Source organism: Nomascus leucogenys, chromosome 10, assembly GCF_006542625.1.
Source record: "Nomascus leucogenys isolate Asia chromosome 10, Asia_NLE_v1, whole genome shotgun sequence".
In the NCBI taxonomy this organism is placed as follows: domain Eukaryota; kingdom Metazoa; phylum Chordata; class Mammalia; order Primates; family Hylobatidae; genus Nomascus; species Nomascus leucogenys.
The window spans coordinates 7,918,264-8,062,442 of NC_044390.1; the positions used below are offsets into that span (position 1 = coordinate 7,918,264).

General features: G+C 36.7%; 1 long non-coding RNA gene across 3 annotated transcripts; it reads right to left on the reverse strand.

The window, feature by feature from the left end:
* Positions 1 to 6,911: 6,911 nt before the first annotated feature.
* LOC115836913 lies at positions 6,912 to 75,915 on the reverse strand. Of its 3 annotated transcripts, none has more exons than XR_004031919.1 (8): positions 75,774 to 75,915; positions 75,081 to 75,185; positions 74,363 to 74,491; positions 73,186 to 73,372; positions 71,969 to 72,096; positions 36,951 to 37,155; positions 7,255 to 7,416; positions 6,912 to 7,156 (listed from the first exon to the last, which is right to left on the reverse strand). It is a non-coding gene; the product is annotated as an uncharacterized LOC115836913 (long non-coding RNA). The 3 variants fall into 3 exon arrangements; XR_004031918.1 differs by having other exon boundaries at positions 74,363 to 74,475; positions 75,081 to 75,189; XR_004031917.1 differs by having other exon boundaries at positions 75,081 to 75,189.
* Between the last annotated feature and the right edge of the window lie 68,264 nt (positions 75,916 to 144,179).

Below are 144,179 nucleotides of genomic sequence, written 5' to 3' on the forward strand. Positions count from 1 at the left end.
AACAGGTAAATATGTAGTATATCAGATGACGAAAAGTACTATGGAAAAAAACAAGGTGGTGGAGTCTGGAAGAGCAGGAGACTTGTGATTTTATAGTCACAGTCAGGGCAAGGCTCATTGATCAGAGATTTTGGAGCTGAGATTTGAGTCAGTGAGCTAGCGGACATGTAAATATCCAGGAAGGGTATTCTGGGTCAAGGAAAGAATTTCAAAGGCTCTGAAGTAGAAGTACACTTGGTGTATTTATGAAATACCCTAAACTCAGCAATGGGGAGAGTGATAAGAGATGAGGTCAGAAAGATGGGGTGAATGCAGGCCATGTGAGCCTTGGGGGCCACTATAAGAACTTCGAGCTTAATTAAGCAAGAAATTAAGTCATCAACATTTATTGAGTCCTCATCGTGTAACCTAATTTTGGACTACCAATAAATTGTTTATGTATTCCCTGCTAAAACATACTCTTAGAATATTTGTTATCAATAAAAAAAGATTTTTTAATGTCCAATTAAACAGACGAAAGAGAAAAAAAGCGAATGGAATGAAACAATGAACTATAAGGGCAAACCTTGAACCAACCGATTTATTTTGCATTCTTCTTGATAAGGAATAAAGATGAAGAAAAAGGTAAAAAGGCCTGGTATCACTGACTTCCATCTCTGAATTATCATATGTTTCGGAGTCTCTTTTACGGAAGATTGTAAGAAGGGCAGTCTAATAGAATCAAGAGAGATTTTCCTCAAACCCCATCCCACTCCACCTTTTGGACATCAGTGTTTCAAATCCAAGAATAATCTAATCTATAAAAACCGGGTCTGGGGAAACCCTTTCAGGAGCAGCTACCCTATAGAGATATGATTCCAGGAATTGGTTTAGAAGCGGAAAACCTGAGGCTCATGACCAAGAGGGTCACATTACTTGGTGCTCACTGAGGTTTTGGGTTCTGCTCTCCCGGTAGACCCCACCCTGATCCTAAGCTGCAGGTTCTGTTTCTTCCTCAGTCATGTCTCGCTTGCAGATGTGGGTGACTTTGCTGATAAAGGTGGGCAAGAGGAAGGGTGTGTGCCAGCATGAGCTCATTCGCACCTGAGAAACACAGTGTACATGTCTACTTGGTAAGATCCAAATTGTGATGAAAAAGATCAGGCTCTGTGATTTGAATGATGGATTCAATGTGCCTGTTACCACTCAAATAATGAGACAAGATTTCCAAACTCTCTATTTCATCTTCTTAGGAGGCCTACCAACTCCATAGCACCATTTTGGGATTTGAATATGTAGGATGATGGATGGTTTTTTTCTTAAGCTGCCCAAACCCAGATCCCATGAACATTGTCCTCCAATGACTAAGACAATGTTGTTGGTGAGACGTCTGATGAAGAGAAATTTCTGACGAGGGCATAGAGTTAAGCAACAGGAGAAAGATGGCTCTGCGATCTTGTCACGCTCTCATTCTTTCCTGATGCTTGTGTCTCCTGCTTGTGCAAGACTAGTGGCAAGATTGAGAGATTTACTCATTCACTTGCTGAGGGAGATCACCTTTCATTGCAGCATTCTGCTCCACTGACCAACATATTTATATGCACTTTACATAGGAATACCCTGTGAGATTTATTGCCAGCCAATACTTTTTAAAAGGTCAGAATCTGGTGACAGAGTCAATATCCAGAGCTACTGGGAGCTGCTGAGCCCTTCTTGGAGACAATCACTTTTGCACAAGTTGCCTCAGAGATGCAGCTAGTATTGGAATTGAGATAGAACCACACAAGAATACAGGGAAGGGGAAAGTAGACAAATACATGGCCATTCCTGAAATCACCAGCATACTGGAAGCTTAGACTTCTCTCACCCCATATGGGTAATAGCTGATTGCAGCCCACTGAGACTCAGCAGTAATTAATTAATCTAAGTAAGTGTGTCCATTAAAACCTACTATCTGCTTCAAATGGTACTTGTGAAGATATTTAGAAGTAAATACATTCTCCAGGGTAGAATACTTTGTGTGTTGGAACAATTCCCAAGAACCACTCACTTAAGCTTTTCATGAATTCCTTGACACATTAATTTTCAATCCTTGACTCTTGCCTATGAAAATTTGACTGTCTATATCCTGACATTAATCTTTCCCTGATTCTAGAAAACTTTCTTTACGTGAGGCCCCTATAGTGATTTTTTCTATGCCACTCGCATTACATTTTATCTTGAGTGGTGTAGCAATATCTACTCCAAACTTAAACTCTCCTCATTCTTGCAGTAGGCCTTTACATTCATGTGTGTGTGTGTGTGTGCCCATGCATGTGCATGTCTGCCCTGCTTTCCTAAATACACAATATATTTCCTACGATATGGCCTTTTGCTTCTTTATTCTCCTCCTGGCTCCCCCTTCCTCTCTCCCTCCCGCATCATCTTTCTCCCCTCTTTTCCCATTCATTTGTTCACAAATAACTAATGCCCTACTATCGGGGATATTTCTAGGACCTGGGGTTACAGGGATAAATGTGAGTTTTAAAGAGCAAATTCGATGATGATAAAAGAACTCTGGATACAAATGTGGTGTCACTGATTTTCACTACATTCTATTTTTATAGCAATACGCTTACATTATTCTATAATTTTAAAAAAGTTTCTGTTACTTGCAAAGTCCTTTCCTTTATTGACAATTATTCCTAGGCTTTAGTGATAAAGTCAAATTCTAATTTTTATATATTTTAAACATAAACGAGCATCACAGTTACAACTAAATTGATAAATATCCCCAAACACATTGATATGCAAACAAAACGTGGGAGTGGAGAGTAGAGAGGGGATATAGTTCTTTTGGTACTAACAGTGGGTGGTTTTTAAGAAAAAAGCATCATTTGTCTTACTGGAGCAGCCCAGACACAGGCTAAAATCCCACTGTGTAAAGGAAATAGAGAGACAAAAGACAACAAAAATAATTTTTATTATAATTTTCATTGAAAAAATACAGAAAATCAATAAAAATGAGCAGAGGTAAATGGTCAATATTAAAACACTTCAAGCAAAAATAAATATACAGAAAACAGTAAAAGTGAATGTAAGTCCATAGTCAACATTAAACAGTTCAATAAAAAAATTAACCTATTGATCCAACCTAGGCATTTAGGCCACATATGGAAAGGAGGTGCAACTAGACATCCTTGAAGCAGTCTTTTCTTTCTCAAAGGCGCTGCTTAGATCCAAGGTGCTGTTTTAGACTAACATCTGAAGGAAGGAGAGGGGAGAGGAGGGAGAGAAAAGGGAACAGGGAGAAAATAGAAAGAGGGGAAGGAAGAAAAACTAATATTTCATGAGCTTTTAAAAAATATGATGTTAAATACTTTGTTAGGCACTGTATGCATTACTTCATTTAATCCTCACAACAGCCCTACAAGGTAGGTATTACTTCTCTTCATTTTAAAGATAAAGAAAAAGGCTAACAGAGTTTATATCATTTGCCCCAGGTCACATAGTTGAAGTGGCAGAGAGATTAGAGCGCAACTCCACTCCAGAGCCCTCCTGCTTTCCTCCAACATCAGGTGTTCCTCATTGTACCACACCCTTACATGGAAAACAACTCTTGGTGGATTTATGGCTCTCAGGAGGAATTGATCTAGCCCATCCAATGTATACCTTTTTTTGGAGCTTGGGAGTAGAGAAATCTGGACCACATTTCCAAGAGGGCAAGTCTGATTTGTCTATTTCTTCTTTGTTTCAGAAGAAAGACCTCAACAGGTGGCGAAAGAAGGCATAGAAGGATTGAACGCTGCCTACCCGACTGGTGGGCCATTAATAGTTCCCCTAGAGCATGTTCGTTAATAGAAAACGGAGAAAAATGTATGATAAACAAAAATGTGCAAACCCAAATGTGCCTGTTAATCAATGATTACGAATATGAATCCACCTAGATTCCTCAGCTGTCAAATCTAAGGATAAAGAAACTCAAAGGAACACCAAGCAGGTAGCAGAGCTATACACTAAATCATGTCTCCATCACATTCACAGCTCCACAGGCTAACATTCTCTATACTGATGGCCCCTTCTTAGTTGATGATTTTTCACAATGTATTTCATGGCTTCCATCCCTACATGAGACTTTATTACTATCACATAGGAATAAAAAGCCATAAAGCACTAGAGTGAATTTATCTTGGTCGGATGCAAAACTTATTTTCTTCACATGACTTCACAACCATTTCAAAGCTAACCAATCATTTCATGCTACATTAAAAACATTTTAAACTACACATAAGTGACAGGAAGCACACTTAAATTGTGACATCACGAATTAACAAGATTTTATCCTTCCACGACATTCTTAGCTACAAGGACCAGGAAACAAGACCAAGAGACACTCAGCGACATTCAGCCATTGAATTCACCAAAAACAAAGGACACTGGGGAGAATTCCTGGAGAAAAGCTCATCACTTTGACATTGAACTTGGAAACACATACGGAAAGACAGAAGACAGACAAATCACTGATGCAAACTGAAACCAGAGGAATTATTTCAAGCCTCTTGCACCAACTTTTCCCCAGAAAGCTTTCTTACATACCCATGCTGGCTTTTAGACTTTTCATTTTGGGTCAGGTGGGGAGTGGGGATCTTAGTACCCGTTTGACTATGTAAGCGTTAAGCTTTCTCTACACCTAAATAACAAAAAGGAAATAAAAGAGTATAGCATACTAAGTTCTAACTGCTCACCTACAGCCTTTTATAGAGATGCATCCCCCACCCCATCTACAAAAGCAAGAACGATGCCAGAAACAATACTATGCACTGAAATCTCTCAGTGATCTAAATAACTCAGGTCCAAAGACCAAGAACATTCTTCATGCTGCATTAAAGTGACATTGCTCTTGGTATTATTAAAACACGTATAAGTGGCCATGCTGAAACCCAATTCTCTGTACCACTGAAAACTCAATACCATAAATCCCAATGGTTTTAGCCGGCCTTTCAAAAATAAACTTGAGGTGCCTATCTACCAACTCCCGAAACAGCATTCCAGACTATTAAGCACTGCCCTCTGCTTTATTTTTTAAAAATGCATTATTCAAATTCAAATAAAAGAAACAAGAACTTGAGTTCCTCCTTAGGAGTAAAGGCTAGGCAAGCTATTTCCATCTAGAGGTGACTACCATGACATCTTGGTTTATGTGAATCACAGGGAAGAGACTGGAAATAGTTAAATGAAAGGAAGTGCATACATAAATTCGATTATCATGCAGAAAACATGCAAATGATTTAAGCACTGCATCTGAAACACTAGTTTATATTCATTAATCTCAGGTTGCACTTTTGAAGGAGAAAGACATGCTAATTGGGTCCAGATTAATGCACTCCCAAACCTCTCCAATTTGTTTTTAGGTGAGGGTTAAATGATATGTTTTAAAATAAACACAGCTGCTCATCTGCCTCCACCTTCTACCTCCCAGGCTCCACCTCTACCTCCTCCCCCAGCTGGCTCAGCTCTGCCCACCCGCTACCCTCCCAACCCCCACTGCTCCTCTACCACACCTCTCCTTCCATTAGGGAAGGAGTTCAAGAGCCCTACCATTTTCCCTTTGAAAATACACTAAAAGAATAACACTGTTTCTTAGCCAGCTCAACACTTTCCCTTTCTCCACCAGCCGCCAAACTCCAGAAACAGAGTCAATCACATATCACATCTGCTGATGCTTAAATGGTAGCATCAAGAATGCGGATACATGGGAAGGCAGCCTTGCATTTGCTCAGGCAGCGGGTTCTTTCTACAAGTTTGGACCTGCATCCTTTGGATCAGTACTGAAGGGCAGTTTTAAAGTGTCGAGGCACATGCTTGCTGAAAGCCAACATTGCTGAAGGTTGGCATGGCAATCCTGTGACTGTTATGTGGGAAACTAGAGACTCAGGAGAGAACTTGGGGGTTTTGTTGCTGTTCTTCCTCTGTGGCTCACTCAGCCAGCAAAAACTGGCACCGAGCGGAGGGCACTCAAAATGCCTTTCAAAAGGATCCCTTGCTTCCTTTCTCCCTCCTCCCTGGCAAAATTATCTTTAAAAAAAGAAGAATGTTATTATTGATTAACAGATTGATTGATTTAATGTATTAAAACACATTAGTTTGGGATGCACATTTTAGGGAGAATCTTATCTTGTGAGGAGTGAAGCTTTTGAAATAGTAAAATATTCATTTCCTGGACCTGATCTTTAGAAAAATAAAACAAAGGAGGAGGAACTGTGGGCTACTGGGAGTAGACCTGGGCACGGAGCTGGGATGGAAGAAATCCTCTCTGAATAAGCAGCCACCAAGGAGTTAAACCAGGCACAAAAAAAAAAAGAAAAGCCTTCAAACTAATTTCACACTGAAAGTGATGTTTAATTTGAATCACGCTCGTCCCAAAGGGAAAAGGTTAGTCTTGTCACTTGACTCATATCCCCTCCCCTTCCTCCTTTCATGTGAATTGAAAATTCAGATTCACCATTAATCATGATGTGACACGTTCTTTTTTTCCCGTTCCAAAAATCAAATGAAAGCCTGGGACCACATCTGAGAACCCAATGGTTGGCTAATTCTCCCAACCTGCGTTCACAACAGAGAGAAGACAGAACAAGGGCACATACAGACACAGAGACATAAATTACTGGACGTGCACTCACAGCAATACACACAAATACATACAGCAAGTAGCAGTCATTGGCTCGGAGGAGAGCCTTTCCGCCTAAATTGATTTTTGCATATTTACAAATGTAAAATTAGTCATAGTAAATAACAACATGGGCAAGACTGGTATTAAATCTGTCAACATCCTGACAAATGCTCTGAACACTCTTTAGTTAGGAAATACACGTATGATAGTCATTGCTCCTAAAAGAGAAAATGATTATATGCTAACCGAATCCTAAGTACAAGCTAAAGATATTCACCTCATGAAGCCATTCCTCAACTAGCCCCTTGGCACTTGCTGGAATTATTCACAGCACGAGCCCTACTTTCTCATTTTCTGCTGACTCCGTGTGGGTAATTTCTTTCTTATGATTAAAAGTGAGCTTGGCAGATCCTTCAAAGCGTGGCTTTAGGTGTGTTGGGGCTCCGAGTGCATTCTTTGTCTAAGGCAGGTCTCCAGTAATTCATTACTGGACCATTGGATGAGCAGGTCAGGGGAATATTCCTGCACCTAAAATGATTTTTTAAAAGGAAAACTTTATAGATATCTTTATATAAACATATTGGTATACTGAAACATGCCACTGACAGATGAAATGAACTGTTTACCTTGGAAAGAATAGGTAGGCTTTTCTCTTCCAAGTAATCACTCCAGCCTCTCTGAATGTCATCCCAAAGCAATTCTGCCTCCTTCGACTTATCCAGCATCTGAGGTTGTGAGATAACCCTGGTAGCACTGGCCTCCTTCCCGGCCCCTTCATTATTAGCCTCCTGGTGGGTGAGATAGAATACAGTGAATGTAATAACCCTACTTCACACAACAGGCTTGCTCTCTCTTTTAAATTGAAAATCCCCTTATTACAAAACAAGGGGTGTTCTTTTTCTTCTACCTTTAAGTAGGACTGCCACATTCATTGCTTTTTACAAAAACGCAGCTGCTTTTTAAGCTACAGATAAATAGAATCTGCTAGGCGGTAATTCGACTGAGTCTGAATGCATTATTTTCTAAGACACTTTAGCGAGGGGCTTTTTATTATCAAATGGAATGAACAAGGAAAGTCCTTTTCTCTTCTAATTATGAATGTGTTTTGTTCCCTACTATTAACCTACAATGTCAGATTGATCTTCTTCTTCTTCTTTTTCTGCAGTCAGTTCAATAAATCAACTTTTTTTCTGGAAAATTAGAGGGATAATGATTAAGTCTTCATGAACTTCAATGACAAAAATGAAAATAGCGCATGGGAAAAGCAAATGCTGAAACCATAAATAAAGACAACGAAGTGGCCCTCTGATGTCCAAGGTAACAAATCCTGTTCTGACACCAAAAGTTAAGATAAAAAGGATTTACTTAATTTTAATGAATTTAACTTTAATAAAATTAAGGCTTCCCAGGCATCTTATTATATTTGTTCACCTAGAAGGATGAAGGTATTTTTAAAATGACATTTCTATATAGAGTGCCCAAACCACTCGTGTTTGTTGTTTACTTGTTCATTATGGGTAATAGTTTGCAGCGTAATCAGTCATCCCCACACTTCTAGAAGCAACGAAATGAAGAATTAAAACAGAAGAGGAAACACTGTGATAAAGCATATTCAATTTGAGCTTCTGCAGACATTTCTGTAACTTCAAAGATAAACACTGAGAAAAATCGTGAGTTCCTAATAATATCAAAAGGCAGTCTAGAAACTGGAGGTTGGTTTAATTTTGATCCCAGTGTTGATATTCCTGACTATAATATTACAATAGACCATGGCGTTTATGATCTAGGTCTATATGGATACATTGCCTTGCCAAGGGGAGGGGTGGGGGGAATCCCACAGGATATCAGTGGGGTTCCAATTAAGGAAAAATAAATACTGCTGCAGCCCTGACAGTAAGTGGAGATTACCAGTACATCACAGAAGCACAGGCAGGTGCCCCACTACTAAATTTACAGATTTAAAGCCAATGCTGTCATTTCCCTACCTTTGGCAATAATAGAAAGCGAAGTGTTGAAGATGAACTCTGCGTGGCAGATAGTTTCAGAACAATTTACTCTGTTTGTTTATGCAATTTTGAGTTTATTTCCAATAACGGTGAGAGTGGAAATCAAAAGGGCCTTATGCAAAACACAAAGTCATTCATGAACCCTAAACTGAGATCACATGCATATTCAAAAGACCCCAGACCCAATGTATATGAGAGAGAGAGAGAGAAACCTCAAAATCATATTTGCATCTAAAACCATGCTGCCTTTCTTGTGTCGTTCTGTGTGAATTTTTTTAAAGGGGATATTTATCACAAGCGAGATGCAGACCAAATTTTCAGAAAACTCCCTCTAGGAAGAGTATATTTGTAGTGAGTGCTGGTGACAGAGCTTTTGAGATTCTACCACTCTGCTTAGATTTAAATCCATTTTCTATCCTTCTGTTATGCCTGGGAACAAATGAGGCCCCGTCAGTTTGCTGGCCTCGGTATCAGGAGTCTAAGTGATGCTGTGGCAACACAAAAAGCCCAGTTTACCCAGAATAAATAACCAAGTCCCTTCCCTGAGACACAAATTGAAGTATATTAGGTATCACTATAAGAGTGAAATTGAATCCCGGGGCATCGATATCTCCATTGAGCTAACGTCACAAAAACAAGCCTGCTCTAGCAATCAGGAATTTACATTTGTAATATTGATGTGTGGAGGAAATAGAAGAAAAAAAAACCTCAGCTGTATATTTGAAAAAAAATTAATTTCCTAGATATCCTGATACAGTAACACATTATTTTTATAGAAACAGGTTTTACTGAGTTACTCACAAAAATATCTTTGGACATCTGCTATCCTCAATTCATTCTTTCTCCCTTTTAACCCTGAACAATCATTAACACAGACAAAAGATAAAAGGCAGATTTGAATGTGAGCTTATGAAGGATAGCATATAATCACCATACTCTGCCACCTGTGTTCATCTTTTAAGTTAATGAAAAGTATGTGATGATAAATAAGCCATCAGCCAGAACTCTTAGCCCTTATCAAACTTTCAAAATAATTAAATAATAGCTCTACTAAGAGCAACTCCATGACGAAGGAGAGAAAAATGGCTGTCCTTGTTGACCAAGACCCAATGGGACAGTGCTTTAACAACCTGGCCACATTTCATTCTGTGTTGGAGAAAAGAAAAATAAAGAGAAGGAGAAGCTAAGTAAGAAGAAAGAGGAGGAGGTGATGAAGGAAGAGGATAGAAACAAGAAGGAAAAAGTAGAGGGGAAAAATAAAAACATCAACGATTGCAACGAATAGATTGTTTCATTCCTTTCCACGTAAACATAATTTTTTTCATACAATCTTCCTCTCTAAGCTTCACTTTTTCTCCCTGTAAGTCGAAGATAGTTGTGCCTGTCTTATTGGGCTCCTATAAAGATTAAGTGAGGTTGTATGAGTTATCTGTGATACACCTGGTAAGTAGTAGTTATCCAGTAAGAATCAGCCATTATTATTATTGGCACTGTTAATTAGGTGACCTATTCCCTTTGTGCCTCTCTACCTGATTCATTCCACAGCCATCTTCCAAACTCTAAGCACACCCAGCAAAGCAAAACAACCCCTGTACAAAGTGACCCCCAGCATCACTTCACTTTGTTCTTCTACCAGATTCAAATCACTTTATGCTTGCGATGGGAAGTCTAAACATGTACTTTGTTTTACCTCCAGGTTCTGAAGCAAAGACGATATAGCTCAGAAATGAGAAAGAGGAGGCACTAAACGTGCAATAATTAGAGCAATCAGCTAAGCCATTCTGTGTTCTGAAAGGGTTTCACAGGTATAGCTAAGTCTCCAATTTATTGAGAGGTGGCATCCACAGGGAGAAAATAGACTCTATTTGTTTTCAGAGTTGTTGCCTTCCAATCCCGATTTTAAGTTAGTATGCACACGTCACACATAGCTGCACACATACGTGCAGACATACACACAGCTGAATTAACAACCTCTCAGGTGTACTGCAACTCCACTCAAGAAACAGACAGCTTTAATTACTGCACCTGAAAGTCTTCACTCTTCCTTGACTAGTGATAAAAACATTAAGTTGCATTGCAAATATCAAGTAAATCTGATTTCCAAAACTGCCAAAATACTCCATCTTTCCTAAACAAAATGCCATCTAACAACACCCAAGTCATAAAAGAACATCAGGACTGTGATTCTACTATCAAGACAGAGAAAATTTCAAATGATGACATAGCAGCTTATTTTTAAACATAACTTGGTGTATTCTATTTTAACTTTGACCAAAAACGTTAAGCACCTTGTTTTAAGTGAAAAAGACAAGTCATATCGTGAAGATGAACTTTGGCATGAATATCCAGTTTCTTCAGGAAAAAAAATACAGTGTTGTAAATATTAAAATGTCTGCTTTTCACCTCCTTTTTCCCAAGTCTATTTTCTAAATAGGGTTGTCTGAAATAATGTCATTTTTATAAAGTCAAGTATCTTATGACGATAATTAGTGTACAAGAAAATGCAAACTCTTAAAAGGGTAACTTCAAAAAGACTTTTTCCTCCTGGTGGCTGTTTGCCCATGAACATGCCTTCCAAGCCAGAAAGAGGCTCCAAGCTCCACTGACCACAGGAAATTCCAGCCAAGATTCTAATCTCCTCTGCAGAAGGCAGTACAGAGGCAATGGATGGGAACAACACAGCAGAGAATGCCATTGAATTTGGTGTGTCCTACAAATGAGGAAACACTGATATCTCCCCAGAATCACAGTCAACATGGAGATGCTCTAAATATAAAAAGTAAGACAAGCTTTTTAATTTCTTCTCAAGGCTTCCTGACATCCAACACTTTCATGAGGTCAAAAAATGTGTCCCTAGCTTCTGTTTTCTGTTCTCCTTCAGGGAACACGGTGAAGAGGCCGCCCAGCTGCCTTTTAACACGTCACACTTGGCTGACTCGCTTCCTTTCTAGGGGAGTATGTCTGCTGCATTTGGACTCACAGAAGAAAAAGCAAAATTAGTTTAACATAAAAGAAATTCTCATATTTTTGCCTCTTTAATATTCGAGAGAATGCCCGTGGTTTGGTTAAATTGAAAAAGTTTTACAGAATGAAGATTACTGAGGCATAAATCACATAGGTAAAAACTGAGATGTAAGATGGGATGAAATTTAAAAGCTAATTAAGTTCAACCAGGGCTTCTCAAAAGACAACATGTCCACTAATCTTCTTGTGCTAATGTTTTGCTTTCAAGGGAGCAATAAGTGGAAAGTTGTCATGGTTGTAGATTCCACAGTGTGATCCTTTAGCAAGAACCTGAGAAGGGGGAAGAAAGATTAGATGCATGGGTTTCTGTGCCGAATGGATGCTGGGACCAAGATGCAAAGAACAGATAAGTTAGAGCTTCGGAGGAACTAAATTTGAAGCCAGCCGGTAAAATGGATTGAACCTTATTACCTCTAGTCACTGAGAAATTCCCGAGACAGTTGGATGCAATTTGAAAAGGTCAGAAAAATATTTCCTGCACAGCATTACTGCTTCATGGTTTAAGGGTGTACATTTGTGAGATGTCAACTCTAATCATTTTTATTGACTTTGCTTTCCAGAGACAGACAGACGGTCTGGGAGGCAAGACCAATAGATAAGAGAAAGGCAATCTTATAAATGAAAATCTCTCTTATTTTGTTCTCTCACTTGTGACTGTGAACAATTCCAAATCTCGCCCATTTGAAGGGAAATTATACCAACTTCACGGAGGGCTGACAGAATGGAAATGAAATCTAGGAAACTGTGGCTATAATTCCAGTGAGATTAGTTTAACTGCTATTTATTTAGCCTCTACTATATGCTAAACACGCGAAACGTAGATGATGTTGGATTTCAATCCAAGTGTGAATATTTAAAATGAAACACCATAAAATACACAAAAGCATGGATGTTAATTTACTGTCGGCATTTCCACGGAGGAAAGGCTTTGTGAAAGAAGGAAATCCACAGGAAAAGGTAAACATTAAATGAAAGATATCAATATACAGTCAAGATATTATTTCAATAAAGGCTGTATTGTCATTAGAGCTCTTCCAAATACAGAGAAAAAATAGTTTTCTTTTTACTTGAAAGGAGTCTTGGATGCAATAAGAACCTTTTGGCAAATATGTTTACAGGTCTTCTGGGGGGGACATGCAATTAAAGGTCAAAGCTGACTTTTTCTACAGAATGGGATGACCCATTCCAATCCTGCAAAGGTTTAATTAACATCTGACTTTTCTTTCTGTGCAATGCCATATGCCGTAGAGACAAATACAAGCCTATTTACTCTTCTCTTGTTTAGCAGCAAGACCATAACTTTTTAATGGCCCTGAGACCCAGCTACCTGCTTTCACATCACATGCCGGCCCCATGAAGATATCCTGGAAGCTCACTGGAGCTTTTCAACTAGCAAGGTATTTTCTTATGGAAAGCCTTCATTCTGATCAATTCCATTCCTCACAATATTTAATAATTTTAAATTGTATTCCATAATCACTACTACCAGCAATATAAGCAGCCAATAACAAAACATTTCATAATATCAAGTACCCCCAAAAAGGGTAAGAGCAAGATCATTAGCTAGACACCTAGATTCTTGGCAACGAGGGTAGAAATATCTAGCTTTTAATTGACTTTTTATTTCTATCTCACCTGAATAATTGATATTGGTTAGATACAAGTAATAACATTTTGTGAATCTTCAAAATTTTCACCTTTTGTGTTATCTTAAGACTTTTTTTTTTTAAGTTAAAAGTGTTTATTGAAACTTTGTGATGATATACAGGTCTCCAGTGAATCACATTGAAAACTTGAAATTGTCCACATTTATTTTTGTAGGCACTGTTTTATTGGCAGAAAAGTATCTGAGGTATGCATCTTTTGATTTCTACTACTTAAGTTATCCACAGGGAAAAATTTTGAACCTTCTGCATAATCATTAATATGATTAATAATGATAATAACAATCCTAGAAGTATTATTACTATTAAAAGTCATAATGATAATAGAAATAGTCACCATTGGCTGGGTGCGGTGGCTCATGCCTGTAATCCCAGCACTTTGGGAGGCTGAGGCAGATGGATCACCTGAGGTCGGGAGTTCAAGACCAGCCTGACCGACATGGCAAAACCCCGTCTCTACTCAAAATACAAAATTAGCTGGGCGTAGTGGCACATGCCTGTAATCCCAGCTACCCGGGAGGCTGAGGCAGGAGAATCGCTTGAACCCAGGAGGCGGAGGTTGCGGTGAACTAAGATCACACCACTGCACTCCAGCCTGGGTGACAGAGCAAGACTGTATCTTAGAAAAAAAAAAAAAAAAAAGAGAAAGAAAAGAAAAATCACCATTAGTTGAGCATTTACTATGTGTGTATACTATGCAAATACGTCATCTCATTTAGTCGTTGCGGTCAACTTAAGTGAACTTGATTTTTTTTTTTCAATTAAATATCACTCATGCCGGGAATGAGGCTTAGAGAGGCTTAGAAGAGATTGGACTTGGTCAGAAAACTAGTAGGTATTGATGCTGGGACTCAAACCCAGGCTTATTTGATTTGAGCCTATATTATTTCAAAGCTTCAAACTATTCATCATGCTCCAGGGGCATTACAGGACCAGGAGTGTCAACTGTTGAAGATCACACAGCATTTCTGAAGTTGAGTTAAGCCAAAGTTCACTGCTCATTTAGACTGAGGCATGACCACAACACACTTGCTAAAAGTCCACAACCTGCAACCACCTTCTAGAGCTATGAGCTAAGAGTTGTTGATAGACATCTTTCCTGCCCTCATGGAACTTAGTTCAAGAAGAGAGTAGCACACTCCTAGCAGGCTGCTTAATCAGGTTGCATAGCTCAACAGCACCACACAAATTTTGGAGCCTAACTGCACATAAATTTCTTTTCTATTTGAATTATCTTTGAATTATGTTCTGAGATGAGCAAGAAAAGGCCATTTCTTCTCAGCTGGGGCTGCATTAAGCCAAATGGTTAGTTCAAAGAATTATTCTCCAAACACAACTTTAAAAGGTAAAATGTATAGCTATTTTGTTATTATCACAGGCAAATAATTAGAATAAAAATAAAAAATGATGGGTCACAGGGTTTAGCACATAAACAACCATTATAGGTCTTTTATTTTAACAAAATGTACCAAATACAGTCATGTCTTAACTGGTAAAATAACATTTTACCAATCATTTATTCTAACAAATTCACAAAATGTATCCCCAGCAATAGTTCTTATTTACAGAGAGATTATGACCATAAGTGTTGAAATGCTGGTAGGCTGGCCTAGCACATGTTGTCCAGGTACCTGTCTTCACCTGCCTTTTGTAGGCTCGCTCTTACCCCTTCTGTCTGGAGGAGAGCCTAGTTTGCTTGTCAGGACTGCTTTCAGAAGGAGACCTTTCTTCCAACTCTGAGAGCAAACTCTCCTACTAACAAAGCTGTCTTGTAGCTCAAGAGGCACTAAAATGAACCAAGAGGAGAAATACCAGTAGCTGGGTTGCACTTCTTACAGAATGAAGTCACTGCTGAGGTCTAAAAGTGAAAGCATTTAACAGCAACGACAACAGCAAAATAGAAAGGGATTTAGGTGCAGCTACTGAAAGGTAGAGGAATGAGTAAAGAGGAGGCTGGTACACAAAACGAACTTAAACCTGGAGTACAAATTCCTCAGTGTTGCTGACTCCTTGCTTAAGAACAGAGCAGGGCAGAGAATGATAGAGTAGAGGGTGAAATGATGCCCTTTATTTGTACCCCTGAAGGGCTTTGGAACGAAAGGAGTCCAATTCTCAATCAAGGGAGAAATGATAAATGCCCTCCAAGGTAAACTAGGAATCCTAGGAATTCATGTCAAGGAATCCGTTTTTAAGCCTTGATTTCTTTAAAAGACAATGCCTGAAGAAATATTTTATGTCAGGTTAATTGGCTAATTTTATTTCACTTTTTAAATAACCTGCTTTCAAAATAGATTACGACTTCATTTAAAAATCTCTGTAATAAAAGTTCTGGAAGGAAACGTCAAGCTGGCTTATTATATGAGATTTCTATTTTATCTGATTCTTCCTCTGTGCACAAACTCAGCTTCAGTCATTAGTATCATTAAAATTAACTTTCTAGAAACGATGCAAAGGAAGGATAACATACAATTAAAATACAGTATTTACAGCAATCGAAGCAGGTAACACACCTCAGAGGCTGGGGAGAATGAAAACAGCTTTTCCTTTCTCTTCTTTGGATTAAACGTAATAATTTAGCGATTTCTTACAACCTATGACTAGATTCTTTATTTTAATCGTTCATCCAACATTTCAATGTTACAATGTTAAATATTCTTGTAGCTAGCTGTCCTTCTCAAGAGGATTTTGGTAGCATGAAACTCAAATGTTATCTCAGTCCATTTTCTGCAAATTACAGGACTCTCCAGAGCATAGTCTTTCCTATGTGGGGAGATAGCATGGCTTAAATTTTTCTGAATAATTTTCAAAATCAAATTTGAAAGTTTTTATGAGATATGATCCTCCCTGGTGGGTGATATGAAGCATAACCTAAGGGACAAACATGAAAATAATAAGCATAAAACATATTAGCATATAGATGCCTTTGAAATAACAAACAGCAGAAACCAAAAGCCTTATCCCCAAAAGAAAGTTATGAGAAAATATGAAATTAATGTACACTTCTCGCATGACAACCCTAGCTTGAAAGCCAAACAGAATACACTTATTCAGCAAAGAGTGGAATGGCCAGAGCGATGGAGAAATAACCCCCAAATCAACTCTTCTTTGTTCTGTTTTGATCATTATTACCACATCAGCATTCTCTATTTATCCTTCACCTCATGCCATTCCTTTCCTCCTTTAGACAGAAAAATAATTAGCAGGAAAATAAGTATTTTCCTTTTGCTTCTTCTGTGAGCCACTACCAGGTAGACAGATGGAATATTCTCTCTTTTTTATTTTTATTTTTTCTCCTTTATCTACCTTTCTATATTGCCTATTGATGGCACACAAAAGGCAGGGCTTGGTTATTCAATCACCAAGAGGACTAAGGAGGTTTAGTGGAAAATGAAACAGAACTTGGTCTTTTTTTAAAAAACAATGAACCATGAATGCCATTAATACTTTTTCTATGTAAATTGGTAGAGCCTCTCAGGATAGAGAGAGAGCATATTGTGGTGTTGTAGAAAAAATATGGTCTCTGGAGTCAGCCTCATTTAAAGGTCTGATCTGAGCAACTTTAGAAAAGTTGATTTGACACAATTAGTTAAGTGTTCTCATCTACGAAATAGTGATAATGTTGTCCACTTTTCTGAGTTGCGACAATTAGAAGTTATATATGTAAGCTACCTGGAACAGAGTCAGTGCTCTATTCACCTGGATGAATGGATCAATGACGTTATACAGACTCTATAAATTTGCAATTCTAGAAAAGCCAAATACTTTCCCTTTTGCATTTTGCATGTATGTGAATGAATATATGGCTCCGAAGACAATTACGAAGGAGAGATGCCACAAAATATGATGCTATGTTCTAGATCCATAGTGGCACGGGATTGCAAAATAGTTCCAATTGCACTAAGAATAATAAAGTCGAGAAAATAGAGATCCTACCGAAATATTGTATCTTACGGAGCCAAGAATGGGGCTTTAAATTTAACTTTGCAATCACTGACAGGAATCTATGAATATTTTATGTGATTCCAGGAAAGTGAGAATTTGCTAACTACATCTTAAATTACCTGACACAGGTGAATTCCCTCAGCAAGTTCATGTTGGATTGTTGAAATACAATATTCCTATATCCGGACACTATGGACATTATTTCAGTCCTTTTAATATTTTTATTATTTATTTATTTATTTGAGACAGAGTTTCACTCTTGTTGGCCAAGCTGGAGTGCGATGGCATGATCTCGGCTCACCGCAACCTCCGCCTCCCGGCTTCAAGCGATTCTCCTGCCTCCGTCTCCCAAGTAGCTGGGACTACAGGCATGTGCCATCACACACAGCTAATTTTTGTATTTTTAGTAGAGATGGGGTTTCTCCATGTTGGTCAGGCTGGTCTCGAACTCCCGACCTCAGACGATCCGCCTGCCTTGGCCTCCCAAAGTGCTATATATTTATTTTTAATGGCTGTCAATACAATATTTAGAACACTGAGAAAGGGTGCTTCACCAATGACACCATTTGATATTCTCCATTTGTTTTTAACTTCAAACTTTTGATTGATACTAATTACTTAACAAACATTGTATGTTTTGGTCTCTTGGCATATAAAATTGGAAAGAAAACATTTATTACAAAATGCTGAATTCTATAGGTATTTGAAAATCAAACTTGGGTTATTTCACTTTGTTCTCTTTCTGTGGAGCACTGGTCCTGAACCTAACCTTCATTAATGAACACCTGCTTATATGTCAACAGTTCCATTTCTATCAAAATTGACCCATCTATTTCTTTAATGTTCATGATTTCTCATCAGTATCTCAGACTCTGCTGACAGATAGTAACGAGATTGGAACAGGGGAAAAACTAAGAAAGAAAAACCTTCAGAGATACATTTTCTTGACAACCGTGCTGCCTCATTGAGTTTGTGAAAAGCCTGTTGCTGAGAAAGTTTTGACTGCTCTGCATGAACAGAGTAATGGTTCTATGTTTACTTTTTCCTGTTTAAACTTACCACATTGGGTCTACCCCTTGAGACAGACACCATGTGAATGGCATCCTTGCTGAATGTCCTTTAATCCTCACCTTTCTTATTCACTCAGGCCTAAGAAAGGCCTAATTTATTGCCCTTTGGGGCTAATTTTAAAAAGAATGTTTAGAAAGACATACCCCAGTAAATAAACCAAAAGCTACTTTTGGCTTTCAGGATTTGAGAATATTTTGATTGCCCATATGCTCTCTGAGAATGGCTCTTTTGGCTATAAAAGAAAATATTCTGTTTGGTGAATTAAGTGAATACATATTTATACAGAATGTATATTCTTAACTCTCTGCCAGGGATTTGGTACGATAAAACATACTCTTTTCTGAAAACTATAAAGGACTTGAAGTTCTACCAATGTTCCCTTAAGGAGATTTCAGCTTCTTATGGAACCTCGTGTGAATGCTAATGATGTGCAGATATATATGTTTCATAGTCTCTCTCAGAGTTCAAAACCACCCAGGGTGCATAGTAGGAAATAGTAAGGCCAGACTTCCTGCAGACTCTCAAATCTTTTTGTTTTGTTGATGTTCTCAAGTCATTCTTTCAAAAGTTTCTGCTGTCAGATCTTAGTGTATGTTAGAGCTTGAAAAAATATCTATTGCAAGGGATAAAATGAAAATAAACCTTTTCAAGTCAATCTCCATTATTTATTTTAAAAATTCAATTGCTAGACTTTTCTCCGTTTGTTTTTTTATGTGATCAAAATATGTTTTCTGCATCCAAATTGGAAGGAAGAACTTAAATTGTCCCTGTTTACAGACAACATGATCTTATTTATAGAAAATCCTGAAGATTTTACAAAAAAACCTGTTATAGCTAGTAAACAAATTCAATAAATCTGCAGGATACAAAGTTACCATATAAAAATTAGCAATACTTCTATAAACTAATAATAAACTATCTGAAAAAGAAATTTTTTAAAATCCCATTTATAATAACTATAAATACTCAGGAATGAATTTAACCAAGGAGGTGAAAAACCTACACACTGAAAACTATAAGACATTGATGAACAAAATTAAAATAGCCCATGTTCATGGATTGGAAGAATTAATATTGTTAAAATATTCAAGATCTACAGATTCAAAGCAATCCCTATCAAAATTCCAATGGCATTTTTACAGAAATAGAAAAAATCCTAAAATTTGTATGGAACCACAAAAGACTGTGAATAGCCAAAGCAATCTTAAGCAAAAGGAACAAGGCTGGAAGCATCAAACTACCTGACTTCAAAATATACTACAAAGCTATAGTAATCAAAACAGCACAATACTAGCATAAAAACAAATGCATAGACCAATGGAATAGAATAGAGTGACCGGAAATAAACTCACCCATTTATGGTCAATTTATTTTTGACAGAGGTGTCAAGACTACATAATGAGAAAAGAACAGTCTTTTTAAGAAATGTCAAGAAAACTGAACATCCACATGGAGAAGAATGAAAGTAGGCCCTTATTTCAAACCATATACAAAAATCAATTCAAAATAGGTTAAAGACTTAAACGTAAGAACAGAAAATGTAAAACTACTAGATTAGAACATAAGGGAAAAGCTCCATGACATTGGTGTAGGTAATAAATTTTTTAAAAATGTGACCCCAAAGTACAGGCAACAAGAGCAAAAATAGACAAATGAGAATAGATCAAATTAAAAAGCTTGTGCACAGCAAAGGAAATAATCAACAAAATGAAAAGAAAACCTACAGAATGGCAGAAAGTATTTGCAAACTATACATGTGATAAGGGGCTAATATCCAAAATATAAAGAACTCAAACAACTCAGTAGCAAGAAAACAAATAATCTGATTTAAAATTGAGCAAAGCACCTGAATAGACATTTCTCAAAAGAAGACAGACGAATGGCCAACAGGTATATGAAAAGAGGCTCAACATCACTAATTATCAGACAAATGCAAATTAAAACTACAATCAGATATCACCTCAACTTGCTATAGTGGCTATTATCAGAAAGACAAAAGACAGCAAGGGTTGTTTTGCATGTGTAGAAAGGGGAGTCCTCTCACAGCATTGGTTAGAATGTATATTAGTATAGCCATTAGGGAAAACAGTATGAAGATTCCTCAAAATATTAAACATAAAACTGTAATATAATCCAGCAATCCAACTCCTGGGTATTTGTCCAAAGGAAATAAAATTCAAAGAGTCAAAGAGATATCTGCATTCCCATGTTCAGTGTAACATTATTCACAAAAGCCAAGAAGAAGAATCAATCTAAGTGTTCACCAACAGACGAATGGATAAAGAAAATGTGATATGCATACACAGTGTAGATGTTTTATATACATATTATATTATTATTATTATTATTATTCAGTGATAAAAAAAGAATAAAGTCCTGTCATTTGCAGCAACATAGATTGAACTGGAGGTCATTCTCCAGTTGACCTCCAGTTCAATCTTTCTATGCCTGGCTATTTCATGTTAAGTGAAATGAGCCAGGCACAGAAAGACAAACACTGTGTGATCTCACTTATATGTGGAATCTACAAAAGTTTAACTCATAGAAAGGTAGAGAAAAATGGTGGTTACCAGGAGCTGGAGAGCGTGAGAGGTTGGAGAGATGTTGGGCAAAGGATACAAAATTTCAGTTAGACAGAAGGAATTAGTCCAAGAGACCTATCGTACAATATGGTGACTATAGTTAATTGTATGCCTGAAAAATCACTAAGAGTAGATTTTAAGTGTTCTTACCACATACAAAAAAGATAAGTATGTGAGGTAATGTATATGTTAATTAGCTTCATTGAACCGCTCCCCATGTATAGACACATATTTCAAAACATCATATTGTACATGATAAATATATACAATCTTAATTTGTCAATTAAGAATTTTTTTTTAAACTTCCACCACCATAAAATAGTCACAAAATTTACTTTGGCATCAACATTTCCTTGATTTTTTTATTATTATTTTTTTTTTCGAGATGGAGTCTTGCTCTGTCACCCAGGCTAGAGTGCAGTGGTGAGATCTCGGTTCACTGCAACCTCCACCTTCCAGGTTCACGCAGTTTTCCTGCCTCAGCCTCCCAAGTAGCTGGGATTAGAGGTATGTGCCACCATGCCTGGCTAATTTTTGTATCTTTAGTAGAGATGGGGTTTCACCATGTTGGCCAGGCTGGTCTCAAACTCCTGACCTCAAGTGATCCACCCACTTTGGCCTCCCAAAGTGTTGGAATTGCAGGTGTGAGCCACTGCACCCAGCCCATTTCCTTGATTTAAAACATAGATGTGAAAGATTAGATCTCTCCACAAAAAAGTAGTATTTTTTAAATATTCTCAGTGACAGGGAAAAATTAAAAGTCCTCAAAAATAGCAATGCACCTCGGATAAAAGCCCTTCAAGGATAATGACAACCAAATTACCAAATTTAGGATATACCATAAAAAATAACAATAGTTGATGGTAATAATGATTAAGGCATATCTCCTTCAGCTCTACTTAAGTCATCCTCTTAACAGTTCCTACTTTCTTTTTGTGCCAGTGATGACTAAACATTCAAAATTGTACCAGCAGGTAAATCCTTCCTGTTATCTGAAGTGTTTATGTCACTTGATGAACTGTTGTTTACATAAGAAACTGGCATATTCCCATTTCTCATCCCATCCAGTGACACAAGTAATTTGTAAAAAGTGTGCCCTATCCATCTCTTCTTCCATTCTAAAGCTGTTAGACATATTTATGTGGAGTCATAGGTAACCTGCAGTGTTAGAAATACGACTAGAACTGGCTCATCTCTAGGATTTTTTCCTCATCCAATCCCATGACTTGCCATATTTCTGCCCTTGACATTTTATAGTCCTAATGAAAATGCAAATATCCCTAGCCCTATCGCCTGATTATCTGCTTGCATTTCTACTTGCTAGAAAAGCTTTGGGGTAACTGGAAGCCAGAAACTGAGAGCCCTTTCCAAAGATGCTAACTGAAGGTGATAGAAGAAGAGATACAGGAGAGAATATTCACATTCCTTAAGGTCAAGCTCAATGACCTATTAGTTTTAAAAAAATTGTTCTCTGAGGGTGGGACATGTCTGCACGGTTTTTTCAAAATTATCCACAGCACTAATAATCCCACAAATCTCTTATTTATCATTGTGAAGGACATCTAAGAGTCAGACTCTGAATCTTAGATCTGTCCCTCACTAGCTCCATGATGTTCCCTCTATATTTGCAATGTCAACCACTGTGGGCTATGGAAAGAAGAAAACATATGTAAAGGTGCATTATAAACTACTCCATAAATGTTGGTACTGTTTTGGGGAGATATAGTTATCATGGTGATGATGATGGTGATGATGATGGTTGCTAGTTGAGTACCAGTTGCCTTCATAATACAGTATATGAAAGGAAAAATATGAGGAAATAGACTAGAGAGAGCCTGAAGTGCAAGAGTGTAATTTAATGTAAATGTGATTTTGTTGATCTGACCCGGAATGGGAAAAACCATGGGCACATCCAAAAGGTCTTGTGAAAAATGATTCTCTTCAGTTCTCTTCCAATGTATTGAATATGTTTACAAATAATAGATGCCTATCAATAGATGTCATTTATTGGAATTTTTTACCCTGTACCTAGTACTGCTAAGCATTTTGCATGAATCATCTTATTCTGTTAGTGGGGGCAGAAATTGATATTCTATCATATTAGGTAACAAATACATATTATATAGAAGGAATCAAAGGATTATATAAACCCCAAAAAAGCTATGTGACTTTTTAATGGGATTTCATTGGACTGATTAATTCAGGAGAAAAAGAGATACAAGAAAATTGATTTGACCATCTGGACTGATTGGAGTAGATTGCAGGGAAATTAGTTGATAAAATAATACTGCTGTGTGGAAGGACAATAGGAAAGGTTTCCAGGAAATTGATAGGTAATGAAAATAATTTACAATTCTAGCGAAGACATGGTACCACCTCTGGCTATGGAACTTGATTCCCCCAGCACAGAAATATACCCCTGAAAATTGTGCCATTCTTCTGAAGACTTAGCCATTACATTGTACATATTGTCCACTCTCTGATTACCTATGTGTCTAGAGTTGATTTTCACCAGTTTTTAAGGAATTTACAATTCTGGCACTAACCTAAGACAAAACCTACACTATCATGTGGGTTCTCTGCTGAGGTTTACAAACTAATTTTTACTATCAGGCTAACCAAACCCAATTGGGAAGGCACAATTGTTACTAAAAGTTATATAATATGTCTTAACTTCAAATCTAAATCTGATTATTCTATCACAACAAGTTTTAGTAAGAATGAACTTGAGTAACCATGAGTAAACCAAGATAAAATCCCCAATACCAATTTTTCCATTTAGTTTAACAATATGCTTTGGGCTTGTTAATGCAATATTTTAACTAGCATCAAAACCTGGAGTGTTTATTTACAGAATTAGTCTTCTAGTCTCCTCTTCTTCTTTCTTTTTGATGGAAGGGCAACGAAGTAGGCAAATCACTGAAGAGATATAATACAAAATAGGAAAAGTGAATGCCTGTACAGATTCCTACTTCTTAGAGTAAAATGGGAATAATTATCTTTGCACCACTGGGCTAAACTGAATTGCATATTTAAGAATAGCACAAAACTAAGAGATCATGGTTATAGGATGGCTTTCTTTGCTTACCAAAATGATGGATACATTCCTGAGATGACTTATTTTCAAACCCCAGAAGCCACATTTCAACAACATGAGGTGTAGAAGATCATACTGGTGAGTTTGAATCCTGGCTCTATCAGGTAGGATTTGTGCTTCCATTTTCCATTCATAAAAAAGGGAGAATAGCAGCCCCCACCTCAAAGGGTTATCAGTATTAGATGAAAATACTGAGAACAGTGTCTGGCATATAGTAAACGTTATATAAATGTTAGGCAGCAGCAGGAGCATTATTCATAGTCATATGCACATCATTTAAGAGACAAAAGAAGACCTCCATATTATGCCAGCTTCAGCACAAAGGGAAGGGAATTAAATATGATTTCATTATCTCAGTGATTGTGAATTTATTCATTATCATATATAGAGCACTCATTATGTGCCAAACACTAAAGTATTAAACAGGGCGGAAAAATTGCCAGTCCCTATAGCATTTACTTTCTAGAGGGATAATAGACAACCAACAACTTTATGGTATAAAGTCTTGTAGTGGTGAGAACTATGGAAAAAACTAAAAGGAGGTAGAGAAATGCAGAATGGCCTTTACTCTGTCCCCACATTCGACTGTTTTTGACAAAAAGGCTTGGTGCGGGCCTTGCTTTCCTCCTGGAAGGAATGCTCGTGCTGACATTCTAAGTAACTGCTTCACTGAAATCCCAACCATTTGGATGCAACAAAAATAATCCAGCATATGAGCACATCCAGATAGACATATGTACACTGGTTTTTTAAAATGTAATGTGTATGTAATTTCCCGAATGGCTGGTTGTCACATCCATCTGGTCTTATTTCCATAGCACTTGAATGCACCACGAGGATATAAACCCTAAAAGCTAGAAAACAGAATTTAAATACCCAAACACATACGAGGTGTGTTTTCAAAAGCAGCAGACCTCAAGTGAACACTGTGGTAACTTCATTAACTTCTCAGCCACAGTTGAGAGTAGCTGAGACTAAGCATAAAGGCCACAGAACATAAAAGACATTCCACTGCAGACCTCATTAAGTGGACTTAAGAGAAGCTTGACAAGCTAATGACAAAAATCTAATTTGGACTTTCTGGATGTAAGAACCCTGAACAAGTCCAAATATACTGAAACTCTGCCATGCGTGCTATCTGAAAAGGCAACAACTCCATGTCAATTAGGGCCATGTAGTTCATGAATCAAAGCCCCAGGGATGGATGTGGTCCTATTCAACCACACTGAATAGGAAATCATATTCTATGTGTTTTGGGGTTTGAGCTCTGGTCCTATTTAAATTGCACAGATGTTGTAGGTTTCTAAATTAACAGTGGTCCCCACGGAGGTGTTCATCAGGCTGCATATATTGAACAAAGACATGGCTAGCTCTAGATACCACACTGTACAGAAAACATTTTTGGTATTATTTTCTCTTTTTCTAGAAATCTTTTCCTGTTTCTAAATTCATCAGCACCTGTAGAGTCCAGGCCAAGTGAACTTACAATTATTTCTATGTCATACTAAAATTATCTACTTGCTTCAGGTGTGTTTATTTCACTCCCCAACTACTTGTATATCCCTTGAGTGGAGAAACATAATAGTAGTAGTAGTTCTTGTGTATGTCATGCACAAGGGGCAGTACCTTGCAAATAATAATTCTCATATCAATCTTGTGATCAACTCATAGACATGGAAGCTAACAGTCATATAATTGTCCCCACCTCTAATTAGTGGAGAACCAAGGATTTAAACTCAGGCTACCTGACTTTCAAGCCCACATTCATATTCCACTACCCAGTGCAAGACGGAATAAATACTTGTTGAAGGAATAAATGAATGGATGTGTTTCTTAATATCCATAGAATTTAAAGGACAAATAATTTATCTGTTAATGATGTCATTGTTGCAATAAGCATATAGTAATTATTATAATAATAAAGATAGTTATTTAGGATCCTTGAAGACATTGTGCCTTGCACGTTTTATGTTCCTGTAGTGCCTTTTCAATAGCTCAGATACAGAAGGTACTTGTAAGATAATTGTTAAGTCAGTAAAGTATTTTAATCCAGTGGCTTCCTTGGGTCATTTTCTGTTTCCTATATAAAACTCCTTATAAAAAGGAAAGGAAGAATCTTCTTCTTTTTTTTTTTTTTAATCTGCCTCCATGTGCTAATTTCTTAAGAAATCTCTAGACATTTTACCATGTTTAGATCTCTGAGCTTTTGTCTGAGCCTGAGGGAGACTTAAGTTCCTGGTTCCAGCTTTTCTAACTCGCCCACTCCATTTTCATACAAGCCCTATTAACAAGAGTGGAAATGAGAATATTTAACTGCTGTAAGGAAGGCAGTGACTCAGAGTATCTTAATAAACATTTACTGAGGAGAAACTAATTTCTATCCACCTTTTGAAACCTGGATTTCTTAATACACTCATTTCTGTGCCCTACACTTAAATGTAGTATTATTCACTTAAGACATTTTTGTTTGCCAATATTCCGTGGAAAAACGGTATTATTAGCTTGTTTTTCCAAACAGTCCGGAAAAAGATTCCAAGTATATTCTCCTACCTTCATCTTTCCTGTTTTCACTGAAGTAATACCAGGTAAATCACTTAACATCTCTGTGTACTTTATAGAAAATGAATGCAATATCACTTGTCCTGTCTTGCTGCTGTGAAAATCAAATATGATAATGTATATAGAGTTATTTTTGAGCTATGAAGTGTTGTATAGCTGTTAGAAATTATTAGAAAATAAGAAAGCCAGAAGTGTATGTACTGTATACTTTCAGCAAGCCAGGTATTTAATTTTGTCCTTACATAAATGATACATGGATGTGTACAAAACACATACATATACACCTGGGACAAAAAGGACTTCTGTATCTATCTATATCTATATCTATCTATCTATCTCTCTATCTATCTATTTATCTATCTAATCTATGGATACACTCACACTGATTGGAAATTTTACTGCATAAAAGTTTAAGTAAATTAATGAATGCCAGATTTTAAAACCTTCTCTGATTGCCTCTGTTGGTTTCTAACACAGAGACACTGTACTTTATGCAGTAATTATAGTTATTATTTACTGAGTGTCAACTTGATGTTAAGCATTGTGTTAAGGCATTTATATACATTATATAGTTCATTCACAACACCACTATAAAATAGGTATTATTTTCTCTTCTTTCCAAATGGGTAAACTAGGGCCCAAAAGATCTAGGGAAATGCCTCCCAGTCACATTGCTAGCAAATGACAGAGGCAAAATTTGAATTTAGGTCTGCCCGTCTACAAGCTTTGCTTAGCAATTCAAGTCCCATTTGTCTGAAATTTGCATCAATCCAAGTATGTATTAATCCATGTGCTATACTTCTCAGGGAACAAGTTCAAATGAATTCCATTCTTTGTGAAATGTTATAGAATTCCTTTGGTCAGACAATTAGCCAGCCAAAAATATACATCTTTTTCAAAAACAGGAGCTTTAAATTTTTTAAAATGTCTTCAGGGGGTTTATGGCCCCTGGGCCAGGTAACACGCTGATCATGAAATATAGGTGATTGACAGTTAAAATGGAGTTAATGGTCATAGTTTTTTTCATGGTAACCACTGTTCACTCTCTTAGCACTTCAAGTGTCCCTACTGTGTGCACACCACGACAACACTACTCAGTGGTAAAGCTGTGACTGTGGTTAGGCAGAAGGTTAACAAAGAAATAGATTTCCCTCAATGCGCCCACAATCTATCCTTTGGAAAGGAAATCAGGAAACACCAAGCAGTCAGAGTCAAATTAATTTTAGAATACATTAGCAATACTTAGAAGTAATAAAACTAAATCAAAATTTCTTCAAAGGATTAAGTCCTTCAGCCTTTAACTCAGTCAGACCTGCCTCCCTCACATGCCAATTAGAGTTCAAGGACAAGATTCACACACTTCCATTTACAGATCCGTTGAAACTTGGGCGCAAATGATAAATCCTCAGTAAGTCAGAAAGATAGCTTTATTTATTCTTAAAATTAACTAATTTGCACACTGAGGTTGGGTGATTTGCCTAAAGACAATTCATTGAAATGTCTGATAAAATTTCATAACCCTGTTTCCAATTTGACATCACTGACCTGTTTTCCCATTTTAAAGTTAAAATGTAGAGATGCTCATGTGTGTCAAGAGTCTTACACAAAACACGTTCGCATCTCCACATGAAGATTAAAACAAAACAAAACTTTACTAAAATATTTAGATAATCTCATGATAGCAAAAAGTGCCCAGGCATTGTTTTGTTTAGAATAGATTGCTGTACTTTTAGGAAGAAATTTTCTTCCTTTGTCTGTGCTGTAAAAGCAAACTTAGGTTTATTTAGCAGTTGCCTTAGTGAACTCAGAAATAAACATACCTGACAAATCAAACTGGTTGGCCGAATCTAGTGTCTGAATTCAATGGTTAGGCGATTTTATGAATGTATGTGCACACACAGTTACATACACATACGCTTTGGTTCTGTAACAAAGAACTCTCTTGCACTGTGCATGGGGCATTTACCAAGCTACCTTCAGCCACGGGGAAATGAAACTTTCCAACGCTTCATCTCCAAGAATTAAGGAATTTTACATTAAACACCTTTGAAAGGCCTAATGCTTTTAAATGATAATCAAAGGCAAGATAATTCTGAAGGTGACTACAGTATTCTTTTTTCTGAAAGTGTACTATTAGATAATCATAACCATAATGCACACAAATTTTATTTTTAAAATACTGAAATTAGCTTCATTGATTAGACAGCAAATAGCAATAATATGTTAAAATTAGTATTGATGTAGAAAATGGTAATCAAATGGCCCAAACAGTTAACTCATAATGCCCTTTTTTCTATTTTTGATTTAAGCCATTTCCCGCCCCTACGGTTTTCCTGGGCCATTTAACAGTATGTCAACATTTCTGTACCTAAGATATAACTAGCTGTGAATCATTTGTGTATCGTTTTCACAAATTTTTTACTTTTAGTATGAGACTCCATTGTAGTTCTGCAGGATCAAAACCTGTTTCAGAGAACCCAAATTACACAAAACTTTGGGGATAGAAATTAGCATAATTGAAATAATTCAATTTTTGGTAATTATGATTCTCAAACCTAAATTAAATGTGCCAAACTATAATTATGTTCAAATTTGCATCATGAAAATCACCCCCATTTAGCTCGTGGCATCTTAAAATATCTAATAGGGATCTTAAACTCTTAAGGTTGAGTAAAGAGGCCTTATTTTCACAGCCTTTGGGAAGAGGAGACTTATTATGCATTAAGCACAGTTATTTAGCCTCTTGGGAAAGGAAAGATGGGTCCATTATTTCTTCACTATCTGATGTGCAGGATTTGTACTCTAAGCTTCAGATACCTCTGACTTACACTGCCATTAATGAGTTCTGAGTGCCACAGCAGAAAGTAAAGATTAATGCTTTCTTTCAAGAAAAACCTTAAGCAAAGCAGGTCATGCATTAGGACAAAGGTAACGGAAACCAAAGACAAAAAAAGGCTGTTAACACTTTAAAACTGGGCACTGGAAAATAAGCACTATTTTGCTATCCATTTTTAAATGATTAAAGATTCAAAACAACCTGAAGGCAATGAGAATTCACCTTTCAGTCCTGTGAATTGCTCACTGATTCTTAACAATACTAGGATCAAACCTTTATTATTATTTTTGGGGGGTGCAAAAGGAAAACATTCATAAAATATTACTCAGTTAAGCTGCCTGTTTAACTAACCTTTCTATTACTTGATTTGATTAAATTAACCAGCTGACGTGATTAAGCTTGCAAGATGGCTTATTCATCTTCATCTTTGGGATGGTAGGTGGATATAATCTTCAAATATATTGATCAAGAAATAGATGTGTCTGGATGTACAGGGCTGGCATATTGTCAAAGCACATGATGAGTTCCCCACAAAAAAACACATGAATATATCTCCAGTTGAGTATAATATTCACATTAATACCAGAATAAGGCAGAAGAACCCTGGCTGACATCCCATCTGTTCTTATGAATTAAATTTAGAAATCATATGTGATATAGACATTTCTGTCTGAATATCATGAAACCCTGACACATCCAGGCTTTCATTAGAAAGCTCCATGATGTGACTTGAATAACAATCTGTCTTACCTAATTAGTATTTTCAGTTTAGCATATTCACTTCCAGACATATTGCTGTTTGCACATGGTAATTTGGGTAAACAGATACCATCCACAGCTGCATCAATTAACACTGCTAATCAAAACTGAATTCAGGTAATTAGGCACATTTATGCAAAAAAATGTGTAATTTTGCAAAAAAGCGAGATTCTTCAATAATATGTCAATGAGTAAAAATCTCCTTTTGCTCATGAAGATAAAGAATGAGACAAGAGAAATCATCATTAATATATACATCATGCAGACAGAGTAAAATTCCTAAATTAAATCTCAGTCTTTAATTGGCCTGTATTTTCAGAAATTGGATCATATTTTTTATAAATGTTTTCCTCAATGTTTCCACATAGTAAAGTTGATTCACATCTGCCTAAGGGTTTAATCATCAAGCAGGACTCAAATGGTTAATGAATTCTCAAGTATTTATATAATTAGAAAGAATGTTGGTCAAACTTGATCTTCCATCTTGTCTAGCATCTCTTGGGGAAGATTCTCTCAGTATGTCTCATTTTATTACACACCTTAATTTTCTCCGCTACAATACACTTTCATTTGTAATTAGAATCACAATAGCAATTTATTTTCCTGCAAATATTCTTCATCTTCTCTGATTCTACACAATGCCCTTTAGTTGCTTTTTCATTCATTTTCAAAATGAAGACTGTAAGTTGTTTTTCCTCTCTCTCTCCAAACATAAACCAAACTGATCATTTTGATTAAATATTTTAATCAGTTCAGAAAAACTAGTTTCATTGTTGTGAAGTAATAAGTGGCTAACGAGTGACTAACAAGTTCTGGCTAAGGGGAGATTTATGGGCATAAGTTAAAGCTAAAGTAAAGAAACCTGGATCATTTTAAAAAGCATCTGAAGCAGATATAAGAATAATCTAGGATGGAGATTGTTTGTGTATAATACACACACTCACAAATTTCTACTTCTTTTTCCTCCTTCAGACTTTGAAGCTTAGTTTTATCTCTTAGTGTAAACACCAGGCCTTTATAATGAAGTACTGGGCTCAGTGTCCCTACTTTTATCTTAATGGTAATAGTCACTTTCAATCCAAGTTGACAAACACTTCCTCACTCTCTACCACATATCATCGTCTCTTCTAGGCCCTGCGGATAAATATAGAGATGGATTTAGACTGACCACACTTCTCTGTGTCAACTTCAGAGAGTTTACAAACCAAAAGAGTCCACAGTGAGAAGGCTGATGAAATCACCAAGTGAAAATGAATCTGTCAATCGCAAATTTTTGGAACCATCTGGTCTAATTTTGCAGAAGTTTACTTTTTGCATAACTCCAGTTAATCCTTTCATTCTCATAAGTAAGAAAAGGAGAAAAAAGTTTTTTTCAATTATTTCGCATGTTTTTTTCCTCACATTGCAGCAATACTGTACTTCTATATTTATTTTTTGATATTTATCAAAAATATTTTTTCCACATATTCCTTTAAATGCATTTGTCATAAACAATTGGGCAATTCCTGACAGCATAGACATCTAACAGACTTATACTCAGTTTCAAGGGCAGGAATTATAAAATATGGACACATTTATCAACAGGTTGTCAAACTGCTCACACCAAAGAAACCATATGAGGTAGGACAGATGCCTCTGACTTTAAGATTCTGTTAAACATAATTATTTATGAATTTTAAAAGAAAGACAGGTAAGCACAAGCATTTTAAAGACAATTTTTTAAAGAACCTAATGATTGGTTTTCAATGAACTAAACTATTAATATTTGGGGAGGAAAATGTCTTGTCTCTATGAAATAAGCCCACGGAGTAATGTTCATTGCATGGGTGGGTGACCCAGCGTATTACTCAAAGCACACTAAACCCCCTCTTCTCATACTTCCTCTAGAGTGAATTGGTACAGAATTAATTATCTCATCATAGTTCTGAGTTTTAGTAAATTCCTTTTTCTGCAGAAACGGTTTAAATTCATCTTGCAAAAATCCTGTTCTCATAGTCTCCAAGTTTTAGCAAAGTGGAATGCTATGATTATCCCACAGACAGCTTTGGTGAAGGAAATGCTTCACCAGCTTCCAAAACAGGCTATGCTACTGACTAGCTATCTGACTTCAGGTAAAACCTTCGCCAATCTGAGTGTGAGTTTCTTGTTTATACAACATGGCTCATAGGCTCACCTCACTGGATTGGGAGGATTACCTGAAACACAGTAGATGCTTAATAAAGGCTTGTTGAAACTGAATAAAGGTTAGTCAATGATGGCTCCAGAAATGCTAATGCTGAAGGCATTTGAGTTAAAAGTATCTATTTACGAAGTTCTCTGATTCCAAAGTAATACATAGAGATAGTATGATAATTTTAATACAAATAGCGTAGATTGTATCAAATAGGCCACAGACCACTGTGCTGTATTAGGTCACCTTCCAACTTACTTGAAAACTAGTCCTAGAAAACTAATCTTCCTAATTAAGTTGATAAGTTAAAATTGGGACACTTACTGTTTCTAGAGCATTTTTTTATGATTTTGTTAAACAAATTACAAGAAGTAATTCCACTGAACATTATTAACCAAATAATTTTATTTTAGAATTATTGTCTGTTAAAGAGGATAATCTTGAAAAATTCGTATGTGACTACTTTTTTACTATGAATAATTTTTTTAAAAAACCTAGAAAATCCTTGAGTCTGCCACTTGCTATCTCTCCTTAGTCCAGAAGAATAAAATCGCTTATAGTACATCTACTCTAAATTTCTGTAAAATTACACTAAATTGCTGACTCATAAACAATGCACAACAAATAAAACAACACCATTAGTCAGTTTTTAAAACAGTCTGCTTTTTAAACAGAAACACCCAGCTAAAATATGCAGTCTATAAAATATCAAATGGATTAATCTTGGCTTATTCATAGCAAAGAATGTTATTTCACAACTATAAGAGAAAATGTCAGGGTTGGGACTGGGTGGATTAGATGGAAACCAATTGATAGAAAACAAAGGCAACATAAACAAAATGTCTTCAAAGCACACTGAAGCAAAATAAATTAATGGATCTGGGATTTAGCAAAGTATAATCTTATTTTCCTTTGCTCTTTCACCAACAGTTTTTTCTACACTGAGACAATATGAATTTCACCTTCCAAACCCATGATTTTCTTTAATAAAAAGACTGCTAATAATTAATGACAATGTAGAGAAGGATGTTATCAGTAGTTCAGCACATTAGCTTTTTGTACTTTAGAGAATGTTGTATTTATAACAAAATTTAATACTGAAGATTATTTTCATTTAGTTCTGTTAAGAGGTAAAATAAGATTAATCTAAATTAGAGAAGATAATTAAATTATGTCTGAAGGATTAATATTGCTTATTTTAGAGATATAATTTAGTGGTCATGTTTATCTTTTAGTTAAAATTATCTTTGATAAGAAAACAAGTATCATGAAACAACTGAATTTTTTAAAGTTTGACAATTCAATGTACTGAAGCTAAAGCTGATAATCTACACTTTTTCAGACAAGGTACAGAACAACGTATTTGTTTACAATTTATGGTTGAACACTTGTCCCACAATTAAGAATTAGGAAATTATCCTTACAGCAAATAGATCTTAGTTAAACATATTATTAATCTATGCTTCTAGGTATTATCCAACTCTCTGGAGGATGCCAGAGTGACTTTGCCAGCTGAATAATCTCAGTCACTCTATCACAAGTTTTTCATCTTTGACTTTCTTCGCAGGCTTGGAGTAGAAGCCTATCTTTCAGAAGGATGTTAAAAGAATACATGAAAAGCTTGTGCAAAAATAAACTATAGCACCTCAGGCTTCTTAATTTTTACACTATAATGCCTTGGACTTTTCTACCTTGACAGATTCAGAGTGAATTCTTTGATGAAAAGAGAGAAATAAATTACATACGGAAGGAAGAGAACCTTTATTATCATTTTAATAGTTCATAGATACATAAAAGGAAGACGCATTCACTATGTGGTGGGACCTAAGACTAAAAATATTCACTGACTTAGAACTAAACACAATTAACATGATATGAAAAATGGAAACAGTTTTTTGAAGAAATATGAATACACAACTTTTCACCAAGGCTTAGAAAATTTAACAAAGAAAAATAAAACTAAACTATTAAATGGCATTGCAAATAACTAGTTAGCTTCTCGTACAGCATTTTTGAACTTAATGAAAATACTGAATATACTCAGAAACTATCAGAGATCATGGAGAATGAAATTCCAGACATCAGAAATAATCAACTTTTAGGAACTGCTTCATAAGCAACTGTACCAAAAAGCACGCATTTCCAGGAGACATCATGTAGATTTCACATGGATATGATAAGCAATTTCGGAGGTTGGCATTGAACTAGAATAGAGATGTTACTGTTATTTATTCCTAACCCCTTCAGGACATCCCTAGGTTGTTTTTCTATCGGGAGCATGCATTTCAGTGTGCAGAGATCGGCTTCGTGCTCCCTGCTTTTGTTGGGATGGTGGTTTTGATGTTTCGAATGCAGGCAGTAGTGTTTGGGACTCTTCCTATATGCTCCCAATTTTCTGTAACGTTATCCTATATTCTCTGCCACCAGAATGCTTTTGCGAGAGCTATGGTCCTTCTAAAGCAGCATACCATTCAGAAGTGCAAAAATGAAAATTAAAATAGGAAGATGTTCTTCTTATTATTTGAATGACATACGACCTCCTCGATGTTTGCATTTAAATTGAGCAGAATAATTCAGCTCTGGCTTTTAATTTCAGAAGGGTTAATCACCCTAACAAAGGTCAATCAAACTTTAATCTTCAATAAAATTGCTACAGCCCCAATCACCTGCAGGACATTTATTATATTCCCATCTCCATGCAAAAGAATGCATTGCTTTCATTATGTATCACTAATCTTCTAACTCTTTACATTAGCACATTTTACCAAAAAACATTAATTCCTTTGAAACTCTGACAAGAGTTCATTTCTACACCTCTCAGGAGATAATCCTGTTTAAAAAAAAAAAACAAAACAAAACGGGACATCAGCTGTGAACCACTTTCTGGGCACTTTCTAATCCTCATAGACCTTCAATACTCCAACAGAGTTCTGACAATACCAAATCTCAATTACACAAAATATTATGGTGGTTTAGGTTAAAAAAACAATATATGACTTTAGGAACTTAATCCTCCCTATTGTCTGTGATTGTGCCAGTCATCTGCTTATTTCTATTCACAATGTTTACTGCATACAAAACTTACTGATTTGGAGGAAGCAAATGTTAACCACCTTTGAATAACAGAGGAAATACTTAGATTCATTGATTCATTCATTTGATAAATACCTACTGAATGCCTATTATGTGCCAGACATTGGGCTAGGGGTGGGGAATCAAAGTTAAGGAAACAAAAGAGAAACCAAAAGATAGTTATTAAAAGAATAACATTCTCCTGTAAACATGGTGTCTGGAATATAATAAAATAATGATTTAAATCTCCACTTTCAGTTTTTCTTACTGATGAAATTAAATTTTAGTGAAGACTAGAAATCTGTTAAGTCAAATTTCCACCAAAATTTTGATAAACAGTGTTTAAAATTATCTGGACACTGAAAGGCTTTAAAATTCTTAATGCCATAAAATGATTCATTTTTTATCTGAGAATATGAAATGTGATTGTCAAATTTTAAAATGAATATATTGATAATGTCTAGTCTCCCATGATTAGGAATAAAACCATGAGAAAGTTTAAATGAGCTTATTAAAATAGACATGCTGTGCAAAATTTGTTTCCAAAATGTAATTTCATGACATTTAAAAACTGCTATTAACACAAAAGACAATAGTAATGAGCAAAAGACAAATTATTGCATTTTGCCATGATATAGTGGCCCAGATAACCATGGAGGGAAAGAACCTTAATATATGTCCCCGATTATATTGCAAATTGATTGCCTTGATATTGTAACGCTGGTGTGACACAGCATAAATAACCCAAACTTGCCTTCTGCATATTTTTCGAGACCTCTTCCTCCCTCTTTGTACTTAGATTAACTGCACAGCCACATACACACAGGCACATGCCCTTCCTCATCAATATTCACACTCATTAATTAGCAATACAGGAAGGCTATCGTTTGGGAAACTCCTCAAATCTTAAATATTCAATCAAGCAAAGCAAGTCACAGTAAAAAGAAAATACACGTAAATAGTCTAAGACCAGACTGGCCCTGGAGAATAGCACATAATTTCAAGAGATAGTCGTCTTTATAAATGTTGTTTTAAAAAGCCCCAGTTATGTTGTGCGACTTAAGACCTTAGCTTTCCTTTGAGCATGTCTTGAAATGAAAATAGCACCTCTACATATTCTATAACTACACTTTGCTTTTTTTTTCCTTGCCTAGAACTAGGTTGACACAATAGAATATAGCAGAGCAATGGCTTTTACAATGTTGAGCAAAATAAATCCAGCGCTACACAATATAAATGTCCCATTGATATTTGTTACCAAATAGTTATTCTGAAAACTGATAAAGATTAGTTAGACTCAACAGAGAAAATATTGCTTTATATTCCATTTTCATCGTCGAAAGCTGTTTAGTTATATTATGAATTTACAGATTTAGGAAAAAAAAAAAAAAGCTTTCAGAGAATATGCTATAAATGCCCGAAAAGCATACGGATATTTTTCTGAATCATTTTGGTTAAGAAACAAAAAAAGAACCCATGAACCATCAAACAAAAATCTTAATAAGAAAACCTAGGATGTGGAATTATGAAGGAAACATACCTTTGGCCGAACAAGTTTGCAATTTCTCATCTTGCCTACACAGCTCTGTCGTTCCACCTTGAGCAAAAGTCGACTCCGTGTCCCTTGTGATCTCTGTGACAATGCCATCATAGCACTGGAAAATTTTTCGATTAAACTTTGCAGATGTAGTAGCAACTTTGTTAATTATGACATTAGCCAGCTGGCGGGTATGATCAGTCACCCACTGCAAGGAAAGCCAGACAAAGAGACATCTAATCACTGCAACCAGAGCAGATAAATTTTGTTCCTTTCTCATACGTGTCACAGATTCTATTCCTTCTGACCCTCTCCTCAGCCATCGACTGTCACATTTAGATTCCAAGAGCTTCCAGTTTCCCTTTATCCCTGCCTTAGATCTGAAACTCCTGGTTATCAGGAAGACACGCGTCACCAGCTGTCTCGGAGCAGGAAAGCAATCAGGTGAATACTACTTATTATCTTGCATTGCTTTCCGAGGAGTGACAAGATTGATTTGGAACCAAGAATACGTTCAGATCTCAGACAGCAGTTCCTAGGGTTTTGAGTTCAGACAGTAGGGTATGTGCTAAGATGCAACAGGGAGGACTTCAATCCCAATGTTAAAGCTACAGGATATTAGAAATTTAAGGAAAGTTTTAGAAAATTGATCACAGCTCCTTTTTCAGATGCCCTTGTATTAATATTTTCTTCTCTACCTCTGTGCTATGTTGGTGATGCCTATGAGTCAACTGTTACCCAGCAGAGCCAGCTTTACAATGAGGTAGCCCAAGGCAACCTGTGGAATCGGCATTCTGACATTATGAAATTATCTCCATCTATCCCTTTTTCATGAAGACGAGTACTCTATAAATTCCAATTCCTGAAACTATCTTTGCTAAAAGTTCAAATCATATTTTTATATAATAACATTAGAAAACGAATTTAGGCATGTCAGCTAAAAATAACATACAAGTTTAAGCTGGGGGAAGATACCATTACATTTTAATACAAATTTTACTGAAATCATATGTTAGTATGTATCTATTGATCGATCAATATACACAACACATGCATAATGAATTTACTGATATCTCAATATATATTAGGTAATGCACAGAAGCATTCCTACAAAATAATATAACAATATTCTTCCGAGCAAAGCATCCAATGGAGCGGCAAAGGGCTTGATCTACATGGTAAGCCATTACCTTGATGCAATTTTTACTAAAGAATTACCACCAAAATGTTTGAGTATCAACAAAATAAAAAGTTTGCACAGCAGAATTTGAAAGAGAATTCTATATCATAAAGTAATAAAGTTATATTTATCAATAAATTAGTAGGTCTTTCTGGGATGGAGAAATTTAGGGAAAACTTAAAATGTGATTCTGAAGTTGATTTTACCTAAGAATTGTGTATATTTGGCTGTTGAACACAACCCAAAATGTTTTATCTCTGTCTGTGAAAACTGCAGCTGTGGTGCACTATATTAATAATTCATGATACATATCCTAAATTACATTTTATTTTTACATGAGAACACTCCTGCCATGGAGGGCCCAAAATCTCTGTTTAGCTTAAAGTGCTGCAAAGATAAACTGATAAATGTATTTAGATGCAACCTAAGATATAAAAATGAGGATGAGATGATTTAGGGTTTCCTAAAACTACAGAGCAAGATACTTTCATCCTGGGAAGACAAAAAGGTTTCTAAAGTCCCACCAGAACTGGCATGGGAGGGAGAAAATATGATTTCAGAAATTCTTAGAAATTATATATCTATATCTATATAGATATAGATATCTTGCTGAGAGTAAGATACTCTTTATCCTTTGCATCTTGGGCTGATAGTAAGAAATGAGTCAGATTCCATAAAAGCAAAAGAACAAAGAAATCAAAAATGTCAGGACAAGAGTGTGTTGTGGCACAACGTCAAGGACAAAGAATCTGTGATACGACTTTCAGTGATGCCCTATTTGGAAATAAGCTGTTTCTATCCCATCCATTATCATAGCCTTGGCAACTGCTGTACAGCCTGGCACATAGCCGTTTCTCAAGAAATACATGTTGATGAAGAATAAATACTTAACTTGCATATATCATCCTCCTCAGCCCACTCACTTACTTTTAAAATTAAATGATGCAAAAATTCACTCTTTAGGCTTTATATGGATTACCCATATATTAATGACATATGTATTCAAACATATATCTTTAAAATACTGAAAAGAGTTTATTCCTAAAGAGCTCAAAGTAGACATTTCTCTGAAGATTTTAAAATAAGCATTAATAATATTCACTATTTGTTCCTATGAAAATGACTTTGACTCAGGGAGTTAGAATGAGTCAGAAAGATCTTTACTCTTTGAGTGGAAGAGGGGACATTTTCCTAGGAAATTCCCAGAGAATAAAATAATGCTATGTACACAATGTTTTTTCATTGCAATAGTATCTATAAGAGAGAATGGAAACAATGTCTCCAAAGAAGGAAATCAAGAAATAAATTTTGGCAATTAATCATAGGCAGTCATTATATGGCAATAAGAAAGACTGATAAAACCAGCTTTTTATGACTATACTGAATTTAAAAAGCAGAATACATAATTGTACATATATTGATTACTGAGTATATTTGAAGAAAGACTGGATAGAGAAGGGTTAAAATAGAAAATATGTTTTGTAGAATTAGAAAGTATTTTCTTCTTCTACAAAAGTTTGCTTTAATGCCATTCTAATTGTGAATCTCAAAATGTAGAATCAAAGACTCCATCTGTAAAATGGGAACAAAAATAATAATTGTAATACTTACCTCATAGGTTCTTAATATTAAACCAGTTAATGTATATAAAACTCTGCATATTTTCTGACCTACAGGAAAACTCATTATATATCTTAGTTACTATTTTTTATTATAACCATCATAGAAATAATTCTGACATATTTGTGTTACACCTTTTATTTTTTTTTTCTGTGAAATATTACCAGAACTTCACTGCATTAAATGAGGTATTCTGAAACAGGAAAACTCAGTATTCAAAACCTAAGAAACCAAACACAGAAACATGGTCTAGATAGTAAAATTGATTTATAAAATAGTAACAGCAATAATAATAACCAATAGATATGAAGGACTTCAGTTAAAATTATAATTTCTATAAGACCTACACGACATAATTTTATTAGACCTGTAGATTGTACAATTTTGCCTTTTTTATGGCTGTTTATGGCATACCTACAAAGATGCAGAACTGCTGGAAACAGAGATTAAAATAGGAGAAATTGACCTGGAGAAATTGGCATTGCTTTGAAGAATCTCAGCACTTTTACTTTTCTCAGCACTCTTACTTCTATTTTCTAATGCGGGGCACTTGCTGATTTCTGCTCCCTGTGGCCACAAAGTCCAACTCAGAGCAGTCACCTAAGGCTGTTCTTTCTCTAGGGCATGTAAGCACAACATGTTCCATTCTAATTGTTGCCATTCTAATGACAATGGGTTGTTGAAGCTATACATGCAATGTACAGGTGTGGAATGTTTTAACAGTTGAAGCAGTTGGTGAGAACAAAACAATCTAGATTTGGAAACATTCTCCATAGAGAAGAGTGCATTCTGGATCCACATGGCTCCTCTCTGCTACAGATGCTTTTATTTTTGTGCCCCACCAACTGTCTTCCATTGGTCCTTGTGACAGCCCTTCCTATCCCTCTTATCACTTCAATACGTTTAATTAAGCCTCATATGTATATTAGTTTTATTTCTGCCTTCCAGCCTGCTAGATGTAGAATCAATACCTGAAACTCCCTTCTTTGTTGTGAGTCACAAGAGTCAGACATCCTGCTTCCAGGCCATTCCTAGCTCCTTGCTTACTAGCTCTGGGACTTTGGGCAAGTTAGTAAACCTTACTAAGAATCTGTTAAAGAACAACAACAACATCCTAACACATGTCATCTGATTAGCACATGGTAGGTATCCAATGAATGCACTCTCATTCCCAAAGTAGCAACAGAATCACCAAGAAACAGTACAGTGTAGCAAACAAGAGCAAGGGATCGAAAGCCAAGCTTCTTGGGTGAATTCATATCCTAGCTTTCTCACTTAAATCAGTAATAACAACAATAGTAATAAATATCTTCCTCTAGATTTTTAAGAATTAAATGTATACTTATAAATTACCACATAGTAAATACTATTTTCAGTTATTATTATTACCCTGTCTCCTATGCTACTTGGTTATTTTTTTCCCCATTGCTTACCCAGTTTTAGTAAAAATAAACCAGGACTTTGAATGTGAAGACCTGGACATCTATATAGTCACATACGCTTGATAATACATGGACAAGGATCATAGCTGCAGCACTGTTTATGATAGCAAAAGACTGAGACTAATCTAAAAAGTCACCAAAGGTAACTGGTTAAATAAAGTATGTTATATTCATACTGTAGAATGTCATGGAGCCATTAAAATGAATAAAGTATAAGTAGGAGTACTGACATGGAAGTATTTCTATGATACATTTTAAGGAAAAGAAGAATGGTGCAGAACAATGGGTATTGTATATTATAGCTGTCTCCAACATTTTTGGCACCAGGGAGCAGTTTCACAGATGATAATTTTTCCATGGACCGGAAGTGGGGTGGGGGATGGTTTCAGGATGATTCAAGCGCATTACATTTATTGTGCACTTTATATCTATTATTATTACATCCTAATATATAATGAAATAATTATACAATTCACCATAATGTAGAATCAGTGGGATCCCTTCTCATTAAACTAAAGAGCTTCTGCACAGCAAAAGAAACTATCATCAGAATGAACAGGCAACCTACAGAATGGGAGAAAATTTTTGCAACCTACTCATCTGACAAAGGGCTAATATCCAGAATCTATAATGAACTCAAACAAATTTACAAGAAAAAAACAAACAACCCCATCAAAAAGTGGGCAGAGGACATGAACAGACACTTCTCAAAAGAAGACATTTATGCAGCCAGAAAACACATGAAGAAATGCTCATCATCACTGGCCATCAGAGAAATGCAAATCAAAACCACAGTGAGATACCATCTCACACCAGTTAGAATGGCCATCATTAAAAAATCAGGAAACAACAGGTGCTGGAGAGGATGTAGAGAAATAGGAACACTTTTACACTGTTGGTGGGACTGTAAACTAGTTCAACCATTGTGGAAGTCAGTGTGGCGATTCCTCAGGGATCTCGAACTAGAAATACCATTTGACCCAGCCATCCCATTACTGGGTATATACCCAAAGGACTATAAATCATGCTGCTATAAAGACACATGCACACGTATGTTTATTGCGGCACTATTCACAATAGCAAAGAGTTGGAACCAACCCAAATGTCCAACAACGATAGACTGGATTAAGAAAATGTGGCACATATACACCATGGAATACTATGCAGCCATAAAAAATGATGAGTTCGTGTCCTTTGTAGGGACATGGATGAAACTGGAAAACATCATTCTCAGTAAACTATCGCAAGGACAAAAAACCAAACACCGCATGTTCTCTCTCATAGGTGGGAATTGAACAATGAGAACTCATGGACACAGGAAGGGGAACATCACACTCCGGGGACTGTGGTGGGGTGGGGGGAGGGGGGAGGGACAGCATTAGGAGATACACCTAATGCTAAATGACGAGTTAATGGGTGCAGGAAATCAACATGGCACATGGATACATATGTAACAAACCTGCACATTGTGCACATGTACCCTAAAACCCTAAAGTATAATAAAAAAAAAAAAAAAAAAAGAATCAGTGGGATCCCTGAGCTTGTTTTCCTGCAACTAGATGGTCCCATCTGAGGGTGATGGGGACAGTGACAGATCATCAGGCATTAGATTCTCATAAGGAGTGCACAACCCAGATCCCTCGCACACACAGTTCACAACAGGGTTGGCACTGCTATGAAAATCTAATGCCACCACTGATCCGACAGCAGGCGAAGCTCAGGTTGTAATGCAAGTGATTTTGAGTGGCTGTAAATACAGATGAAGCTTCTCTCATTTGCAGGCCACACACTTCCTGCTGTGCAGCCTGTTTCCTAACAGGCTACAGATGTGTGCTCTGGTTTGTGGCCAGGGGATTAGGGGCCCCTGGTATATTATCCATTTGTTTACCAAGGATTTTGCATATACTGTTTATTTATGAAGATATTTCATAACTTTTTGAGGTATTTAGAGGATATTTCTGAAAAATATATAAGGAGTTGCACACAGTGGTCGTGTCAGTAGGGAAACTTGGGTCTGGAGACAGAAGAGGAGAAGAAACTACTCTTCACAGTATATCCTTTGAGGTTGTATGAATTTATGTTATATATGTAGCTCTCCTTTTAAACCTTAAAAAAGTAATTATTCCTACTTGAATATGCAGTCTATTCCAGTTCATTTACAAAAATTCTTCCCTTTCCCATGCTAGTGGCCGTGATCCACCAGCTGATGTCCACCTAGTTGATCAGCAGTACACACAGCATTGTTTTTCTGCACCATAACATGACCTCACTACCTTTTGCTTCCAATTCACATTTCAATGCTATTTTCAAAACCATTTGTTGACTGAGTTGATTTTTGTCACCCAATAAACATCGAAATGTTGGTATTCCTGCATCTCCTTTCTCAAAGGATGTCGTCCTTTAAAAGGATTTAATTTAGCCCACAAGAGACAAACCACATTTCTATGTTCTGTACAATTCTAAAGCCATTTCAAGTAAGGAGTCCTTTCCCCATGTTACAAAGGTACATATATTTGTCCTCAGAAAGGCAGCTCACTCTCAAGGCATCCTTTAGATGCCAGTAGAATGTCCAGGGCTAAGGGCCTCTAATGGGGCTTAAGATGCCACATGGTACACAATACATAATAAATTGTGATCTGATAGCCTGAACATGTGATATGAGCTTAAAACAGAAGGCTTTCCTTATCTTTTCAAATATACAAATTGGAGAACACGTTGCTTATTACAAATATTATCGAAACAAATTTCAATTGACAACTTCATAGGAATCTTTCAAGTATCATAGTTTCTTCCTATTTGAAACAAATAGTCTGTCTTACTTTTAAAAAGTTCAGCTCCCAGTTACAGACTCTACCTTGGGCATACCTGAGGCTAGCCATCAGAATGCTTGATTTACAAGGGGGTGGTGATCCTAGGCAACCTGTTGCCTCAATTGTCTTGTCTGTAAAAGAGCATAAAACTCAGGAGGTAGATGATAGTTAAACAGGTTAGTTGACATATTAGACAAAATGGCTAACACTTGGAAACACCTGATAATGGGTGTTATCCACAGCAGCAGCAGTGTCATTGTCAGCATTGTAATTTTAGACACCATTAGGTGGCCAATCACGGCTCTAGGGTATGAACAGTTGCTGGCCCTCTCTGCTGGTTAATTTTTCTTTTCCAGAGCAAATGTTATCCATGAAGTGAACATAGGTCTATACAGCAATTGGTAAGACTTATCCTGTATACCAGGACTTCTCAAACTTTAATGATCGTGTATATCACCTGGAGATCTTGCTAAAATGCAGATTTTGATTCAGTATGTCCGGGATGGAGCCCGACATTCTACATTTCTGCTAAGCTCTCAAATGCTGCTGCTGCTGATGGTGGTTGTGTAATACTAAGGTTATATTCCACCACGGATGTTACAGAGAGAATGACATACTTTGTGAAGAACACAATGGATATTCAACCATATAGTTATGTGAATTTTTTTTTTTTTTTTTGAGGCAGAGTCTCACTCTGTTGCCCAGGCTGGACTGCAGTGGCGCGATCTAGACTCACTGCAAGCTCCGCCTCCCGGGTTCCCGCCATTCTCCCTCTTCAGTCTCCCAAGTATCTGGGCCTACAGGCGCGTGCCACCACGCCTGGCTAATTTTTGTATTTTTAGTAGAGACGGGGTTTCACCATGTTAACCAGGATGGTCTGGATCTCCTGACCTCGTGATCCGCCCGCCTCGACCTCCCAAAGTGCTGGGATTACAGGCGTGAGCCACTGCACCCGGCCAGTTATGTGAATTCTTATCTTCTCTTTCTCATGCTTACCTTGCTGAACAGCACTTAAATATTTCTCAGTCATGAGATAAGATGCAAGGGTGCGATAGCAGTACAATTAGAATTTCCTCCCTATGCTAACTTCCGGTGGATACAGAGGCAAGAAAAAAGAATTGTATCATTCTTTTTAACTGTTGTTTTAATTCACATGTAATAACTATTATGGAGTACAGTGTGATGTTTTCATACATGTATACATTGTATAATAATCAAATTAGTATTTAGCATATCCATCACCTCATACCTCTGTCATTTCTTTGAGGTGAGAACATTCAAAATCCTCTCTTCTGGCTATTTTGAAATATACAATGCAAGGTTGTTAACCAAACAGAACACTTGAACTTACTCCTCCTATCTAACTATAACTTCGTCCCCCTTGACTAATCTCTCCCTATTCCCCACATATTATCCGCAATAAAAACAATGGTCACATTTACAAAGCTGTCTTTAAATGAAAGGCAAAGGTTTTAATCTTCAGATATTTTAAAAGAGCGATAATTATTATATCCTTTCTTGTCATAACACGAGTATACAGTCATAGTTTGTATTCACTCTGCTTGGCCCAACAACCAAATAAGGTATTAACAAAATCTTTTTTCTGTGAACTGTATGCTTCGTTTGTGCAACGAAATGCTCGTGTCTCTTTCTTATACGACTACCTGAAACTAAATGGTTCAATCAGTAAGAACATTTTACCTTTGGGAAGCTGATACAGCCTAGCTTGAAACAACTCTGGAAGCGTTTACTAAGCTTCCATTATTATTTGCCTATTGCTGTGAGCTGATGCCCTTGATTTTCTGGAGGATAACTGGTAAAAAAAAAAATCAAATCTGGATATGGTAAAATAATCCTCTAAATTCTAAAGCCCATAATCCACGCAAAAGCTTATTAGAGGCTATATGATCTCACTCAATGTTTTGTTTTTCAGGATTTTTTGATGGAAATCTATGGTAAGAAAATATTTACCATACAACCAAGTAGCACACACACACTTGAAATATATTTGATAAAATATATTCATGAAATAATACCCTTACTAACATGAAATGCATTCATATTTTGAATCTTTTTATTACCTTTTTAACCTGGGTTATGATCTACTAAGTTGATTTCATGACCCACTAATGGGTTGTTCAAACTTCTGAGTTTAAAAGTAACACAGCCTTGGGCAATTTCTGGAACCCAAGGTTGAGTCTCTGAAATTTTATAGGTATGGGAGATGGTCAAGAAGTGAGGCCACATGTGACCATAAAGCAAAAGGCATGATCAGAGAGCATAAGGGCATTTCATGGCAGTTCACAGCTAGAAACTATATCTCAACCAACACAGCCTATGTGTTTTCTCTCCTACTGTTTCTGAAGGGTAATGTAAGAGAATTGCTTTTCACATTTAGGCAGAATCATGGAGGTAAATTTACTCACCCAGTTACCATTAGGAAGTAATAAGAAAGCAAGTTAAGAATGAATATAGGTCAGAATTGATGAATACAAGGAAATGTGCATGGAGCGATTTAGCATCTTTTAAATGAATTCTCATATAGTAACATGCACTTACCTGGGAGTTATATCAGTGGAGCAAATGGACATGTTTGAACAAAGTTGGAACTTTTAGGGACTTATAAATCACAAGACAGCATGGAAATAAAATGGTGTGTGTTGATCCACTTTATGCAAAGAGGCCAGATCATAACTTTCACAAGTACAAGTAGCACAAAATCATCATAGACTAAGAGTGTAGACATTTTCATTTCACTTTAATAGAAGAAACACAGCAATCAAGTATGTGAGATAAGAAACTAAAACAAATAAAGTCAGGGAATCTAAATAAAACGCTCACTGAAACCAATCATGTTTCCTTGGCTGGTTTCTAGATGCTTTCTTTCAAATTGAAGTGTTAACTGGGAAAATAAATAAATAAAGTCACATCTCAGTTTGTGGCGAGATAGACAAACTGAATATTGGGGGGTAAAATTATCTTTAGGGGGTTTCAGAGAGGCTCTGCCTAAAGAAGAATTGAGTAACCCTTTCACATTTCCTTCCTGCACGGTTATTCTCAGATTCCATATGGGAAGTACAAAAATAGTGATGAATATCTCCCTAGTTCAGGATTGAGTACTATGCGGGGGCTTGAGAGATACTTTTGAGTGAAAGGAAGTTATCTGAATGCCTTTAAAACAGCAGTATTATAGAGTTATGATTAGAAATCAAATTCTTTACATATTTATTTTATGTCTCAGTGTAACTAAGGAAAAATGTATTCTGATATTTCATAAATGGTTATTAGTATATTATATATACATACATACATATATATGTTGGGATAAAGTAAATGTTTAATAAACTAAAAGGTCATTATCACAATATTCCTTCTCTTGGAGAGAGACTTCTTCATAACTCTCTCAAGGGCTTTTGGCTCTTAGAAAACATCAGTTTTTTGCTCAGCTGAAATTATTCTGACAGCTTTGACATTGCATTATCATCACAAGATCATGGTATACGTAAAGATAAATGAAGATTCATAGAGAGTTAAAAATAATTAATACAAGTCTCCAAAATACCAGATTAGAATACCAAAGGCCACTCAGATGAAAACAGATACTTTCTGGCTCAATTAATCATAACTCTAAATGATTTCAGGTGGGTAAGCAAACAATATCCCTTCACTGTTCCCTCAATATTCCTTCATTCCCATCTCACATAAGAATGTACACATTTCATTTTAAAGATTTGTTTCAAGAAAGATTATATTTTAGCACCCTATGACCTAGAATGGATTCTCCATATGGATTTGTTCTGATTCTAACTGATTTTCTCTGCAAGTCAGACTTTCTCACTCCTATCAAACAGAGGAACACTGCCCAGCAGGATCCTCATGTTTCCATGGTAGATTTTTCTATGTAGGTTGTATGCCTTTTGCTCCAATATGGTCTATTAAAAAGATATTATGCTATCATAAAATTGACTAAATTGCAAAGATTGGCAGTTCCCATTTTTTATGCAAACCTGACCCTACAAAACACATACACATTCATAGGAACCTAATTAAATACTCTCAAGTCTGGTAGTCCCTTATACAGCAAGAGAATTAAAAATTGTTTGGAGGATTTTTCATGAAAATTTATCATGCCAACAAGAAAAAAAAAAAAAGGCCAAGATGAAAAGTGGAATTTGTGCCTAGGTTTTATACTGGCAATTTTTGTTTGTATAATTATTAATTATAATTTTAAATTTATTTTAGGAGCACCCCCTAAAATAAGAGTATGGAAGATTGCATTAAGAGAAAGGATGAAACAGATGCAATACACAGTTAAGATCAAAGAGCCCCATCAATTCATTCAGAGAGTCAAAAATCCAGCTGAGGCTCAGAGCCCTGTCTGCATAATAAGAAAGGTTGACTAAAACATAAGGATTAAACAGATGAGCTGTCTCCTGCAGAGGCATGGGAGGGAAGCCCCACTGCGACACTTGTAAAGACACTTTGGAAGCTCACACCTGCTCCTCCACAGCCCAGCCTACAGGAGACCAGGATGGCCAAAGACGTTCCACTATTGTACTAAATTGTTAGCTTTAAGAGAAAGAAATATATATGTCTGATGGATATCTTTTTATTTGTCAAGACATTTTCAGTCCAGACAAACAATAAATTAATAAATCACCTCCATTTTTCCAAGGTGACTTTACCAAGCGCTTGACTTTCAAAATAAGAGAAGTAGATGGTGCAAAATTTCCTATTCCTTAAAACAGTATTTGCAATGTGCCTACCTCATGATCAATTATTTCTTCCAAATGAATAATGCTTGTCTTGAGACAATCTTGAATAACATTGGTAAATACACGCTAGTCCTGTTTTCCATTCTCAGAAAATTATCATTTTTAGTAGCATGAAGCGTATTTCAATTTTTATGAACACATGGCCACATTATACTTAAAGCTAAACCCAATTATATAACCTGGTTCTATAACTATAGTAAGAAGATAGCATGGACACTTAGGATTCTGTGTCTGTGAGAAATGTTGTATTTATTCTAATGATCTCACAAAAAAGTTATGTTGTAGCTACTGATAAGAACTGATTCTGAACATCTAAACAATTTTCTTTTAAGAAAGCTGAGCTACTTTAAAAGAGCTAAGCAAGCTAGGCCTTTGGGAACACAGACCTACTGGGGAAAAAATTATATGATTGTGTAGCATTAAATTGCAAATAAAATTTTAAAGCTCTAACTTCGGTGTGGATAAAATTTGCAAGCCCTTGATGTAGACTGATTCAAATATGCAATTAATAAACTCGAACAAATGGTAAGCATTAGCTTTTGTTGTAGTCACCAAAACAAAAAATACCCAATTTGAAGAGATAGCAATGGAATCTCCCTGGAGTAAAACAAGCCACCAAATGTCAGGAAGTGATTTCCTGGGATTGACGTACAGACTCTGACCTGCTCCTTCATAGTCTAATTACATTATCACTCACTCAACCAACCAACACATTTTTACAGTGTTCATTGTGTGTAAGCAACTGTCAGAGACAACGAGAAGAATCATACATGAGCCATAAGTAACAGTACTAAACCCTAAGTACCAAACAGTACTAAACCCTAAGTACAAACCCTAAGTACTAAACCCTAAGTACCCTAAGTGTGATGAAGATGTACGACGCAGAAGTTGACCATTGAGGGATAAAGATATAGAATTCTTCATCGAAGAGGTGAGATTTGGTTGGGTGCAGTGGTTCGTGCCTGTAATCCTGACACTTTGGGAGGCCAAGGCAGGACAGTAGCTTGAGGCCAGGAGCTGAAGACCAGCCTGGGCAATATAGTGAGACCTCATTTCTATAAAAACAAATTTTTTTTAAATCAGCTGGACATGGTGGCAGGTGCCTGTAGTCTCAGCTACTCTGGAAGCTGAGGCAGGAGGATCCTTGAGCCCAGAGTTTGAGAATGCAGTGAGCCATGATTGCACCACTGCACTCCAGCCTGGACAACAGAATGAGACCTTCATTCTAAAAAATGCAAAAGGTGGGATTTGACTTAGGACTTGATAAGGTAAAGACAGAAGTAGAGAGGAGGGAATTGGTTTTCCAGGAGGAAAGAACAGAGACAGAATAGCCTAGAATCCAGTCTGAGAGAGCTTGAGAGGGAATGTGTGATTCCATCTGGCTGGAGGATAGAAAGAGACATATGCAAGTTAAAAAGGTAACAAAAGTAATTATAAGCAGTCTTGATTGCTACATAAACAAGCTACACTTTTTCCTCCAGTCTGTCTCAAGATAGTCTTGAGAATCCCCTAACATTCTTATTGAAAACTCAGGTTATCAGACCCATTCCAGACACTGAGAATTAGAATCTTCACTGATGAGACCTGGAAATTGGATTTTTGAACAAGGTCACAAATTATGATATTATTGTTAATCTCTATGAGGCAGTGGGAAACCTTTAAAGCATTTTAGGAGAAGTGAACTAAAGGATATAGTTAAAGGACTTTAAGAAGGGAGGGTTGAGAGAGCAGGAAGAAACTGTGGGCAAGAAGTTCAAATCAGAATTTTTAAATTTTAACCAATGTGTATGGTAATAATATTCATCTTTGCTCCAAATAAATATCAATAGTTTCAGTTCTCTCAAAAACAGAAGTCCTCAATCCCAAATCTCATCAGATTTTTCTATGTATCAGTATTCCAGTTTAAAGGATGACTGAAGTTGAACTAATTTTAATAAAACATTTCTATTATCTTTAAAAAAAAATTTTTTTAAAGTGCTTTACTTTATCTCTGATAACTCTACTTCAAGTACCCATTTTCAGAAGGTCTTACTCAATTCTAACCATTCAGAGAAACAAAAATAAGTTTGGATAATTATTAGAAAAATTAATAAATCATCCATAAATACTGACATATTTGTCAAAAATTAAGAGACTAAGTAATATTCAGTGCTGGTGAAGGTCCTGTGAAAAGGACAATTGATACTTATTTATGGGAGTCCAAATTGACATGCCATCTCAAGGGACCACTGGTAATATGTAAGAAAAATTTTAATGCACATACTCCTTAACAATAAAAAAGGACAGGCCGGGCGCGGTGGCTCACGCTTGTAATCCCAGCACTTTGGGAGGCCAAGGTGGGCGGATCATGAGGTCAGGAGATTGAGACCACGGTGAAACCCCGTCTCTACTAAAAATACAAAAAAAAAATTAGCGGGGCATGCTGGCGGGCGCCTGTAGTCCCAGCTACTCGGAGAGGCTGAGGCAGGAGAGTGGCGTGAATCTGGGAGGCGGAGCTTGCAGTGAGCCGAGACTGCGTCACTGCACTCCAGCCTGGGCGACAGAGCGAGACTCCGTCTCAAAAAACAAAACAAAACCAAAAAAACAATAAAAAAGTGACTATAGTCTAGCTTAGAAAAGTAACTACAGAAGCCCATGATGATAAATAGAAGGATCACACAGAGACACACACACAGATGTTCATATAATTATTAATTTACAGAAAAAAAGTGTGAGACAATTTACAAGAACATCAGCAAAGGCATGTGTAGTAAGGAAAACTACGCAGCTATGATCTCAAATTCTGAAAAACCTGTTGTTGTGGGATAATGCTCAAGATAATTGATTTGAACAAGCAAATTATAGAAAAATACATATAGAATAATCCAATTTTTAATGAAAAAAGCAGTGTTTCTATGTGTATATACGTATGTTTTTCTTTCTTTAAAGAAAAACCTTAACTGGCAGATCTGGAGAATAGAAAAAGAAGTGAAGATAGGACTTTCCCCTTTTGATTTACACGTCTGTATCACTCAGATTTTTTAACAATGAGTAAAACTCTTCTATAACTTAATAAACTTAAAATTGTAACTTATATACTATTTGAAAAATATATTAAATGCTTGCCAAAGATTTTAAATGACTTGAGAAAATAGTGCCACTTGAAGATGGTGTGAAGGAGAAGCTGGCTTCCTTTCTGTTTGATTAATTTTCAAAATTAAGTGAAATTACTGTCTTTAAAAACCATTCAGAAAAGTGAATGATGTATGTATTGACTTTTATGTTACAAAAAGCTTTCCATTTTTATTCATCTATCAATCTTTCCATCTGATAAGAGGAAACTTTATAATATCTAATCTTTAAAGAGTAGAATCTGAAATAAATACATACACATAATACTAGAACTTATAGGCTAAATTATGTAATTATGATACTTGATCATTCATTAGATACCTTTCGTAAGACTATACAACTCATGATAATACTATTAAGTATTTACTTCCCATAGAATACTGTAAATGTTAGGTATTTACTTCCCATACAATATTGTAGCTTGTAATATTCAGGAAGTACTTTTACAGCAATTCATTTTCAAAATGATGCCCAATAGATGCTCTTTAAATTACTAATTTTACGTAATATAAAGATGGATTTTTTCTATAGCCTATATGGAAATTTCTAAAACAATTAATACAAAACTAACATAAATCTTTTGAGTCAGAAAAACATAAATCTTTTGAGTCAGAAAAAAGTTCTTCGAACTTTTAAACAACATAGAAAGAACATAACTTCATCATGAATTTCTCTATATAATTAGGTAGATTTATGTATTTTTAGGGTTTACCTGTGAATTTTTCAGCAATTTGTTGTAATCTACCTTCACTCCTAATTGTAAGAAATATGAAGAAAAAAGTAAATTATAAATTTATAAATTATAAATGTATATTCAATATACATTGAATCAAGTTTTCAAATATTTAATAGCACCACTGATATACACATGTATCCCTTGCTGGCTGTGTATGTTACAGGGAAATGAACAGCTTTGCCAAACCTATTCAGATAGGAAATGATGAATAAGCTATGTACTGCAGGGTTTTACAAAATGTGATGGCAATTAGCACACCCTGCACCTGTTGTTTTATTTACGTTACTTTCAAAGCCATGGTTTACAAATGGAGCCATGGTTTACAATATGAGCAAGCATTAGGTTCTTGTGCAAAAGTATTCTTTCCGTAATGTAAAATTACAATTGCAATAAAAGGAAAAAATAATATAAAGGATTTCTCAAGATATATGATAAAAAGAAATAGTCAACTATTGTTGACCTAGTTTCTGTATCACACATCTCTAAAAACTGGAGATTCATCATAGGAATAACCTATGATTTTTAGAAACTCTTTAAATACAAAGTTGTAGTTAGATGATACAGAGAGCATCTAGGAAAGACCAAAAAGAAAAAATTACCAACAAAGAGTTTATAGAAGAGACAAAGTATATACATGTGAAACAATTGGAAAATATTTTAAAATAATAGCACAATCACAGATTTAAAATATCCACAGTAAGTTCTCTGGTGTTTCTCAAATCCTCAGGCATGGCCATTTTTCTTAATAACCATACCAAATACATAAACATATATTTTCAGAAGCTACTTAAATATTATTCAGCTTCATCAATGCTCATTTTTTTATTCTTACCCCACCCCTGGGACTTATCATCCTATAACAATGTAAAAATTACAAATATTAGCGATAAAATACATAAGTTCTATGGCACAAATTAGTAGCTCAACAAACATTGATTGCTATGATGATTTTTATTTATTTTCCCTATTGCGAAAACATGTTTATTCACTTAATTATTATTGAGCTCCTACTATGTGTTTGATACTATGTTTGGTACAGTGCTAAGGTGATGGGGATGAAAGACGAAGAAATTGGCAAGGTCCCTGAACAGACATGAACTGGTTTCCTTGTTTTAAAGATTTTTCAGAGAAAATAATTCTGTACTTTAGCCATGCATTGTCTTCCGGGTCTGCCACAACTTACTTCAACATCTTAAATACCTCCCTTTTTTCTTATTTCTATTCTCTAAAATCATACATTCAGACTATAATAGATGTGCAGATTTTTTGTTTTTTGATTTTTAATAATTCCTTTTAGGTTATAAGGAAAGTGATATTGAGAAGCAAGGAAGAATAATAAAGCACATGAACATTTGGTTTAGTTTAGGCCTAACTATGAAAAGTTAAGAGTGAAAAGGAAACTAGTGAAATTTTAGAGCATAAATCATATCAGAAACATAAACTGCTCCCCATAGACCTCTTAATAGTTCAAATTTAGTTTTCATTGATCATGATTTACTTTCGTCCTAACTTAATTGAAAAATGTCTTTCAATATAATTACTATCACGCAGCATGCTTAGGTAAGCCCTAGATCAATATCATAGCTTTAGCTTTGAAAACAATGAGTATTAACTTTTTAAAAGGTTTCACACACAAAAAAAGGTTTCACAGAACCAGCACCTTCAAAGTACTGAAATTGGTCTTAATTCTTGATAGTGTTTGTGTAGCAGCAGAACTTTTCATTTTTTCTCTAAATACTTCTATTTCATCAGCAACAGATGAATTCGTTAATTTCATTATTAATGCAAATGATCTTTTTCACTTTTATAAGCCCCAAGGTTGTCTCACTAAGATCAGCTCTTACTCTGTGTTCCATAAAATGTAATCAATCTCTATTATTGTCATGAAAATGGTATTTGTCACTTTGCTAAGAAAAAAAGAAATCAATGTACTTTCCAAGAATGAACAGGCATTTAATGCAACGAATTGTTGGATAAATTTAGCTTGTCAATAGTTCAGGACGAACTAATCGAAATCCAGAAAATTTACAGAAGATTGGCCAATAAAATATATAGATATAGACATGGCATAGAAATTAATATTTGGGCATTAGAATAACCTGTCATTTTCAATCCTGGCCAAAAATTGGGGGGATTTAAACAGGCAAATCTCCAATCACTATTTTGGAAAACAAAAGTGAAATCCATATGCTCAGAAAACATTTCTTGAACATGGTTTACAAGTAAGAAAAGCTTCATTGTCATTTCCTATAGAATTTTCCAGGTACAGAGAGAATTATAGAGTTGCAAAATTCTAGGAAACCTTAAAGGTCAGAAACCCATGGGGATATTGTCATCTGGAAATACGTTGCCTCTGAGCTTTCCTGGGCTATGAATTATTGCAGTAATTAACTACAGAGCAAGAATGGTGTTTCAGAGTCATAGAATCCAAAGCACACCTTGCCAGTCTCTTACTCAGACTTGACTCTTGCCCCTGTACTTCGTTTCTGCTGAGTTACCTTCGGCAAAGAGAAATCTGGTGACCTCTTGCTCCTTGACAACCTCTTATTTAAGAATAACCCTTCTAATTGGAAAGTTCTGTCTTGAGCTAACATCTACCTCATAAAAAACTGCCACTCTTTGGTTCCAGTCCTACAGTGGAACAATGTAAACTCCATCTGTTGCCTTTCCTTTGAGTCAGCTCTTCACTGCTTGAGGTCAGCTATCATTTCTCCTGACCCTTTTCTTTTCTGGACATAACCTATATAGTACCTTCACCCATTTCACATAGCACACCATTACCATAGCACATGGTCTTCAGAAAAATTCATGGCGGTATCTTCCCAAGACACTCCAATTTATCCATACCCCTTTTGATTTGCATCAACAAAAATAAACATAAGAATATGGGTGTGTTTAAAATAAAAATAAAACTCATTACAGTTCTAATTTACCGTAGTTGGAAACTGCATCTACATAGGTACTATAAGAGCTAATTCCCTCTTACTCTCTCTTTCACAACAGCTTCATCAGATTTGTTTAGGGTTAAATTTATAGGTTAACACTAGAATAGAAGCTCTATGAAGGCAGAAGCTCTGGTCTGTTTTGTTGACTCTCGCTCTCCATCTTCAACGTCGAGCACGTAGTAGGCACTCTACTCAATAAATAAATATTTAGAAATGAGTATAGGAATAAATCAGTCCATTAAAGCTGCTGGATCTTTGCTTATTTGTATTTTTGACAAGCCAGAGCCCTTCCATTCTCTATTCACGGAACTGATTTTTAAAATACAAAAACTATATAGGGCTTTATAACTATTGAATATTGTCTTGTCGATGTAGATTGAGTGTTTCCAATAGCTAAAACTATACCAACAGGTATACACATGAAGGTGTATGTATAAAAAGGGCTGTAAAGTAGTGGCCCTAGTTAGCCTATGAGACTTAATGGACTCAGTCATTTTGTCATTGTCATACCCCATAGTTTCAACTACAAAGTAAACATCTCTCTGTAGGTCAACCATTCCATTTTTAATCCTGCTGTAATTAGTTATTTCATTTACTCTTCAAAATAGTACTTATCATTTCCTACATGAGGCAACTGAGGCATAGTAAGATTAATAGCTTGCTGTGGGTCACACCAAAAGTAAATTCCAGGGCCAGGATTCAAAATCAGATATTCCGAATTCAAATCCTATATTCCTTTCACTACCTCATGCAGTTCTTTTTAGCAAATTGAAAGAGAACATGAAAGGAAAAAATGGCAAGAAATTTCTAAAGAGAAACCCTCTGGAGTAATTTGTATTTGCTCTAATAAAGAGAAGTACAGGCCGCAGTGGCTCACGCACTTTGGGAGGCCGAGGCAGGTGGATCACTTGTGGTCAGGAGTTCAAGACCAACCTGGCCAACATGGTGAAACCCCATGTCTACTAAAAATATAAAAATCAGCAGCGTGTAGTGGCACATGCCTGTAGTCCCAGCTACTTGGGAGGCTGAGGCAAGAGAATCACTTGAACCCGGGAGACGGAGGTTGCAGTGAGCAGAGATTGTGCCAGTGTGCTCCAGCCTGGGCAACAGAGCGAGACGCCATCTAAAAAAAAAAAAAAAAAAAAGAAGTACAATTTCCCAGAGAGTTTATTATAATTGCCCATTAAACAAACATTTTCCCTGAAGTAATTTCCCTCCTCTGCTCCAGTCTCAAACAAAAATAATAACACAAATTTCGGCCGGGGTCACGCTGTAATCCACACTTGGAGCGAGCGGCGAATCATGAGTCAGAGATCGAGACACAGTGAAACCGTCTATAAAAAAAAAAAATTACCGGCGTGGGGCGCCTGTAGTCCAGTACTCGAGAGGCTGAGCAGGAGATGCGTGAACCGGAGGCGGAGCTGCAGTGAGCGAGATTGCGCCATGCACTCAGCTCACAAGGAACTCGTTCAAAAAAAAAAAAAAATAAATAAAAAAATAACACAAATTTCAACTACAAAATTTAAGTCAAATTTTGGATTTTCATAATTACAGCTGCAGAAATTGATGAAGTAAAAAACAATAAAAAGATTCCAGAGAGAAGAAACAAGAATTCCAATTATGGACTCCATGTGAATAAATTGTGTTTGCACAATGACAAATCAACTACTCAGTTCAACTTAAAAAAAAAAAAGAAAAGTGACTGGAAAATAACATTCAGCCTATCGACTTTATTGGTAAGAATGGGTCAAAATAGACTAGTGATTAATTGAATTGTTTTAAATTTTTGACTATTTTGGTGGATGTCACATGGAGTGAACATGCAAGACAAATGTTGTTTCACCTACTGGGCTTCAGGAAGTAACTCCCTATGTGCTCAAAGATTATGGCAACTTTGACTAATGAATTGAAGAATTTGGCAATTTGGTGAAAATATTCCTTTCAAATAGAATACCTAAGATTCTACTGTGAGGAACTGGATAATCACCTCTTTGAATAATAGCATTATGAACACACACTGTACCAATTTTTTAAACTATCATGAAAATTTACTTTCGTATTAAATAAGAGCACATAATGGTCCATCTTCATTTGTAACAAAGCTGTGGATGCTCAATTCATTTTATTACTTGCTCAATTACAAAATAAATAAGTGACTCATGGAAATCACTTATTAGATCTAACAATGAAAACCGAAGATCTTATTTTCTCTATGGGCTTAATCTGCCCTTCTGGTTTTTGTGAATAGGATTTTTCTATGCCTCTATCTATTGTTGGCACCTCAGAAAATGCTTCTCAGAGAAATTTAACTGTAACTTTCTCTAAAATCCTACATTTGCTTCATTTCTAAGGTCACCGAACAAATCAAGTGAATTAAATGTATTTCTTTGAATTAAACATAGCAGATACTTACTATGTCTTCCATAAATGCTTCCTCTCTTATAAATCTCAGAGTATAAATGAGTGTACATGTATATTAATCTATTAGCTAATAATTAACTTATCCAGCAGTCTTTCATTGACCACCCTCCATGTGTCAAACATTGTGCTAGACCATTGAGATTTGAGGAAATAAGGCAAAATTCTTTTCCCCAGGTAGCTATAGTCTAGTGGGGAAGTCATAAAAATGAGCATAAAATTTTAACACAGTGAAATAAAAATAGTATTACAGTTCCCTGATGTCACCATCACCCAAAAAAATGCTCATCACACAACAGACACTCAATATATATTTGTTGACTGGCTGTATAATTGAACAAGTTACATTTGCACCAGGAAAACAGAGGGGGACCTCCATCAGTCTCGGGCTCCTGTATTGGGGACTGGAGTGAGGGCTAAGGAGGTGATGTTTGATCTTTGTCTCCAGAATATTCTGATTTTATTCCGTATGAGAGGGGAGGGGAAGGGTCAGGGGAGGGAGAGAGAGGGGGAAAGAGAGAGAAGGAGAGAATGTAGAACTCAGTTGTCCATCTAAGGGAATTTTATTATAAGGTGACTTCCCCTACAAGGCAGGCTCTTTGTCTCAACCTCAGAGGAAAGAGGTTCTTTTTATGCTAGTTACATTGAGGCCCTAAAATACAAAGTGACGTATTTGGACTTAAGTGGCTGAGGGCAGAACCTGGCCTGCAAGTTCGGTATATAGTCCACTATGCCATATCCCATATAACGAATTAATGAAAAAGCTTTTTATACTTGAAGGCAGATTTCAACAAATTTCAATAACAGTAAATTAAAGGTTTGACTTAAGACATCAACAGATCAGAGGAACTCAAGTATCAGCTGTATGCCTATGGCGAAATCTTTATAAATAAATTGATAATGCTCCCTTTCCAAAGGTCAATCTTTTATTATTCCATACTAACCAGAATGCAAGGGAGAAGGAAAGCGGTAACACAGCTGTTGAAACAAAGTAACAACGGTCTCCTCGTTAAAATCCTAGTCAAAGGATGAACTTTCTGAGAACTCATTTTACTATAAAAACTCAAGAAAATTAAGCCAGTGCGTCTAGGTTTCCTCCATTTATGCTGTCTTCCACAGTGATCAATCTAGTAAAAAGAGACGCTGATTTCTGTCTAAATATTTGTCTTCTTTTAAAGCTGCCTCAGAATAAATTAAGCCTTTCTGCCTAAACCTTCACGATTGTAGTAAAAAGCAGAAGCAATGTCGTAATTCTTGACTGTCTAGTTTCTACCCCACTACAATACTACTTTCAGACATTTATATTTTGGCCTCCTGTCCTTCTGTTAAACTCCTGGATTAATCTCCTACTCTGGGTAAATTAATCAATAGATTTCCTCTACTGCTCTGAAGCTACTCAATGATGCTAAAAAACAAAAACAAAACAACAAAACAACAACAACAACAACAAAAAAGTTACACCCTGGGAAGACGGATGCCAGTATAAGGGGATGGTTTCCAGTCTTAACTTGGCATCTCACTGCTTCTCAGAAATCCCTCCACTTGCGTCTTCTCAGCTTCCTGTCCTAATCTTCAAACCAGCTATTACAAATCTCTACAATTCTCCGTTTGTCCACTCTCAGCTGACCAACTTTCTTCCTCCTTCTGAAAGAATAAAAGACCCCAGGAGGAGGAAATCTCATTTTACCAGTTGACAATCATGCCTAGCTTCTTTCCTCTAATCTTGGAGGAGGGAGGTATCCATTTTTCTCTCCACAGCACTAGCTTGCACTCTCTTCCACCTCTCCCAGGAGTTGCTTCATTAGTGCTTCTCTTCTTTTCTTTCATTATAAACATCTTTCCCTTCTAATGTGCTCAACTCTCTCACTTTCTCGAAGAGCCTTCCTTTGGTCATACTACTTCTTATAGATAACATTTTATTTCCCTTCTTCCCATTGCTGACTCTGAATTCCTGAAGTCATATTCATTAATTCATCCATGATATTATAACTTACATTCCCACTAATTCACTCTTTCTGAGGTAATCATAAACATTTTTTCCAACAAAAGTCTGATACTACTCCAACCTGTCTTTACGCTACTTGGCCACTTTGTGAAATTTGATACCACTGAGTTTCTTCCGCTCAAGACCATTTTTGCCTTCGTTTCCATAGGGCTACTCTGGTCTGAGTGTCTCTCGCTTCCTTTTGTCTCCTTTGATGGACTCTTGCATTCTATACTTTCTTTTAATGTGAGCTGGCTTGCCAAGTGCCCATCTGCAGTGCTCTTCCATGCTTTCATTCATTCTCCCAGGTTAGATGTTGAGAAAAAAGAGGTTCTACAGCCTCACAAATACTACCGCCTCCATTCAGCACTCATCTGTCTCAAGGCATACAAAATAAGAATGAAACAGTCACAACCTTTTGAGTTCCATGTTCATATTACTAACCTCTGGAGATCTCCACCGGGATTTCTCAGAGGCATTTTAAACAATATTTATCTCCCTCTCCAGCCCCATTAAATTGGCCTACTTCCAGTATAAGTCATAGTGGCACTACCATCCATTGTAGTATTTTCAACCAGAACATTCACTGCCATCATTAACTTCTCCCTCTCTCTGCTCCATCTCCTTCAACTGGTCACTAACAACTGCAGATATTAACTCAAAAATGTTTATTGAATCTAGCCTGTCTTCCTCATTCTTATTACTATGCCTAAAATTACCTCATTATTTTGGGGGCTGGAAAATAATGAAATCTTTCTAACAATTCCTCTCTTCTTTCTCCCCATGCCAGTATGCATATTTGTCTATGGTTGGCAGAGTTAGCCATCTTTAAAAAAATAAATAAATAAAATAACAACACAGCATTTCAAATCACAAAGCTGTTTAAAAAGCAGACATGTAATCATACACCTTGGTCAGCTATTCCCTACAGAATTAAAAATCCAGATTTCTTTGCTTTATATTCAAAGTCCATCACCACCTGGTCTCACCACATCTTTCTACCTCCTTGTTTACCTCCTTTTTTTTTCACATACATGTACACTCAGAGCTCCATCATATTGAAATTCCCAACATAACTGTGGCATATTTTTGCAGGTGTTATTTTCTCTGCTTAGAATGATTTCTCTGGCGGCACTCAGTGGCTCATGCCTGTAATCCCAGCACTTTGGGAGGCTGAGGTGGGCGGATCATGAGGTCAGGAGTTCAAGACCAGCCTGGCCAACATAGTTAAACCCCGTCTCTACTAAAAATACAAAAATTAGCTCGGAGCAGTGGTACGTGCCTGTAATCCCAGCTACTCAGGAGGCTGAGGCAGGAGAATCGCTTGAACCCAGGAGGCAGAGGTTGCGATGAGCCGAGATTGCGCCATTGCACTCCACCCTGGGTGACAGAGCAAGACTACAACCCCCCACCAAAAAAAAAAAGATTACCCTAATGTCTTCAACCCGCATGCTTCAGCAATCAGTTTAAATGTCATCTTTTTTAGGTGACACATTTCCCAGTTACTGCATAGGGATTTACTGACACTAAATTTTCTCTATTTTGTCTGGCAATTTATTGATTTTTCCTCTCATCCCAACTTGACAATGTCCTAAAAGACAGATAATTTATCTCATTCCCATCTCTATCTTTGAGCCTAGCACAGTGCCTGGAAGATAACAGGTTATCAGTTCATATTGACAAATATTTTTGATAAATAAGTATTTTATATTAATCGCTGAAAAATAATTATGGAATTTCACATAAAGAGGCTCACCATTATTTTGATTTCAATATGTCTCTCATGTTAAATATAGATTAGTTTTATGAATTAGATAAATCAGTCATAAAAGAAATAGAGTTTTGAGCCATTCTATAAAGTTTTAATTATGTTATAAATTTGGACATTTAAAAAGATAGTTTGATAGCTAATAAATGCCTTTTAATTTACTGTAATATAAAATCTAATGTGGTCACAAATGTTTATATTTTTTAATCTACCTATCTGGTTTATATATTAAAAGTGTAATGTATCATTACATGTACTTAAATAGTTATAATGGCTACTTTTATTAAAATATATGGGTTTTTAGAATGATTAATTGACCTCATTTATACAGAAGTCAATAAATATTTTAAATGTTCACACCTGCATGTATTACATTTATTGTATATTCATCCTCTTGGCAATGTATAAGATAATAACCTGGTTTTCAGGTACTAAGATCTGACAATACCTTCTTTCCATCCCATCTGAAAATGTACAAATTGAAATTCTGAATTTTTTTTGTAACAAGAATTTTATAAGTAGACATCTTAAATTCATTTTAAGCACTCTGTCATGGCAGTGATATCAAAACTTAAACCCAGCTCTAAAATTGTCTTTGGATTATATTGAAAGCTCTAGAAAAATAAAAATAAAAGTGATCTTAGTAAAACAGAAGCCACCTGTGTACCATCCACACCATTATTAATATGCAATAACAAATATATGCATTTTGTAAGCTAATGGATAAGAATGACTGAAGTTAGTAAAAAGTGTAATACATGGCTTTGCCACCATTTATATTTATGGTTCGCATGAAAGAAACCACTTGTGATTCACAGTGAGAATTCATTACTGCAGAAGACAAATGTTACTCAGTTTTCACTGTAAACCTGTTCAGTCTTTGTTGTCAGAACCAAGCATCTGCTAGTGTGCTACCATGCAAGAGATCTAAACACAGCCCTATGCTGCTGTCAATTTTTGCTTAAAGTTTTGTCAAAACCCAAATTCTTTTCAAGCAGCCACTTATTTGACGAGACTGGCATTCATCATTGATTGCCCAGACATTCTTAAATCAGAACTGTTTTGAAGCTCATTTGTCATTCTGTAAGCATAATGAGTTAACTATTAATATATTTCTAATTGCTCTTGCAAGTGCCTTAAGAAAAAGAAAAACCATTATATTGATTTTGCTTTGGACATTTCTGAATAATTTGCACATCAGACACTAAATTTCACTTATTTCAAAGTATAAATCCCAGAGAGAAAATAAGAATCAAATATTTTTCAATTAAAATCTTTCATAAGCCATGACTAGCAAAGTGAAATAAAAGTGAACATAACGTGAAGATTAAAATGAAAGACTCTCTAACAGGAGTGACCAAGGTTTCCAGGAAGATAATCCTTTTTATATTACTTCCTTTACCATTTCCTTCTCTAATCAGAGAAAGAAAGTCCAAGAGTCATTTTCTATGTGTCCAAAGGCTAGAACTCAGTAGAGCAATGTGTAAAGAGAACTCACTCATTTTTCCTATCCTCATATCCTGGATATAAAATAAATTGAAGTCTGAAACCATATGCATTAGGATAGCCAAGGTATAGTGAAAATAAATATTCAAAATAAATGTAAGTGACCCCTTTAGGCAAATCTAATTTTTCTAGGGACTCCTTTTTTCTTCATGTTCACAAAAATAAATACAATTCTCAGAATCCCTCTTTATTGGTAACACAAAAGCCAAAAAGTTAAAGGTAAGGTTTTATGATATCATACTCTTTACACATGAAGATCATTGAGCTGATAATGCTTTCAAGGCAATATTGTAATATTATGATGAAAATACTGACATAAAATAAGAAACGTATTTTAGGAAACCTAGTATTTAAGATTTAGAGTAAATCTATTCATTAAAGTTTGTGCATCTGTGCATTCTTTTTTTTTTGGAAATGAAGTCTCACTCTGTCGCCCAAGTTGGAGTGCACTGAAGCAATCTCTCCTCTCTGCAACCTCTGCCTCCCATGTTCAAGCGATTTTCCTGCCTCAGCCTCCCAAGTATCTGGGACTACGGGCGTGTGCTACACGGCCTGGCTAATTTTTGTATTTTCAGTAGAAATGGGGGTTTGCCATGTTGGCCAGGCTGGTCTCCAACTCCTGACCTCAAGTGATCTGCCTGTCTCGGCCTCCCAGAGTGCTGCGGTTACAGGAGTGAGCCATCACTTGAGGCCAGGAGTTCGAGACCCCCCTGGTTAACATAGTGAAAACCCATCTCTACTAAAAATACAAAAATTAGCAGGGCACAGTGGTACATGACTGAGAATCGCTTGAATCCAGGAGGCAGAAGTTGCAGTGAGACGAGATGGCACCATTGCTCTCCAGCCGGGGTGACACAACGAGACTGTCTCACAGAAAAAAAAGAAAAAAAAAGTTTTAATTGTATTGGTCTTTCTTAATAAATGAATAGTGATGTATATTTATCAAGCAGTGACTGTGGGCATCTGAAGATGCATTAGTCATTATCCATGTCTGAACTGCAATATTCTAGATGGGAATAGAAAGTGTGTCTGTACCAAAATAAGATCTGAGATGGACTTTTTCCACTTTCTTGAGGCATGCAGGGATTTGCTCCCTTCACACTTCAGCTGACATTTATTGTAGCATTGGCATTTAGTAATGACTCCAAGTTTGGGTGGATTCACCAATGTCTAATTTGCAGCCAGACATCATGAAGAGGCCTATTTGGCTCACTTGGGGAATTTTTCCCATTGTTAAACATTATCTTTTTTGTCTGTGGACTTTGTCTGGTTTGGCAGTTAGCAGTGCACGGTTACAGTCATTAGTCCTCAAAGTGCTTATTTTTTTAAATAAGCATCCCACTTTTTTTTTCCTGGAATTAAAAAAAATAATAGAAAGGGAGTGTTTTTAAAATTCTCCAATCTCCCTATAGATAATTTACTCATTTTAATTTTTTCAAACAAAAGTCTCCATGTGGTCAAAGGTCACGTAGCTAAAGTTGAGTCATTATAAGCTTTCGTTTAAACAAATTAAATACTATTTCGGTGTGCCTTGTATTGCAGATCCTGGCAGGCAAGGCTAAAGTCCTATTTAAAAGTTGGGAGCCTGTTAACTCCTGATGAATTTTGTTACAGGAGAAGAAGGAAATTAAAATAAGCAACAGATGCTAAGTTTTTGAAACTAGAAGGAAGCTGCTGGCAATCAATATGGTAAAGACAGGCAGTGGAGAGATATGGAAAGCATAAACAAAATTTGCTTTTAGCCACACTAGCTTTTAGCTATTGCCCAGACACAAGGAACATGACATGGAGAAGCAGAGAAATAACATGAAAGATTCCATGAAAACAGGTGCTCTATTCGGAGATTAAGACTTCCAAGAAAATAGGTCATGAATCAAAAGAGCCCAAGGAAGTCACATTGTACAAGAATATCAATATAAGTGTTTACTATGACTACATTTAGAACTCTTATTTATTTTTCCTTATCTAGGCTAAATGTCAACTATTTTGTGAAGCACTTCCTGACTTGACGGCCAGAGCTTGTCAGTTCTGCATTCATACAGGCCCCACAGTGGCTCATGCCTGGAATCCCAGCACTGTGGGAGGCTGAGGTGGGTGGATCGTTTGAGCCCAGGAGTTCGAAACCAATCTAAGCACTTAGTGAGACCTCGTCTCTATTAAAAATAAAAGAAAAAATTAGCCAGGCATTGGTGGCACGTGCTTGTTGTCTGAGCTACTCGGGATGCTGAGGTGGGAGGATTGCTTGAGCTCAGAAGGTGGAGACTGCAGTGAGCTGTGATTGCACCATCATACTGCAGCCTGGTGGCAGAGTGAGACTGTCTCAAAAAAAAAAAAATCATTTATTATAGCAGATGCTACAATATTTTCAATCTCTGTCTCTGTGTGCCTCCACAACCAAGGTGGAAACTTCTTGAGGGCAAAATCAAGTATTCAGAGTTTTATCTCCAAGATCTAGCAATCTCCCACAGGACCTGGTGCATAAGTGTGCACTCCATAAATGAATAATCAATGCATGAATTATTACATTAAATTTAAATAATAGATTTTACACCAAGACAAAGCATTGCTTAAGAACAAGAATGAAGGAGTTTCATTTGAACTTCAGGACACTAAGGTCACCAATTTAATGGCCAGGAAAGGCTCCATTATAAGACAAACAAGGATTCTTTCTAATTTCTGCCATTATTTTTACCTCCATTGATTGCATAAAAAGTCCTACATTGACATGACTACAACACATATAATGCAATGATTGGGCCAAACAGATCTTCTGATCTAATACCTCTTCCTTAAAGTTAAAGCCCAATCATTATTATCCGTAACTCATACGAATACTGAGTTAGTGCGGCATTCCAAACAGCAGTAACGTGCTTTGAGGGGGTGGGTCAGGAAACAAGATACACTAAGTTTTGTCTTGAAATCTGGCATATAATATTGCCAAATAAGCACAAAAATAGCAACTTTTGCATCGTCTATTTATTAAGGCTTGTTCTCTCATCTATTTTCTGTGGATATTTCTCGAGGGGTGGAGACAGGTACCTGCTACAGTCCCTGTTCTCCCCTGAATGACAGTAACCAGCTACTTTTCATGGACATTCTAAGATCTGCTTTGACAAATGCTGAAAAGGGGACCAATGCTGAGCTAGCTTGCTCTGCCCAGCAAGGAGAGGCAGGTGACAGGCATTTCTATAGTGTCACTGTGGGAACTAACCAGAAATGTTTGCTTTTCTGGCTTTGTCATCCTGCAAGTTTTAATTTCTGTAACCTGCTTGGATACAGTGGGTAAGAATGTTAATTAATCAACACAACAATGAGCCTGTCCTCTGGAGAAAAAGTAATATACCTGCAACATAGTGGTATACCTATTTTATCAAATAAGCTAATTTACAATGGTCTACATTTCTCAGTTATGTAGGTTACAAGACAGTAGGCCTTCAAATATGTATTCCATACAAAATTAATTTAATTCCTGTGGGTATATTGTTAAGACATTGCATTTAACTTTCCCTACATAAAAAAGCACAAAAAGTAGGGGTAATGGCTTTTAACGTTTAACTGTGTTTTAATCTATTTCCTACCTTGGTACTATCCAAGGCCTTACTGGTAAATATTGAAATTAAATCCATGCCTACAAGACTTCTGCTAATGAATAAGGAAACCGCTTTATCTTCAGCTAGGTCATATTCCACAGTCCTAGACAAGTGCTCCTCAAAGCCTTGTCTGTGGCTGGCTGTTGAGTCCAGCAGTTTTGTTACTGGTCCACCACAAAATAGGCACACACATTGTGAGCGATCATTTAGAAACACCTATAGCAAAGTGGCAGAGTAATTTTATGTTTGTTGAATCTAATAATACAAAATTGAGTTTCTGTCTTGTGTGTCTGGGTTTTAATTTTATTTTTCTAGTAATTCAATTGTATTCTATTTTATGAAAGTATCAATCTATAGTTGATTGTTAATTAAAAGAAAACTAAAAGAAAGATTCTTCCCAAGATTAGAAATACTCAGCAAGTTAGTGCAGTGGAGTGTTCAGGGTCGAGCTGACTTGAATGGGATTGCCACTCTTCCACATAGAGCTATGTGGACAAGTTATTTAAACACTCTGTGTCCCAATGGCTCTAGCTGCAAAATGCATATCATAATATCTGCATCCCAGGATCCTAGGGGAAAATCCAATAAATACTGGCTTTGGTGTCAGACAGCCCTCAGTTTCTTCAACTGTTAAGTGGATGTAACAACCCCAGTGTTACAGAGTGGTTTAAGGATCAAATAACTTGGATAAAATCTGTAGTTCAGTGCCTATGCAGTGTCTAGCAAAAACCTCAAGTCAGCAGTCATTATTATTGGAAGTGTCTTATGCATAGGAGGTTCTTGATAAATATTAACTTATATCATCCCTCATTTGTGTAGAGGATCCTGAAGCACTCGTGCTTCCTGATTTCAGTCTATGAATCATGGACTGAAATCCATGACTGATTCAGTCAGTATATGACATGGTCATATACTGATGCTCTCAAAAAGGATCTGAACCCTTTGAGAAACAGTTCATGGATGTGGCCCAAAGCAGCAGGACAGGCTGCTTCTGTTTACCAGCGGACATTTCTTCTCTTACATTTACATCAGAGAAAATTCTCCTCTCTGCATTGAATGATATAATGCTGGGAGAAGGCAATTGACAGCCATATCATAGGAATGCACAGAATAGTTCTTTCAGGTAATGGGGAAAAATGTCAAAAGAGAGATCATCCTATCTCTTCTTTCACAAATTATTAAACATGATGTGTCTCTTCATGCCCATCTTTTTAAAAACATGCATGAAGGGCTAGTTGTAATGAGTAAAAAGAAGACATAGGCTGGGCATGATGACTCATGCCTGTAATCCCTTGGGAGGCCAAGGCAGGCAGATCACCCGAGGTCAGGAGTCCAAAACCAGGCTGGCCAACACGGTGAAACCCCATCTGTACAAAAGTCCAAAAATTAGCCAGGAGTGGTGGCACACACCTGCAATCCCAGCTACTCGGGAGGCTGAGGAAGGAGAATTGCTTGAACCTGGGAGGTGGAAGCTACAATGAGCAAAGATCGTGCCATTGCACTCCAGTCTGGGCAACAGAGTGAGACTCTGTCTCAAAAAAAAAAAAAGAAAAGAAAAAGAAAAAGAAGAAAACATAAAAAGCTCTACATCATTTTAGACTTTACAAAACACTTTGATCTGATTTGATTTTTACAATACTATGGGCAGAGCCTTCTATTTCCACCTCTGACATACTCAGCTGAGAAATTAAATGGTTTTCTAAGCATACATTGCTAGTGAAGGCATATCTTAAATTTGAACCCAATCGTTCGAATCCCAAAATATGGGTACAGAAAATACAGGTAAAACAAGTTACATTTTAAAAAAGAATATTTCAGGAGAACATCTCAGAAAAATAGTCAGATATGTGAAAAACTTAATTATGAAAACAGATCTCTGAAAGAAATACAATGGACAACCAAGAACAAGTATATGGATGAGATGTGGGTAGAAAAAAAAACTTGATGTATATCCAAAAATAAAGAATATTAGGAAAAAATGTTCAAAGGATTATAGTTTGTGTTTAAGGTATAACTAGATACAAAACCCACAGATGTAAATGGGAGAAAAGAAAAAAAAAATCGAAAAAGCTGACAGACATTCCTAAATGGTCCCAGGCTTAGAGACAGAGGCAGCCTTTGAGGATGTCAGACAAACCCCACAGAGAGTCCCAGCAGGCACCTTCAGCAGAACTAACCTTACCCGTTGGCCCACTTAACCATTACCACTCTGAGAGCTCCTGAAGGCAAGGGGTAGATCACACTGTCAGACAAATGTCTCCAGCTGCTACCAATGGCTGAAACCTCATCAGCTTAGTATCTGACACTTAATAAGAGGTCAGTGACCTTCACAAGGGCAGCACCTCAAATATTCTCAGTCATCTAGATCTTTGTGTGGATGAATTTCAGGTCCTTATTGAAAGGAGACCTTAGCAGTAGAGAAAAACAGAGAGGCAGAGCCAATAAGGAAAGAGTGTACCTTCTCAAGAAAGGCTGGTAATGCTAACGGAAGGTACTGCCTTTTCACGATTTGCCCAGTTTCTGTAGTTACCACGATTGCCTGAAACAATTTTCTTTAATATTTTTATTAGGTAATTTTAGGCAACATTTTTTGAATCATAGTGCATTATACAGAAAAATTGTATATAGAGGATACGTGTATACATGCAAAGACAGGCAATAAATAACAACAATATTAAAGATCATTGCTAAGACTCAACAACCTCTTACCATAGGCTTTATACTCATTATCCTGTTTAATCTTTACAAGCACTCTGCGGGGATGGGGATGATTACTTTCCTCATTTTGTAGGTGAAGAAGCTGTTTATACTGCTTCTTAGAAACTGTTTATACTGCTAATAAGTGGTAGAGCAGGAATGCGAACCAGTCTAATTCTGGTTCAACCACCATATTTGTGCACCAAACTTAATTGGTAATATTTTCATCATATCACCCACATTCATACATACATCAATATTCTAGATCCCCGTAGCAAGGAAGCCAAAGCCCCTTATTACTAAAACTTTAAAAAATAATAAAATAATCATAACAGAATACAGTGAATTTCTAAGCTAAATCACAAAGCTTCCAATTAAAAATGGTTTTGCTTAAAACTTGCTTGGGGTAACACCCCTAGACCCAAGGAGTCCTTGTTCTCTCCCCTATTCTATTTATATTATTACTTTGTTGAAAAATTTGGACTAGTCTGCTCAGCAAATATGTGTGAGCAGGTATTTGACCTGAACCATGGATAATTGATCTTCATATTTCAAGACGAATCTGTTCAAGGGGTCTATTAACTTTATGTCACATTAGAGAGAAATGGTACAGCCTTCTTTTGAGCTGTAAACTTATTAACATAGCATAGTGGACCCCTGCAAAACACAGTAGCGGAAGGGTGACTGCCTCCTTCCCCATCTCCTCACCATGACAATTATGCTGTAATTCACATTATATGTGTTTCTTTGATTAAAAAACAAAACACATTTTATTCTCTAGCATTTTTCATTTATCAAGTTAGAAAAAGAAATGCAAAAAAAAAAAAAAATCATCCTTGTGCCCTACCTCTCTAAATCTTACCCTCATTCATGACTATCTTGGGAAAGGGTTTTGAAAACCAGAAAGCACTGAACAAATGTAAGGCCTCATGTTATTAGACAATGAGGGGGTCATTTAGTGCACTAGAGTGCCGTGGAGTTGTCCTGGTCAGTGTCTGAATGATTTTGTTTATATCCACAGCAATGCTGCTATATTTAAACAGAGAAGTGCATGGCAACTTTGAAATATTTTGAACTTATTGATCTTGAACCTCTCTTTAGAAAATAAATGAGGGTCCAAAATTCCTCATGGGCCCAAAGGACACTTATAAATAGAAAATCTTTGTCAGGTTGAGGCCAAACTGGCTACGGAATTTGTCTAATTACTGAGACAGAGGGACCTCAAGCCCTTGAAAAGATTCTAGTTACAGTCATAGCATGCACATGCATTCACCTTTAGTTATTCGTATTTTTCTTGCTAAAACTTTGAAAATGTTATTTTCCTTTTCCACTGCACTCTCTGTTAACTGTTGACCTAATCTGATAAGAAATATCTAGAGGATGGTCATAGAATATAAAACCAAGCAAAGCAGGTTTATATTCCATGGTAAGATGGCACATGTGCAGACTCCAGGGAAAGGAGAGGCTTTGTAAAATTTATTTCAATATATAAGTATGTGGGCACTAGCTGAGGAACTTTCTGACTCATTCATAAAATGAGTTATGATAGTATCACTGTCATCTGACACATCTCAGAACCTTAGTCTTCCTACTGCAACTGTGTATTGCATTCACCTATCCAAGATGACTCTTTTAGAGTGACCAAAGCTCCCTTAAAAATGCATTCGATGTCAATGCAAACTGATAATATTCATCCCAATTTCATTGTTCCCAGGGAAAGTCCCCTCCAAAAGACAGTTCCATAGCCCATTACTATTCAGGGAGCACGGCTAATGCTTTTCCTCACTCTTTCTGTCCCCAAGCTTCATCTGCATGCACATGAGAAAAAGACATCCAACACAAGAGAGTGACAAGCCAAAAGGTCAAGGATCAGCATAGTGATATGATAGTGTGCTTTATAATATTTGCTTGATTAAATGAGCTTCACAAAATACATAAGGAGGTTTATACTTACCACTTAGGACACAGTAATCAAACTAACAGAACACTGTGAAACCCATTCTCAATTTCTTGTTCTAATAGGAGCAAATAATGACACGTAAAATTTTGTAAAACACATAAGTTTGAGGTACTTCACAAACATGTATATTTAATGGGATTTTTTACTCCAAATATTTAATTTTTAATAACCCAGGAGTTATTATTAAAACTACTTGGAATTCTTCTACTACATTCTATTTTGGCAGTGGTAGAAAGTAGCCCCATAACATGCTGGAGAGAAGGGTACACCCATTTGGGTCGAAAAAAATCCACCATAGTTAATCCTCGAAAGTGAAATTTTTGCATCCTATAATCAGGAGTTGCTGGGCATTTGATTAAACACCCCAGGCATTTCATCCCCAACCTACTTTCATTTCTCCCCCCAACTGGCAAACAAAAGAAATTAGACCAAGAACCTGAAGAAACAAAGTGTATACTTTAATACAGAAATGCTTTTACCTGCCATCCTGCTGTGAATGAAATGGGCTGGGCTTTCAAAATGTTAGTCAGCTTAACTCCCAGTTGGTGGTACTGGGAAAATGTAGCCACGCAGTCTTATTGCTGTGTTTCTGTTCTTTAACTGCCAACTGGAATACAATAGAGGATTCAAATGGAAACAAAAGAGAGATGGATCCAGAAAGAACCAGAAGGACGACAACAAAGCAAGTCAAGAAAATGCTAAGGAGCCAAAGACACTGTGCTCCCCAAAGTCGTCATCCCAGACCTTCTTCACATTGAAGATAATTATGCTTCCCTTAATCGCCACTTCCCCTCAGACAGTCATGATATTTACAAATCATGAATTATCTAGTAGATGCTTATCTTTGCGACATTTTAGGAAAATCATAAGCTATACTTAACCCAAAGAGAGAATGGCTATATCACGGTACTCAGACATGGATAATATGTATTTTACATATTATGAGGGATTTTAATATAGTATACAGGGTAGCAGTGTTGAACACACCAATATTTTTGGACTTGAGGACAGTGCCTCCATTCTGATGGATTACAGTATATATAGCATACATAGAAGGCTAGATATTTTAGTATCCTCATATTGCATCAACAGGTACCTGGAATTTTACTTATGTTCAGCTTCTCCATCATCTCGCCATTGTTTTTTGTACTTTTTTTCTTCTCATGCAGACATTATATTATTACAATAGTAGACACAAGGCTGCCACTTATCACACAATCCTCATGTCCTCTTTTAACTTCAGAATGTGTCAAAGTATATATGCCATTGTCTTTGGTTTGTGCACGTTTAAGAATTCACACATCAAAAGTCAAATTTTGTCCAGGGTTATAGAATAGCATGCCTTTCACAGCACCCCCCCCCATAAGAATAATGATGTACACAATTTATATTTTAATTTAAATATGCTGTATGGTGTACTGAGTCATATTTTTCTAAGCTGCAAAGGATGAAAAAAACAGTAAAAATAATGTGACTTACACATAAACAAAAGATATTCAATAGCCCGGCTTTTAGGTCACAGTTTAAATAATTGTATATGAAGCTTTATATTATAGATATAATATAAATGGATATATATATTATATATCATTTGGATATCTATATCAAATGGATAAATGAAAACTTTCATGGGGCTAAGATAGTCATAAGTAAAATTGTATGAAATCACATCTTACGAGACATGATAAAATCTTACCTTATTAGATGTGACATCCAAAATGTTGCATTTTCCCTGTGATTTTATTAATAATGCAGGAGCATCCTTCTAATAGAGAATATCTTTTATAGAACATTGTCTTTGGTAATAATCAGAGTCAGAGTATTAACTAGGTGATCCAAAGTTAGAGCATAAATTTTAAACAACTGTCGTGGTTTCAGCCAGTCTGAAAGTTCAGAACAAGAAAAAAAAGTAAGAATTTTTGACTGGCCAGCAAAAAGTAATAATCTAAAAAAAATACTAAAGTTTTTATATTACTGTGAATGTGAAGGCATTTTATATTTTTTTTTTTTTTTTTTTTTGAGACGGAGTCTTGCTCTGTCACCCAGGCTGGAGTGCAGTGGCACAATCTCGGCTCACTGCAAGCTCCGCCTCCCGGGTTCACGCCATTCTCCTGCCTCAGCCTCTCCGAGTAGCTGGGACTACAGGCGCCCGCCACCACGCCCGGCTAATTTTTTGTATTTTTAGTAGAGACGGGGTTTCACCGTGGTCTCGATCTCCTGACCTCGTGATCCGCCCGCCTCGGCCTCCCAAAGTGCTGGGATTACAAGCATGAGCCACCGTGCCCGGCCGGCATTTTATATTTTAACTATCTTTTAATGTTATTTTATTTATAGCGATGTGGTCTCTGCTCAGGCTGGAGTATAGCGGCACAATCATAGCTCACTGTAGCCTCAAAGTCCTGGGCTCAAGGGGTCCTCCCACCTCAGCCTCCCAAGTAGCTGGGATTACAGGTGTGAGTCACCGCACCCAGATTAATTTTCTTATAATCCATTTTTGATCCCACAAATTACTAAAACTCAAATTATATCTATCCCCAGACAAAGCAAGATGGTAATTTGTCAGTTTTCTACTTTGAGGTCTAAATTATTTTCCTTAATCTTCCATTCTGCTCAAATTCATTATAAAAATGAACAATCTACCATCTCACTTCACATGAAGAAGATAATATTATAGAATGTGGATCCCGGGATAGAACAACCAAATGCTACCTGGGGACAGATGAACACGCATGTATGCGTAACTTGAATTGTTCCAATTATTCTTTTGCTTATAAAACAATTTCTATATGAGCTCCAGAAGCCACTTTGAAGCAACATCCATTAGCATACAGCATTTTCTACTTCTGGAAGCCAACTCACAATAAATCTCTTACCCTATAGAGAGACAGAACAGCACAGGGCTCGTAACAGGATGAGTGACGCATAAAATGGTCTTCAGCTGACTTCCCATGGGATTTGTATTTCCAAACCTAGGAACACCGTCTGCCTGCACGGATGGAATGCTAAGCAATGCAGTCAAACAATCAATATGTTATGTATGGTTTTTTAGCTTTAAGAAATCTAGAAGAAACTGTAAAATATGTAAACAAGCAAGTTTGTGTCTAAAAATTATAGCACAAATTAGCCAGAAAAATACATAGCTTAAATAAGGAAGGTTAGTGATGGACTCATATTTGTAAGAGTGACTGTGATTATGTAGATAATATGCCTTTTCTTGGAAACTGACAGGTTGCTGCATTCTTGCTTATAGGTTTAAGAGACAGACTCTTTTATATCATATAATGCAAGTATTCCATGTGGAAATCATAGGATCTGAATTACAGATAAAATGTCAGTCAAGGAGTCCATTTTTGGGGGTTTCTTTTTCAAAAGTACCCGAGAGAATAAAGAAAAGAATCTAAGAAAATAAATAAGAAAAATGTATATGTTGAAATTCTACTTACATTTTCCCATTTATTTGCTTGAAAAAAGTATCACTATTTTTTTTACAGTACAGTTTCAAATCAGACTTATTTCCTGTCTAAATTTAGCCTCTGTTCATTGTGTCATATTTCTGCAGGCATGGGAAGGGAAATAAATGCCCCTACTCACCTTTGGAAGAATTTCACTGCCAAGTCTCCGTGGTTCTATGAGATCCAATAATCCTTGGCTCAGTGTTGATTTTTGTATGACACCTGTAGAAACAGTCTCTCCTTCCTTTCTAACAAAATATAGCAACAAAAATCGTGTAGTTTCTGAATGAATTAAGCATACGTTATTAAGCACAACCTCATCCTGTGAAGAAATGTGGTTTGTATTTTTTAAAAAATGTTAACTTTGCTTGATTTTTTCTGAGCCATTTAACTACTGTTTAAAGGTGATGTGAATATCTATTTGTAAAAATAATTTGAACATAACTTTCTTAGGTTTCTGGCAGCTAATTCTTATACTGCAAATAGCATTTATTCTTCTAAGAAAATAGACAAATGATAAAGCCTGAGTTCAATTCCCAATTTTAAAATATCTCCAAAATCAAAATCTTTTTGAATATAAAAATCTACAGTCATGCTTTTAAAATCTAAGGCTTTGATGAGATAGAGGACCTTCAAGGGAGTAAATAGGGTATATCAAATCCTAGGAGAGAGAATGGGTTAAATTTGGGTTGTATTTTATAGCATTAAAAGAGTTGGAAAAACAGGCAAGAAGCATCAGCCTTTCTACTTTTCTTGACAAACACAAATGCAAAAACAAACAAACAAACAAAAAAAACAACAAGACATCATGTTTCCAATATTCTTTACACACCTGATTTAAACCTCAAAGGTATTTGTTTCACCCTAAGCAGACTTCTTTGGGCATGTCTGATTCTATTTCCCCGCAGCCATTCTGTGCTGAGTGGAGTAACTACAGTTGGCAACCTATTCCATCACTTACTTCATCATCCTGAGAATCTGCAAAATAAAAATGTAGTGTTAAAAAAAAAAAAAGCAAACAAACAAACAAAAAACTTCATTTTACATTTGCTTTTCCCAGTAAAATCCTAGAAAAGAAAATGCAGAGCAGCGTGTTTCCCACAATATATGTGACATCTTGGTTAAAAGTGACAGGACCATGTTGCACTCTGGCAGGTTTAGTGTTAAGATCTGACAGATATAAACCTGCGCGAACAACCTCCCTGCCACGATATTTAAGCTCATGTAAAAACTTTGATTTGATAGTCCCTTGATTAGCTTTTGCAACAGTGAGTGCTACTGCCTTTCAAGTTCATTATAAATTACTGAATTCTTCACAGTACTGTCAATTTAAGCTCTCGTTTCACTAAAAGGCAGGCATTTGAACCGCTCATCAAACCTGTGCACATTTTTGAGTTAACGAATTAGATCAATCCAAACTCCAGTTCTCAAGGGAGAAGTTCCATTGTTTATCAGGCCATGTCTACACTGGCTGAGCAAAGCGCTCTGTTCAGAAGGAGAAGCGCCTTTGGCAGCTAGAGTCCACATAGCTGACCCATGGACGCTCGGGTGGAGTTTCTTCACCTAATTACACAGTGCAATGAAATTACTGAACATTTGATGAAAATGGCCCATGACGACAAAAAAGCCATGACACAATTGTTGTTCTAATCTATTGACATGGTAGTCATTTAGAATGTAATTCAAAGAATCTGTAAGAATGAGAAGATGCTTACACTTACAGAAGATGATGCATATGGGTATTGAAATACTTGATAACTCAACATTTGGTATTACCCAAGTCATTCTTCCTAAACAAGACAATGGCGGCACAATTTTAAAATGCAATACCTCTTCCCAACTGGTCCAGGTTAAGCTTGCAATGCTAATCTTATATTAATAGAGAAATCCACAGGGTTTAAATAATTAAAAAGATGATTGTGATCACACACACACACACACACACACACACACACAAAGGGGTTAAAAGGTAATCAACATTTTGGAGGAAATATTTACATTTTTCTGACTTGTTCTGTTAAGATTTAGTAACATCTATGGGTGCATTCGATTCTGGTGACAGTACCGTGCCCTCGACTCATCTGGAATGTTTTAGATAAAAAGTGGTTTAGCAGAAATGTTCTACTAACAGCCATGAAATTATAGGCTTTCCCTTCCATCCATCCAAACACACTCCACCCTGTGAAGTAATAGAAATGACACTAATCACCTTTGGAATTTTGCCAGCCTTCCCTATAGGTGAGCTGCAGAGTTGGACCAAATTGCATTGGAGGAATAAAGCCTGTCTCACCCCTGTGAATGCTCTCAGAGGGCTTCAGAATGCATACACTTCGATTCATCGAAGAAAGCAGAAGCAAAGGTTTAACTGTGTGGGAACCTATCAGAACTGTTATCTATGAGATACACTTACTTCTATCAATATCACCCCAAAATAAATTAATTAGGTCAAACTCAAACCCATTTTCCCTAATCACTTGGACTTTGCAAATGGGAGTAGCTCATTATTTTTCTTTTTTTGCCAATCCCAACTTAAGATTTTCAAGATAAGTGTTCAGTCACTCTGTTTCAGCCTGCTAGTCGTGCGATTTGTACATCAAATCCCCTTTTGCTGGGTGCGAACTTCCAACTTCAGACGGAGTCATGACAACATCTGGCTGATTAGTTTTTTAAATTACCACTCAAATTATAAAACAAAAGAAATCTAGTTGCTCTAATTGCCTTGTTTAGCAAAGTTATCCAAGATAAGTTGAATTTTGTATCTTTTTTTTCTATATGAAAGCACTGAGAATGTCTAAATATAAATATAATATTGTTGCCAAACATATTTTAGTCACATGAAGATAATGATGATGGTGGTGGAGGTGGTGGTGATGATAATGAAATAGCAAACATCCTTATGGTACTTGACCATGTGCCAGGCGCCGTCCTAAATGCTTTGTGTATAGAAACTCATTTAATCCCCCAACAACCCTATAAGATAGATGCTATTAGCCCGATTTAACAGATGAGGAACCAGGATTACAGAGACAGCAAGTAACTTGCCCTGGATCACATAGTTAGTAAATGGTAGAGATGGATTTGAATCTGTGCAGTCTGGCTCCAGTGTCTGTTTTCTCTTAGATGTTTTTACATTGGCTCTTTCCTTCCTATGTCAGTGGAATTAACATGCCTGGGACCAGAGCTTTACTCTGTAAACTGTTCTGTCCGTCCGCCAGGCTCATTCTTCTATTTCTCACTCACTCACTCATTCTTCTAAATCTCATTCAGGATTTCCTTTACACCTTTCAAAACTTACATTTTAAGATGTTTGTAAATGTGAAAAATATCACATAAGAAAGGAACTGTAAGAATAAAAATTATTAAATTGGGCCTAGGAATAGAGCATGTACCGAAATGTAACCTCATGGGATCAGGCCTACTGAGGTCAAATCCTGATGCTACCTATTCCAAGTTAGACAAGGTGTTTTATTTCTCTATGACTTAGTTCCATTGTCTATAAAATGGGAATGAAAATAGTACTACAGTTTAGGATTGTGAAGATTAAATAAATTAATCCATATAAAATGATTACCCCAGTGCATGACACATATCAAGCATTTGATAAATATGAGCTATTGTTATTATTATATTTAGTTTATATAGACTAGCCTTCAGCTGCAACTAAGCATTAACAATTAAAATTTGTCATGGTAGTGTGAAAGTATTAACACAGATTTAAGAAAAATTGGTTGTTCTCACACGAAATCTTTTCAGCGCAGGGACTATTTGGCTTTAAAAATTCACTGAGACCTATTTTCACAAATAATTTTATTCCCCCTATTTTCAAGAACATAGACAAATTACAGATTGTGACAGAACCACCTAAAAAGTCATCAGAGTTTACAATGTTATCACCTAACAAGCTAAAAGTAGCCTTTTTTTTTTCTTTTCTTTTTTTCTTGAGACAGGAACTCTCTATGTCATTCAGGCTGGAGTGCAGTGGCACGATCACAGCTCACCGCAGCCTTAATCTCCTGGCCTCAAGTGATCCTCCTGCCTCAGCCTCCCAAGCAGCTGGGACTACAGTGCATGACACCATGCCTGGCTAATTTTTTGTATTTTTAGTAGAGATGAGGTCTCTACTGTATGCTGCCCAGGCTGCTCTCAAATTCCTGAGGCTCAAGTGACCTTCCCACCTCAGCTTTCCAAAGTGCTGGGATTACAGGTGTGAGCCATTGTGCCTGGCCTAAAAGTAGCTTTTCCTATACAGCAAGATTTTAAATAACATAAAAGTATTGCCTGATTAATTGTTTTTATATCATAATTCATATTTCTAAACAGAGTTACTTAAGTCAAATTGACCTTGATGGCAGTGATGCAATTTTAACAATTGTGCAATTAAACATCAAGTAAAATTGTCCATATCTTCAGCTTGTCCATTTTTTATGCATACTTCTCAATAATCTGGGTGCTTATAGGCTTATGTTTAAGTCCCAACTCTTTGAGGCCATATGGGTGAGTTAGAAATGGCTATTCTGGAGCATAAAATAGAAATTTCCATCCCAAAGAAAGTGTAATGCAAGGACTAGGAGAAAATTAATTACTGAGTGCTCACTTGTATGGAGCTACTGGGTACGTGCCATACAAAGAAAACGGAACGGATTGAAACCTTTTTGCTTCAGTTCTAAAATGGACACCTTCACCAGAGACAGCGTGAAAACCCCAGAGGCCCAGAAGCTATTCTAGGTAAATCTCACACTTTCACCTGGATATTCCCAGGATGCACTGAACTGCCTTTTTCCAGTTTGGCCACCACGGAACTTGAGAGCCGCTTGCTGGTCCCCAAGGAGCTAGCAGTGAAGAGAGACACCTTTGCCTCATTTCCCAGTACCTCAGAGACCAGATATTCTTTGGCAATCCTCAGAGAAAGAAAGTCTCGATGTATATAGGTAGTGCCTTGGTCAAGAATTAAAGTTTTGAATAAAGGGGTTTGTGTGTAGCCTCATCTGGGACAAAGAGAGTAGACTGAAAACAAGGCACAATCAATGTGTCTCAATGTGAATCCTAACTGCACCCACCTAGGTTCCTGGCTGCAACCTCCACCTCCCAGGTTCAAGCGATTCTCCTGCCTCAGCCTTCTGAGTAGCTGGGAACACAGGCATGCACCACCAGCTAATTTTTGTATTTTTAGGAGAGACGGGGTTTCACCATGTTGGCCAGGCTGATCTCGAACTCCTGACCTCAGGTGATCCACCCGCTTCAGCCTCCCAAAGCGCCGGATTACAGGTGTGAGCCACCGCGCCTGGCCAGAAAGCTCTAATTCTGAAAAGGGATCTCAGCTATCATCAGTCTCCAGGTCTCTAGATGGGGATGACATGTCCCAGAGAAGGCCTTCTGCCAAAAGTCTCACAGAGTGAGCAGCAGTTTTAGAATTAGAACCCGTGGGGGTAGAAGGAGATGGTTGAAGTGTTAGAGAAGAAATAAATTATTCATAGCAATTAACTGATTAGAAGGAAAATGGAAACACAAGGAAAGACACAAATGACTTCTACTGGCAAGAGATGTCAGCAACTTCAACCGTGAATTACTGGCACAGACAACCGGGGGATGTGAAGAACAAAGACTGCGAGGAGCTAAACGAGGCAACCTGGTTTCACTGGAGAGGATGAGGCTGCCCTAGCAAACGGAATGGACTCTTGCAGTAACTATGTGGGGAGGTTATCTGATGTTCAGACTTTCTATCTGAGAGCATCTTTAAGTTACTTAAGCACAGTGTCAGTCACAGCGTTATCTCCAGTATCTTCAACAAACATTATTAGCTGCAGCTGTTACTGCTGCTACTCCATACCTCACTCCCTCCAACCCAGCTGCTGGAAGTCCATCAAACGTGCTTTTCAGATTTTCTGAACAAATTACAAAATTCTTATTTTCTTGTGGCAGTTTCATTTTTCTTATTGTTGCATGTTTAGTTCTCTTTTAAAGACGTTTAGATCTTTTAACTTAAGTTTTGGAAAGGATACTCCTTATTTCATATCATATACGAAGTCTAACAAATAATCTCAAAATATCAAATGGAAAGTTTAAAAAAAGGTCACATCTACCCAGTGTCTGTCGTTGGCTACTCCACAGACCCGCTGTCATTTCTCATTATCTTTTTTTTATGATCCCACACACAAATCCAACCCAGGTGATTTGGTTCTTAAAGAAATGAAGGTGAATTAATTCTGATGATCATAAATTTTAATGAGACAACACTTCAGATGCTCTCAGACGTTCCAAATGCAAAACTTATCTTTTCTGTGGTGAAACTGGAAATTCTTTTCTTAGGAAATCTTGATTGTTTCACCCCTGCTATTTTTTACATAATGAAACAATTTGCATATCAGCAAGGTCAGAGGGGACAGAACTGGAATCTCAGACTCCGCATCTCCCTGCTGCTCCCAGTGCCAATGCTACACATTTCTCATTCCCTTTTGTTCATAAGTTTTATAATTTCACAGAATTACAAGTCGTATAGCATGACATCAAGCTTGATCTTGTCATTTTGCTTGATTGTGCAAAATTACAGTCGTTCCAGAATGTTGACAGAATTCCTTTCAATATTTTCTCTGTTCGTTTATTAAGTGGCAATGTCATACTTAAAGAATGATCATTTCTGGGACCACTCATTCAAATCTTTGAAGACTGACATCCCATTAAAAATTCGTTTCTCCCAATCACCCTCTATTCTCTCTGTCCCCAGTACACTCAACATGTCAGAAATAATTATAAGTGGCTTAAGATACACAGAAGCCATTTCTATTTAATATTCCAGAATGAATGAATGTAGTATTGCTTTGTTATCAGCTTTATTCTGGTTGGAAATTTACACTCAGTATCAGTAATATCTCATGAAAAAGTTGAAACCTGCTCTAATGTTTCCAGTTTCTCTAGATCAGCCCTACCTTCAGACATCGTTTGTTTCTTACAAATAATTATTTAATATTAATGGCAAAGGTCTGTCTTCCTCAAAGACGGCCCTCACCTTCTTTTGCTGCTTTTCATAGGTGCATGTTCAAGGTAATGACTTTGCTATGTCACTTACTCACATTAGGGCAGCTTGTTTAAAAACAGATTTCTGATTAGAAATTTTTTTAAAAAGCAGGAGGTGATTATCAAGCCCATTCAGAGCTCTCTCTTATTTCACATTGCCTCTTTAGAGTGGGCACTGCCTGTTCTTTTTATCAGGCAAAGGCGGAAAACTTGTTTTGCATCCAAGGTAAATGGAGAATGTCTATACCTGTATTTTTTTTCAAAGCTTACCATTCTTACCTATGGTAAAAGACTATTACAAAGGGTCCTACTCTGTCATGGTCTTGCTTGTTTGTAGAATAAATAAAGCAGTCTCTACAAAAGGATGCATTCTGTGTACCTATCTCCAAGTTGATGGAATGCAATGTATTATGGGAAACATTATCCCTTTGCACAGATAATCAGGATTACAAGCTTTCTGGATCTCTGACTTGTTGGCTGATATTACCTGCTTGGAGAAGCTCTAAAAAGACACACTGCCAGGTGGGCCTACATGTGGAGAGGCCCAAGGCTTGCCGAAATGCCCTGATGTAAATGCTGAGAGACTAGTTTCCAAGATGGCTGCGCCTTGATGGAAAAAGTTCTTGACTTGGACAGATGGAACTGTCTCTCCTCTTTGCCACTTATTAGCTATGTGGCTTTGAGCAAACCATTTATGCTTCCTGAGGCTTATTTTATAAAATGCTGGTAATAATGCCTTGGGGGCTCATATAATAAATAAAATAATGTATGTGACAATGTTGGCTCATAACAAATTATCAGGCAGATGCTTGGCATTATTTTTCTTAAGTAATTACCTAAAGCTAACAAGCAAGTCAGTCAAGATCATGGATATCAAACGGAAATCTAGAGGAAATCTGTATATAATATAACCACATTTGCTCAACACTAGGAATAGGAATTTCTTCTAATGAAATACTACCATGAGTAAAATTTAATCTTATGTATCTATCATATGTGCAGGTAACCAATTTTCAGTGAGTGGAAATGCAGTAAAATACTCAAAACTTGCATATAGAGTAGACATAAATTAACACTTTTTAATAATTCAGGAGGCATTTCATTGTCTTATTGTACCTAAGGGTCATAATTATGATTATCAGTGGCTAATTTACTAGAGAAATGGATGGAATGCAAATGACTCTATGGTATAACTGAGAATAAATCTTTGGAATTAATCCATGCTATCCATTTTTAATAGTCACAGGTCTCTTTTTAAAAGATGCAGCATGACTTCAATCATTCTAAGTTATCTGACCTGAGCTTTTTGATGATTTGTATTCTCCTAAGGGGATGTTAACCTCAGCACAAATTTCCACATTCTAACATGTCACCAAGCATGTTGTCCAAACATAATGCCTTGTGGGTAGTGTTCAAGGCTGGGAAGTCTTCTACATGTCTGACCCTGATACACCAGGTGTGGAAAGAGCAGCAAGAAATAACTGCAGAAAGGGGAAATAGAGAGGAAATAATAAGCTCTGTGCTGACTAATTGATGAGACTGTCAAAAAGATGAAAGGAATTAAAAGCTAAGGAAGACTCTGTAAATTATATGGCACTAGAGAAGTCTAAGGTACTATTATAATTATTGTTATTAATAGTCTTAGTTTACAACGGAAGAGTTATATATAGTTTGAAAGAGAAGAGCTCTTTTTCAAATGATGCTACATTTATTCCTTCATCATCCAATTCTTGCTCTCTCAGCTTATTTCTCAGCCAACATGAGTGACATGTATAGTCTATCCTTGTTTTCTTCTGTTTTTATCATAGTTTGACACAGTTGAAATAGATGGGAAGATCTTGCAGAGAATAAGGCTGCAAGCAAATTCTGAAATCTTAAAAATAGCTGTCTCTGAATAGTAAAAAGGTTTCGGCACATAGGAAGCTAAAGATGCTGTTGTTAATATGACTAAAAGCATGTAGCAATTATTGTAGGATGGTAGAATATTCTAAAAGCTCAGCATCTGCACACTATATCTGTTAGGATGCCATTGTCACAAAAGGCAGATCCATGTCAGAATGATGTCCACTTCTGAGCTTGGCCATCTGAACTGTCTACTTGAAATAAATAAATCTGCACATGTGAGTGTGCGTGCATGTGCAGGCATAGCTCTTATGGTTGTATTGCTATAGACACACATATTTATACAAAAATATATCACTGTAAGAACTCAGGACATATTTGACAGAGGGCTATAAAACTCTACAACACCATCGACATTCATTCATAAATCACTTAAAAGTAGAACTAGATTAATAAAGGTAAATATTCATTTCCCCACCACAAGAAGAAGAGCTATTTCCATCTCCTTAATTAACTAATACAAGTATCTTCAGAATATAAGCAAAGCACAGTCCATAGTGCTTAAAGAAGAAAGAAAGAAAAGTAAAAAATGGTTATATAAAGGGAAGTACAGTAATAAATAGAATGAAGGAGGTTTACATTGGCTAGCATGGAATGATACATTACATACATTAGGTCGAAAAGCAATTTGTAGAATGTTAAGTATAATATTATCCCACTTGGGCTTTACATACACACATAGACAAGTGTACTTACAGAAAAAAGTTTAAAATGACAAAAATCAATTAATACTTCTTCTGGGAAAAGAAGTAGAATTGGGGAGGGAGGAGGTACAGCTCCTTTTCACTATTTAAATTTCAATATAGCTATTATTTTTATAAGTATTTTTTAAAGAAACGAAGGAGATATAAGTCATAGCACCTCCACATAGAGAACACTGAGTGTAATTACAAGTTTTTTAAATCATCGAGCCTACCAATTTCTGTTGGTCACATTGTTCTGTAAAATAAACATTTTTAAATTGAGGGACATGGCATCTTTTCTGGCTTACGGCCACTTACCCTTCACAAGTACTTCCAAAGCTTCATCCAGAACATTATGCCCATGTTAACCTCAAGTCTAAAGAATAGAAAATACTAGTAAATCCATCTTGCTCTCTGCCCACATTCACCACAAAAAGAATGTTCCTTCTTGTTTTTAACTGAACAGATTTAAAGCACTAGAAATAAAAATCGTACCCTACTTTTAAAAAACCTATCTATACATGCTTACCACAAAAACCTCCATGAGTAGCTGTTTCAGAGCATGGGCTTAGGTGAAAGCACATCCCACTTTCACCATCATCAACAGCGTGCTTCTTTAGCCCTTTATTAGTGCAACTAATATGGGAACCTTTGAAATAACAGAGCACAAAGGGCCAAGAAAGTAAAAATTCAGGTCTGATATTTTGTCTACAATATTACCAAACTGACAATAGCATACAGTGGCCTAGTCATTCATTCATTCATTTGAAAATATGACTGTCCCAAGAACCATGCACCTGGTCACAGTGAAAGTGTAAGACAAATTCTCAGCTATTTGCTCCCCTCAAGAAACTTACAGTTGTGTAAGCAGGAACTTCAAAAATAGAAAAAATCTTGGGTGGTGCTTGGCATGAGGGGCTTCTGGGTTCCTCTGCACTAACCACCCCCATAAACAAATAAATAAATCAATTAATTAAATATTAAATAAATTAAATAATAAATTTAAAAATCTTAAAGAGCATCAATTTTTTCTAATCTTTGAGAAATTCCTGTATTTGTCTTCGATAGAACCTACAATTTTACTCGTGACGGAAGTAAAGCATTAATATTTATTTCCATGATGTCAAAAATCAAAACAAAAAAAGTTACTAATGGAAGTAATGAGGAGTAATGGGAAGCTACATGGAGGGCTGGCAAACCATGACCGGTGGCCTAACCCAGGCTGCTGCCTGTTTGTGTCAATAAAGTTTTATTGGAACACAGTCACACTCTTCTCTTTAGGTATTGTCTCTGGCTGCTTTTGAGCTACCACAGAAGAGATGAGTATTCATAATAGACCTCATATGCTCCACAAAAACTAAAATACTCACTAAACTAGCTCAGTAAAACTTGCCAGTCCCCAAGATGTTAATAAAAACTGGACAATGTACTTAAAAACGGGAATGTACCTTTTGTCTCTTTTCCATTTTGGTGTGTGCTTTTTGGAAACTTTGGTTTCCAAAGGGATTCCTTAAGGCATGTATGTTTGCTCCTTCTCTGATATTAGGAGGAACAAAAAGAGACAGTGAATAAACAGTGTTGTAAAACATAGGTTGAGGGAATTTCAATTAAAAATAGAATGACTTTACAAACAATGTTTGTAAATCTGAACTTTGCCACTACATTCACGCTCGTGTTGGCCAAGGGCTGAAGTTTTGAGATGGATGTGGAAAGAAGAGCCTGAATCAAATGAGTAAGATCACAATGGGGCTTATTTAGCCAGTCTTGGAAATATTTATAATATCATGAGTACTGCCCAAATTTCTGAATGTCCCAACTTTATTCTAAAAAGAATCTGGCCAAAACATTTTTTAAAAATGCTTCAGCTAAATTTTCATAAAACACTTGCACGGATGGAACAATGAAGACTACTGCCAAAGATGCTCCAATTTAATTCTGCCTGGCACATCGGCCAGGCTTGTTTGGCATTTCATTAAGAAAAAATAAACCTCACTCTTCTTCCTGAGAAAATAGCATGTGTAGTATTTTTGGGGACAGCAAAGCTCAGCATGCTATTTCTCAGTATGAAAAAAAATATATCTGAAATGTGGATAAATAAAGCTTTTAAAAGCCTTTCTTTGGCATGGTAACTGGCCACCCTGGGAAATCCGTGTTCTTAGTATGTGACTGAATAAAGCTAACATAAAACAGACCTTTAAATGTTTAAAAATTCACAGAGAAACAAGGTAATAAAATAGTAAGAGGATTGTTCTGGAAACAGAAAACAGATTCTTGTGACACTTTGACACTATGATGCGCTATGCAAGCCAATAACTTCATTTTCCTTAATTTTAGCCTCTTTTTGGAGTAAAATATACGTAAAGTATGGATGTCATAAGAGAAGATAAAAGATACTTGTATCTGTGACTTGTTTGCTCTTCCTCAGAAGAAATGAAAGAAGAAAATTAAAAGTTAAAAAAATATATAAATGCATCCTTATGTGAACAGCTTCATGACTCAGTTTTATCAGCAGTGGAACAGACAAAGATTGTTCCAGTTCTGTGCCAAATTCTTATTCAAGGAAGTCTGAATTTAGTTGAAGGAAATAAGTTGCTAACAGCTATCAATGAACTGTATAGCTCAGGTTAACACAAATTGGATACTGATATAATTAATGTAATGACTGGATTATGTACGGGGTATTGATAAGGCTAAAGATAGTTGGGATGGGGGTGGGGACAGGACAGATAAGGGAAAGTTTCTTGGAGGAGGTGACACACTTGTGTTGACTGAAGAAAAAGTAGGAGTGGGCCAGGAAAGAAGAGTGAGAAGAGACTTACAGGCAAAGTAGACAGTATGTGCAAAGAAATAATATGGTTCATGTGTAGAATTCCAAGCTGTTGCATGTAGCTGGAAAGCAAAGTGCAAGACAGGAAATTGTTAGAGATAAGACTAGAAAGAGGGAGGAAGCAGCAGACTTAAGGCTAGAATTTAGCCTGGGAATATTTTGTACTTTATCTGGCAGAGTAGGGAAACACTAGAGGGTTTTAAGCTTGCACACAGCAGGTCTGCTTTGGGTTGCATGTTAGGTGGATCGCATGGTGACAAGGCTGATGGAAGAAAGGTCATTTGTATGGTGCAGATGTCCAAGCAAGAGATGAAACATCACAAGTCGCAGTAGTTCTGAACTACAACAGTGGTAGTGATCGCGAGCCTTGCAGATGGATTCACGAAATGTTTAGCGTGAAAAATTAGCAGTTCCCTAATCCCAGCACTTTGGAAGGGTGAGGCGGGCAGATCACGAGGTCAGGAGACTGAGACCATCCTAGCTAACACGGTGAAACCCCGTCTCTACTAAAAATACAAAAAAAATTAGCCAGGCGTGGTGGCAGGTGCCTGCAGTCCCAGCTACTCGGGAGGCTGAGGCAGGAGAAAGGCGTGAACCCGCAAGCAGAGCTTGCAGTGAGCCGAGATCAAGCCACTGCACTCTAACCTGGGTGACAGAGTGAGACTCTGTCTCAAAAAAAAAAAAAAAAAAAGAAAAGAAAAGAAAAATTAGCAGTTCCTGGTAACGGGTTTGATATGGAAAACAAAAGAGGGCAAAAAAGAGCCAAAAGTGATTCTTGGGTTTCTAGTTTGGATGAATGGGTCGACACAGTGGTGTCACAAAATGGGACAGAGAGCACAGAATGAGAAACCACATTAAGGGGGATGATGATGAGGTTAGTTTGCACATGTTAGGTTGGAGGGTGCCTGTTGGACATGGCAAGCAGTTGGATATTTGAGTCTGAACTGCAGACAAGAGACTGGACTACAAATAAAATGTCTGAGTAGCTACAAACATGATGGTGGATGAGGGTACTGAGGGAAAGTGTACAGGGCAAGAGCAACGGGCTGGGGATGAACCCAGGGGAAGAGGAAGAAGAGAAGTCCAGGAAAGAGGCAAAAAGACACAATTAGAGGACCACCCAGAGGGTATGGTACAATGGAAGCCAGGGCAATGGGCAACTTTCAGAGGGAGGGAGCTATCAATGGGGTCAAATGCACAGAGAGATCTAGGAAATAATTTAAAAGCCCACTGGATTTAGCAATTCAGGAACTATTGGTTCATCAGTAGTGAGGTAGGAGCAGAAGCCAGATGCTGGGAATTGTAAAACAAAGAAAAGGTTGGGCATCGTGGCTCAAGCCTATAATCTCAGCACTTTGAGAGGCCAAGGCAGGAGGATAACTCGAGGCCAGGAGTTGTAGAATAGCCTGGGCAACATACAGAGACCCCCATCTCTACAAAAAAATAAAATAAAAGAATTAGGCAGGTACAGTGGTGCACACACCTATAGTCCTAGCTACTTGGGAGGCTGAGGTGGGAAGATTGCTTGAGCCCAGGAGTTTGAGGCTGCAGCGGGCTATGACTGTGCCACTGCACTCCAGGCTGGGCAAGAGAGTGAGACCATGTCTCAAAAAAAAAAAAAAAAAAAAGCAAAGACAAAGAAACACCCAAAGTACAGATACACCAAATTTTCAAGAGGTTTGAATGAGATGAGAAGGAGAGCGATCAGAATAATGATGGAGAGGTACCAGGACAAGGGAGAGGGCATTTGGGAAAAAAGAAACATGAGGATGGATGGATGCTCTTGAGCCACAGAGCACTGGTGCCCGAGTGCCAACCCAGACCACAGCTCTACCAGAGGCTGCACTGCTTCTTCTCTTTTCCATTTGAGAAACTTTGGAAGCAATTTGCCCTGGTCCTAGGATGACGGGTTCTATAGCAAGCAAAACATGGAATAAAATGGAGTCAGATGTGTTGTTTTCTTGTTAAATCTCCTAAGGAAATCAGACAAAAGGCAATTTCTTAAATAATTAGTGTTCACTAAAAGTCTCTTTTTTAACTCCGATTTAAGCCCTGTCAGTCACTGTCAGAAGTGCTTACACTTTATTTATAATAATGCTTGTATGATATAGGTGTATGGGCACACTACGAAACATCCAAACTGATACCTGATTTATTGGGGAATGCCAATTATACTCGCTGGTGTTTGTCTACAGTTCAGAATCTCCTACACTGAGAAGGGACAGTACACCATAGTTAAAGGAGGCTCATCTGGGTATAAATAGCTTTGAGACTTTCCTGGCTCTGTCACTACTTAGCTGTGTGACCTTAAACAAGTCCTCTTTCCAAGTTCAGCCTTCCTTACGACAATGAAATGAGATGCTTCCACTTCACGGTTTCCTCTACCAGAATTTCCAGTTAAGAGAAGACTACAGATAATCTGGTTATACTTTCTACGATGTAAGAAATTAAATCAAAATATGTTTTATAGATACTGAAGCAAATATTGAGTAGTTCTCAGGTCATAAAATTATGGTGTACATCTTAGGAGAGAAATATCTACTGATAATAATTAGGAACGATAGCTATACAAAGAGCCTTTTCGTTTTCAAATGAAAAGCTCATTTGAATTACACAATATTTTCCTTCCCTTTCAAAGCCCAATACCAAGTGTTTGATGACAAATCAAAGCAGAATTGTTCCAGCCTTAGTACATGTGCCACTGTCTCCAAAAGCAAAGACAGAAAGACAATTTCTGGAGACAAATAATTCATTTCTGTTTCTGCTCTATTCACTAGAAGGATATAACCACAGCTGAGATTCAACCTGACATTCAGTCATACCAAGTCTACGGATTTCTTTACCACACAGATTGCAATTTCTCTCTGCCGTGTCTCCCTAGACAATGCTGAATAAAGTGACCTCAAAGAACTGGCAGAGGGGAACTAGACAATTAAAAAGTGCTTTTAGCTTTATATAAATTTAAGCAACACATACTTGTGATCCTGAAGATAAAATGGAATAAATCACAGTGCAAAGAAATAACCTTATCCTTTCTCTTCCTCATTCCAGAGACAGAAGAAAAACCATGCATTAAGTATGTTTGTTCCCTTAAAGGTTTGCTGGGATCCTGCATATTCTTACTCCGTCCTGCTCTATGAGTAGCTTTTCTATCAGAGAAGCAAAACCTATGACCAGTTTTTAATTTTTTTCTATCCTTTAATGTTTCTGAATCCTCCTCTTCTATAGTGTTAAATTGTGCTGATGTTGTTGTTATTTCGTTTTATATAATTTTTTACAACTATTAAATTTATCCCCCTTTTTGGTTTTCACATCATAGCTATGGTCTCAGTCCTGGATCTGTTGCACTCTCACCTGGATTATTGTGGCCTTTCTTATCTGGTCTTTTGATTTCTGAAAATTAAGATTCTTCATCTGCCTTTCCATGGCTCCAAGTCTTCATGAAAAAGCCTATTATCAATGCTCAGCAAGATTACTAGGGTTGCTTCCACTGCTTATCCACGGACCTCACCACATCTACTTCCTCCTTAGGTTTCCACATTGATATTTTATATTGCTGGCTTTCCTAACTTCAAAGCGCATGTGGGCACCTCACTCTGCTCCACCCACTATGCCTCTTAACCCTCTTTAGTCTGCCATATTCTTCTCAGTCAAGTCACCTCCGTACCCTCATCATCTAACCATTCCTATTTTATTTCTAAACCTTCCCCTAAAGTCTGTCCTGAGTCTTTAAATCACTTAATCTTCCACCTTCCTTCCCTCAGTAATGCCTGGCTCTAGAATTCCGTAAGAAGCCGATCTTTGCTGGCAACCTCTGGAAAGCAAATATCCCTTAGTCGCAGTTTCTGAAGTACACACCATTCTTTCCTCCATTCCTTTTTTAATACCCCAAATTCCCCTGTGATTTGAATATTTTATGTCTTTATGACTTTAGCAGTATTTTCTAATTCCAAATTTATTATGTTTATATCTCTTTTTTTTTTAGATCTTCAACCCCTCAAGTGCAGGTATTGTATAGCTATAAATCAGTCTTTTGGAGTACTGTCCAGACACCATTTTGAAAACGTAGAAATTTTAATGGTGATAATAAAATAGAAAGTATTATGCAAATTTGCCTATTCTTCCATGAGGACATGAATGAACAAATCATTTTGGAAACCACATAGCTTGGCTCTATCAGCTCCCCAGTGGGCCTTGATAGCACTAAGCCTATTTCTTACCTTGCTCTCTGTCCTGTGGAGCTAATCCAACCATAGACTTGCCTTTGAAGTCCACTGGAACATCATGCATGGGTGAGCTCCAGAGAGCACACAAAAGCAAGAGAAGAAAACTGACATGTTATTCTTAACCAGAGGGACTGTGCTATTTCTGAGTTTCTATACACACTTGGGCATCCCACAGACTTCAAGAGCCTGCAGATGAAGCAGGAGAAGAAGCTGAAGTTATCAGTGTCCTGCAAATGGGCAGCAGATGATGCCACAGTAGAATGAAACTTTTAAATTCCTAGTAAATCATTCTCTTTTTTTATTCTTTATCAAGAGTCACACAATCGCAAATATAAAATTCTTTTAGGCTATAAAATGACTCCCTGAGAATGTCAAGCTCTTCTGCAAATGGCATCCACTCTTCATCTAAGGTATAAAAATTGCCTTGTAGACTAGCATTCAATTCCATGCAACAGACATTTATCCAGAATCTTTACTGAAAAGGAGTTGTGCTCATCAAGATGAGAGCACCATCAACATCTTCAAAAAGAAAAGCATAAAGCAGCTCTCATAGCATATAGTCCTCCACAGCCACTTAAAAGCACACTCTCAAACAGCATCAGTATGTGATGCAACAACATGGGTGAAATAGAAATTACAGCTTTAACACTGCAGTATTAATACTCTAGTATATCTCTAATATCATACCCAAGGGCTTAAACTAAATCGCATTTGGGAAACAAATTTATTATGTACATATTTTTGGACCCTGCACGTCCTTTCCTAAAAACAAATTTTACCGAAATAAGATAATCAACAAGAGGACCCACTACTTAACAACTATGTGTGTTCTTGGGTGTTTTTTTTTTTAATCTCTCTAAACCTCTGTACAGTAACTCGTAAAGTGTGAAGGATCATAAGGCTTGCCTTTAGTCCATGTGAAAATGATGCCTGACATATGGGAAATGGTAAAAAAAAAAAAAAAAAAAAAGATACTAAGGTGGGTATTATAATCCTTATTTTACAGAGGAAGATACTGTGTTTCAAAGATACTAAGCAATTGGTCCATGGTCGTAGTAGGTCTGGAATTTTAATCTAATTTGGTTTGACTCCAAAGGCTGTACTCTTCCTACCACAAAGGTTGCTGCTTCTCTTCTGGCCCCAGAGTGAAAAAGAAAAGGTGACATCAGCTGAGAAGATCTTCCAAATGCCATCAGACATAGATGCCTGTGTTCCAATTACCCTCTCTTGAAAGTGTATGCTCAAATATTAGAATATAAGACCTTCAAAAGCCTTCCAATGTCCTCAAATCACAGGGCACAAACTCCACGGTAAAAATGGCTGAAACCATGACTGATCAATGTAGCCTAGAAAAATACACATGCACCTGAGAAGTAGAAACTTACTGATTACTGACAAGATATGGACAAGACAATCAATTTGTGCTGCTGGACACTGATTGATGTAGCACTGTAATTTAGATTTCACGTTTAAATATTTTAAGATGAAGGCTAAGAAGTTGTACTTGTTTTCGGAAGCAACATTACTCAAAATACTTTGGCTACATTATTGGGGAAAAGACAGAAGGCAATGAGCAATTTATGTCAAAGTTAAATTATTATGAATGAGTACACTGGAGATGTACCAAAGAGGTGTATCATCTCCTAATAGTAACAAAATGAGTATGCCTACTCTCAAACATATTTACTTTAGAGGCATGACACTAAAATTAAATTTGAAGAAGACATTGGACATTATGATCCAGCAAGTGAAAGTGAAACTGGGAATAGCTGAATCTGTAATTCAATAAAAACAATTTTTTTCCACATATTTTCTTTCAACTCTTCTGATTTCTAAATTTAACCATATACTATATTTCCTCAATATATAATCCTTTGTCCTCAAGGTTTTTTTTTTTTTTTTTTTTTGGCTTCTTTTTTCTTCAAATTGTGTGAGTCTTAATGTGTATTTTTAAAGGTAAGTCAGACATACTGTCTCTAAGTACCTAATCTTCAAGCTCTAAATCACCCAGAGGAAAATGAGGGTGGGGGAAAAGGAGAAGAAATTCCATTGAAGAATTTCTCAACCACATCTTTCACACTGCATGGAGTTCAAAGGTGTCTCCTGCAAATGGCTATCAAAATGAAATACAGCTCAGAGCAGACAGCAGTGAGAGGAGTTCCTTATTTGGGAGCACAAAAGGCATTCACAAGTCACAGGGAGAAGGTGTGTAGCACCTCTGCTGTCATTATCTGTTTAGGCAAGTGGATGGCGAACCTTGCTTCCCAAAGACACTGAGAATTGAGAGTGGCCGCATCCAGGAGTGGGTTTCATTAAGCAGCCTTCTTTCTCATTTTCTCCATGATGTGTCCAGTATAAGTCCCTTCACATAATAGGATCTCCAGGAAAATTAGTCCTTTGCTGCATCCTCCCCCCGCCCCCAATAAAAGAGTATCTGTCTTCCCCAGCTCACAGAATACCATACACTGTCAATAAGAAATGTCTGCTAGGAATGTGTACTTTTTAAGCCAATTCTTCCCTTCCCTGGGCAGAGAAGCCAGAAATAGTCAAGGCTCTTTTCTCTACATCTACAAAACACAAACTCCACCAGAGAAAAGAAGAGAATAATTAAGTCATTACTAGGCCTTTGCTTTTCAACACACAGGTAACTAAGGGCAAAAATGTCAAGGCTTTTCAAGTGAAGTTTTCCAATTCTTTTTGGCCTGCTAATCTTTGGCTTTCCTGGAAAATGATTATAAACATGCATACAAAGTTGTTTTTCCTTAAAATCGTAAACTTTCATATTTGAGATAGAAAGCGAGAATTGAACCAATACCAAAGCTCTTTGCTTAATGTTAGGTTTTATTTGGAATAGTGTTTTTATCTATGTGGGTAAATGGTATAATATTTCTGCCAGAGAATGAAGCTATGGGCAGGGCTTTACACATCCTGGGATGTGAAAGACAGCTTTGAAAAGTTTTCCATCACATAGAATGTGTTAGCCTATCTTCTCAAGATAGTGAGGAAGTTGACATATTTCAAAAGATAGGCACAAGCAATGATGTAAACTATTTTTAAAATATTTCAATTTACATTCATGTCCAAACTACAGAAGACTATTGCAAAGTTGAATAAGGGCACCAATAAACCCACCAAGCCCCCAGCCTTCGATACACACACACATTTTACTATAAACCTTCAATAAAGTAAAATATTTGTAATTTTTAGACAGTTGGATTAATCACTAACAGGATGACATAGTTACATTTTTTAAAGTTTTTACGAAATGAAAGCCTTATGTTTTTGCTGATGAAATCAGTTGAAAATTCTAAAATCCATTTCCAAGAATTAGCCTTTATTCTGAATATTCTCATTATTCTCACAACAAATAATCTGAACCTATATTCTGAGCCTAAAAGTTATATTTGATTGTTAATACTGCTTTCTACCTGTGCAGAAATAGCTTTTCCCTTCACACTACTGAAGTATGATTGCTAACAGTAATTTTATTATATTATTCAATTAGTTCTTCAAGGTTTTCTTTTCTCTCCAATTCTACTACGGTTGATGAGAGAACGATTATATTTTCTCCTTTTATAAAATCCTTCACAGTGCCACTAGCAATATTGTTCAGATGAGATAATTAAGAAAAAAAGCCAATTGAACAATTGAGTGAATGAATGATTGAAAATCTTTCCAAAGTTATAATAATAATTGTGATTATTGGGGTCAAAGAGAAACCATTTTAGTCTGAAAGATTATACACTATACCAACTTTTACCCAATTTGGAATGAAAAATTAAATTTCCAAACCATGTAGAAATTCTGAACTCTTTGAAATATTTTGTTTTGTGGGAAAGAACCAGAAATTCTTTGTCATATGTACCCATCTATCTTATTTTAGTTACCCAACCGAAAGATAAAATAATATTATCAAAGAGATAATTGACTGGAGGAGTTTAAAGTGTTTATAAATATCAGAGATCCAATCAGTAAATAAATGAGTTAATTGTCACAGACTGGGCTGCATTGCACTGAATCAGCAGGATTCAAGTGAGGACTACTCGACTCTGGATTCAGATCTTCCTAGCACTTTAAAAACACCAGGCTTAAAATAAAATAGATCTGAGTCTTTAAGGCGATCTGCCTGTTTATACTAGCATTCTGCACTATGCCATATTCTTACTTGTCAAACCGTTTCCCTGGATTGAATATAAGCACAACATCTGATGAGAGTCCATGTATGTCTCCCATTTCCATTACGTAAGTATGTACCTTCTAGATGACTTCCTCACCACTTGAAAGTTACACCATTCTCAATATTTTTTAAAATTAAAATTAAAAGCTGCTAACACAAAACTATTTCTGTAAATGTCACCAAATGGAATTTCTTTTAAAGATCAACAGCATCATCATACAACATGCCTAAAAATGGAATCGTATTATTCGTGCGTCACTTACAGCCTTTCACATATTAAGTCCACAGCCAACTAACACAACAGAGGACTCCGGGAGCTTTTTTAAAAAAATCTTTTCACCAAAGTGAGCTATGAATTTAGCATAAAATATCTCCTTTATGCTTGTATGTTCAAATTAATATGTAATGTCCCCAAATTTGCATAATAGGAAGTCAAGAGGAAGCCAAAGGATCTATCTTCACAGTGACAAAACAAGCCGTTAATATGGAGGAAAAAAAAATCTTCAACCAACTCAACTGATGGGGACTGCATTGAGAAAACTGGCTGATGAAATATTTCCCTTTCCAACTGCACGTTGTGCGTTCTTGTGGCAAATCACAGAGGCTAAATATTGTTCTCCATTTGCTACTCTCATTGTGCACCCAGGTGGCGGTGAGATACCAACTACTACACACTGTAGCTAAGGTCCAAGGTTCGTGCCTGAAATTAGTGTCAAAATGAAAGCACCATAGAAAGTTAGGGTTAAAGGGGAGCCCAGCTCATCCTCTGCATTTAACTGACATCAACACAGCATGTGATAAGCATTTGGAGCACAGTTCATTTCTGGAACTCTCATGGGCTGTTCAGCTACTACTACTACAAGACAGACTGTGGACATATCTCTTGTTTCTTAAAAGCAGGACAGCTCAAAGCCTCATGGCCAAAGCTTTGTGCTCACTTATCTCCACTAGCAGGTAGGAATTCCCAAAGAACGGGGCTGCTTCAGCAGGGTCTTCCCATATAAGTTAGAGGGTATACACAACCTGTTATAGTCACTGGTTTAAGAAGCAACTTTTCTAGCTTGCTTCACCCAGGAAAATTAACACACGCTACACATATATTATGCAAAAGTAATACCTCCTTGAAGGAAGCCCTATCTATATTTCTATCTATGTACATTAATCTGGCTCTTACAGCCAGTAAAACAGCCTTACAGCAGAGGTCAGATGTAGCACTTGATTTTTTAAAATATCCACCTGTATTTTCCTATGAAGTAAAATTTCTATCTTAATAACTTGGTTTGCGTGTTCATAAAAATATAGACACATATCTCTCTTAAGATTTCAAGGCTACACCTTTGCATATAATCAAGCAAAAATATAAATAAAATTAACCACAAGTACTGTTTATTGATAGAGGAGATTTGCACTAGGAGTTTGAATGTTGAATTCGGCTTTTATTGAAAATAAAAACCCAACATGAGGTATTAGCTAATAAAACTTTATGATGGTTAAAGAAATGGCTCTTTTTTGGGGAGCAGTGAGTGGTCAGCAACTTTTATGATACTGAAATATGTCCCAGGAAATAGAAAAATAATCATTTACAGTGTAAAACAGCAAAATCAACTTAGAGTTAACAGCATTGTAGGCCTAAATTGTGATGGAAAACACAAAAACACAACACAATTGCACTTTCCCTTAGAAACACCAGAAAGTCCATTCTATATCAAATGTATTAATGTAGATAAAAGTGACCATCTATTCCAGGAAGAATCAAAAATGTATTGCACATATTCATATATTCCTTAATGATATCTCTAACCCTAATATGAATATTTAAAGATCTTTAAAGGCCTTAGGTTATGATTTTAGGAGTATTATTTTCTCCTTCCCTGCAAGCTTTCCTCCATTGTCATTCTCTTCCTCCTCCCTCCCCTCCTCTCCTTTTCCTGGCCTAAAACATGTAGGAACTCCATACCCTATGCCAGGCACTGTGCTAGGCAGTGGAGGCTCCTACTTCCTAGTCTTCGGGTCCTATCTTTTTAATATTCTTCTCTTATTTCACAGCTCGGACCCTGAACTCTTAGCCAGTATGTCAGTTGGGCACACGTACAAACACAGACACGGTAAAAAATGTGGAGCATTATCTCGCTCAAATCATCTTAGTTGCCGCAAGTGTCATGTGTTAAATAATCAATGCAGATAAAAGAATTTGGGGATTTTATTTCTAAGACAGGCTTCCTGGGAGCCAAGGGCTTTGACCCAGACATTGAATGTTTGAAGGCTTTGAGAAGGCAGTGACAAAATTATTTCAGGTGCAGGAATGAACAGAGAAAATGCAAGACAAACTTTGTGGGGGCAATGAGCAAATCAGCCTTACAGTGTAGACCATCCCTATTTAGAAATAGACAATGATACAGTTGGAAAGAAAGACTGAAGCCAAATGGTATGAGATCTATAAAGGTTTGACATTTTAAAATTGTATCCTGTTGGCTCTGGGGAATTCCTGAATGCAGAAGAAAATAACATAATAAAAGCGTCAAGGTAGTTATGAGGTAGCTGTATTCTAAGGACATTGACTTGGGCAATAAAGTACAGGGCTTTAAAGCCTGTTCTATCCACTGCTTTATTCCGAACATCTTGAACAAGCCTAGGACATTATAGAGGCTCAATAATATGTGTTGAATAACAAGAAAAATTAATAGCACCTGAAGGACCTAGATTTTAAGTCATCTCAGCTGCTTGTTAGCTCTGTGACCCTGAAGAAGTTAAGTTCTCGAAACCTCAGTTTCCTCATCTACAAACAGACGTAAGGATGATACCATTCTCATAAAGTGACTGAGAAGATTAAATTAGAAAATGAAGGTAAAAGTCTTAGCACACTGTCTGGCATATAGAAGGTAAATGTTAGCCATTCATAATTAGAATTAGAAATCCCTTAAAATAATACAGGAAGCATTCGAAGGAAGCATAAAAACAACAAAACCAATTTAGTGTCTGCCGCAGAGTGGGCCTGAATAATAAGGAAAATGGGATAAATTTAGACTTTCTAAATACATATCAATAAGATAACTTCTTGAAGCACATTCTGACTGTTTTACCAATATCTTCTTCTAAATTGGTATATATATATATATATATATACATACACACATATATATACACACATATATATACACACATATATATATACATATATATACACACACACACACGCACTCTGGTTTCTCTTCAGATTGTATAAATCTTTCCCCTTTTACTAAATTGGTATATATGCCTAGAATATATATATCTTAAGCCATTTAAAGAGTAGAAAAGAGAAATATATGCTTCAAAATAATATGGATTGCGATGTGTGATTCATTGATGATGTACAAATCACTGGTAAGACTCCCATAATCTATAAAATCAGGAAAGTATATTAAACACTGAACTAATGGTGACAAATCAAGAGCCACAAGAATAGTGTCTGGCACATGGTAGGCACTGAACAAACATTTGATGCATGAGTGAATGAATAAATGAATGCTTTCTGAATCCATATGGGAGGAGATTTTAAAAATAATTCATTTGACTTCCATGTTTCCAATTTCTGGCAAATTGAATTCCTCTTTAAATATTTTCTGGAAATTCTGCGTGTTTTAGGATCTCTACGGTAAACTATGTTAAAACACTTGAGATCATGATAATTAACTACAAACCATATGTTCCTGACCACTGTGTGTTACCTTGTCTCTCTCTAAGGAAACTACTAACCTACTGGTATACTTCAGTAACTGCATTTGAACTACGAACTCAATTGTCAGAAAAACACAGGAAATTCACCGACTTATAAATCACAAGAACACTGTGCTTAAATAATGTCAACTAACATAAAGGGCATGAATGAACGGCTTAGAGATATTAGTAAGGATGCAAAAAGGTTTTGTACAATACACAGTGTAGTATTACAGGATCATAAAGTCTAGCAACTTTAGAAGGATTCAGGGACATAACGAGTCTATATAGCCCTTCTCTTGGAAAAGAGATTATAAACACCATTAAGCAAATACAATGTTCACATTTTAAAATCTGAATAAGTTATCAGTGAGTCCTAGAGTGGGTAATTAAGCTTTTTAGGATAACTTTTTTCTTAAATCATTCTGGTAGTATTTAAACAACAGCTATCCAACTGATAGTGAAACAAATGAAAATTTGCTGTTGGATCACAAAGATGATTAAATACAAAACCTGTAGATAAAGCTTTACCATGTATCCTTGCCAACAAGGTAGAACAGTAACTCGGAGCGATATTTTTACTAGCTATCTAAGAGGGCCCCTCCCTGACAGTGCATTCTCTATAATAAATTTCCTAGATGATATTCTGTTTTGTGGAAAATAAACCAAGATACCTGAAGAAAAGATTTTATTGAATTACACAAATAACTGGCCACTACTAAGAAAATCCCTACCCTAATATCAATCCCGTGAACATACCAAAGCCAGCTCAAATCTTTTAGCACTTCATACACAATTTCTAATGAACCAAGTTTTAGCCTTTCCCCCGCCTCACCCAAATTCAGGCAAATGGGTCAGATAAATAGCTTCGAAGTCAATACAACTTTCTAGGTGACAGATAAGAATAATGGCACAGCACAAAGACAAAGGCAGAATTATAGTAGGCAGAAAGAAACCATAAGTAAGTATTATAATAGCTGGTCTGTAATAGTGGTATTTGAAAAGGAACATAATGACAAGAAGAAAGCAAACTTGGAGAAATGTAGTAAACATATCAGGAGAGAATAATGTAATCAGACGCCAGAGCTTAATTTTACTTCTCTAAAAAATTACACTAATGGTGTGTTAATTCAGCAATATTATATTCTGACTAATTATTTACTATAATCAAGTTAAATTGTATAAAAATTTGTCTAATTAGCATTTAGAACAAAGCAGTCTGGAAGCTATTGGCTTTGTGTAACTTGCACAGAAAAATTGATGTCAGGATTTCATTTTGACTTACATGAAAATTGATCTAATATGTCATAACTTTAGCTCCCAAAAGATATGATTCTTTAAAAGCTATGTGATTAACGTTACTCGTGTGTACATCTCCTGAAAGAATTGAGGTGCAAAGATGTTCCTGGTAACATTAGCTGTAATCTTATCACGTTTATATCTCTGCACTTACCTATTTAATAAAGAAGATAGCTATAACAACAGCATATTTACAACATTTTTTATTTCTTAGTCCAATTTTGAATTTTAAAATATGTATGATGTCTGGCAAACAAAGTAAAACCAAGCAAAGTAAAATCACTCATAGTATTTATTCCTTCTTTGCGTCTTTTCTCAGCTGTCTCTGACTTGCATGCCTCTTTGGTTTTTCTCCTTAAACTACAAACTATCATATCAAATATTCTTCCCTTTAAGACACTCCTAATTCTCCTAAGGAAGTGTCAAATTAAAGTAGGCACAATCTGGAAATACTCACTGTTTTATCTCAAGAGTTCAGTGCAATTGCTTCAGCTGAGATAAATGCATGAAGACTTTTCTGAAATAACTTTTACATAAGGATAAAATGATTTCTATACAAGAAACAATTACCAGCCAACATTATTATCACCAGAAAATTGTAAGCAAGAATGAGCAATAAAAACATTGTGTTTGGAACGAGATATTAGAGAATAGCTATTAAAACATTTTACTCAATTTCTATTACACCTTAAAATGAAAGTCATCAAAATGTCATTACAGGCCTTTTCCCCAGATTCTTCAGAGAGTGAATTTAATCATTTCAGGAAATTGAGCACTATCCACCACTCACTTAAATTCTTTGAAATAACAGCAAAGCAAAACACAATGTGAAATGTATAAGACACTTTATATTAAAATGTGTTCATATATATACATAGATACATACCGAGGAGTACTTGTCTCCAAATACCTAAGATTAAATCTTGGGAAATTAACCACTTATATAAAATATTACCTTCAAGAGGACTTGAAGTAAGAAACCCAAGTAAAGGAGCCACAAGTTGAGCTCTATAAAACCCCAGAGTTAATAAAGAACTAACATATCAGGGTTTTTTTAATACCTTCAAAAATCAATTATTTGGAAATTACTTCAAGCCACAATGATTACTTGCACACCAAAGCATGGAACTTTTGCTGCTGCTCTACTAAAGAAAGCTAAACATTGGTTGAATAAGTGCGATTACAATAATACAGGCATGGTTATTGGCTCCTTTAGAAAAGTGGTACTTCGTAAAGAATTTTCAAGCCAGAAGAGACCTTTTGACATCACCTAACCCTGGTTCTTAATTTACTAGTTCTAGAAATAAAATCCACATAAAATAAATATTACTTTTATTGATCTCCAAAATGATCATTTTCTCTAAGGAAATAAAAAGCTGCTTATTTTCAAGGCTGAAGGGAAACATAGGGAGCACCTGATTGCATTTGATCACCAAAGCTAGCCATTCTTCAGAAAATGACCAACAATCAGATTCTCTAAGCTCTTCTCTTTAAACCTTTAATGGTTAAAAACATCAAATTTTAAATAATTATATTTAGAGAGCAGTTTTCCAATGCTACTGGCAAGAAGTAGAGGAAATGGTTTGAAAATTGCACTTTTAAAAATGTTGAATTTTTACCTTTTGATTCGAGGAGGATGTCACTTCTCATGGAACCCATTTTCCTGAAGATATTCAGCGCTGGCCGATTTAGAATAAAACTATTAGCATATTACTTAACAAAAAAAAACTTTACTACAAAGCCACAATCTCACTTGAAAGGAAGCTGATGGTGCTTATAAGCAATAAATGCCTTTCCTGATACCTATTTTGTCATCACCATCTTATTAGCAGAGTGCATGTTTTCTGCAGCATCCATCAATTAGCCGTTTTTAAGGAAACGGGAAATGGATCAGGGCTCATCTGCTAAGCAAGGCTGTATACTCCATAGCCTCTTAATCACCAAGGCCCCTTTCTAACAAGGTTCTAGAAGACAAGGAAGCCCAGAGACCATTAAGTAGCACACAAGCAGAATATTCCCGGGAGTCACCAATATTGGATACAACTTTCCCCCAAAGAACCAGCCTGCGACTGAAGGCGACAGAGCCGCCCGTAGCAGAGCCGCAGCACATCTGCCAGCTTGTGCCTTAGCGCTTGGCAATTGCAAAGCAGATCCCAATACCATCAGACAAACTACTCCTGACTTCTTACTCCCCCAGCAGAATCCAGGCATTTGGAGAGAGCCTGCCAGTTTCACAGGCACCCCAACTAGAGAGAAGGTAAGGAAATGGAAGGCTCACCCTTTCATAGTCAATCCACCTAGAGCTGCATCATCCGAATCACAAATGAAATGCTAATGTACAAGAAAATGAATGCCAATTTCCTCCACTTTGCTCCAAGTTTCAGTGGCCCCTCCACAATAAAAGATAGCTGTTGGTGGAGGCTGCCTTGTTCCATACCATTAACTCAGAACAAAACATATTTTTAGTGGGACAGCAGTGTTTACTTGTAAGAACTGATGAATTGCTCGGCACCATTTATCACTTGCAGACAAAGACGTTCAGCCACAATTTTGGACATAAATCAAGGTACATGCTCTTCAATAAAAAAAGAGACTGCTAAGTCCCCAAAACCACGGAGATTGAGGTCAGACTGGCCATAGCAACCACCAACAGGACTTGGGCCTCCAGAAGGACCTAGCAACCGATAAATGAGTTCAGATCTCTTTTCATCTCCACTGGTGTGAAAGCCAAAATTAAAAAGATTAGATCACCCTGCACCCATTACAAAAGGCGCCACAATGAAAAAGTCATTTCCAGCCTTTGAATCACATCAAATAAATAACATTCATCCCTGCTATAATGAACAACTTTCAAAGTAAATTGAATCTCCATAGTACTGCTTTCCCTGGCTGAACAGTATTTACATAACAATATATCACAGGAAGCTCCGAATGGATCTTGTAAATGGGGACCTGGGGATAAAAACCATCTTTAGCCCCGATTACTGTATATTCAGACTGCTTTTCGGTCCCCCTCATTTAAACAATGTGTTGTATCAGCAACATAAACAATGCTTTTAAATTGTGGGAAATGAAAGTTTTTGGTACATTTTTAAATGTTTGGACTCATCCCAATAGAATCCCTTTTGTGGGGCACTAAGAACATAAAAATCACTTAACCTCCTAAATCGATGTCCTGGACTCATTTTTGTGACAAAGAATTCTCATCTATGTGTACACTTGCTTCTTTGTTCATGCCAGCAATGTTTCACCCTAAATATCTGCTGAGTTTTTGTGTATTACTTAAAATGAAGACACATTTGCAGATTTCTTTTTGGCATGCAACTCATTCATTATTTCTTATTTCCTCGAAAGTAAAAGATATTCTCTATTGCCATAACAATAATGTCTATTAAGTTTTAGTAATATCTCTACACAAAGTGTTCATCCTCTACAGCCTAATTTTGAGTCAATTTCTCCTCATCATTAAAAAAACTGACTGATTTCCAAAAACATACAGGCTTCCATAAACTATTGTACATTTCATATATATTTCAAATGGAGTAGGTTCCAAATAAGACAGTTAAATCTATGTTGAAAACATACCATCATAATGTTATCTTTTTGTGACAGCTCACGTAGATATTACTATTTGAACTCCACAGGGAATCTCATTAATTTTCGAAACTCTCTGACCTCAGTACAGTTGAGTGTAAAAATAATTACAAATTAAGAATGAAAGAGCATCCCTTGAATTCTGCATGGCCATATGCCGCTCTACGTTGCACAAAACATTGCTAACTATCATCAAACAGAATTTTTTTCCAGATATAAATTTAAACAGCATGCTGAATATCACCAGACAGACACAAAAAGCAGCTCACCCTTCCACTCAGCTCCGCTCACACTTCACCTCCGACGATTCCAGTAACACAAAGCCCCGAGAACACAGGTTTGCAGGCAAGTGACAGCACAGATGATACCCTCACGAAAATATTTCCCTATCCAGAGTCGCTTTCTATCTCAATGTTGCAGACACAAAGTGCAGAAATACAAGAATCAGCGCAGAAATATTTTCTTACCTAAAACTTGTCCGAAGGACGGTCTTGTTATTGTTGTCACCTCCGGTGCCCCCTCTCGCCATCGCGGAAATCGGCTCCACTATGTGTACTGCTCTGTGCCTCAGTTACAGCTGTGACACTCATCTGCCTGCATAGAACCTATGAGGGGAAATGAGAGAAAGAGAGAGGATTTGCGCTCGTGTATGTGTGTGCTTGTGTGTGTGTGTGCGTCTCTGTGTGTGTGTGTTTCAGAGAGAGAGAGGGAGAGAGAGACTGCCGACTTGAAACTAAGAACCTAAAACCTCCGGCCAAGTCAAGCCTGAACAAAAATGATCAAAGCTCTGTCCTTCATCAAGAGAGTAGACAGATATTTTGTTCTCCTCCACTGAAAAGTGGGACTGTCATTGGGGATTCTCACCAGGAAAGTGCAGACAGCGGCAGACCTTCTCCAGAGTGCTAGTGCTGCCCAGCAGTCCGTGCAGAATACAGGTACCTATTGTTCCAGAGACAGATATGTAGCCAGCCAGTCAGACTCTGACAGATCTCAGCAAACCAGCGAGCCTGCCTTCATTTTAACTCCTTATTTACTAGTGCTTTTTGGTCAAATGCAAAGTCTTCTCATCACCCCCGAGAAATCAATGGAGATGATACAGATAAACTCACAGCAGAAACTAATCCTGTATCTTTTACAAAGAGGGACTTTTTGCTATTGAAATGCTGAATTTGATGCAAATATCTTATTTTTCTGGGAAGAAATGAAGCATTAGATTACATGAGCAAGACTTAGCAAGTATAGGAAAACCTTGATATTCAAGATGAACAGTGCAGCCGATTTAAAAAGAGAAGAATAAGGGCTGCTCAAAACATCCCGAGTGTAAATATATATACTCCGACACAAACCGGGTGAATAAAGCTAAGGGGTCCCAGCCTTTTGCAAAGGGGTGTGGCACATTGAAAACCTGCATAAAAAGCCACCCCAAGAGACCTATTTCCCTAGAGGCTAGAGTCTTTGCTGTCTCTTTTTTAGATCCCACTGCTTTCTCAAGCACCCCAAAACACCTCCCACCCCCAGTACTGCCCCAGTGTCTGAATTATATCTAAGGCAGTGAAACAAAATTAGGGAAGGTCAGAGAAAAATAACTTACTCTACATTCTCCCCGATGGATTCTGAAACCCAGAAGGTACATTTGATTCTTTAAATTCCTGGACCTTAATAGATTACAGTAGGTTTCTAACTTTTATCTTTGTGTATTAATTGATTGAGTTTCTTTTAAGGAGTGAAAGAAGACAAAATACCTTGCATTTGATTGTTTAGCAATACTAGAAGACAAGGAATAGAAAAACAAAAAGTAGCTTGTCATTTAGTTAAAATAAGAGATGGAACTCTCCTTCCCCAGAAGACTTAATATACAAGCTCTTTGAATTTTTTTTGAATAAACATCAATTCTCATTAATTGCTACCATTCACCCAAGAAGCATATTCTGATATAGTAGGTGTGCTGCATAGTGTAGAAAATCGTTATGAAACTCCTTTGTAAAATCCACACTCAGGCATCACTTAACAAAGCCAGAGGGTAAATCCTCAATGCAATAGGGGGAGGTTTAGCCATGCATGGCTGTTAATGGTAATGAGACGTGTAGAACATATCTGCGCACTGCCAAACAGCTTCTTCTAAATATCTAGCGTTTGTATTCTTTATTTTTTAGAAAGAAACTGATAAGAGATTGCATGATGTTTCAAAACTCCGCACACACACAAAAAACAGCCTAGAAAATACAGTTACCTCCTTTCACACTGTCTCTTGTCCTAATCCCAGCATTTTTAAAACATTTCAGGTCATGCTAATTTAGCTAGGACTGAGCAATTAATATAGGCTTTAGAAACTCTTTCAGAAGTCAAAATTGCTTAACTTGGTGACTTCTGAAAAAGCCGCCTTGTGGTTTCTACTCAGGGAGAGCTTCTATTATGTTCAGAAGGGAAAGGATGTCAAAAGACTGCCTGAATGACGAGAAAAACTTACGGGGTTTCTGACTAAACTCATCATAACCTATAAGCCAAGAACAAAACAAGAGAATCTTGTAGCCTGCTTCTTCTAAGTGGCATGAACTGATTATTTTCAAGCCCACTTTAAAGAACATGTGCTTCTTTGTAAGGTCAAAGGACAACCTTATTTCACATTACTATCTTAACAGCAAAATAACAGAAGCCCATTCAGTGAAAGAAAGTAGGATAGATTATAGGTAGGTACACATATAGTACAGAGCTGAATCACAGTGGAGGTGACAGCTTCCATGCAAGGGCCCCGTGACTGACTAACGCTGCAGTTTGAAAGAGGCATCTACGCACTCACTCCTAAGCATGTGATAAGACTTAGGTGTAAGTACATTTAATTAGAGCATTACCCAGGACCCATCCAGATGTTATTACCTTTTATGTTTTTTTTTTCTTTTTGATCTCTCTATCCCACTTCTGGTGTCTTCAGAAAGCCAAGCTTGGTGAGCCAAACACATTTTAAATATTCAGCTCTTAACATGTTTGAATACAGACAGTTCTCACAGTCAGGCTCCATTATTTTCTAGAGGTATATACAGAGGGTTACCACCATTAATGAGAGTCATGGGCACATGAAAATAAAACACAGAGACACCATAAAGAGTGTGGATGTGTGTGTGTCTGTGTGTGTGTATAAAGAAGTATCATACTTGTGCAAAATACATGTTTTACATGCTTCATGAGTATGCAAAAGCATCATTTCTTTCTCAATAAAATTTTTTGTGAAGTCCCTACTAAAATATCTGTCCCTAGAATACCCCTGAGGTCCATTATATGGCTCTGAGTTTATAATTCACACTTCAGTCCCTAATTTGCCAAATAATTCAGGTCAAGCAAGAGTCCAACATGAAATGCCAACTGTTTCTTGAAAGAAAACAAACCATAACTGTTTCATGTGCTAGGATTTTAAGAAATAAACATTTGAGGATTAGAGGCACCTCTTGCTAATAGTAGTAAGGGGCAGGCTAATGCTCCTGAGAATCCACTGGGTATCTATCCCTTTTCATCCATATCACTTGATTTGAGCGACTTGAAATTAGGTTTCACAGAAAAAAAAATGTGAAAGGAAAACAGAATCTCTTCTTTATATTACAGAATGTTCTGATTTTTATAATATTCCCCAAGACATGCTCCAGCCACATTCAGTTATTCATTCACACAATAAACTTCATGCTGACATAACTTCTGAGAGTCTCTCTGGGAATGCTAAAAGTAACCCAACTCTACCAAAGTTAAAAATCATCTCTCCACCAAATTAAACATTATCTAAGTTCTCCATGCAGTTATTAAATACATAGAAGATCACCTCTGTGCATAATCTACAAATGGCTTAGATTACATATTAAAATTCTAATTAAAAGTCTTCATCTTATCTCAGTTGGCCGATTTGAGATTAGAGAGCAAATACGGGTTTGGCAATGAAAGCTCATGCGGAATCAAGATTTCTGATGATCGCAACTTAGAAATTAGTAGCAGTGTTACAGAGTATTGCTAATAGAAATAAAATAACGTAAAACTATGAACAACTTCTGAGTCCTTCCTTAGATGGTGAGTATAGAGTGACATGAAGAGATTCCCTGGTAACTTCTATTCCATAGGAATGTACTTGTTTGAGAGTTGGAGAAAGATACGAGAGATGAAATTTCTGCAGGTGTGAGAGGAAATTATGCCCATTATTACATTCGAAATTGAAATATTGAAAAATTTGATCATGTAACTTGACTGACTAGAAAACGTATTATGCAACATAAACTAAGGCTTTTCAATATTTAAGATCCACGTTAGAAGAAACATTAGATTACCACTTAATCCATAACTAAGTGAAAACAGTGTTTCTGAGAGTGATGCTCTAAAAAGTCATGGAACATTTAATGGAAAATATTAGGAGTTACTTCATACCATCTACATGCTTACGACATTTTATGGTATGACCATTTGGTAATTAGTAGAAGGAAAGATATGCGTTTTCCCTGACAATCCTCTCACGGCAAAAGCAATAACACATTTTACAAAGTCTACCTCATCAACTTCCTGACGTACAGTTTAAATTAAATTCATTTCAGAAAAGCTCAATGAAGTATTTTACTCATTCATTAGTAAGCAATCAGATATTTAGAAGGAACAGTGGAGTATTTTGCCTTCTTTATTCAAAGGTAGCTGCTGGAAGTCAACTCTAAGAACATGCACACGGAGACCAGAATGTGAACATTTTGAATGGTAACAAAGGGAAAGGACGTGTATTGCTGCATATGAAAATGAAACAATATGTTTTCCATAAATGTTTCTATAAATGTGCTCTTAAATAGTCTGGGGCTTACAGCATAATGAAAAAAAAAATGTCCATGTAGCTGATTGATGAGAGTTGATATTTAACACACAGGTATTTCATAGAAGTTGGGAAACTCCCAAAAGGAATTGGGCAGAAAAAAAGTAGTGAAGATTTTCCTACATTTATTTTGTACAGCATTTTTGAAAAATCTCAGAATATTCCAGAACATGCACATTTTCTTCAAGAATTGCCATTCTAGAAATTTTTCTTACTAGACATATGTTATTATTCTACATCCCATTCTTTAAGTGACATAGGACCTACCCAGCTTCTCCAACAGCTGACTGCAGAGCTGCACAATGATTGGTAGAGTATTATTCTGAGACAGGCAGAGCATCACATGAAAGTGCTCATCTCCCTTCCTTCTGTCACGTGGAGTCTCCTCCATCCAAATCTTCTGATAAAAGTCAGGATAAAGCATGATTTATTAACATGGTAAAGTCATTATACTCCTGACCTAAAATGTTACTGGACCTTTCCCTAGCTATTGCTATTTAAGGAATTCTTTAAAAAACAATTTAATTTCCTTCCACCCAGTCAAGTTTTTCTCCACAGATAACTGGCTTTCATTATAAGCACACACACAAAAAAAACATCAGTGAAGTCAGTATGTATGAGGCATTTAAATATTTTCAAATTAAAGTATGCCTGTATTTATGTTAGGGTACCCAAACACACACTTCCATTTGATTCTGTATAACTGATCTTATTTGAGGAAGCACTCTTACAACATATGAGAAAGCACTGTGGAAATGTTAAAGGCTACACAGCCAGGTTAGTCATTAATAGTAGTAGAAGTCTAAATAAGTCAGTATTGCAGATGGCATATTTTTTTATTTTAAACAAGCACCTTATTGAAAAGCAATAGAGTCTCCTTGCTAATTTTACTGAAGTTTTGCATGCTTACTACTAGAACACTCTAGTTTTATTTTCTGATTTTTTTTCTAATATCATTTACACAACAGCCCTTTTGGGATTTATAGAACGTATCTCAGTATATTATTGTCATCAAAAGTGTGTTTGAGATGCTAGTGCAGAATTGCTAATTGTTCATAAGTACCTTGAAACGTTAGATTAGCAATGTTTATAATTGTCCAAATATAGCATGACCATATGAAATCAATTACTATGCACATCAATCTTTGACATTTTAATGCATTACAACTGTCGTACAGTTGCCACAAACTTTTGTACAAAGCCAGAGTTCTATTGCCTGAAAATCGAATGAAGTAGTATTTGATTGTAAACATTGGAGAAATAAGCATAGTAGCATATGTAATGCTGAAATTGGTCTACTTACTTGAATATTCATCTGCTTTAAATTTAGACTCTATCCTCCAATGTGAAAAATTTCACATTGGAGAAATTTTCAGTGTCCTCTTGATCCCACAGTCTCTCTTCCATAGGTGAACTCTTATCAAATAAAAAGAGCCCCATCTGAATAATACTACAACTCTTTTGTAAAAGTCACTTAACTTCTGAGAACTGACTGATATTCTGAAACGCCTTCATGACACAGGTGTCTGTTGCTGGCCATTGTCGGATTTGATTTATCGGACTTATGTAGTCAAAGTTGTTTTCATTTTTTCTTCCTGGAGCCCAAGGTGGTGAAGTGGGAATGGCTTCTCCGTAATATTTATTTGCTTCCTGATTGGAAGGAGAGAGTTAGCATTTTTCAATTCAAGATCAAAGATAGACATGTCCATGGGACAAAACACAGTTTTCTGGTTGAATTTGGGTCTGATATTTGCTCCATTTCTGAATGACACAAAATAAAACAAAACAACAAAACTCAGTTCGTAACATTTTGGCGTGTTTGATTCCATCAAGTCACTGTGACTTAAAAGAAAAAGCCGGTCAAATGAGAAAAGAAAGGAAACATTCCAAGCAAATTAGTTTCTTCTCTCAGTCCCACCGCATCCCCTGAGTTCCGAGACCTGACTGCCGACCAGGCTTTTCCTCCTGTTGAATAGTCACTGTTTCTGAACCGACAGCACTCAATGAAGCTAAGGTCAGGCTATATCGAGTTGGCATTTGCAGTGATAACAAATCAGAAATGATAGCATCATAGAGATTTATGAATTTTTTACCCCTGCAGTCACAAACATCAGACGTTTACTTTATAAAGAGAGCTTTTAGATCCTTCCTGCAGTTTCCATAGTGATTTCATTTTTTCCCTTTTATCACAGATTGGCTGAAGAGCTGCTACCCTTTGTGAGTTAAAAGGCTTGCGCTACCAACTGTCGATATAAAAGGTAGCTGAGGCAAAGACGCAATATATACTGCCAAAAATAATTGAAATAGAGAGAGACATGTCGGTGAAAAGTTCCAGAAGATTTTTGTTTCTGTATCAATGTGATAGTACAGGAGAAAATAATTTTGCCTGAATTCTCATAATTACTTTGAGTTGAATGTAGTTATATTTTATGCTGTGTACCATACTTATATTAAAACACTCATCATACAAAACATAATCCTTTCATAAAAGGCTTTAATATAGCTTATGCTGTTCCAAGTGTCTTGGCTTGTTAAACATCAAAGTTCATTACAAAAACATTTTCACTTCAGTTACTTTAGTTTCGGCTGCAATGTTTACTCCAACGTTTATTCTTCTTTTCTCATCTCTCAGCTTATTCAACTTTATTTTTTCTGTTAAAGAAAAGTGCACTGCATTTTAAGATTAATCCAGACTTTCCATAGCATAACAGTGAAAACTTGTGGAAAGAACCAGTGCATTTCTAGCTAGCATGTAAGAAAGTGAGGGCTCAGTTATGAATTTAGTTCTGCCTTGTTTTATATAGTTCTTCTTCCTATTAAAATTGAGCATTTAAATGAATTTTAAATGTTATACTGATTTTTCTTTCAATTAGCATATTATTTAATAATGTTGGTACCTGAATAATCCTAGTCATAGGTTGCTATAATCCTAAGAGAAATGTCTACTCTCTAACTACTTATTAAACATATTGAATTCTTGTCATGATGCTGTGGATGTATTACAAATAAACTTTTAGCTCAATATGCTGTTTTAAGACTGTGGAGAAAATAACAACATTGCTAATTTCTACTACAGCTGATGTTATTTCTAGCAGAGTCAGCCTGCCTTATCTGAGGGTTCCACACCTGTGGATTCAACCAACTACAGATCAAAAATATTAAAAAATAAAAATAAAGAACAATACAATGATAGAAAATAATACAAATAAAAGCAATACAGTATGACAACTCTGTATATGGCATTTACATTGTATTAGGTATTATAAGTAATCTAGAGATGATTTAAAGTATATGGGAGGTACAAGTATATGACAAGTATATTATATTAACATATTATACCATTTTATTTAAGGGACTTGAGTATACTTGAATTGAGGTATTTATCAATGGTCTTGTAACTAATACTCTGTGGATACTAAGGGAAGACTGTATTAAATGACAATAAATATAAAAATAATTGTCATTTTAGAAAAAAATAGTATTTCTATGAAAGTAGTTAAGATAGACACTTGACCTTTAAATAATGTGGGGGTTAGGAGTGCCAACCCCCCATGAAGTCAAAAATCCAGGTGTAACTTCTGAGTCACCAAAACTTAACTATCAATAACCCACTATTGACCAAAAGACTTATCAATAACACAAATAATTGATTAACATATATTTTGTATATTTTATATATACAAAGAATATACTGTGTTTTTATAATAAAGCGAGAAGAAAGAAAATATTATTAAGAAAATCATAATGAAGAGAAAATGTATTTACTATTTATTAAGTGGAAATGGATCACCATAAAGGTCTTCATACTTGTCTTCACGTTGAGTAGGCTAAGGAGGTAGAAGAGGAAGGGTTGGTCTTGCTATCTCAGGAGTGGCAGAAGTAGAGGAAAATCTGCATACAAATGGACTTATGCAGCTCAAACCCAAGTTGTTCAACGGTTAACTAATATATCCTTATATATTAAAATATTTCAATTTCTAAGAAGATATAGGTATCTATGGTCTCTACTGCATGGTTATTGCACATACACTTTTTTCCAGCTCATATTTTCTTTTTTCTAATTTCCAAAGTACATATAGCCTAAATAGGCTAGTTATTCCTGAATTTAACAAAATTATGCACCACAGTAAGATGTATTCTTTTCCTTTTCATCCTACTTTCATCAGGGGAAACAAGAAATCAAATAGATTTTGAAAGAAAAGATACAAATTGATTGATATGCTAAGAATTTCAGGAGTTCGTGGGACAGGTAGGCATAGTATAAGGAACCTATTTTAGTTAAGCTCTTTGAGGGTCAAGGAATAGAGATTTTTTTTATTTTTACTCACCTTGACAAATGGTATAGTTATGTGTAAGAAAACACAAAGTAGGCCGGGTGCAGTGGCCCATGCCTGTAATCTCTGCACTTTCCAAGGCTGGGGCAGGAGGATTGCTTGAGCTCAAGAGTTCAACACCAGCCGAGCAACATAGTGAGATCCCACCTCTATAAAAAAACAATTCTTTAAATGAGCTGGGCATGGTGGTGCATGTCTATAGTCCCAGCTACTTGGGAGGCTGAGGTGGGAGAATCACTAGAGCCCAGGAAAGTGAGGCTGCAGTGAACCATGATCTCACCACTGCACTCCAGCTTGGGCAACAGAGCAAGATTTTGTATGATAAAAAAAAAAAAAAAAGAAAGAAAACACAAAGTAATAATTAACATGGAACTCTCACTCTAATCTATATAATCATACTTCTGAACTGCATAGACACTGAAACAGGAGTCAAAAAAGTACTGGAGACCTGGTCTGCTAGAATTTATGGATTCAGTCATTGAACAAATTCTTAAACACACCACATGCCAGACACTTTGGTATATGTTAGGTGTATTTCCATTTGTTAACAGGAGACAGCATCCTTGCCTTCGTGAGCCTTGCAGTCTGGAGAGGAAGTAGGGGGATAAAGAAGTAGCAAGCAAATAATATATAATTTTATTAAAGAAAATAGCAGTGTCTTCAAGACGGTCATTTATAATCTGGCACTTGAGGAATGAAGAGATGGCTGCCACACATGAACCATGTGGGAGGAGTATTTCAGACACAGTGAGATAATTCTATGTTTGAAGAAATGGAGGGAGGCCAGTGTAGATGCAGCAAGGGAGCAAGGATGATGGCAGCCCCAGATTTGATTACAGAAGGCATAGACTGTGGTTCGGGTCAATTAAGTTCTAAGCATATGGGAATATCACTGAAGGGTTGCAAGCAAAGAAAGAATATGATGAAGTTTTACTTTTAAGGATCATTCTGGATGGCATGTGTAAAATAGCTTGGAATAAGATGAATGTAGAAATAAAGAGATAAATTACTGTAGAGACTCAATAAAGAGATGCCAATGGACTGGACCAGGGGAATACTGTCAAGAGGAAACAATGAAGATGGATTTGAGTAGATAATGGAGGTAGAATTGTCAGCCTGTAGAGATGGATAGTCTGTGGGTGGGAAGTCAGAAGAAGGAGCCAAGGACTCCCAGGTTGTTGTGACGCAGTGGCTGGGGGTGGATGGTGTGCAGGGAGGGAAGAGGAAATAGTGGGATGAGAAATACAAAGGAAAAAAATATTTATCAGGGTAGAAAGAGCAAAACTTTAGTTCCAGACTTATTAGATTTTATACATCTACGGATGTCTCATAGATATGGTGTGGGTTGGAGACATAAATTTGTGAGTTGTCAGTATATGGATAGCATTTAAAGATATTTCTTTGTTTTCCAGGAAAAATAAACCATCTAGGAAAATCCTATGCAAAAAGAAGACAATGAATCCTAAGCTGGAGATCTGAGAAATGTCAATATTTAAAGATCTGATAGAAGGAGGAACTGAGAAACAACCAAAAAGGCAGGAAGAAAACAGAGAAACTAGACTGCCTCAGAAGCTCAGAAAAGAGGCTATTTCAGAAAGGGGGAAATGGCCAACCGTGCAAAATATTACGACAAGGTCAAGTAAGACAAGAATGGAAAAAATATTTTGAATTAATTTACATGTAGTTCACTGGTGGCATTATGAAATGCTAGAGGTACAAACTACATCATAAGGAATTGAGGGATGACTGGGGAGTAAGAAAGTAGAGCTCTCATGTTTGGACAAATCATTGAGAAGTTTAGTAATAAAAGGAAGCAGATAGTCTAAAAGCTATTGGAGAGGTGACTGGCTCAAGGGTGGTTTTCTTAATTTTTGTCAATATTGAAGATTCTGGAATGTGTTAACAACGAGATTAATCCATCAATAAAGGATTAAGGAAAGAGAAAATGAGGAAATCACTGAACTCTTTGACAAGGCAAGAAAGGAAGGGATTTAGAGCACAAGTGGGAGGATTGAGTTTTGATAGGAGAAAAGAGACATTTCCCCCACTGTTAATAGGAGAGAAGATGAATGAAGAGCCAACTAGGTGTGTAGATTTGCTGTAAGAGGAGAGTGAGTTCTTGACTGACCACGGGCTTTCATTTTCTAAATGAAGTGTGAGCCACAGTGATCAGCTAAGAGCAAGGGGAGGAGACAGGATGTGGAATTTAAAGAGAAAGTATAAAATGTGTCATCTTGAGTTAAAGAAAGATTATTCAAGACACTTGTTAAAGACAGTAAGAAAGACTTTATTTAAGAAAGCATCCAAATTGGAAAGGAAGAAATCAAATTATCCTTGTTTGCAGATGACATGATCTTATATTTAGAAAACCTAAAGACTCCACCAAAAAGAAACCTCTTAGAACTGATAAACAAATTCAGTAAAGTTGTAGGATACAAAATCAGCATGCAAAAATCAGTAGCATTTCTATTTCTTAACAGCAATCAATCTGAAAAGGAAATCAAGAAAACAACTCAATTTGCAATAGCTACCAAAAAAAAACCAACCAACCAACCAAACAAACAAACAAAAACAACCTAGGAATAAATTGAACCAAAGAAGTGAAAACTCTACAAGGAAAACCATAAAATGCTGAAGAAAAAAATTTGAGATGGATATAAAAAATGGAAAAATATTCCATGCTCATGGATTGGAAGGATTAATATTGTTAAAATGTCTACTCAAAGTGATTTACATATTCAATACAATCCCTACTAAAATACCAATGGCATTTTTCACAGAAATAGAAAAAAATCCTAAAATTTGTATGAAATCACGAAAGACCCCAGATAGCTAAAGCAATCCTGACCAAAAACAGCAAAGCTGAAAGCATCACATTATCTGATGTCGAATTAGACAATGAAGGTATAGTAACCAAAATAGCAATGTACTGGAATAAAAACAGACATATAGACCAATGGAACAGAATAGAGAACCCAGAAATAAGTCCACATACTTACATCCAACTTATTTTTGACAAAGGTGCCATTTTAACAAAGGTGGCAAGAACATTGGGGAAAGAACAGTCTCTTTAATAAATGGTGCTGGGCAAGCTGGATCTCCATATGCAGAAGAATGGCATGAGATCTCCATTTTTCACGAGATACAAAAATCAACTCAAAATGGATTAAAAACTTAAATGTAAGACCTGAAGCTATGCAAGTACTAGATAAAAACATTGGGGAAATAGTAAGGACATTGGTCTGGGGAAACATTTTTTGGGGGGGGTAAGATATTGAAAGGACAGGAAACAAAAGCAAAAAATAGACAAATGGGATTAAATAAAGCTGAAAAGCTTCTGCATAGAAAGGAAACAATCAACGGAGTGAAAAGACAACCTACAGAATGGGAGAAAATATTTGCAAACTATCCATCTGACCATCTGACAAGCAATTAGTGATCAGAATATATAAGAAACTCAGACAATTCAATAGCACACAAAAAAATCTGATTAAGAATGGGCAAAAGACCTAAATAGACATTTCTCAAAAGAGGACATACAAATGGTCAACAGGTATATCAAAAAATGCTCAACATAATTAATTATCAGGGAAATGTACATCAAAACAAAAATGAGATATTAGCTCACCCCAGTTAGAATGGCTGTTACAAAAAAGACGAAAAAATACAATGCTAACAAGGATGTTGGTGAGAATGTTAAGTAGTACAACCACTGTGGAAAACACTATCGAGGTTCCTCAAAAAACTTAAAATAGAACTACCATATGATCCAGCCATCTCACCGCTGGATAGATATAGCCCAAAAAAAAGGAAATTGGTATATCGAAGAGATATCTGCACTCCTGTGTTTATTGCAGCACTATTCCTACTAACCAAAAAATGAAATCAATCTATGTGCCCATCAGTGGATGAATCAATTGTTTAAAATGTGGTATATATGCACAGTAGAATACTATTGAGCCATAAAAGGAAGAAAATTCTGTCATTTGCAGCAATACAGATAGAAATGGAGGTCATTGTGTTAGGTAAAATAAGCCTGGCACAGAAAGACAAATATCACATGTTCCCACTCATATGTGGGAGCTAAAAAAGTGTATCTTATGAAGATGAGAGTAGAATGATGGTTACCAGAGAGTGAGAAGGGGAGAGAGGAGGAAATAAATGAAGAGAAGGTGGTTAGTGGGTATTAAAATACAGTTAGATAGAAGAAATAAATTCCAATATTTAATAGTATAGTCAGAAAATTATAGTTAACAATAATTTACTGTGTCTTTCAAAATGGCTAGAAGAGAAGATTTGTAATGTTCCCAGTGCAAAGAAAAAAATAAATATTTGAGGTAATGGATATCCCAATTATCCTGATTTCATCACTACGCACTGTATGCAGGTATCAAAATATCACACGTACTTCCAAAATATGTGTGATTATTACATATCACAAATAAATAAAATAACAGAAAATCTAAAAAAAAGACTACTGAAATGAGAGGTTTTACAGTAGGAATGATCAGCTCAACTCCAGATATAACAAGGATGAGTGGGGATTTATAGCCAAGAAGCAGAGTGGGGGTCAGTGGATAGAAAACTATTAGAAGAAACATCAGGATAGGGGAGATTCTGGCTAGACTGACCTGATAGGATTCTTGCTGCAGACAGGTCAGAGTGATAAGATATCATGCACAGGGGACGAGGAATTTGATCAGATATTAAGAGTGCTCAAATACCCAGGATGGAGGATTTTCACTAAATGGATCCAGCAGGATTCTTACTTAAATTTGACTAAGGAGGGTAAGGACAAAGCCCAAGGTCAGGTCCTCATTACAAAAGGGCTCAGAGGAAGCTGTCTAGAGTCTGGTCAAAGAGAGACATTGTCACTTATAGAGTAGAAATATGAGCTTACTAGATAGATACAGAAGGACTGTCAGGCAGGCGGGTTTAAGTGCTCATTTAAGGTTTATGACCTTAAATTTAATGTGAAACAAAATTCTGAAAGAATGTTTGATTTTTTTTTTCGAATAAAGTTTAACTGCTTGACTCAAAGGTACCAGGCTGGGGCTGTGCCAAGTAAAACAACAGAGGGAATTAGACAAAATAAAGTAGGAGCATTTGCTGAAGCATGGTCATATTAATGGACTATGGAATCCTGTCTTGGGGAGGAGGAAAGGGAAGCCTTCCTCTCTTCTCGAGAATGAAAATGGTTGGTGGTCTATGGATTGTAGGTCTTGATAAGGCTGAAGGTTGTATAAATGAAGAGTCAAGATGAAAGGATGGGAGACAGTGATCTCAGAACGAGATATTTGAAATGCAGATAGCAGAAGTAGTAAAGTCTCCATCAAGGCCAAGGGTAATGGCCATGGGAACACGTGACATTTCTATTTCTTGTGGTTTGTAGAAGCCACAAAAGAGAAGTGGGTACTCTATGGATGCAGATGTTAAAAAGCTCCAAGGAAATACAGATGGGAGTCTGTGTATTCCAAAAGGAATATCAAGTGGAAAGATGCCCAAAGGTGTTGAGAACTTATCAGAATCTCGACTTTGGAAAAAATACAAGTGATGAAGAAGAAAAATCAATACAAATTTGAAGATAGTAGTAATGTCTGACAGGGTGCACTTTAAGAGAGCTCGATTAAATGAAGGCATATATAAAAGAAAAGGGCTGGGCACGGTGGCTCACACCTGTAATCCCAGCACTTTGGGAGGCCAAGGTGGGCAGATCACTTGAGGTCAGGAGTTTGAGACCAGCCTGGCCAACATGGTGAAACCCCATGTCTACTAAAAATACAAAAGTTAGCTGGGTGTGGTGGTGCATCTTATAGTTCCAGCTACTCGGGAGGCTGAGGCAAGAGAATCACTTGAACCTGGGAAGCGGAGGTTGCGGTGAACTGAGATCATGCCACTGTACGCCAGCTTGGGTAATGAAGTGAGACTCGGTCAAAAAAAAAAAAAAGAAAGGAAGGAAGGAAGGAAGGCAAGCACATATCCAGAAATAAGAAAACAGGAAAGCAAAGACTATCAGGAAGGAAAAGAGCAGAACAAGTTGACTTGTGTAAAAAATGTAATAAATGAAACAGATTTTAAACCTATATTCTGATGAAGAACAAGAAAGAGATTGACTACTTGGGGCAAATGGAGTCTTTCATTCATGCAGTTATTCAAATGAGCTTTTACAAAGTCCCTACTGTGTGCTGAGAATTAAACAACGTGAGATGGAAAAGTACAAACCTTACCCACAAATAAAAACAGACATAAATTTTTAAATGACAATTACCAATAAATGAGTGACTACCATGAGATAGGCACTGTTTTAAGCAATTTCCATATATTAGCTATTAAATCTGAATAACAGCCTTATGGGTAAGTACTAATATTATCCCCATTTTACAGATGACAGTTTGGAGGCAGAGAGAAGTTAACTAAAACGTTTAATAACACACAATTTATTTAGAAGAGGCAGTGTTTGAGTCCCATGTATCAGCCTGTAAAATCTGTAAATCTGTCAGAAACTCTTGAAGCAAGATGTGTTTTAGAATTCAGAAATCTTTTGGACTTCAGAAATATAAAATAATGCATATACAGTCATCCCTTTGTATCCATGGGAATTGGTCCCAGGACCCCCATGGATAACAAAATCCCCAAATGCTCAAGTCTCTCATGTGAAATGTTGTAGTATTTGCATACAACCTATGCTCATACAGATGGTATACTTTAAATTATCTCTAGGTTACTTGTAATTCCTAATACAGTAGAAATGCTATGTAAATAGTTGTTACACTGTATTTTAAAATTTGTATTATTTCTTACTATTGCATTATTTTTTATTGTTTTTTGCCCAGGTATTTTTTATTTGCATTTGGTGAAACCCATGGTTGGTAGAATTCACACGTGTGGAAGGCTCACTACTTTTATTTCATAATGTCTCTAGGATAGTCCAAGTGATTATGATGAACTTACTAAGTGTTTTTGTAGTGAAACATATTAGTTTAATACTAAATGCAATAATAACTAAAGATTATAAACTTTACATATCAGTCCAGGTTAAGTTTTGAGGTCAAATGAGTTTTACTATCAAGAGAAGAAAGGAAGAGAGAAAGAAAAGGAGGGAAGAAGAGAGGAAGGGAGGGAGGGAGGTAAGAGTGGAAAAAAGGGGGAAAAAGAAAAAAAAAGAGCAAGGAAATCTTGGTTTTCGGTTCCTCTCTAATTCTGGAATTGCAGATGAAGGATTTGGGCCTATATTCAATATAGATCACAGAGTGATAAAACAGGTAAAATTCAAAATATTTAACAGTATAACTAGGGCACTGGAAAACTAGAAGGAGAGACTGGAAACTAGTCTTGGGGAGGAATCCTGAAGACCATATACCATGTTGATAGTTAACCTTTTAGTTGCTGTATTTTAAGAAAGTCCAAAGAATGACAAAGATGTGGCTTGGGACTGCCAGGGAGACAGTGAGTGAGAACACTGGGTAGGGAGGTAGCTTTGAGGTAACAACTTCCAAAAACAAACAATAGGAAAAATTTTAATATATTACCAGTCAGTACCTTGGAGAGAGATCACTACACAACACCATTACAATACTGTTATATATATATACACACACACACACAGTGTGGTAGAGCTAAAAGGAGAAACATCTATACATAGCAGTGGATGGGGGCATGGAGGAAGGGAGTCAGAGGATGTTTTCTTATTGCTCTTATACTTTAATAATAACAAAAATGATAGCAAACACTGAGATCTCATATGTACCAGGTACCCTTCTAAATACTTTATATTCTAAATACTTTATACTTTAAAAATACTTATTGAATCCTCATAATAGCTCTGTAGGAGGGTGTTGCTATTATCCCCAGTTTTCAGATGAGAAAACTGAGGTACAGAGCAGTTAAAAACTTTCTTCAGGCTAAATAGTTGCTAGGTGGGAGAGCCAGGACTTGAACTCAGGCAGTCTGGCTTCTGTGTCCATGCACAAAATCACCACACTAGACACTGTATTGTAAATTCAGCTTTACACAACAGTCCCTCACCTTGCACCAAGGATCCGGGCATGGGACCAGGTGTCATTCATTTCCACATCCTCTGCACAATGCCTAGGTCATAATAAATACACAATAAATAGTTGTTGTGATTACTGTTATTTTATGAAATGATGCCCAAAAGATACTAAACAGTTAGGAGAAGAACTGAAGGAAAGAGTCTTAGATGGGGAGCACAGTGTGAGCAGAGACATGGAAGCCTTTGGCAGCAACTCCCATTGTGATTCCATTTTCACTAGGAAAGGAAATAATCTTCAAATTGAAAGAGGTGGAACTAACACGGGTTGCAAACTCAAAACACTTCATGGGGCAGTCCAGTAGCATAAATGTGTGAAAATGCTAAGTGAAGAAAATAGAAAGCTTAGTAAGGACTGGAGGAACCCAGGGAGTGAACGTCCTGCCCATAGGCATTCAAGTTCAGACGCTCTGAAGCACTTCTTTTGCATCCTTTGGCTTAGAGAGACTTAAAGGGAGATGATTTTTGTAAAGCATTTAGGGGTTTGGGGGGATAAAATTAACACACAGAAAAAATAAGCTGATAGAACCATTTCTGGTCCTCTTTGTGTAAATAGATTGAGGAAGAATCCAGAATATGGAACATGGACGTACCCATACCAAGACAAAGGAGAATATTTTGATTCCTGCGTCTACAAGTCAATGAGTCTGACGATGATTTCTGGGGAAGATTCTAGTAGAGATGATTGAATTGATAAGTTATGAGCAACTAGCAGAGAAGTCAGAAATAATTGGAAGGACTCTTGGATTATTAAAAAATGAGGGCCGGGCACGGTGGCTCACGCCTGTAATCCCAGCACTTTGGGAGGCCGAGACGGGCAGATCACGAGGTCAGGAGATCGAGACCATCTTGGCTAACACGGTGAAACCCCGTTTCTACTAAAAATATAAAAAATTAGCCCGGCGTGTTGGCGGGCGCCTGTAGTCCCAGCTACTCGGGAGGCTGAGGCAGAAGAATGGCGTGAACCCAGGAGGTGGAGCTTGCAGTGAGCTGAGATCGCGCCACTGCACTCCAGCCTGGGGGACACAGTGAGACTCCGTCTCAAAAAAAAAAAAAAAAAAAAAAAAAAAATGAGTTAAACTAAGGTTAGTTCTTTCTTTCATAAGAGCTTTCCAGGCTAGTAGATCACTGTCTTTAAAGACCTCTTGTGGACAAGATGGAGGACCCCGGGATGGAGCTGTGGTTAAGAAACCTTGGTCTCTGTCATCTGTCCTGATGAGATTCTGTAAAGAGTATTAGGTTGGAATCAAGGATACAAGGAGACCATAAGCAGTGGAAGCTCATCTAGAGAATGCAACCAGGTTGGACCAGTAACTTGAAACTACCTCATTATATAGAATAACAAAGATATTTGACCTAGAGAAAGACAAGAGTAGAAAGAGGGGAACAAAAAGCTCTCTTTGAAGGCTGTAGAGCATGCTACATGGAGGAAGAATAAAGTGCACAGTAACATATAATAGACTCTTTTGTAAGACAATGAGATTCCAGTTGCTGGACCCCCATGGCTGTTGGGAAAATGTCTTTCTAGTAAGTGGGGCAAACTCAGACTTAGTCTTTAGGTAAGACTCCCAACCAGTTCTGTAACTTTATTCATAAGAAAACGGATAACTGAAGGAGAAAGAGGATTTTGTCCAATGCCATATAGTGCTAGAAGGAAACTCAAGATTCTGACTTTCTAGTTCAATGTTGTGTCAAAAATTCTATGGCACTTGGAAGCTAATTTGCCTCCTCCTTCACGTGGTACTGGAACCTAGAGGAAGATAATGTTAATTATCCCACTAAACTCTACTGCCTTTCCCCAAAGCTACACGGTCCTAAGTGGAAGAAGCTAGAATCTGCAAGTGCAGAACAATATTCAGCCTGACAATATTTCAGTGGTATATTCTTTTAAGTGTCATGTAGCAATTGCCTCCTTTTGAAGAATTTAACCTGCTTCGTGAGGCGGAATGAATTTGACTTGCTGGTTTGTACTAAAATTCTGTTATTTTCTGGTTGATAGTCAAATCTATTAAACTGACAGAACTTTAAACCAAGTATGCAAATACTCTCTATCAATACATTAACAAAAGTTTGGTGTGCCAGTAAGCAGCAATTTTCAATCACAAGTACATGCATGTTTTCTTGTCATTTACCACAGCAACCACTGTAGGGGTCATTTTGTAAACCACTTAAATACTCAGTACAAAACAAAAAAAAATACTCAGTACATGTTCCATGTCAGGTAACTCTGACAAGAAATATTTTCAATGAGGCCCTTCCTAAGAGCCCTCAAATAGCCTGTCTCTGTAAAATGAAACGCAAAGACTTCACTGAACCAAGCAGAGCTAAGTGGCTCCACCGATTTAGAAAAGGAAGGAAGTTAAGATTTAGCATACATCTTTTGTATACCAGGCACTGTCAGATCATGTATTCCTCATAGCCATCTGTGAACTATTTTATTTAATAAATGCATATTTATCTGCATATTGATTTATAAAAATAATTTCAGTTTGTCTATGAAGCAGGAACTAATATTCTAATTTTGCAGATAAAGAAACTAAGGTTCTAAATGTAGTTAGTTTGCCAAAGGTTTCAGCTAATAAGTAAAGGGACCTGGAATTAAACATGTTTACACCAAAGTTTTGTGGCTCCTTTCTGCTGTACAGGTACTACATGGATCAAAAGTGGTACCTTCTAGATGATAGAAAAGTGCCAAGTTCAAGAAAAATAGACTTGAAAGTTGATATGCCTTTATGTCATTATTATGGTGTTTCTAAAAAATTTATTTATTTATTTATTTATTTTTGAGATGGAGTCTTTCTCTGTTGCCCAGGCTGGAGTGCAGTGGCGCAATCTTGGCTCACTGCAAGCTCTACCTCCTGGGTTCACGCCATCCTCCCGCCTCAGCCTTCGAAGTAGCTGGGACTGCAGGCACCCACCACCACGCCTGGCTAATTTTTTTTTTTGTATTTTTACTAGAGACGGGGTTTCACCATGTTAGCCAGGATGGTCTGGATCTCCTGACCTCGTGATCCACCTGCCTTGGTCTCCCAAAATGCTGGGATTACAGGCATGAGCCACCACGCCTGGCCAAAACTTATATATTTTCAAGACAGACTTTTTCATCATTCTATCTTTAAGCCAAGTCAATGAGAAAACTAGTTTTGATATACAGATAAGGTGCATAACTGAGTCTAGCCTTTGTCTTTCTTTGTGAGTTGGTGTGGTTAGGAAAGGATTAGGGGAAGGAGGTGTGGGAACCAGAATTCTTATCACTGTTTCAGCATGTGTACTTTCTGGGTACCACTTTCTTTGTATGTAAAATGACAGACACTGAGTAGATTATTTATGCAGCCCCTTCTATCTCTGACCTTACATAATTCTTAGTTTCTTCACTTTTTTCTCTCAAAAACTCAAAGTAGCTCCGTATGGGAACATATCCAGAAGGCATTGCAAAGTGGAATAAATATGAGAAATTAAAAATCAAAACCCGAAGCAAGCTTCTTCTTTGGTTCCAGAAGACAAAGGCCTAGATTACAATACATTTAACAAATATATTTCCCCCTTACTACCTCAGGCTTTCTGATTTAGTATAGGATCAAGGGTAGAAGTAAGAAATGTGTGAGAAAATTTGATCTGCTTCTTGTAATTCTAATCCAATTATAAGCAGAAAATGCCAAATATATCTTCTAAAAACCCATCATTAAATTCCTTGCTCATTTTTATAAGCTTAAGAGTTTAGATAGTTTTGATGCAAATTCTAGACTCCTGGGTACCTTTCATATTCAACCAACATAAGAAGTAAATATGCGAAATTTTACAAGATCAAAAATTCTTCCTCAAGGACACTTAATTAGATTAATTTCTTTTTCTTTTTCTTTTTCTTTTTTCTTTGTTTTGCTTCATATTCTCTGAAAGGAAGATCTGCTTTTGTGGTAAAATAACACAGATGTTGACACAAGTTAGCACTCGATAATAAATGATCAGCAGTATTATTGTTTCATTCACTTATTCATTCAACAAATATTTATGAAGTGCCTGCTACATACTAGGCACTGCAATAAGCACCGGGAATAAAACACTGTGTGAAAATAGTCACGTTCATGGAGTCTAGAGCTGGTGGAGGAGAAATGAAATACAAGGGAAAAAGATAGATTCTTTGAGGAGATATAAAGGACAGCAAGTCCAAGAGTTCAGCGAAGGCTTCCTGGAAGAGGAACAGTTGGGCTGAGCTCTGAAGGATGAGTATTATTCAGATATGCAAAGATGGGGTGCAAGTTTGTGCAGCCAGAAGAAGCAAGCACAAAGCACATGAGATGGGAGTGCACATGCCAAGTATGAAAGAAGTCAGGAAGATTTTCTGCTGGTTTTTTTTTTTTTTTCATTTTAATCACTACAAGTTACTTTACCATTTTGCCTGGAGACCCCCCCCAAAAAAAAAATTTTGGTCTTAGTACTTTAGTAACTTCTTACTAAGTTTTACTGAGTGTTTGGAGTTATTTTTTCTGTTTTCTGGAAATGGTGCACCTTCCCAATAGGGAGATTAAAATATTTTGTTACTTTGGGAAAATTTTCCTTATATGTGTTAATATTTGTTCTATTTTACTAATTTGAGTTTCCTTTTCTGAGACTCTAATTATGTGTATGTTGGATTTCCTGTGCCTGTTCGTAACTACTCTCCATGTCTTTTTTGTCTTTGTCTTTTTCTTTTTTTTGTTTTTTTGAGACAGAGTCTCACTCTGTCTCCCAGGCTGGAGTGCAGTGGCACAATCTCAGCTCACTTCAACCATCACCTCCCAGGTTCAAGCGATTCTCCTGCCTCAGCCTCTCCAGCAGCTGGACTACAGGCGTGCACCACCACACCCAGTTAATTTTTGTATTTTTAGTAGAGATGGGCCAGGCTGGTCTTGAACTCCTGGCCTCAAGTGATCCTCCTGCCTCGGCCTCCCAAAGTGCTAGGATTACAGGCATGAGCCACTGTGCTGCACTGCACCAGCCACTTCAGTTTTTTTTTCTATCCTTCCTCCTTCCTTTTTATCCCCTCCCTCTCTCCTCTCCTCCATTATTCTCTTCCTTTCTTTCTTTAGTCCCTTTAATTTGATTTTCTCAGTTTTCGTTTTTTCCTTTTTGAGACGGACTTTTGCTATTGTTCCCCAGGCTGGGGTGCAATGGCGTGATCTCAGCTCACTGCAACATCTTCCTCTCCTTCCATCAAGCGATTCTCCTGCTCAACCTCCCAAGTAGCTGGGATAACAGGCATGTGCCACCATGCCCAGCTGATTTTGTATTTTTAGTAGAGATGGGGTTTCACCCATGTTGTTCAGGCTGGTCTCGAACTCCTGACCTCAGGTGATCCACCCGCCTTGGCCTCCTAAAGTGCTGGGGTAACAGGCATGAGCTACTGTGCCCGGCCAATTTGCTCAGTTTTCTCATTCCTGGTCTTTGCATCTCTTACTGTGTTTTCAGCAATGCCTGTACTCTGTATACTCCTCATTCACCTTCATCTCCAGTTTATTTTTTTTTTTTTCACTTTTTTTCCCTAGATATCTAGGTGCTCATGTTTCACCTGCTACCGTTTTTAACCATCTCTTCTCTGAAGTTCTATATTCTAGGTTGTGTTCTCGCTTCTTAGAGGCAATTAACATGTCACTATTATTATTTAATTTACAGTTAAATATATTTTTAAGTTTTCACCCACCCAATTGAAACTTCAAAACAAATTTGTGTTGAGTATTCTTCATCTACCATTATATTAATATTTGTGATTCATTTTTGTATTTGTTTATTTATTTATTTTGAGACGGAGTGTCACTCTGTTGCCAAGCTGGAGTGCAGTGGCATGATCTTGGCTCACTGCAACCTCTGCGTCCCGGGTTCAAGCGATTCTCCTGCCTCAGCCTCCCAAGTAGCTGGGACTACAGGAGCCCGCCACCACGCCCGGCTAATTTTTGGATTTTTAGTAGAGACAGGGTTTCATCATGTTGGCCAGGATGGTCTCGATCTCTTGACCTCATGATCCGCCCGTCTCCTATCTTTATCTGTTCCGTGTTGATAGTTCATCTCGAAGTAGAAAATTTTCTTTTTCTGAACTCACTATTTGCAGGAGGGGGTCTGTGTGTGGAGAAGACCCATGACCATGTTTTAGTTGAGTAGGAATTTTCTTTTTGACCCAGTGGATTGTGTGGGACTTTGGCCTTTAGACACCTCCCAGCTAACAAGAGGGAGCCGAGAGTGAAGTGGTTCGTGATGCAAGCTCTTCTCCACACTGCCACAGGCTGCTTTCTGTACAATTTGGCTTTTCTGTGTTTTTCTCCTTTGGCCGGAACTCTTTTGATTTTCAGAACCAAATCAATTCCAGGAAAACTCCTGTTTCAAGCTGGTGCATATCTCTGCTGTAGTAACAGACCCAGTATTTAGGGTTTTACATTATGTTTGTGGACAAATAATTTAATAACTTTTTTGAGTTACTCTTCCTCCTCTGTGTACCTCCACATGAACTACACTACTATTGGCAGTCACGCCATCTGTTTTCTGATTCAGGGTTTCAGTCTATGGCCATACCACCCTGAACATGCCTGAGCTCAGCTGATTTAGGGTCTCAGCTGTCTCCTAATTTAATCAGAAATAGAGCTTAAATTTCTTATTTACATTTGCCTAATTCCTTGGAAGAGGAGGAGATTTCCAACAGGATAAAAAGAAAATTCTAACTTTACACCACCATACCAGAATCAGAAGTATTTATAGTTTAATAGTTTAACCCAAACACTTACTTAAAGGTATTTGAATAATGCTTTTTAGGCTTGATCAGAAATAACCACATCTCTCATGATGTGAGTTAACAGAAATGTTTTCATTTACCTAATAGTTTATTCTGGTCATTTTTCTTTCAACTGATTTTTAATGATCAATACATTATTGATTATTATTTTCAATAAAGATTAAATAAAATCAATTTTTACCTTAAAATTTATATTTCAGCCTTTATTTTAGAAAAAAAAAATAGGAACTAAGTAGGAACCTATAAAATCCTAAACGATCGACAGTGTCACCCCCCCAATCTAAAACTAGCCAAAATGCCCTTTGAGTACAAAGAAAATCAAGTTTTAAACATTAAAGAATGCAGAGAGTATTTTATACAAACAATTCATGAAGAATATACTCGAAAATATACCTGAGCCAGCTAAGAAATAACAGAACGAAACTTAAAAAGAAATAAGTGAAACACATACACACATAAAATCATAAAACCATGGCAAAAGACTACCAGTGAACATTGAATCTGTTTAACTGTAGGACTACAATTAAAACAAGAAGGAAGATTGTATGACAGAAGAGAACATAATGATGTTAACATAAGAAAGCAGACATATTATAACAAACACGTGGATAGAAGATGAAACATTTAAGTATACTGATTTTCTTATATTTAATAGATGGAGGTCAAAGAAAATCCATTTAAACTGGCAAATTATGGAAAAGGCATAAAAGTCTGTTTAATGTTACAAAGGTAAGATTAGAAAATAAGATGCTCATCTAAAATGGGGTAGTAAGAAAGAAGAAAGAAGGGAGGGAGAAGAAAAATTAAAACATTTCATTATTACTCATAGTAAGGAATTAATAGATAACGCCAAAAGAAATGGAGGAAATTGTGAAAAGCGGTTATAATGATAAGCATGTGCAAAAAATGTATCAACTTTCTAATATATCAGGAGAAACATATATACACATAAAATCATAAAAACAAGCTGCATGGTGAGAGTATTTAAAAATAATAAAGACAGAATTCAAATATAAAGTAACAAACCTAAGACCACACATATCTATCATATCATTAAATGCAAATGGCCTAATCTCATCGATTAAAAGAAAAATATTTGTCAATAGTATTACAGAGATAATTCCATTGTGGGCCATGTGAAAGATACATAAAGTAAAGAGATTAAGAATGGTTGAGAATAAAAAGACGGGCAAATACATAGCAAGCAAGCCCGAACAAAAAGAAATCTGGGATGGCGATCTTAATCTCAGACAAAGGTTAGTTCAACACAAAATATAAACTAAAAGAAAAATAAAGGAATTCATAGTACTAAAGGGTACAATCTACAAAGAAGTTCTCAATATCTATAAATACTATACCAATATTCCTGAGGCAAAAACACAAGTAATGCAATTAAAAAATAGACAGAGCCACATTAGTTGTATGGAACTTACTTTAGTCTATAACATATCAAATGTACCCCTCAAATTTTATATATATATGTGTGTGTGTGTGTATATATATATATATATAATATACGTATATTGTGTATATATATGTATATTATATATATATAATACATATGTATATGTATATATATATATGGATATAGCAGGCCTAAACATAATGATGGCTCTAATGGATACATAGGAAGTCTCTATTTTCAGATAGCCAAGTAATGGTCACACATACACAAAAAGAGAAATATTTTAGGCCACAAAGAAAACATAAAAGAAGAACACTCCAAACAGTAAAAGTAGTACTGAACACATTACCTGACAATAATGCAGTAAAATTAAACCAGAAAACAAAAATCACCAGCTACTGAAAATTTACAAGCTCTCTGTCAAACTGCTATTAGGTCAAAGGGGTTATTCATAAATCAAAATTGCAGAATATCTAAAAACGAGCAATAAAGGCTGGGTGCAGTGGCTCATGCCTGTAATCCCAGCACTTTGGGAGGTCAATGTGGGTAGATCACTTAAGGTCAGAAGTTCGAGACCAGCCTAGGCAACATGATGAAACCCCATTTCTACTAAAAAAAAAAAAAAAAAAATACAAAAATTAGTCGGGACTGGTGACACATGCCTGTAATCCCAGCTATTTGGGAGGCTGAGGCAGGAGAATCACTTGACCCCAGGAGGTGGAGGTTGCAGTGAGCCTAGATAGCACCTCTGCACTCTATCCTAGCTGACAAAGCAAGACCCTGTCAAAACAAAACAAAACAAAACAAAACAAAACAAAAAACTAGTAGTCAAAACCCTACATATAAGAACTTACGTGATTCGGTTAAAGCAGCAATCATCAGTGAAGTCATACTTACTTATATTACTAAACAAGAAGAAATTCAATGAACTGAGTATCCAACTCCTAAAATTAAAAGCAGATCAATGACATAAACATATGAAATCAGAAAATAAGTAAATACTTAAAGCGAAAGTTAATAAATTAGAACATAGAATGTACAGAACTCAAATAAATCCAAAAGATGATATTTTTTAAAAGTAACAACACATCCACATACAATAATTAAACTGTTATTAATATAGTCAAGAAAGGATGGGGGACACAAACATAGAAAATAAGAAATAATCACAGATAAGCAACTTTAAGTAACCATATCAGATGTCTTTGATCAACAACTTCTCAAATTAATTTGAAAATTTGATTGAGATAGATAATTTTCTAGGAAAATGTAACTTATTAAAGCTAACTTCAGAAGAGAGAAAAAAAATCTAAACTGACCAATTGTTATGAAAGAACAACCTGTTCTTGTTTAAATTAATTTGTTAAATAGCTTCATTTCCCCACCACCTCCAAAAAAAGCCCATGGCTCAGTTGGTTTCACAGGGAGAGTTCTAACAAACCTTTAGAGAATACCTAATTCTCATGTTATTTCAAACTGTTTCCACCATAGAAAAGGAAAGAAGCTTCCACTTCTTTTAATGTAGTAATAAAAACATGGATGCAGAAATCCAAAAAAGAAAACTACAAACCAATCAGATTTATAAATATAATATAAATAATTCCCATATATATATAATTTTATTATAGAGAACCAGGAGGCATGTTAAAAACAACATCCCATGACCAAGTGGAGTTTAATTTAAAAATGCAAGCTTGTTTTTTTATTTGGAAATCTATGACTGTAATTCACTATTTTAGTAAGACCTAAGAAGGCAGGCCGGGTGTGGTGGCTCATGCCTGTAATCCCAGCACTTTGGGAGGCTGAGGCGAGCAGATCACGAGGTCAGGAGTTCGAGACCAGTCTGGCCAACATGGTGAAACCCTGTCTCTACTAAAAATGCATAAAAAAAAAAAATTAGCCAGGCGTGGTGGCAGGCACCTGTAATCTCAGCTACTTGGGAGGCTGAGACAGGAGAATCCCTTGCAACCAGGAGGCGGAGGTCACAGTGAGCCGAGATGGCGCCACTGCACTCCAGCCTGGGTGACAGAGCAAGACTTCGTCTCAGAAAAAAAAAGAAGGGAAATCACAATCATTACCAAACATGTTAAAATAAGTGTATGATAAAATTCAATATCCATTTTCAAGAGATACACTTAATAAACTAAAAAGATATGAAAAAATATATGGCCTCTTTGCTTCCACCTTTTTTTCAAATGTCATGTTAGTGAGGTCTTTCAGATCTTTTTAACATTTGAACTTTCGCATCATATCCCTCTTGGTTGCTTGCTTTTTTTCCATTGCACCAATAACCTTCATTCTATATAATGTTCTTATTTATTTATTTTTCATTGTCTGCTCCCATTGGAATGTAAGTTTCATAAGGTTAGATATTTTTGTTCATTTTGCTTTCTGTTCTGTTCACTGATGGCCTGGTGTATAATAAACACCTACTATATATACGTTGGGCAAATGAATGAATGGATAAATTAATGATGTATTATGCAAAAGTGTCAAAATGCTCTTTATATATAGTTATGGGTGAACTTCTAAGATATGTTTCTAAGCAAAAAAATGTATGATACAGTAGAATATGTAAAACATGCTACTATTTTGCGTAGAAGAATGAGACAGAGGAGAGGAGCGGAAAGAGGAGGAGGGTAGTGAAGAGGAAGAGAGGGAGAGAAAATAAACACCTATTTGTATAGGCATAAATTATTCCTAGAAGTCTGTATAAGGAACAGCTAAGACTTGATGCCTTTGGGTAGGACAAGTAAGGGGGTGAGGAGCAGAGACAGGAAGGAGACTCTTTATAATACAACCTTTTGTTTCTTTTGAATGTTAAGTATGAGAACATTTCAATGATACCTTCTTCAAAAATAAAAATAATCCACATGACCAAACAAAACTTTATAGGGAGAGATAGTTTAATAGCAATTAAACTCACACACATATACAAACACACACAAACATACAAAAATATATTAAATTGAGTAAAATAACATCTTGTCTTTTCTAATTTCTGGAATTGGAGTAAATGACTCCAGAAGGTATTTGTATGTTATATAATTTAATACATATTTCAGTATTTTGAGATAGCTTTAGTGGATTTATGAGTTTAAAATCCCTGAAACAGTACTTCAAGTTAGCTTCAGTGGACTTAAGAATTTTTGGTTATGTTGGGATTTCGTTTCATTTCTCTGCTCAGTGTCCATTCCCCTTCCGTGGTACATCTTTGATTTTTACTTGGAGGAACCAGCCTTCCCATCTTTTTCATGCTGAGTGTGAGTGATGGTGCGCATGATGCAAGTGTAACCAATTAGTGCACTCCAACCCCCTTACCACGGTTACTGATTCGGACACAAACCAATCAATGACAACAATATTTAGCCCAGCACTTTTGGTTCATATGTTGAAAATGACTCTCTTTTATACTGGTCAGATATTGTATGAAAGTCTGAAGTAGACAGTGGTCACTAATGGGAACTGAGGATATACTCAATCATTGAAAGCACAACTAAGAAAGGGATCTTTGTGACAACATTGAAGCCCTGGATCAAACCATACCTGAAAGTAGACAGTTCCACTCATGGATTTTTCAGCTCATAATAGCTAACAACTTTTTTTTTCCTTATGCCATCTTGAGTGAGGTTATATGTTATAATACCTTTAGCTGAAGAGTCTTGATATATATAGTAGCCATTATTCTCCTGCCCTGTAAACTCTAGAATAGCAAAATATTGACAAGTTAGAAATGTTGCCCAGTGTTACAAAGCTAGAATTGTTGAAACCAGGATTTGAATTTAGAATTATCTGGCTCCGAAGCTCTCATTCTTCTGGCAACACCTTGAGAAAAAGAGAGAGAGACAGCCCGCTCGTGACAGTGAGTGTATTATTGATAACAATATCACATATGAGAAGAGATCAGTAACTAAGAGGGGAAAAATCCCTGAACGAAGTTGATTAAACCATAAGATAGAATAGTTACAGTGTTAACGACCTAAGGGTTATTTCATATGGCCGGCAGCACTCTAACTGCTGAATGCATTTAAATAATCTTTTAGAATGGTGGAAGCCATCTTTTGGAGTTTCTCTTATAGAATGTGACCAATGACTTTTGTATATGAGAAAAAGGGTGAAATTCATTGACGTTTCCTGCATGCTTTCCCCAAGCCCCTGAACAATAGGAACGTAAGAGATGAGCTAATGAAATATAGTTAATAATTTAAGTTAGGACTTATTCTTTACAGCCAGTATTTCTTTTGACATTTTCTAAAAAGAAAAAGAAGTGAACAAAAAACTTGCCCCAGGATTCTAAACTGCAGGTGGCATCAAAGGAACTAAAACCAAGAGAAAGTTCCATTCATCAGCTTCCCGCTGGCCAACAATTTCTTCCGATAAGAGCCTGTGGAAGATCACTGTAAGACACGGTCATCCACTTTTTCATACTGTTTCCCCTGGTGACCAAAGAATTGAGTTCCTGAAACATATTCTTAGAGCTTTGTACACTAAGACGTGCCAGACAAACAAAAGGTATAATACTCATAGTTGCTCTCATTATGAGAAAAATGCGATTTAGAGAAATGAGTCTCAAGTGGGGGTAATTTTTGCCCTCCAACAGACACCTGGCAATGTCTGGAGACATTTTTGGTTGTCACAATTGCAGGATGGGGGGCTGTGGGGATACTAGCATCTGCTGTATAGAGACCAAGAATGCTGTTGTGGGAGGATCCCCTAGAATTAATTGAAACTAGGATTTGAATTTAAGATTATTGGACTCCAAAATCCTCATTCTTTCTACAGTACCTTGATACCATTGAGATATCATTGACAGAGAGAGAGAGACAGAGAGAGAGAGAGAGAGAACATATTGTTGGACAACAGCATCGCATATGAGAAAAATCCAGTAACTAAAGGGGCAAAAATATCTAAACGAAGCTGAAATACACAAGACAACCTCCCACATCCAAGAATTTATGGCCCAAAATGTTAATAATGACAAGGTTGAAAAACCCTGGTTTAGAGGGAGTGCAGCATTTGTTTCGTGTTGCCACAGTGATATGATGTCATTGTGCGTGCGTGCGTGCGTGCGTGCGTGTGTGTGTGTGTGTAGGGGAAGGGGGATTTGTGGATTTAGTATATCTCCTCAGGCACCTACTGGGAATTCAGGTTTTTGAGGCTGAACTCATCAGCATATCTGAGGTCACCATTTTGCCAATCAAGTCATTACCACCCTATGGCAATTTCAGGATGCCCCTACAGAAGGAAAACCAGATGTTCATGCAGAAAAGATGGTTTCAGTAGCATATATAAGATTAGCCTCAAATCCGAGTCATTAAAATATCTCCAGGTGGTCTTTTTGGTTGCTGCGGCTTGGGGCAACCTCTTTTCATCATTTTGGAAGCATTGTCACATCTCTGGGATATGTTTTTGTCCTATCCCCAATTTCAGCACCTGTTTATCTGACAAGAATGAAAATTACTCTCTTTAAGCCTACATTGCTATGTGCTAATTTCCTAAGACTGTCTGTCTCTCTCATACATTATGTCTCCACTCATCACCATTAATAGGTAAGAAATCTTCCAAAACACCTGTGGCCACACTTCAATACACCTTGAGAGGCTCTTAGAAAATGCATTTTAAATAAACTCATTAGAGAAATGCATATAATCAAATAACATGCTTAACGGAAACAGAAATCCTAAATAAAGAGTGGGTCCACTAGCGAAACCTTCCCCCTTTCTCACAAACCTGAAAGTTCCTTCCTACATAATTGGAGGGTAATGGTGAGAAAATTTCTTATAGTTTCTGTCCCTCATGGAGACTCCACTGAGGGAAAAGATCATTCTGAAAATAAATTAATGAATATTCATTACTTCCTAGTCAAGTCTGAATGTTTTGGCTTAGCGAGATAGTTTAGTGATAAATGTGATTCAGACTTACTGTATTAAAAAATTAACAATTCAGAAGAACAGAGTTTAAAAAAAAAAAAAGAGCTTCCTTTACCCAGCTTCTGTAGTTTCTGCCTTCATTAAAAGGAATCAAATTAATAGTCTATTGTGAATCCTCCCATATCCGTATCAATTTCATTGTCTTTCACTCAGCAAATGTTTGTGGAGTACCTACTATGTATGTGGTTCGGGGGTTGTAATAGTGGACAGAACAGACATGATTCCTGCCTTTAGGTACCTTATAATTTAGTGAAGAAAGGAAATAGAGAAAAATAATTTCAGATTAACATACAAATAAAACAATTATGAATTGTGGTCTGCCCAAGGAAGGAAACAAACACAAAGCTGAAACAGAGAATATTTTTTGGGGCCCACACACTAGCTAAAGGGCTCAGAAAGTGCTCTAGAGAAGCTTAACCCTCAAGGATAAGAAAAGGCAAGTGTAGAAGGGAGAGAAAAGTTCTGTAACACTTTTTTTCACTTAATATATAATAGATATATTTCTGTTAATTCATAAAGGTCTATTATTTCTTTTAATTAAGAATCACTGGAATCCCTGTCTATCGGTCAGTCCTATGCCCTGAGGATAAACTTGTGAGCAATAGCTTTGCCTTCATTGAACTTACAATCTAATGGTAGAATTTAGATACATCAGATTGATGTTAACGAATGCACAATATTCCATATTGTAATGAACTAATATTCCATAATGTAATGCACTAAATATTTACTTAGTCATGCATCTATGGATAGGTGTTTTGGTTGTTCCCAGTTTTTCACTCTTAAGCATTTTTCAATGCTTCTAAAGATACCTTTGTTCATATAAGATGCACATTTTTGTAGACACTTTAACATGTTTACTTTGTGACAGTACAACTGTTAATGTGTCATTCATAGGATTGTCATATTCTTATTTTAACGTATGTAAAGTTTTCATCCCCATTTTATAAATGTGGAGCCAATAACACAGATATGTTGAGAAACTTATCCAAGGCTATAAGATAGTGAATGACAAAGGATAAGTATCTGAATATAAAAATAAATAGCTTAGTATCTGCTATACCTCCTCCCAAGGGCTAGAGCCCTAGATTTTGTTTTCTATTACAAAAAATAATATGTGCTTACTATTTCAAATTTGATAAATACAAATAATACAAGCATTTTTTAAAAATTGCTTTTTTTTTTTTTTTTTAGACAAAGGGTCTCACTTTGTTGCCCAGGCTGGGAGGCAGTGGTGCCATCATAGCTTACTGCAGCCTCTAGCTCCTGGGCTCAAGCAGTCCTCCTGCCTCAGCCTCTCAAGTAGCTAGGACTGCAGACACAAGCCAGTATGCTGGGTTAATTTTAAAATTATTTTGTAGAGACAGGGTCTTGCCATCTTGCCCAGGCTGGTCTTGAACTTCTAGGCTTCAGTGATCCTCTGCTTTGGACTCCCAAATTGCTGGGATTACAGGCATGAGCTACTGTGCCTGGCCAAACTTGACTTTTTCCACAGTAATATGCAATAAAAAGATCTTTTGTCATTGAAGCCATTCAGAAAGAAAAAAAAATAACTAAAAGCAATGTCATGTTCATAAAAGAGCCTGATTAGTGCATTCAACAAAAAGAAGTTCCTAAAAAGTATTCCTGTCTTCTACAATCTTGACCACTCCCTGGACAGAAACTGGTAGACCAGTTGTATATGGAACTCCACAAGCTCCCTATAACAAAGGAGTAGTTAGGGTTTGGGGATTTCTGCCCTCTTTACAAATGGTTTTCCAGCTGCACCACTCAGAGACTGTAAGCTTGTTCCACATTCCCCAGGAAGCACCACAAGCAAAAATACTGGTCTCTTGAATCCTTTCAGAATGTAGATCAGTATCCAAAGTCCTCAGAATCCAGGGCATGACCTGGAAGTTCTGGTGCACTGCAGGTAGCAGCACAGAATAGAGGTTGAGGACCTCCGGAATCAGACAGCTCTGGTGTCAGATAGCCTACATTCAAAGATGTGTGACTTTGGTCAAATGACTTAATCTTTCTGTGTGTTGTTTTTCTCATTTGTGAAAGGGGGATAATATTAGGACTTATTCAAAGTTGTTAGCAATAATTGTAGGTAGTATATTATTTAATATCTTTTTTTTTTTTTTTTTTTTTTTTTTTTTTTGAGACAGAATCTCACTCTGTGATCCAGGCTAGAGTGCAGTGGTGCGATTTCAGCTAACTGCAACTTCCTCCTCCCAGGCTCAAATGATTCTCGTGCCTCAGCCTCCCAAGTAGCTGGAACTACAGGCATGCACCACCACACCCGGCTAATTTTTGTATTTTTAGTAGAGACAGGGATTCACCATGTTGCCCAGGCTGGTCTTGAACTCCTATCCTCACGTGATCCACCTGCCTCAGCCTCCCAAAATGCTGGAATTACAATCATGAGCCACCATGCCCAGCCATTATTTAATATCTTTAAAGCACTTAAGACAGTGCTGCCAGAGTTAGCACTTAATAAATGTTATTAATTATTGTATTATAAAGTTACTTTCAAGTTTCTCTAAGATTTCTTTTTTAGTTTCAAGATAAATATTTGAAGATACTACCAGCAGATAAACACAAATGAACATAAGAGAAAACCTCAAAGAGCTAGTTACCAATGGTTTCCTACATTAGAAAACCAATTAGAGTGATATTTTTCTTTTTTCCTTTCGATTTCCTGTGTTTTCTAAATTGTCTTTAATGAATGTGTTATTTTTTAAATATCAGAAAAAAACACATTAATTTATTTTTAAACAGTTTTTACCAGCTCAACTAGATGACAGAAAATGGAATGTTCAAGCCCGTATTCTAGAAATAAATGTTAGAAATGTATTCATGGTAACAATTCTTAGTTACTTAACCTCTCTTGACTGTTAGCTATTGTCACTGTGATTGTGAACATCATTATCGTCATCCTTAGCACCAAATCCTTCTACTGGTATTGATACCTCAGGTCAGCAAGGCAATTCTAATATTAATTATATGTGTTTATACTCAATTTCCTCATCTATCACATGGGGCTAATAATATCTGCTCCACCAATATCAACACTTTGTAAAACAACAAAATAATATGAAATATTACAAAGAAGTAATGAGATTGACATTGAGACATATATTAGGAAAACATAATTATGACTTTTATTATTACATTTTAAATTATTTTATTCTGACAAAGTAAAAAAGAATTCTTACCCCACTTGAGAAATAAGAAAATGAAGGCACAGAACATTTGCAATAGTTTATCAACTCACACATTGCATAGCAGTCGAGACTAACTTAAAATTCAGTGTCTTGATGCCCAATCAGTTCTCAGCAGTCTTTTAGTGCATTTATTTACCTTATTCCAAACGGATCCTCCTCCAGCAACTGACAGTTTCTATACCTCTACTGATTGCAGTTCTAGTCCACAGCAAGTCTTGGAACCCTGGGGAATTTTTAGAACCATTTAGACATGAAGTAAAGTCTCAATGACCTTTTTAGTTCAACAATGCTAAAAGACAAACTGACAAGGTTTAGAGAACGTGGTGAGAAACAAGGCATTGCCTATAAATGTTTATTGTTTCCCTGGTAACTCCACCCGTCAATGTTCTTTGAAATATCAAGGTTCTAACTGTTATAGAGACTTCTGATATGGGTTCAAAAGTAAGATAGGATATAAAACTGAAGACAGAAAAATCAATAGGTAGATAGAGTGAAAGACACAGACATAGTGAAATCTCAATATTGTACCTTTGATTAAAAGAAGATACCCCAAATCTTCATGGTTAGTTGACTTTGGCTAGTCATAATCTCCAGAAAGTGAGATTATGAGTGATTTTTAAAATTACCTTTATTTTTTTTTTTTTCTTTTTGAGATAAAGTCTCACTGTGTCACCCAGGTTGGAGCACAGAGGCACAATCTCGGCTCACTGTGATCCACCTCCCAAGCTCAAGCGATTCTTGTGCCTCAGCCTCTGAATTTCTGGGGTTACAGGCACGCGTCACCACACTCAGCTAATTTTTGTATTTTTAGTAGAGACAGGGTTTCACCATGTTGGCCAGGCTGGTCTCAAACTCCTGACCTCAAGAGATCCACCCACCTCAGCCTCCCAAAGTGCTGGGATTACAGGCATGAGCCAACGTACCTGGCAAAAATTACTCTAGGAGACATTTTTCAAATTTTCTACAATGAGCATGAATTACTTTTATGATCATTAAAAGTTGGAGGTGTATAGATAGCCATGGAAGTTGCAGTTGTTTACCTTGAAACTACGGCACAGTGTTGAGAGTGGGTGGGGAGAGGGTGGAGTTAGAGTTGGAGTCTTGGAGTTCTTCCTCCAACTCCAGCACAGGCCCTGATGGTTTACTAACCAGAGCAGAGGTTGTTAGAAGCAGCCAGGCCACAACTTGAATGCTTTGCTGCTTAGAAATTTCTTGTGCCAGATATCCTAAGTCATCACTCTTAAGTTTAAACTTTCACAGATCCCTAGGACATGGACTCACCATTGAACCTATTGTTAAGCTTATGGTTTAACCCATCTCCCTGCCTACTTGTCAGATAAACTCACGCTTGAGGAATTCAACCTATGCAGGGATTCCAGCCACAGGTATTGGTCCAAATGAAGCATGGGAGAGTTTTCTGGAAGCTTCTGGGGAAGAAGGTGATCTGTCCTTCTGAGAGAGCCAGGATTTTCTCTTTCGATCAGATACGATACATAAACGCCTAATACTGCCAATGCATCCTGCGACCATATGAGAAATAAGCCTTAAGAAGAAGCTAACAATATAGAAAGATGGAAAAGAAAGAAAGACCTTTATGACATGAATGAACAGCCAAATCAAACTAACCCTGAAACTGACTGACACACTCTTAGACTTTCCAATCACCGAAGCCATCGTTGAAACCAGTTTACGTTTTCTGTTTCTTGGGGTTAGACATTTGGGTATATAACATCTACATGACTATATAGTGAGAGGCCCCCCTTCATTAGTACCTCCAGTTTGTAAGTCAATGCTCTATTAAGAGTAATTTCCCAGTTGAATTTTTTCTGCAATATTTTCTTTTGACAAAATAAATAGGGATTGGATGAGATAATCTCTATAACAACCTCCCAGATCTAAAAACTGACGCTTCTTTGAAAATTCAAACTATAATTACAGGAGATTTTTGAATTTTAGATACTTCAAACTTAAGCTTCAGGTGTTTTGTGAAGCTATTTGCTGTATGACAAACTCCCCCAATTTGAGAAAATTCTGCCGGTTGTGATTTTATGCATATTTGTAGCCTTCAAAAGTGGAAAAAATAAACCGTAATTCTAGCAAGAGGGCTGGAAAATGTAGACAAAGCTCATTAGCCTTGTCAGACATTTGATAAATAATTATAAACTGCAACTGTAGTAAGATGTGCGCACAAAGCCCAACTTTGATCTCTTTGGAAAACAAATGTTTCTGCAACAATTTAAAACTTTAATCACACTTAACGTATCTTCAAGTATAGAACATATAAATATTCTTTCGATTCTGCCTGAGTCTGGATTATTTTCCACGTTTGTTAGTTAAGAAGACTAACCATAGACTGCATTTAAATAATTAGCTAAGTAGTTGGGGACTAATAAACAAAATGTTTGTCATACACTAAATGTAATCTTTTTCCACATTAACACTGTTGTTAGACTGTAGAAAGATTAAGGAAACCAAAGAAATACACTTATTAGCTTTTAATGATTGTAACAGACTGATACCGGAGCTTTAAATTGCTTTTCAAAGTCTAGATTCTATTTTTATAATCAATGTTCTAACTAAGCATTCATCATTATGAAGACAAATCCTGTAAGTCATACACATATCTCTGTCTCCCTCTGACAGACATTGATTTAGAAAGGAAAGACTAGATTCAACCTCCAGGAAACAGCTGTTCTCCTTAGATAAGGAAATCATTGAACTGGCTTTTAATGTTGTAAGAGAAAGGGAGAGAAAAAGGAAAAGAGAGAGATTTACTACAGGAGCAAACAACAAAAATCCGAACTACCTAGATGACACAACACAATTTATAATTCACAGAACATAACTTAATTATCACATTTCTTGATAGCTGACTTTAAACTACAGGTTATGTTTTCTCCCAAAGCAAAATGGCCAGCCTTGCCATTGATAGCAAAACAAAACATTCTGAGAAAACTCGGGTGGCATGAAAAGGTTAAAAGAGAACAGCTGAAATCTTGAGACCTAATGAAGCTGCAACACCTGACAGGCCACTCTTGAGAGCACAGGTAGCTTGAAGAACGCTAAATACCAAGGAAAATGTTTCATTTCCCTCTTAAACTATCAAGTTCACATTGAAGAATAATTTAATGCATACACATGCACAAGACTACCGGAATTCATGCAAATTTCCCAAGGTATTCAGTGCTGGAGTACTATATGCCCAAACTTCAGAAATTTTAGAAATGAAGGTACACTTTAATTTGGTTGCCAGGAATGTTCCGCCTTTAAGAAATTTAAATTAGATTCTCCTTTTCTCTGTTGCTTCAGTCAAAGTCTCTACTGGAACCTTCGTAATGTCAACATTAAAAGAAGAATCATATCTCAGATCCTTGTTCTGATACTGAAAAAAAAACTAAAAGCATATCTTTTTTTATATTTGGAACTAAATACTGCCTTAAAAATGAAAATATGCATTAAGGAAAGACTATGTCAAGTCTCTCAGCTGTGTTTTAGCAATATATTTCCTTGGTCAACAATTTTTTTTAAGAACTGGAGAACATAGAAGTGACTTCACTTTCTCAAACCTACAAAAATACGTCGAGGCTCTGTGAAGAGAGGTGTCCACGGAGTAAATGAAAGAAGATGCTTAGAAATTTTTAATTAGCTTGTTCCTCATGCTGCATGAACTACCAGAGCAGGTACTTATATTGTATGTCATGCTATTCAATCTCAGTATACGTTTTTTTTTTCTTATAACCAAAAGTGGTTTTAGGTAATGTATTGGTAGGATTAAATAAATCAACTGCTAATTTTCAATAAAACAACTCCCTCATTGAGGCGTTCACCAGCATGGAGAATACAAACCTAAAGACAATCCCCAAATCCTTGTTTGGGGGGATTAAAATGCTTTATATGATTTAAAAGAAGAGATTTAACTTTCTAATAGTATTTACTCTGCCCTAATACTAAAATGAATTTGCTTTTCCAGGCCACACATCAATGGTAGCCTGGTATTTAAAAAATAATAATAAATGTTATAAATAGATACAAACTGGCTAATACTGATTTTTAGAGAGAATTATAAATGTGCAACCTACCATTACGTTTTATTGCAAACACATATAACATTAAAATGGATGATTAGTGATAGAGTAGTAATGAAATAATCCATAATCCGGCCACGCAAATATAATTACTATATTTGCATTCAAATTTACAGATCAGGCTGGGTGCAGTGGCTCATGTCTGTAATCCCAGCACTTTGGGAGGCCAAGGAAGGAGGATTACTTGAGGCCAGAAGTTTAATACCAGCCTGGGAAATATAACGAGATCCCTGTCTCTACAAATATAAAAATAAAAATAAAAACATTAGCTGGGAGTGATGGCACGTGCCTGTAGTCCTAGCTCTTTGAGAGGCTGAGTCAGAATTGCTTGAGCCCAGGAGTTTGAGGCTGCAGGAAGCTAGGATCACGCTGCTGCACTCCAGCCTGGGCACAAAGTGAGACCCCATCTCAAAAAAAAAAAAAAAAATTAAAGTAAATAAATAAAATAAATTGCAATCATCTTCCATGTGCATTCTTAATTCTTATACTTGCTCTCTCTTTGGAAGAGAAACCCAGAGACAGAGCAGAAGGAGTTGGGGTGGATAATAAGGGGAAGAAAGAATGAAAAAGGAGCCACAGATGATGAAAGAGAGATGAGATACAGAAGGAAGGAGTTGAGAGAGAAGGAAAAATGAAGAGATTGAGTAGAAAGAAGAGAGACCAAGAGGAAACAATAAGCAAGGGAGATCTCCAAAAACAGGCTAAAAAAGGCTTCTATTGGACATGTTTTAAAAGTCTGGAGGTAGACAGACCAGAGTTGATACGGGGGCTCTTAGCTTTCTACTCCACTATCCCAGCACATGGCTTCAACAGCAAGATCGTGTCATCTTTTGATCGTGCCAACAATCACATACAAGTTGTAAGCCTGCAGGAGGAGGAAAAGCAGGACAGAGAGGAGTTACCTCCTAGTGATTGGCTCCCTTTAAACTGTTTTCCTGGGATTCCCATGCAACACTTTATCTTGTATCCCATTGGCCAGCACAGAGTCAAAGGCACACAGGGCTATAAAGGCACACTGTAAAGCAGGCTGGGGATGTAGTCCAAAATTGAGCAGTACCCCAGTGAACTTTGGGACACTGCTACTATACAAAAAGGGGAAAATTGAGCAGTGGTTTCCACCACACTACAAATTCTTTAATTAGCAGTAGTGTTGTCTGTACTAGAAAACAGCAAGCTGGATCCAGATTGTCTCTGATGAAATCCTGGCTTAGCCCCTTATGAGCCCTGT